This window comes from Diplotaxodon limnothrissa, linkage group LG11 (genome assembly GCF_057381915.1).
Source record: "Diplotaxodon limnothrissa isolate DT_005_m linkage group LG11, D_limnothrissa_male_GT1.1, whole genome shotgun sequence".
Lineage (NCBI taxonomy): Eukaryota > Metazoa > Chordata > Actinopteri > Cichliformes > Cichlidae > Diplotaxodon > Diplotaxodon limnothrissa.
The window spans coordinates 11,262,726-11,375,497 of record NC_140606.1 but is presented as its reverse complement, the minus strand read 5'-3'; the positions used below and the strand labels follow the sequence as shown (position 1 = coordinate 11,375,497).

Below are 112,772 nucleotides of genomic sequence, written 5' to 3'. Positions count from 1 at the left end.
ATGGGTCCAATTTCCAAATCCCTACTAGGATAAAGTTCATCGATCTGGACAAATCATCCGGTTGTGGGTAAAGTCTGCTCTGGTTTGTTAGCAGTCACACCATAAACACCAGACATATGGAGTGAGGGTTGAATAACCTCGCTTTCACTCCAGGAATGCCGGTGTATTCCTGACTGTCAGACATCATTGGTGCTTGCTGTTACATAACTCTGTGACTGTGTCAAGGCTGGAGGTTGACTTTGGCTTCAAATGTCTGTGCTGTCATGGGCCTCAGACTCACCGTGCTGGAAAATGATCTTAGCTATGTGTTTGTAACAAATACTACAACTCATCAGAGACTTGTTGGGCAGTCTGAAATAATCCAAGGCAATATCTATACTGAATATTTTATGCTAGTTTATGAACTGACAGTATTTTTCTGAGAAACTATTTGCTCAGTGCAACACTTATTGTTGCAGAAGCATTGCTACGACAAGGCCTACTAACAGGGGCCGACTGCTGTGACTACTTCAGTCAAGCAAAACTTTATTTATACAGCAATTCACTTAATTCCTTTCACCAACCTTTCCCGTGGCATCAGAGAGGCTAAGAGACAGTACTCCAGGAAAATATCGCATCACTTCAAAGACAGCAGAGACTCACGGAGCCTGTGGCGGGGCATTCAGACCATCACAGATTACAAGCCCCCACCACAGACCTGTGATAGCACTATCCCCCTGCTGAACGAGCTGAACACTTTCTTTGCTCGCTTTGAAGTCCAAAACAGCACCACTGCACAGAAGACCCCACCCCCTCCTGGTGACCAGGTGATGACTCTGTCCCCGGACAGCGTGAGGAGATCCCTCAGCAGGATCAATGCACGTAAAGCTCCGGGTCCTGACAACATTCCTGGTCGTGTACTGAGAGACTGTGCAGTGGAACTCACTGATGTCTTCACAGACATCTTCAACATATCACTCATCCAGGCTGTCGTCCCCACATGTTTTAAAGCCACCACAATCATTCCGGTTCCAAAAAAGTCATCTCCCTCCTGCTTTAATGACTACCGTCCTGTTGCACTTACTCCCATCCTGATGAAGTGCTTCGAACGACTAGTCATGCAACACATCAAGACTGTCCTGCCCCCCTCCCTGGATCCCTTCCAGTTTGCGTATCGGCCCAACCGCTCAACCGATGATGCCATCTCCACTGCACTCCACTCAGCACTCACACACCTGGACAAAAAAGACTCATATGTTCGAATGCTGTTCATAGATTTCAGTTCAGCATTCAACACTATAATCCCCCAACAGCTCACTCAAAAACTGGTCCAGCTGGGGCTCAACACCTCACTGTGCAACTGGCTGTTGGATTTCCTCACCGGAAGACCTCAAACAGTACGGGTCAGCAGTAACACATCCAGCACCATCATTTTAAACACGGGGGCCCCGCAGGGATGTGTGCTGAGCCCCCTCCTCTTCACTCTGCTGACCCATGACTGCACTCCATCATACAGCTCCAACCTCTTCATCAAGTTTGCGGACGACACAACGGTGGTGGGTCTCATTAGCAACAGGGATGAGACCGACTACAGAAGTGAGGTGAGACGCCTGGCCACGTGGTGTGCTGACAACAATCTCTCTCTGAATGTGGAGAAGACGAAGGAGATTGTTGTGGACTTCAGGAGAATGCACACCCAACATGCTCCTCTGACCATTGACGGAGCGTCTGTGGAGAGAGTGAGCAGCACCAAGTTCTTGGGTGTGCACATCACAGAGGATCTCTCCTGGACGTACAACACCACAGCACTGGCCAAGAAATCACAGCAGCGTCTCTTCTTTCTCCGCAAACTAAGAAGAGCAGGAGCACCAGCCCCCATCTTGCACACTTTCTACAGAGGCACCATCGAGAGCATCCTGTCGAGCTGCATCACTGTGTGGTTTGGAGCCTGCAATGCGTCCTGTCACAGAACCCTCCAACGCATAGTGAGAGCTGCAGAGAGGATCATTGGTGTCTCTCTCCCCTCCCTCCAGGACATTTACAGCACCCGTCTCACTAAAAAAGCCCTTTGCATAGCGGCTGATCCCACGCACCCAATGCAAAGCTTCTTCAAGCTACTGCCGTCGGGGAGGAGACTGCGGAGTCTCCAGGCCAGGACCAGCAGGCTGAAGGACAGCTTCATCCATCAGGCTGTCAGGAAGCTTAACTCCCTCCCGATTCTGCCCCCTCTCCCCTCTCTCCTCCACGGTCTCACTGAACTCTGTCACACACACTCACACACACACACACACTCTCTGACTCACTCACTGGCCTGCACCAGTTACCAGTCACTTTGTGGAGCATTGGACTGCCATTACCTCATAAGACTTTGTGTTACACTATCTCATACCGTACATTACCAAATCTCCATTTGCACTATTTGCCTATTTGCACTACTCTGCCTGGTTTGCACTCAATGTCATTTACCCTTATATTGTATATTGTATAGCTTTCTTGTTATATGTAAAATTGTATTATATTATTAAATTTTTTTTACTTTAAAATATTTTACTTGCATTTTTAATCACTCTTATATTTAAATGTTCATTTTCTATTTTATCTAGGGATTGAGAGTAACGAAGTTTCTATTCTCTGTATGTCCTGTACATATGGCAGAATTGACAATAAAGTTGACTTTGACTTTGACTTTGACTACACCCTCTCTTCACCCCACCAGCCTAACCCCCCTACCTGGATATTAAAAATCTCAACAATCTCAGCAGCCCTCTGGTCGTCGGGCAGACTGTTCCATAAACACTGAGCATAATAACTAAAAGTAAGGAGTTTTACATATATTCTGCTATCAATGGGCTAGTGCACTAAGTAATAATAATAATGCATTGGATTTATATAGCGCTTTTCAAGGCACCCAAAGCGCTTTACAATACCACTATTCATTCACTCTCACACTGGTGGAGGCAGCTACAGTTGTAGCCACAGCTGCCCTGGGGTAGACTGACAGAAGCGAGGCTGCCATATCACGCCATCGGCCCCTCTGGCCAACACCAGTAGGCAAGTAGGGTAAAGTGTCTTGCCCAGGGACACAACGACCAGGACAGAGAGCCCGGGGATCGAACCGGCGACCTTCCGGTTACAGATGCGAGCCACGGTCGCCCACAAGTGCATTTATCATATAAACCACGTGCAAATAATAACTACTTATATGAACTGTTTTGCCTGAACTCTATGGCTAATGTATTCTTTACAAAAGGGGAGGTATATCTAACCTTTTTACTGATTTATAAAGAAATGGTCGCATGACTATATGGCTACCTTAAATAGCCTAATATCGCCTTTATACATAGTCTTAAGATGTGTCACTACGCCAGTTATAAGGGATTACATGATGTCTTCTTATGAGAGTCTGTAACTTTGTTCATGTAACCTGGTAACGGTTGCCAGGTCAGGTAACACGGAGGCACTTTGCTCATAACGAGACCTTCGGTTAATTACGATAAAACACTGATAAAAGAGACTTTGGCTCTTGTTGGGCTGAGAGATTCCCCGAGCGGCAGACGTGAAGACCAGATCTCTGCGGCTGGACCTGCGCATCCACTTGTTGAGTAAACAGCAGTTCACGGGGCTCGCTCTATTTAAAGCGACAACAACATGACACACGGACTAGTCAGACGAGAGTCAGTGGAAACGGAGATGCACAGGTCCGAGGACAAGGGGAAGAACTTCGTTCACACCAAGAAGAGGGGCTACGATGTGACGCGAAACCCCCACCTGAACAAGGTGAGCGCTCGTGCCCCGCGCGCGAGGTTTCAGTTTTCCTGAATGAACAAGGTTAACAAGTTAGCTGATGCCTCCGGGGGCTACGGGAAATATTAGCACCCTAAATACAGCGGGAAAGTTCATTCTCAAAAATCGATATGAACGGGGCGAGGAAACACGGCAACTTATTATTATTATTATTATTATTATTATTATTATTATTATTATTATTATTATTATTATTTTATTGTGGCAGTGATTTGGTACAAACCCACAACGACTTTTTGGTATTGAGTAATCAAGCTGCTAATATAAAGTTTCACACCTAGCTTAATTGTTTTCTACAATTCGTGTGTCGTTGTTATTTTACTACAAAAGCTCCAGTGTATTTGATATATTTATTTAGTCATATAACAATCTTCGTGATGTGACAGGACCCATGTCGGAGCCATAGGCGAGTAAGTGAATGTAACAGCGGCTAGGCGCTTTAGGTATCAGCTTTAGACGCGGTTATATTTAGATTTAAAGAGACCAAAGGCTTCGCTTACACGGAGAGCCTGGCCTTTTGTTATACTGCCCTGTCACATATCGCTTTACCCGGACAGCCATGGCGGGATATTGCATATATAAGAGTGACTCAGCTCATCCCATTTACTGTAACACTAAAACGTGATTCAGCACATAGTCACAGAAGCTGACACCATGTAACGAGACATCAAGTTGAAAGCTTGTTTTTTTCTTCTTTGTTTTAAAGTAAAATGAGGAACAGAAAGCTATTGGAAGTTGCTTACTCTTGAAATAATTTGTGCTGAGTTGCTTCTTTTCAGGTCATGAGAAAAAGGGATGACTTTACATTTTAAAGTTTGAAAAACATACCTAACTCAAGCCTTATGACCACCCTTTTGCTGTATCATCAGTAGGATGTACTTGTGTCCATTCCTCCCATAAACACAGTAAACAATGAGGGTCTGGCAGCTTTTGAGCCTTTCCAGTGTTTTCTCCTGGTGTTTGTGGTGAGATGGGGCCCCAGAGGTCAGGCTGTGATGACAGGATCTCTGTCCATGGTGCTGACTGACCTTCAGAATGACTGGCTAAATTCAGGTTCGCTCTTATGTCAAGTGTGCCCCACAACCACTTGACCTTTTTCAGGCTAATTTTAGAACGCTCTTGCTGTCTGTTTTTTCTCTCTGACCTGTTTTTTCTGGCCTCTCAGTAGACGAATATGTCTGACTCTTGGAAACTATCTGAAAATATTCAAAACAGTAGGCCTATCTGAGGTTGACATCTGGGCTGTTTGGATTTATTTGACCAGAATTACAGATACAATATACATAATACACACTGTAAATACGAACACTGCCTGTTTTCTAAATACAAGCTGCTCCGGGCTGATAAACGTTGCAGTTGGTTTACTGCAGATGAAGGAGATGCCAGCCTGGCAACTGATAAGTGAGATAGTGGAGGTCAAACAGGCCAGTGTGTGTGTGTGTGTGTGTGTGTGTGTGTGTGTGTGTGTGTGTGTGTGTGTGGTTGTGTGAAGTGAGGGGTGGAGAAATGGTGGCTGCACAGAGGCCTGTTTGTTAGGCAGGTTAATCACTCCACTCCTGATAGCACCTCGCGCTGCATGTCAACCCTGTGTATGTGTGTTTAAGTGTGTATAGAGTGGCTGGGCAAAATGAAATGTGTATACACAAATGCAATATGACTAATAAGAATAAATTATGGCACCTTTTGTAATGTGGGTGTGTCCAGCGAGACTCATAAAGGCCATCCTTTGTTGTGTGGTGGTTGTGAGCTTTGAAATAAAGACACAGATTGATCATGTTAGTCTTCCTTTATAAAAGTCCTGTTTGTATATATGTAACCCTGACTGATCTCTGCATGAATGTCAAACAGTGTTTGATAAAATAAACCAGACTGCTGCAGAGTAAACAGGCAACCTTTGTGTCATTTTATGCAGTGTCATGCTTAGTATGAAATCTGTTCAACTGCAATAAATATACTGACATCCTCCTTGTGACAGCAAGTTATATGGTTTATGGGAAATGCTGTGTTGCACAGCTTAATTATAGATCACTTTACCTGCTAAAGGAATAGAAAGTGACAGTCTAAGGTAAAGAACAGGGATGCCAAACTCATTTACGTTGTGGGCTACATTGTCCAGCCCACATAGATCTTAAGTGTCCTGAACCAGTGAAACTCCCCTTTCTGTCAGTGTAAATAAACTTCACTGAAATAAATGTGTAAAATTATAGGTCATTGCAAAGGATGTCCTGTAATTATAAAATGGGTAATATTTGTGAATTGACAGAATATGTGCTTTAAAAAACAAAACTGTAAAGTCATTGGGGGAAAAAATCATGCATTTCCACAGTAAATTAGCTGATTTCAAAACAAAAACACCATGAAGGGTGAGGGTGGAAACGGTGTCACTAATCTCGGAGTGATGTCACTAGGCTACTTTCATCTCATATTAATGAAATAGTGACTTGATGTATATTGAGATATATATTACTATCGACTGATGTGAAAAAAATTGTCATGAATAGATTTTTCCCTTATTGCCCAGTCTTGTGTTTAGTTTTGATACATAAAGCTGCTCAAGCAGGAAGTGGACACCAAATTTAACAATGCTTGAAAGTCGAACAAAAGTTTAACAATGACACAAAATTAAAAGTAATGGTTCCACCAATGAGTCAACCCCTAGTCTCCACTTTACCTCCTCAAGTGGACTTTGCGAGCAGTTTAAAATGTAATATAAGTCATAATCTTTACATCTATACAAGAAAATACATGACACTAATGAAGCTGTTATGAAGTATGAATTGTAGGGGAAAAACATATTTTTGGAGAAAGTCACCAAGCGACCAGACCCACCCGCCTCCTCTCACCAGTTTCCTGTTTGATACTGTCACTACAAATACAAGCCTAAAAGCCAAAAATACAACTTCAGGAGAAATTAAAGTTATAGCTTTCTACACAAAAAGAAGACGGGGACTGCCAGGATAGCTCCCGAGTGGCAACTTTGGTGCTGTCACTGTTGGCCAGCATGCTGTCTGTGTGCTTTACCAAATAGGCATCAAATATTAACATCAGTCCTGGCAGCAATCGACGTGACCAGGGTGAGTCTTGGTTCAGAAATGCTGATTAAATCAGTGGCTCACAAAGCAAACTCTGTTAATACCACAGACATATTGAGGAGATCTTGTGCTGCATTCAAATTGTCAACCAATTCATTCAAAAACATTTCCACAAAATAAAAAAAAGTGTCAGCCATATTTCCGCAGGTTTTCTAACAACTTTAGCCAACTCTTCCTTATATCCCAGATATTATTGTACAGAAAGAATAAAACCTTAGTGTGTGAAGTGTCCCTGTGTTTTAAATATACTCCTTCTTACAATACTACTTCTATGTACTACTAATATATTACTTACAACCATTACGTGTCCATTGCCAAGTTCTGCACTGTTTCTCAGGGCGTCATTATTACCAACAACATCTTGAACATCCAGTTTCATTTTCTCTTACAAAAAATTGAATTTTATTGGTTGAATTTCTCAGAGAACTAATTTGAAATTGTGTGTGTGAGTGTGTGTGTTTTAACCCTTTCTTTATAGTAAGAGGACTGTCATAGAGACCATTGTGGATGCCTGACCCTGTGTTTAGAGCTGACCCAGTAAACTGTTTGACTCAGTTTACACATGTGGGTCTTAAATGGTCGCAGTGTAGGGGAAGGATCGTAAAGAAGGCTGTCTGTCACTTAGCTTGTGGCACTAGTTTGTCTCTTTAAATAAAGGATATGCAAAGACCTTAAACATAGAAATCCAGGCTAAAGTAACACAGAAACACACTTATCTCCATTTTAAAATAATTTCTCTCTCACACTCTTTGCCTACTGCCCTTGTCTTCTTCTTTCTGCACTCTTTCTTTGCAGTGGTGTCAAGGAGGAATGTAACAAGCAGCCCAGTCCTTTGTTCTTTATTTTACTAGATGGCTTTTCATCTCATTTTAAAGTTAGCCATCCCGAGTGAGCTCACAGTTTGTGGCGTTATATTGTTTTGGAAGAAAGAATTAATAAGATTCATTATGTGAACACAAAACTTTCAGAAGCAAGCACTGGCAGAGCCTGCTGTGAATGTACTCAGCACAAACATTTTCTCAGAGAGAACTGTTTGGACAAATGTAAACGTTTCAGTTTTAAAATGTTCTTTGCTTGGTGGTTTGGGGAGAAGATAGGACACAAATGCTCCCATACATCATGGTTATAATCTTGGTTAATCTTAATTGGTGGTTGTATGAGGTCAAAGTAACCTTCCCATCAGCTGTCTAACGTTAACCCAAGCACACAAACGCTCAGGTTAGAGTAATATCAGAAAAGAAAATGATGCAGACAGCTAAACTTTTCTCAGTGCTGTACATGACCCGGGGGTCGAGGAAATTGGAGGAAAATCTAGGAAATGACTGTTAAAGCGTGTTAGTGGCCATACACAGGCGTGCTTCTGTGGTTAAGGCAGTGGCACCTTGTTGCCCTCCTCCTGATTTGAGCAAGCCCTGGGGATGAGGTGTGTTTACCTCCCTCAGCTGGCCTGCTTCACCCCAAACAGGAGGCAGTCACTGCACAACCTGTTAATTGATGCTGAGGGGACGTAGCGCTGAAAGCAGCCTGTCCTCACATCGACAGGCTTCGATTTCCTTTTAATCTCCCCATACATGCACGTAAGCCTGCGCAGCTGATGTATGGACATACAAACACACACACGCACACACACGCACAAACACGCACAAACACGGCTTCAACTTACTTCATGGTTAATGTTCTCTCTCCAGAGGTGGAACCGGATATTATAGGTGTGTTTTGTGTGTGCGCACCACGCAATAATGAGATGAAGTGGGGTGCGAGAGGTAGAAAGGGTCCTCTGTGGCAGTGAAGAGAGCCCTGGCCTCGCTCCACAGAAGTTCTCTGTCTCTCTGCTTGAACACACTTAAATGAGGCATCTGTGTGAATCTCAGGCACTCAGTGCGTCTCTCTATGACGCTGGTTCCGTCTGCTGCTGCCTCAAAAAAAAAAAAAAAAAAAACCCAACCCAAAAAAACACAACAACAACAACTACATCCCTAAAAATGCTCTTAGCGCCTAATCAGGGATGCTGTTCCTAACAGATCCTCATTCACGGGATCTGAACGGTCTTTACCTTGTCTGCATAAAAAAACCATCAACCTTAGCAATAGCAGACTCACAAAGACTTGCATTCAAATACAGTTAGCTTCTGAGAGAGAAATTGTGCGCTAAACTTGACGTAAACCTACACTTATCCCCTCGATTAAACAATAATGTTTTGTTTGTTAAGTTCATTAAGATCACTAACATTCTGCATCATTTGAGCCCATGAATACTGAGCAAAATGGAAAGTCCATGTGGATGCCTCATTTGTAACCACAGCCTCCACATATAATGTTGCAAGATGGCCGCTCAGATGGCTGCTGTTTGCTGCTCGCTCAGATTTGGCGAGCAGCAAACAGCAGTCTATCTGATTGGGCATTGAAGATGTCCTGGTATGCCAAAATGGAAACCTTTCTGATAACCCTCAAGCAACTGGAAGTCATTAAGCTCTCATGTTAGATTTTCTCCCATTTGGCTGTAACTTTGTTTCAGCAAAGGATTTTGTTTTTTCCTTCGCCGGGTTTGCATTTTCCTCAAACTGAGACATAAATAAATTTAGCAACTAACGAACAAATGGCAACAAATAAAAACTGCCTTTAATTCGGAAGTGGGAATATTGCTGCTGTTGTCTGGTTCTAAATCCTCTCCTTTGGGCATTTGTCTTGTGCTTTGGTGTTTGTTCCATTTGAAACATAATGAGCTCCAGCTGCTCTGCATCTATATCAAAACCTGATGAGGTTTTCATAAGCCTGCATGCTCTCTAACTGAGTTGTGTCACAGTTCCTTAAAAGAAAACACAGTAATGACATGGCACTGATTTTAGCCAGTGGAGTCTGGAACTTTGATGGCTGCTGATTCACCGTGCCAGTGAGACACGAGGACAGAGTTTGTTTTCTGCACCGTCACGACTTGGAAAAGTTTCATGCTGACAGTTTGCTGTTTTGGGGAAGCATTAGTGTAATGCTTTGTTTGTGCTGCTAGCCAAGGTTCCCATGGACCTTGGGAATTTTTGTGCATTTATCATTACCATAGCTTTCTAGCACCCACCTATTGTAGAATCAACATTTCACATCCTAGGGGAAATCCTTGAGTGTTTGTGATGATAGTGCATTAGGTTTAAATTAGAGCATTTCATGAGGATCTCTTGATGGAAGCAGGAATGAACAAGGAGTACTTACTGTGTTGCCAAATTCTGACAAATGTTAAGTTTTTGCAACATGAGGAGTTCAGAAGTATGGGAATTGCACTGTTTTGCTTCTGTGGATGAGCAGATTGACGGCACCCAGAGTCAAAGACATAAATAAAAGACAAATAAAGACAGCAATGTTTTCCTAGGATGAAGATGAAGAACTCTTAACATCATTTGATTTCTACTCTAGTACGTTTGTATGGTTTGAGGATAGACGGACACAGGATAAATAACTATGTTCTTATTGGTATTATTATGATAATAATACCACCAAAACAAAAATCCCATAAGCCACAGCTGTAATTTTAGCACTAATTAGCAAATGTTAGCATGCTTAAAAGTTAAACCAAGCAAGATGGTAAATAAGCTGATATTAGTGTTTAGCTCAAGCTAAAGTGTTTTAGATGGCAGAATAAGCTACTAGCTGGGCTGTCTCAGGCTTGTTTCTGCATTTTGTAAGACCCAGATAAACTAAGCTTCCTCTAACCATACACAGTATATCAAAGATGGACATAGCTACTGGTTTACAAAGTCCTGGTTTACAAAGTCCTCTTCTGTATCCAGATTAGCATCATAGCTATCATAACTGTCTTTGCTTCTATATTTTTTTCATTTTAATCCTGATCGTATTGTGTGTGAGAAAGTTTGTTGCGTCAATTTGTGTGTGTGTGTGTGTGTGTGTGTGTGTTTGTGTGTGTGTGTGTGTGTGTGTGTGTATGGGAGGGGGGTGTTACAAGCTGTTTAGTGCCTGTCTGTGGTTAAACTAGGGATGATGTTGTCAGTCAGATTACAAGCCTAAGCACTGAAAATAATACAAGAGTTTCAGTGCTAAACTCCATAGTGAGCAGCTACACTTGTTAATGCGCTTCGCTATGCAGATGTGCGTGTGACATGCATGTGTGTGAGTTGTCCCAGGTGTGGCCAGGTGTTTAAGGTCACATCACGGGTGAACAGACATTCCTCTGATAGACTGGAGTGGATCGGGCAGCGAGAGAGAAAGTGGACCCTCGTTTCCCCTCCAGTGATCACCCCGCTAACCTGAGCTTTACACACTCACACGCACACATGTGTGCACACGCAGGGGCGAACACACATGTCTATGCTGTGCTGTTAACCTGCTGCACCATGAGTGCTTTAATCAGTGTTTTCTCCAGGGCTGGCTCAAATAAACTTCGTGTAACGTGATCAGACTGTCAATTCAACTGTCTGCACGCACACACATACACTTCTCGTGTGTGTTTAACAGCAATTCCTTCCAACTAGCGGTCCCTCCTCAGCTCACTTTTTTATGGGGGGGGAGGGTGTTTGTGTTACTCATTCACATGAGTGCAACGGAGAAGCCATTAGCTTGTCCCAGACAGAAAGAGGGAGACTGTCTGAGCCTCATCACCCTCCTATGAAGCTCATCCCTCCTCTTTCAGCCTGTCGTTTTCCCCTCGCCTCCTCAATGCTGCTTTTGTCTGTTATATTAGCACGCTGGAGGTCTTGTCATGACTTAACAAAGATGCATCAGAATTTAAGAGTAGTGTTTGGTTTCAGTGTTCTGCAGCTTGTGAGTGTATGACCATTATGTGCAAATGTTTTTTTCCAGAGACAGAAGAGATGGCTATCATTATGACTGATGGCATGCAGACTGACAGGCTCTGTGATGTTGCAGCTTCATGAAAAAGGAGGTGCTTAGTTTTAATGCCCTTCAATCAATAGGGTAAAGGCCTGGTCACGCCTGCAGATAGAGTGGTGAAATTGAGCAGCAAAGTCAGTTGATTCCAAAGGAATTGCTGACTTCGCTCAGCAATCAGTGGGTTTCCTCACAAGGGCAAATCCCTTCATACACAGAACAAACTTGATGACACATAAAGTTTACAAAAACTTTGAGTAATTGTGAAATTTATGTGAATTTACTAAAATTTATTCCACCCTTGATTAAAAAAAACTATGACATTTTTTTAAATGGAAAGACATGTGTTACCTCTGACATCTGACCATGATATATAGCATTATTGATGACCCAATTTTTTTTTAACTGTATCAGTGTTTTTATAGTAAAGAGAGAGGTTAATTACTTTTAGATTTTTTTTAATTTACTAGAGCAGTAGATTCACAGGTGTTTTTTCCCAAAAACAAAAAATGCAAATTCAGGCAGACACTACAAAGGAAACTCAGATCAATAAATAGACCTTAAAATAAATAAAGAGGACACAAATATATGTGACACAGTGACTCACCCAGAGTATACCGTTCTTGTATTTATGACTGCTTTAATTGACTGTTCACAATCTGCTTTTAAAATATATTTGTTCTTCCTTCTGGGTATTGACGGACGAATTAGACAGTTATTTTAGGACAGACTCTGAAATTGGATTGGCCGTCTGTGGGAGATTTCCTGTTCCATTAAGACAGGTCAGCCATCGGACTCTTCAGTAAGACATGTGTCTTATTTGTGTTTTCCTGTCTGCATTAATCAGCTCGAGGGTATTACTTGCTTTTTATGGCAGAAAATAAACAGTACAAATGAAGTTTCATAACAGGAGAGTAGCAACACTTGCAGAGTTGCACATTGCTGTCAAGGCTCATGCTGTCACCCAAACGTGTCCGATGAATGCTGCAGTACTAGCTGAAAGTGAACATTTGGACCACAGAGCTGATTTTCTTAAGGGCCTTGGGCATTTTTCCAGGAACTCTCTGGCTCCTAAGGGACCTGGGCTCTGCAGCATGAAAAGGGCTGTCTCAAGGGAACTGGATGTGTTTAAGGAACTCTGCATGTCTGCTGCCTCCACCCACTTTAAGGCTGCCCTCCTTAGGTCAATAGCGGCTCCGCTTTCAAGACTGTTTGACCAACATGTCTCTGCATTCGCAAGTTGGCACCTCCTGATTTAAGGAACTCTGCTTTTGCATATTTGCTTGAGATGGAGGATTTAAGACGACCTTGTTGATCAGTCTCAGAACTCAGGGTTGCTCGGCGGAGTACATGACCCATCAAAGTAAGGAGTGACTCAGAGCTCAGAATTTGTCTGCAGATTTGGGCAAGAGAAATATGTTACTTTACTCCATTTTTAAAAGCTGTGCAATACAGTCCGGTGAAGCCAGTGGAATTAAAAATTAAATTAAAATCGCATATTGCATATGAGAGCATAAGGGTGGGAATGGATGTTTGTATCTGTGTGTGCCTGTTTGTCTGTGTCTATATGTCAGGTCGGGTATCAGACGCCACCTCTTTGGGGACATCCCAGGTCCTCCAAGGTATGGAGGCCTATCTCCCCCACCACTTCCCCTACCAGTGACAGATGCCCTCAGACATCGGTGCGTTGGTGGTTCTTTGTGTCCGGGGATACACCGGTACACACCGGCTCACTCCTTGGTGGCTGCTTATCGGGGCCTGCAGCCTGGGGCTCACTCGGGCCACTTCGGGGGTGGGGTGCCCTCGGCCTCTCTGCCTGGGGCTCGGTCACTCTGGCACAGCTGGTTGCCGGCGGAGCTCACGGGCACTGCAACCCCTCCTGGCTTCTGCTCCGCGGCTGCTGAGTGAGCCCTCATCTGGGACTCTCGTCAGCTCCTTCTGGGATAGTGGCACAGCTGCCCCTCTGTTGGTCTTCCGTGGTCTCTTGTGTTCTGGGGGCCTCTGGATGTCTGGAGTCTTGATCTCCTCCATACCTGCTTCATGCCCTGGTGGACGGGGCAGTGGCTCCCCCACACCCTCTAGCAGATCATTACATGAAGGAACCTTTTAAATACAAGCGTGCTCATGCTCACAGGTGTACACACGGGTGCTCACACACACAAACTACACCCTTTTTGGCTCCTACCTCAAAGCACACTGTGCACTGTCGATCTTACGTGCTGCACAATAATGTTTAATATTTAGTATTTATTATTATTTATTATTATATTCCCATATATCATCGTGATGTTGTTTATTCTATTGCTCTCGTTTTCTTCTGCTAGTTTTCTTTTTTCATTCTCAACAGGTGAAATTAAAAAAGTATCTACTATTAGAAAGAAAAAAAAGAAAAAAGAATTACATTAAAATCGAAATATCCAAGGAACCACAAGTAAGCCAGCAGTCGCTGACATAGTACTATGGGGATTTTAAGTTTTCTGAAAGAGTCTGAAAACCTGCATTCTCTTTAGTAGCCAGCGGTGGGTGACTCCCCTGGTTGCAGAAATATTTCCAGTTGTATAGTTTTTTTTTTCCTTCTTACTAGTAGTTTTATTTGAGCACATAAAACCCATACCCAGTGCAAAGTTGCCATTACCCTGCCATTGTCCTTTAGATTAAGGTTTTGATATTAAGTAATGCAACAATTGTTATATGTTTTATATTTTAAAAAAATAAAAATAAAAATCATGGCAGGCATCATGGTTCTATGGGTTTCATTGTGATTTTTACCAAGCACATAACAAACAATCCAATTCCAGCTTATGTCAACAATTTAAGAACATTTTCACATAATAAACTTCTGGTTGTGTAGTGAGGACTCCACCTGTGTCCATTAATTCCTCATTTTCTTTTCTCAGTCTGCTTTTTCCTCATTGCTTTTCTTTGACAGTATTATTAACAACATGTGGCTAAAATGTTGATATAGAAATCACTAGTTAGCTTTCTGATGGATGCATTTGGGCCACTGAACAAAGTTCGATTGCTAATGAGCAGATCTGATTAGGTGCACATGCATGCCTGACATGGCACATTTGCTGCAAGGTATTTTTTAGGAAAAGCTTAGTCAGGCTGTAAGATCCTGAGAGGAGACAGCTGGGCGCTGATGTGTACGTTTTGTCTTCCTCCTGAGAGGAAAGGATGGATTTAAAGGGCTTTATTCAGAGGGTAATCCTCTTGAACTCTGCTATGGCTTCCAGTTTAGCAGGAAACAGATGGGGGTATCTGGCCTTTGCTTAGAAACTCAAATGGTAAAGAAAGCTGGTAATGCTCTCTCTACCTTCACACTGAATACAGACATTCAAAAGTGAGAACTTAGATGGGCATAAAAATGACACTGCAGTCTTTAATTTTGGACATTCGCATCTACAACATCAGGTGTTAAAGGTAGTATTTGTTCAAGTCACTGCTCAGTTTTATAAGGCATTGTACAGTCTTTATTTCCACACACTTGCTGCTATGCTCTACAAGTTATGAACTGTCCTTTGGTGTGTTTTAAATTATGTCCATCACCTACACCTTGCTGCAGATTGTCCTGTTGCTTTGATGGAACATGGACAAATAGTGGATGTAAATTTTAGACACGAGCTATAAATTCTAAGCATAGCTGACAGCTGAAAGTAGAGAATTATGAGATACTTTACTTTTTAAACCCAGTCCCACATTTATCTAAAAAGATGTGTATTTTATGTATGTTTAAAAAAGACATTATTGTGTCATACAGGTAGGTTCAAGGGTATTTGGACAGTGAAATTTCTTATTTTTTTGTAATTTTGGGTCTGTACACCAGCACAGCATATTTAAGATTAAGCAGCGATAGAAGTGCAAACTTTCATCTTTAATGCAAATGGTTTACAAACATTTTTTGCATTAACTGTTTAGGAATTACAGCTATCTTTATGTATAGTTCCACATTTTCAGAGGCTCAAAAGTAATTGAACAAACTAACATTATTTTATGAATAATTGTTGTTTTTTAATAATTAGATAGAAACCCTTTTCATTTGTTCTGGACTTCTGCCTGAGGTCTAGCTCGCATCACCAAATCTTCCCTTGAGAAGCTCTGCAAGCCTTCCCTGCAGTCACCTTCAGTTGCTGCTTGTTTGTTAGTCTCACTGCCTTCAGTTTTATCTTCAGCTGAAAGTCCTGCTCTGTGAGGTGCTGGTTACTAGTAACTGGGTGCTGTCCAAACAGTTTGGCAGCTTTTGGCTGAACCTGAGCAGATTGTACAGGTCTGTACACTTCAGAAAACTTCACATCATCAATAAACTAGTGGCCCAGTTCCTCTGGAAGCCATACGTGGCCATGCCATAACACTGCCTCCCCCATGTTTGAAAGATGGTGTGGTATGCTTTAGATCATGAGCTGTTCCTCTCATTCTCCATACTTTTCTCTTCTCTGCTACAAAGTCATCATGGTTTCATCTATTTTTTTTTTCAGAGTTGTGCAGGTTTTATTAGAAGTTTGTTGGGCTTTCCTGTTTCCAGTTGTGGCACAGGGGTCATATAGTTTGTTATTAAGGTGTCTCTTGATTGTGGGCAATTATACTCTTGCTTCCTTGAAAGTGTTCTTGATTTGGTTAGATGTTGTGACGTTGTTTTTCTGAACCATATGAATAACTTTGTCATCATGCACTTTAATTGTCTTCTCTGGTTGTTCAGACCCTTTGGTGCTGCTGAGCAGATCAGTGCATTCCTTGTTTTTAACAATGTAGCAGACTGCTGATTTGAAGGGGTTTTTTTTAGGACCAACATCAACTATATTATGTATGTGATTTTTTTTCAACCTGTAAGTTGTAGAAGCTGCCTGTTGTGATTGGGTCCATTCTGTATATTTTGTGGATATACATGGCTCATTGGTCTAGGGGTACAAGTGGTCCCGGGTTCAAATCCCAGACAAGCCTAGCTGAAACTGAGGTAAAATTCTACCTCTCTACCCTGAACAGCTGTAGAAACAAAGATCCTGATAATGGTGTTGTTGGTGAATTAAACTGGGAAAGACAGAACAAAAGGACTGCTGTTCTTGTAAAACCTTAACTTGGTCTAAATTGAAATTTTTATGTAAAATGTCATAAATTTAAACACCACAGAAACCAGAAACAATGAGCTAACTGAGTAAAGTGAGTCTAAATAAAATTTCTGAAATGTAGGAAATGTTACTTCATTTAAAAATAAAAAGGATGTCAACAATTAATTTTTGTGTAGTTTGTGTATTATGTACAGATATAATGTAAAGTGCGCTCAATTTTTGTAAAATTTAAAAAAAAAAACGTACAAAACCAAAGAAAGTACCTTACATAAGCCTTATTATGTCCTGCTAAATTAAGCACCTGCAAAGGGATTATAAATATTGTGGTACAGGTCTTATTGGTCTAGGGGTGTGATGAGCACCCCGTGGAACAGTCAGGACTGAAGTGAATCCTGTGTAGAGTCTGTGGAAATCTCTTCCCTCGGCTGTCGAGTATTTTCACAGACACCCAAACAGGAAAAAAATACAATGAGCAGCAGAAACATAAATGTCTTTTCTCTTCACTTTCATGTGGTCAACTTTATGGCACTTGGAGCAAACAATTGTGTTAACATGAAGTGCTCACATAGGATTGATCATGACTATTTGTAATGAAAATTCTACTAAAAGAGGAAACCCCTAACATAGTGTTCACCATACTCAAGATCCTTCTGGAGAGTTTCAGTATTTCCCTCGCTATGCCAAGTTGACACATTTTACCTTTCACTTTTCTTACATGGACTCAAATTCATGCACATGCACTCGTTCATACATGCACACACATTCAAGCTTAAATTTCTGCAAGATTTTCCATCCATCAGTGTTACACCTGCAAGTGCAAGGCAGAAGCCATAAATACACTTCCCATTTACACTCTGTGTACTTTTTTATAACCATTTAAGAAACCCTTCACTTTTACTTTTCAGAGGGAGGAAACACTTTAGTGGTCCTCGGGGTGGCCTTTATAAAATGCAGGAAAAGACTGTTACACCTGCTATGTGCTTAACAGAAACCCACTCCTATTTATTGAAGTCCACGGTCGGTCCAGTTAGCCTATAATTATCTGCCATGTGTGGAGTTCTGAAATGAACGAGTGAGCTTTAACTCCACACAGACATCTCTGACCTTTGCCATCACATTCCTGCCTCAGACTTGTTAACTGTCTCCCTGTCCTTTGTTTATTGAGACTAACAGTTTAGCTTGACTGAAGCAAATGTCTAACCACACAGGCTTTTGATGCACTGTGTACATTCTCCAAAATGTACAGGCATTTTAGTAGCTGTTTTCCCCCCCCCTAAACCCAGTGAACATGTGCTAACCTTGTGTCAGTCAAAGTGTTTATGCTTCCCTTCATTTCAGTGGATTCTTTGATTGATTTTTTTTCTTTTGTTTTTCCGAAGCCACACAGGTAATTACAGCTCCTCAGTCAGTCCACTGTCTGAAACAACTTATTTTGGAGCTTTTTAAAACGTACTTTTGGGGCAACGCCAGTCTTCTAATCCAGATTATTTTAAGAGGCATGTTTTAGAGACACATTTAACACATGATGCAGGTTACTGATATGTGCTGCTGCTTATATCAGTGATGAAACAAACATGGACTTATTGGAATTGAGTTAAATAGCAGCACAGACTTCCAGCAATCATCCGGCACGCTTTGTTTTTAGAACAGGCCACTTTCAGCCCTTTTCAGTTTTTGCTCGTGTGTGTTCTAGAAGGACTTTTTGTATATTCACCCACAGCTGAGAATAGTCCTCAGCAAATAAGCATTTTTGTCCAGTTTGAGCAATGTGTAGTTAAAAATTCAGCCGGTTTCACAGATGCTTGTTAAAAATTGTTTCTTAAAAAGCAAACTGTAAAGTGCAGACAGTCCTTTTTGAGGACATCTACCAAGGTTTAGTGAGGATCAGGGTGTGGCGTGGTTTTCAGACACAGCTTAGGTCACATTTCTCTAAGAGCAGGCCTTTGTTTCAGGATGCAAGGATTTCTAATATTGCTGGTGTTTCCACTTGATTGCTGATGCTTATAGAATTTATATGGAAAAGGATGACTTCCCTGGCCATTTTGAACAATGGGTGCAGTGATGCAAGTAGCCTTGCTTCCTCAGAATCAGGAAAGGTATTCTTGTGAAGTATGTTTCCAGTATCCAGCAGGTTTAGGTTTACACTGAGACCTACATCACTTTCCCTTTCTGAAACCCTAGACCATTTATATGCCAACTCCATATGGAGTTTAAATGATGTTCATGCTCTAAAACAGACACACATGCATACACAGACTGCTTGCTTTTTCTAAGACACGCATAGATAAGAAAGAGGAGTCAGATGGGAGGTAAGAGAGAAAGTATGAGTGAGGAGGAGGAATGTTTCTAATATTTTTAAAGGAGCCTAGAGTTACAGGGAAAAGGTCATCAGTAGAGTATAAGGGGTCATTATTTGTGTTGGCCAAGAACCAGTCAGTGCACACCTCAATCCAAATTTATTGTGAGCAAAAACACACATGCATGCACACGGTGGCATGAATGAATGCATTCATTTAGCCCTTCACTCCTTCTTTCTCTTTTCCTTCTCTTTCATCCCTCATCAATCACACACTTACGCTCTTACAGTGGTGTAAAATATACACAAGAACACCATCACACACCTCTACAGTGCCCCACAGGTTGTTGGCTGTGCACTGCTAGATGCTGAAGACTGCACTATGAAAGGGTATTAACACTTGTTTTTGTTCTCTTTTTCCACCTGCTTCCTTTCCAGCTCTAATACTTAAGATCAAAGCTACAGACTACTGTTGAAGTTATAGTGATTAATGCCACAAAGCTTGGGAAAAAAGCTAAATCAGAGAAAGAATGCAGGGCTCACACATTATGTATACGTGTTAGTGAGCCTGCCTAATTTCTTTTAGCTTATTGTCTTCAGTGTAAGTACCATAGGGACAACAGCCAAAGCAAGCTAACAGATTAACATTTAGCAAGATGTCTGCTGAAAATGACTGAAAGAAAGTTACATAAAACTATAGTTTACAAAATGCAAAATACAAAATACATCTTGTCACATTCCTGGGTCTGTTGACCCAGCGTTTTAAGCTTTAGTTTATTTTAATGTTGATGTTTAAGTTCATTACGTTAGCTAAGTTCATTTGTTTTTTAGATTCCTCTTGTGTTTTCTTCCCCTGTATTTAAGTTTCCTTCACCCTTTATGTGCTTCATGCTGCTTGTCTTATGTTATCACGTTCGTGTTATGTCTGCTTTCCATTCTGTTTCCTGTTTTATTGTGAAAGTCCTTGTCCTATGTACAGTGTGTCTAGTTTTGCTTCCCCCGTCTCGTTAGGTCTGATTTGTCCCAGCTGTGGTCCCACCTGTTCCCATCCCCTCATTATCTCTCTGTGTACTTAAGTGCTCTGTCCTCCTTTGTTCAGTGTCAGGTCGTCTGTTGGGCTCCATGCTCCATGCTCCTTTTTAGTTTCGCCAGTTTAGATTACTGTTTATTCTCATCTTTGTTTGCCCCATGTATTATTTTGTGTTTCTCTATCAGCCATATTAAACGACTTGCTTTTTGTTAATTCAAGTTATTTACGCTTATCTTGGTGTCTGCATTTTGGGCCCTTTTTCGTCATCCATACAGTCTGCCTCCCACAGACTGTGACAGAATGACCTGACCATGTTGGACCCAGCGAACATTTATTTCAGTGACTTTTTTTGAATTTAAGATTCGTGTTCCGCAACTTCGCGGACTTTGGATTATTTCCTGTGCAGGGAAGCAGGAGGAGGAGAAGGAGGCTATTCAGGCTCAGCTGACCCAGATAGCCACGGCTAACCCAAGATTTTTGGATTTTCTTTTTGCCTGAGGATATAAAGAACTCTGAAACCCTAGACCATTTATGAGCCAACTCCATATGGAGTTTAAATGATGATCATGCTCTAAAACAGACACACATACATACACAGACTACTTGCTTTTTCTAAGATATGCATAGATAAGAAAGAGGAGTCAGATGGGAGGTAAGAGAGAAATTATGAGTGAGGAGGAGGAATGTTTGTAATATTTTTAAAGGGACTGGAGTTTGGATTTTTATATCAAAATTTGCCCCATGACAGCCTAAGGATGCTTTTGCCACTAACAAGCAGAAGTTTGATGAGTTCAGTTCTGCTTACAGCTCAGCTTATTATAAAATTTCTTTCTCTTTTCCTACGTGGCAGCACCAGAGAGAGGCTGAGCTGAGTGTGTCGGTGGTGGTGGTGGTTAGCTTTGCTGTTATATAACAATCCTGGTCGGCTGACTGATCACAGACTTAAATAGCTGCGACTACTGGCCCATTACATCCAGTGAGCCAGTCACCCCACCAGCCAAACGCTGGCTGCCCCAGCACTCTGCCTTTGACCTCATAAAACAGCAGCCATGCCCCCTACGTTCTTTCTTTCTTTTCCCGCTCTTTTCCTTGTTTTTGTCACTTTTCCTTGTTTTTCTAATCTTTGGATTCTATCTGCTAATCCCAGCTATGATAACAATGGGATAAATCTGTCATTCCACTGGGATATCTACTGTCTTACCCCCACCAGCTGTTTTCACAGCGTCTAGACATACATGCCGCTATTGATTAAACAAGAGGATGGCACGATGATGACAATGACAATGACAATGACAATGACGACGTCATGCGGCGTGGTTCTTCTCTTGTGGCGAGATTAAACTGACTCACTGCTCATGTTTTTGGGCCTCAAAACCAGGTCTTAGGACAGTTTTGAGTGTGGTGTGTGTGTTTGTGAAGTACGTACAAAACCCTGTGCACATTGTCTGCACAAGCTGTACGTGCTTATGATGATTTTACTTAAATTTGCATTAAAAATCACTATTTCTTTATAGTGTGTGTGTGTATGTGTGTGTTTCTAAACACTGCAACTGTGATGGATAGGGTTGCCAACCGTCCCTTAAAAAACGGAATCGTCCCGTATTTAGAAACAAAAGTACACGTCCCGTATTGAGCTAATAAGGGATGCACTTTGTCCCGTAATACAGTGAGAATCAAAAGTAGTCTATAAATGTTTATGGAATTAACGCTTTGTTTGAAAACATAATTCCCAGCCTCTCTCCTGCTTTGTGACCAATGAGCTGACAGCACACTTATGACAATTCGAGTATGACAATTCAGATTACCGCTCATCTCATTGGTCGAGGAAAGGTCGCTTACGGAGAAAATACCGGAAGACAACAGATGACCACAACAAGAAGCATGGCCAACAGGGAAACAAACGCCGACACGGCGGTGCAAGTCTCGGACGACAGTACACCTAAAGCTGGGCAGACACTGTGCGATTTTTTTCAGTCACGTTATTCAGCTCCTGCTCAAACTGCACGATTGACTCGCAGGGGTTAGAAGTTGGTAGGTCACGATGCAGGGTTTCACACTATACGACCCGATGCTCTGATGCGACCTGAGTGCTCACACTGTGCCTCCATAAAATGAAGGTTATAACAGAAAATCTGTCGCTCGCTCTCTCTGTCTTTCACTCACACAGACACACCACCACCACCAACTTTGCTAAATTGCTAATGAAAAACATTGATCAGGCAGCTGTGATTGAGCAGCAGTGTAGATCCAACTATTTTCACGGTTGTTGTGGTCGTGATCATTTTGTGAGGCCACATCGAAAAGGCTCGGATGAGCTTTCCAAAGTTCTACAAGTTGTGCCTCCATCGCTGGTGTCCAGATCACACGCTGCACAGCCGTGCTGCTCCGTCTTTTTCACAGACGTTTACGTGTTTGCGCGTGAGCAGTGTGAGCGGCTGTGTCACCACAGCCGCTTCTCGTTACCCCACGTATACTAAACGATGCACGATGAAGGCCAAAATCGGGCCGATCACCAAATCGGTTACACGACTCAAAAATCGTCTCAAAATGGGCCAAAAATCGCACAGTGTAAGCCCAGCATTAGAGCAGCAATGTTTGTTCGCTCAGAGAAAGAAAAAAAGGCTGCAAAAGTACAGGGAGGAATGGGAAAAGGAAAACACCTGGCTGGAAAAGTGCACGATAACACATATAAAGCGCACTGCACTGTGTGCCGGCGCACTTTTTCCATAGGCATGCTTCTATTGGTGGGCACATGAAGAACATGAGGGGCATGAAAGCTCGGGGAACCCTTTACCAATTTTTTGTCCGCCAGGCCAAGGCAGAAGCAGATATGGCATGTAAACACTGGTTTGTTTTTTTTAAACCCTCTGGTTAAGGATATGGGCATGTGCAGTGAATATCAGCGCTATGTGGCCAGAAGTGTGATAATATCATTTATTTTGTGTAATAAACAACTGCAAGGATGGATGATTACAACAAATAGATGACTAATACATAAAAGTAATACATATTTTAATAATGATGATGAGTTATGATGCGTAATCATGGGAACAAGTGGGTTTACAAACAGGAGCAGCTGATTAGCATTAGAAAAGCTGAAATAATACCTCAACTGAAGCCAACTGTACTAAATGCATATGTGCACTGTTACAAGAATATTTTTCGTTCTATTGTTTTCTATTAATTTATATAATTTTAAGTTAAGCAGGACAGTTCTTTTAAAGAAAGATTTACTTATATTCTCAAAAGTTAAGCATGACAGGCTTCTGTTTAAGAAAGAGACCTGTTTTACTGTGTTAATGTTGTCATTTTGAGCTAAAAATAAATGGCTAAATGATCATTTGTTTCCCATATGGTCATATCACAAAGAATATGCATCTGCTTAAATCAAATTCAAGTCAAATGGTTAAAAAATAATTTCACACACAAAAAAAAGAGCTACAAAATTCACCACACTGGGAAGGGTGAACTGGGTTGCCCGGCCCTGGCCACGAGGTGTCCCTTATTTATTTTTCAGGGAGTTGGCAACCCTAGTGATGGAGGAAAAGGAGGCGTATGACTCAGTCTTTCCCTCAGCTGTTAGCCAGAGTCTCCCCCGGTGTGGGTCACAGTCAGCCAACCGAATGAACTCATCAGGACGCTTCCCGTGATAGCAAGTTTCTAATTCAGTTTCAGCTGACTCTTGATATTTACCAGTCTCCTGCATGTGTTTTGGAGTCTGAATGGGATTACTCGGCACGTCTGGGGCACATATTGTATTCAGGTTCAGGAATTGAGATGTCTACGTGGGTATTTCTTAAGCTTCAAGGCAACTTTTTTTTTTTTATGCAAGGAAAAGAAACATTGTTTTTGGCTTAGCAGACACATTGACATAGTTAACTAAGGTCCTACTTGCTACTGTAGGCTTCACATCTAACTGTATGAGTCTAAGCTGCATTGTGGGGCGCACACGTGGCAGTAATAGAGGGGTAGAGTAGATGGCGCTGGTGGTGGTGTTTATGGGAACAACCTCAGCAGTCCTCTGTTCCCTGTTTGGTCAGCTGCAGCGAGATCGCTGGTCTGAGGAGCTCTGACATCACCAGCCGAAGTGAATCCAGATCCACTGGTCTATGGTGTAATAGCAGTGTGGGTGAACTTAACCGCTGTAGATGACTTTCTCACAGTGCCGTTTAATGTTACGCAAATGTTACCCCCCTCTGCAGTTTTATTTCAGGTCTATTCAAAGTCAACTTTTGTATTGCCAGCCATTTAAAAAGGGTGTCTTCTTTTTGCCAGGATAAAGTTTTTCTGCTTTTTGCTTTCCAAGTTGTGAAATATATCCTACCACTCTCGCCCACTCACTCACTAAAATGCTAGCAGGGTTCAGGGAAGCAAACCATCCAGCCCAGAACTCTCTAAAAGAAGGAGTTCTGTAAGGGAAACCAGACAAGTTATTGAATGCTTTTCTTGCATTAAAATAATAATTTAGAGAATTTTGAAATTAGTCGATTTGATATTATTATGAGTAAATGCAAATGCGTTTTTTAAATAATGATGTTGTTTATTACAGGACAAAAGCTATCCAAACCTACCTGAACCCTTTTTAAGTAATTGTAAGTAAGTAATTGTCCCCCTTGTGAAGTATTTAATTATTTCATTTTTTTTAGTAAGCTAAATTCAAATAGGATCAGTTAGGTTTGGATAGCTTTTTCCCTTGATAAATAAAATCATAATTTAAAAACTGCATTTTGTGATCTTAACCATCTAAGTGTAACAAATAAGAAAACTTGAAAGGGCCAAATACTTTTTAACAGCACCGTAGTCTCTGAGACAGTCTTTTAAAAGGATTTGAAACTCTACTTTTCAATGACTTGTGGCAAATGAAATGTTATTGACATGTTTAAAAATAGCTCCAGTATTTATTTTATTAAAGGGTCAAATAGTGCCAAAACATCAAACCTTTGAGGATCCTGAATACATGCAATTAAAAGATTACTTGATTCCCAGCCCAACCCTCAGATTAGAGACTTACTGTACTTATGACTTGCAAATCAAGCTTACTCTGCCTTAGTTTTCTTTTAAAGACATGCATTAACACCCCATAAACCTCTTTGCCTTTATAGCTTTACAGTGTATATGATGTGGTTTACCTGTTATTATGTACAAACCCTTTTCTGCTCTATTTTTTTTCACTCTACATTTGCAGCTCTCATAAATACTGCTGAATCATTGCAACAGCAAGAAAAACATTTTTTTTAAAAGGCAGAAAAAAGGATGCAACAGATGGATGAGAGGAAGTGGGGTTAAGATGTCTATCACTATACACCACCTTCATCCAGCAGTTTATGCTGTGCTATGTGCTAAACATGTTGTACATGAAGGCCATGTTGTGTATTGCCTTGGCTCTCCCACACTCCCTCTCCCACACAGCCCTGAATAGAGAAGTGCTTTGTGACCACACACATCTCTGCCAGGTCTTATCTCAGTGCCAAACATTTGAGCCCTTTCCCTGTCGAAGGCCTGTGGGCTTTTGTCCCCCTGTCTGATCTGTGATTGTGGTTGAGAGAGGCTCAATGGGGAAAGGCCTCCGTTTCGTGCTAGGCTCTGGTCACTTTCAATAGGGGCTGTCTCTGCAAGAGAAACATTGAAGCTCAGGGAGCACAATAAGAAATGGAGAAAAATGAAACTCAGTCTGTGTGGCTGGCTATTATTTAAAAATAAAACGTGCGTCTATGATATTAAATGGTGTCGGTACTTGCTACAGCAGATCATCAGCCTCCGTCTCAGCCTGTCCCTAGCATCCTCTTCTGACACACCAATCCTCTGCATGTCATCTTTCACTACATCCGTGAATCTTCTCTGTGGCCTTCCTCTTTTTCTCCAGCCTGACAGCTTCATATTTGAAAAAAATGCCAGTAAAAACAATAACACCACAGGCATGGTTGTGAGATTGTGTTCCGCTACACTGAAATATGGGAAAGAGCTGGTGGCACTAACCTGTTACTCAAGCAGTCACATTACTAAAAATGCAGCTTTAACCTGTAATGCAAGTTAAATAAGAGAGTTAAAAAGTCTCCCACATGTACAGATGTCAGAAGGGAGAATTGTTTTTCCTTGTTTGTTTGTTTTTCTGATGTCGTTTTTCGGGTTGCTTCCTCGGTGGGCTTGGTTTTTCAGCTCACATTACAGCTAATACAGAGCTCAATTCCTACATGATTATCTGATTTGGTGGATGTGATGGAAGGCTTTGATTTGTTATGTTCTGTTCACTTCAGCAGCCAGAACTCAGTTTCCCCAAAATGAACTACAACATTACATTTACATTATTAATTATATCACATTGTTTCTTTGCGTAACATAACTGGATCTGATGTTTGTTTATACCTCGGAATATAAGTTAGTTCAAATCAAGTTATCCTTGATGACTCTGTTAAGCTTTAAAATGCTTCGCCTGTCCCAGCAGATACAGCCCTTTTATCAGCCCCATGAGGAAACAGTTGTTTCATATCACACTGCATTGAATGCATGACAGTCATATACTTGTTTCACTCATGTTTGTAATTTGTCATCGTGTGCAGGAAATTCCATCATACAGCATTCACTGCATGCTTTTCACAGTGAAATATCAGTGTGAGAAAGTGTTTCTGGACCGTGTTATTGTTGGGATAAGAAGCCCTCTCCTCTCGTGACATTAAAGAATTTCTACATGAAGGAATAGTTGAAGGCTGTATTGAAGGGAGTGGCTTTACTGTCAACCTTAAAAGCTCAATGTTAGACTGAACTCTGTGTGGTAGTGGCCTGAAGGAAATTAAAAGGCTGAGACAGCAGAATGTTTAGGTTTCTAAATCTTCATGCTGAAAAGTTGCACCAAGCCCACCCTTTGAACTCCATAGGAAGAACAGAAAGGCATTTTATCAGCTTCAAAGGACTTGTACTTTCATCTCTGTTGTTTAGCCTTCTGGTATCTAATTAGATGTTTCCTCTATCCACTGAGTGTTTAGGGGTGGGCATGGCACCAGTCCAAGGTTAAGAGCTGGCACTGCCCAGTGGGTAGATTACAGGTTAAGGTTGCTACTGCGGCTTCTGGAACATGAGGCTGCGGGCATCACATGTGTTGGCACAGGGTGTGGGCACTTCAGATGTGGTTAGGGCCATGTGGAAGCTTTCTAGGGTTTATCCCGCCCAGCCCAGTTTAGGGCTCCCGAACAGCAGCAGTGAAACTCAGAAACCTGTGTTTAGACAAACAAACATAGAGATGGTTTGTGTGTATACACAAGTGTCTACGTTTGTCACTGTACTTTCATTTTAAAGAATATAAACCAAGAAAATATAGTGAAGACAAATGCTGATATTTGTTCTATTAAGAATATGTGGATCTTTTGTTAGCATGCTGCGTCATTTAGTTTGAGACTTTCTTACATAATTAACTGAGCTATATATGTGAGTGACGGTTGAAATTCTTCTGCAAACTTTCGGTTGGACTAAAGGAGAGCAATGGTCCACATTTTTCTCCATGTGCAGCTATCTTAACTTTTCCGCTGTTAGATGAAAGCTCAGGCCACCATTCCTTAAATGTATTTACCCTGGCTCGTGTTGAGAGAACGGTCTTCTTTATACATTATTAGGTCGATCGACAAGCATGTTGAGGGAAAGACAAACAAGACGCCAGGACTGAAGAGATTGGCAGTTCTTGTTGTCATGCTGACAACACGGGTGGTGCAGAGTCAATATTCAAGTCATAAGTCAAAAAGATGTCAAATCTGGTGTTAGTGGTTCCCATGCTTTGCCCTGCCAAACTCTCTGAACCATGTACTGCTAATCCTTCTTACCATAAAGCCATCTTATGCACCCCACCCCCGCACTCTTCTTTTGTTGTCCCAAGTGGCTAGGTCTGACCCGGCCGCTAGGTTTTATCTTTAATCATGAAATGATTCTGGAGCACAGTGTTTCCCCTCTCTGGACTGCTGAGCTGCTCGATCCTTTGTCAGGGATGTTAATTGGTCATTTAAGGCCAGACTTAGTGGATGGTATCTGTTTCACATGTGAAACTGGTTGCCTCTGAACCATGTCGGTAATTATTCTTAATGAAGCGTGGCAATGGGCAAGAGCTGTGATATATTGTACAGTGTAAATTCAATATTTGCTTTTTTCTGGTGTATTTTTCTTTTTCTGTTCTTTTCTCTTTAGACCCTGAGACCTAAAGCGAACAGATTAAGACATTATGCGAAAATTATATTTGATGACCTACTTTTTTATATTTAATTTTATTATCCACCTTAGTAAAGTACGCCGTGCACATCTGACTGCAAAGTTTCCTTCCACACTATTATATCTCTGTCTTTTGTTTCCCTGTCTGCGAACTAGACGAGATGTGGCGGTCTCAACTGCTGTTTCAGCCTGAACCATGCTGAAGTAGTCTTCCAGTAGGTGGACAACTGGTTCATGTGCTGCTTTGCAAAGCTCACCAAGGCAGCAGAGCAGAGTAAGGCAAACATTTATCCTATCCCTCCCTGAGCCTGGTTCTGCTACAGGTTTCTTCCTTTTAAAAGGGAGTTTTCCTTCCCACTGTTGCCAAGTGCGGGCTCATAGGTGGCTGTTCCATTATTGGGGCTTTTCTCTGTATTATTTTTGGCTCTGTGATATAAATAAAACTCAAATGAATTGAACTGGATTAAGTATGCCCATTATAAGCTTGCTGGCTGCCATCAACAGCTGCAGTTCAGTGGAGATACATGCACCAGATTCAACACAAGACTATAAGCACAACTGCTCTGTTACTTTCTAACATTGGAAGTTGTGGAGATACAGAAATTCTTTTATTGCTGCCATATAATCTGCATCATACCCCACTGCTTTATAAGTGTCCACAACATGTATTTTGGTCAAAAGACATATGTTGATGTTTTCTCCAGGCTGTTAATAAACTCAATGTTTGATTGCACTTTTCTGGGGCCTCCGTGGTTTGTGACACTGCTCTACATTGATCGATTTCGCGACAAAGTGCATGCAGGAATGGAGTGCATCCTTTATTAATGTCCACAGTGGTTAGCATTCCTCGTACTAAAGGAACAATCAGCTTACTTTAGCATGTAAAAAAAGTTCTTTAGAAGTACCAAAAATAGGTGTCGCTGGGTTTAAGTGCACTAATATGTTGGCTCTTTAAAGTACAGTCTCATGACTGATGTGTATCTGTTGTAAACTGAGGTAAAAATAGAACATGCGTATTGTAAATAGCCTGAAATGAACAACAGCAGAAATGTCCTCAGTCAGGACAAGTTTTGGGCGTGTTTGATTTGAGTCATTAAGCAGCCAAAAACATCACTCAGTTAGCATGCAAATGCTGTTTTAAAACCCTTCCTGCACATACAATCTGACAGTGTGAAAGTGAAATCTAATGAGTCTGAGAGCTGTGAAAGCACTGTGAAAGTAGGACGTAAGCGCACAATTGGGCAGGCTAATTATAGAGCTAGACGTGTGCAAATCTGCTCAGTTAATCTGTGCAAGAAAACCATTTCTCCCAAAGGAAGTGTAAGCCAGCGCAAATAAAGCGTGTTTCGGCTAATTAAAGGCTCCCGTTTGTCTGTTTATGTGGGTGTGTGTTGAGTGTTTTTTAACTTTAGTGTTCAAATGTGAGTTGTGTCTAAAGCAGCCAGTCCCCAGAGGACACCAGTGTGTGCTGCAGCCAGTGAATCTCAGCTAATGGAGGAACATTGTGAGGAATCTGATTTTATAGGCTCATATTAAGCTCATTTTGCCGTGTGTATTTTAAGACTCTCGCATAGTCTGCTGCTGCAGACATGTCCAGCTGCTGCTCCAAACTCACATAGAGTCTGATGAGAACAGCTGGCTCTCTGAAAAATAGAAAATCTCTTTTGATAATTGGGGAAGGTTGTAATTCAGAACTGCTTCTGTCCTTTTGAGGTCCGTTAAGTACAGGCTACACAGAGCCTCGGCTAACGACGGACGGATTGGGGTGCATAATTCAGTATCTCAAATGACTGATGCCTTGTTTTTCCCTGAGTCAAGTTTAGATTTAGTACTGTCACTAAAAAAAAGAAAACAGATTTATGAGACTTCATGTTTACATGCTGTTAACTTGTGTAGTTACATACAGTAATTCCTGCTTGCTGGTAGGTAATTAAGAAAACACAAAATCCTTTTCTTTCAGATCTCCCGCCAAAAAGGGCAAAGGCGTGTCTTTGCTTGTTTCTTTCACCTCATTACCCAGAATCATTTAGATTAAATCTAAAACCAACAGTTTGGAAACCATCTGCTTTTTTATTCAAATAATGCAAAGCTAATTTGAAGCGTGTCTGTGGTCAGCACTGATGGTTCACGTGACGTCAAAATTGCAGAATTTTATTATTCTGTGTCTCATGCTTTGCTGCTTTTCTTTAGCAGCGGGTCCTGTGATCAAGTGCCTTTTTTTAACAACTTCAGAACCATTTTAACATAACCAGAAACATAAATGTGCCAGAGGTTTGGCAGGGTTGCATGTAAATAGTTGGTGGCCCGGGGATGGAAACCAGCACAGGGACGTTTACAGCCGGGCTTCGCTTCTGTCTTACTAGTCAGCAACAGTAGCTGGCGTGCTGAAGCTGAGGTTTCTGAGGTCGCTGCACTTTTATGGATTGAAAATGCTCGACGTATCATGCCTCACTTGCAGAGAATAGTCAAAGCTGTTCCAGTCTTAAACGTGGGCTTGATGCTTGTTATGGGTTTTTTGGGGACAGCCATCCTTTCAGAGGAGCTGAAGTATCCAAAGTACCCCACCTCTTTCTACTGTCACTTTAAGATGCATTACTTCTCCTGAGTGTGATCAGTCTCTTCTTTGTATGCTCCACTCATGCATGTTTTTCCAGTATTCCAGTTCAGGTCAGGGGGTGAACAAGATAAAAGCCAACGCAGAGGTCAAAGTTGAAACAGGTCATTAGCCTGAGCCCCGTTATGTACGTGGCTTTGTCAGTAAATGTTGACATCACACCAGAATGTGAGTTAGCAGCGGCATATCTGAGAGTGAGGAGCCCGTCTGAGAGCAAGCAGTCAGCCGGAGCTGAGGACAAGTTTAACCCACCTTAACACAAATAAGTGGTGAATGTGTTCCATAAAATATTCATTTATTCACATTTCACAGCAGTATTGCAACACACACCATGATGTGACAAAGTGACAGAGGAGCTGAGTCAGACATGAAGCTCACACATAGGGATGCACTCAGACTGATGCATGAGTGTGTGTCTAAATGGTTCTTATGATTCATTTAGAAAATTCCAAAAATGCCTACCTGCCATTAACGGAGAGTCAAATACTAAGAGCTCAGTAAAACAGACTTTTGCATTCCTGTATGCTTACTATACCAGATAGTTGGGACTCAGTCAGTGGTTTCGCCCAGTCTGAAGGTCATGTGTGTGTGTTATTATGATGGCAGACAGTGGATTTTGATTGTGTGTTTATTTTGTGCCTGTGTGTTTGTAGGGCATGGCTTTCTCCCTGGAGGAGCGTCTCCAGGTGGGGATCCACGGCCTGCTGCCTCCCTGCTTCGCCAGTCAGGACATGCAGCTGCTGCGAGTGCTCAAGAACTATGACATGAAGAGAGATGATCTGGACAGGTGAGACTGGCACAGTCTAACACAGATGGGAAATCTCTTCACAGTCAAGCTGCAATGACTTACCCACCTTACCTTCTATCAGCTTCGAATCAGCAGCCCATGAAGGGTTGAATTTCAACTAATCCTCCTAGTGCACGCAGAGAGTTCCACATCTGGAAGCCTTCAAGACACGGAAGGGATTAGTGATCCACCCCTCTAAAGTCCACATCCATCTCCTAACCCCATAGATGTTACCTAACAAACCTGCACGCTATTCTCCCCATCTCTCCTGCCAGATCTTCTTGTTGTCATACCCTCCATGTGGTCCAAATGAAAAGTGCAGACAGTTTTACATGCTTCATTAGACTCAATGCTGTTACCATTGTGCAATGAAAGTGCCATTTGCAAACATTTCAGTTCGAGCTCTTTGATCAGTCAAAGTCATCGTCTGGTTTACTGTTTTGAATTATCTGCAGTGCACTGAATAATATGTGTTTGTGAAGCTTCCACTTGCTCTAGTTAGCTGTCACTATAATGCTTGTGAGACAGGATTCAGGGTCAGCAGGAATTACTGTAGATAGCTTCTTAACAGCCTCCTCATTTCTCACCATAGCAACAGTGCAGCGTCAGCATATAAAATCAGTTATTACAAGCCTGACATTGCCATTCCCATGCCCTATCGGTGTCATTTACAATCTCTCCGGGACTTGAGCATCTTCCAAACTATGAGTTTTGCTCTCATAGATCACAGACTGCTTTTGCCTGTCGTTGCTCGAGCATGCTGTGTTTACATACAGTCTGTCCTGTGACTCTGAATCCTTCTTTGGTGTTTAACGCTAGACGTTGTCATTCATTTTTTTATTGAGCATAACTCAAAATGTCATCTTCCCATACTATTTTAATCCCACGTGTGGAATTTGTCTTGGTTTTGAATTTTTTGAAAAAAGAGAAACGGCACTGTGAGCACATGCGTTTGCCATTTGAGATGATGGAGCGACTCGAATGCTTGCTGTGACTGCACCGTCAACACAGGAAATGGATGTTCAAAGCCTTCGCCAAGCACAATACTGCAGGACATAAAATGGTACAGCTGAAGGGGAACTTCACATCCAGTGATGTTGTTAAAAGGCATTAATAGATTTAAAATGAGCCAAGGCTGAGCAGAGCTTGTTGATCACTCATGCTAAGACAGATAAAGGAAGAGATAGATGAGGTCCTAAGTCAGCTGCCCCACTAGGTTGACTTTAAAGGAAACAATGCATCCAATAAGTCAGCAGGGATACTGCTTTATAAAGCAGTGTGTACTGTAAATATTGCTGTTTCCTGGGTGTGGGAGTGTGCTCCCTTTTAAGGTTAAAAATGGATAAAGAATTTTTTCTTAACATTTGCCAGCATCAGATCAAACCATATCACCCCACAGGAAATTATTAGGATTTTCTATGGAGACGTAACTAGTTGTGTGGTTCTGTTTGATGACTGACAGTCACAATTGAAGTCATTAAAATGTTGAAGAAAAATGTAAAATGTCTATTATTGTGCTCAACTGAAGCTACGTGTCGACGCAGTTTCCACCTTTTTTCTCAGTCGTGCCCTTCTTTGTGTTTCGGGATCTCTGTTGATTTTACTCATGAAGACCAGTTTACTTTCAAATCTTTTACTTTTCTCTCAGCCCACCAAAGAAAGAAAGGATTATATTGTGAAAAGTAACAAATGTGATCATCCCATCTCACTTTTGCCTCTCTTTAAATTCCACACACAATGAAACATACAGTGGGGCAAAAAAGTATTTAGTCAGCCACCAATTGTGCAAGTTCCCCCACCTAAAATGATGACAGAGGTCAGTAATTTGCACCAGAGGTACACTTCAACTGTGAGAGACAGAATGTGAAAAAAAAATCCATGAATTCACATGGTAGGATTTGTAAAGAATTTATTCGTAAATCAGGGTGGAAAATAAGTATTTGGTCACCTCAAACAAGGAAAATCTCTGGCTCTCACAGACCTGTAACGTCTTCTGTAAGAAGCTTTTCTGTCCCCCACTCGTTACCTGTATGAATGGCACCTGTTTGAACCCATCATCTGTATAAAAGACACCTGTCCACAGCCTCAAACAGTCAGACTCCAAACTCCGCCATGGCCAAGACCAAAGAGCTTTCGAAGGACACCAGGAAAAGTATTGTAGACCTGCACCAGACTGGGAAGAGTGAATCTACAATAGGCAAGCAGCTTGGTGTGAAAAAATCAACTGTGGGAGCAATCATCAGAAAATGGAAGACATACAAGACCACTGATAATCTCCCACAATCTGGGGCTCCACGCAAGATCTCATCCCGTGGGGTCAAAATGATCATGAGAACGGTGAGCAAAGATCCCAGAACCACACGGGGGGACCTGGTGAATGACCTGCAGAGAGCTGGGACCAAAGTAACAAAGGTCACCATCAGTAACACACTACAACGGCAGGGAATCAAATCCCGCAGTGCCAGACGTGTTCCGCTGCTGAAGCCAGTGCATGTCCAGGCCCGTCTGAAGTTTGCCAGAGAGCACATGGATGATACAGCAGAGGATTGGGAGAATGTCATGTGGTCAGATGAAACCAAAGTAGAACTTTTTGGTATAAACTCAACTCATCGTGTTTGGAGGACGAAGAATACTGAGTTGCATCCCAAGAACACCATACCTACTGTGAAGCATGGGGGTGGAAACATCATGCTATGGGGCTGTTTTTCTGCCAAGGGGACAGGACGACTGATCCGTGTTAAGGACAGAATGAATGGGGCCATGTATCGTGAGATTTTGAGCCAAAACCTCCTTCCATCAGTGAGAACTTTGAAAATGAAACGAGGCTGGGTCTTCCAACGTGACAATGATCCAAAACACACCGCCCGGGCAACAAAGGAGTGGCTCCGTAAGAAGCATTTGAAAGTCCTGGAGTGGCCTAGCCAGTCTCCAGACCTCAACCCCATAGAAAATCTGTGGCGGGAGTTGAAAGTCCGTGTTGCTCGGCGACAGCCCCAAAACATGACTGCTCTCCAGAAGATCTGCATGGAGGAATGGGCCAAAATACCAGCTACTGTGTGTGCAAACCTGGTAAAGACCTATAGTAAACGTTTGACCTCTGTTATTGCCAACAAAGGTTATGTTACAAAGTATTGAGTTGTATTTTTGTTATTGACCAAATACTTATTTTCCACCCTGATTTACGAATAAATTCTTTACAAATCCTACCATGTGAATTCATGGATTTTTTTTTCACATTCTGTCTCTCACAGTTGAAGTGTACCTCTGGTGCAAATTACTGACCTCTGTCATCATTTTAGGTGGGGGAACTTGCACAATCGGTGGCTGACTAAATACTTTTTTGCCCCACTGTACATGGAAATACAGTGTATAAGGCAAAAGCAGAACTTGAGAGTCAATATTTTGCATGAACTTTATTCAACACCTGAACTCTCTGAGGCAGCTTTCTTGTCATTTCTTTAAGTAGTCTTGAGGAATAGTTCACCGGGCTTCTTGAAGGACATTTAAAACTCTTCATTAGCTGCTTTTTGTTCTGTTCTCTGTCAAGATCCAACACTGCTTTAATAATGTCGAGCTCCGGGCTCTGGGGAGGCCCATCCATGACTGACAGTGCTCCATTGTGTGTTTTTCTACCCAGGTATGCTCTTACTGCAGGGCCAGTGGGTTTGTGTTGATGAAAACTGGAGCCAATTAGACACTTTCTAGAAAGCTTTCTAGAAAAGAATAATAATAATAATAATGATAATAACTTTATTGACTCCAGAGGGAAATTTATATATCTGACACAGCTTATCTGCTATTTGCATGAAACTGAAAAACCTGATGAGTGTGAATGATTTTCTGTAACTCTAAAAACTAATTTACATAGCTTTAATCTCAGCCATTGCTTAAATTTTCTTTTAAAAGGAAATCTTTTAATTTCCTTTTTTACAAGTCCATAATTTACTCTCTACTTTTCCCCCTGGCACTGATGTGGGTTCTGTACTGTTCCATAGCAGCTTTTGAAGGTAAAAATAAATATTCACATGTTATCAGCAAATGACATTACTAACGGCTATTTATATGAGTATAAAAACATTTCAGTGTCTTTTAAGTGTGGACCATAGACTGTGTCAGCACACCTGCCAATTAATGAATTGCAGTTGGTAACCTCTGGGTACCAACCGGTCACCCATCATGCAACACCCTCAGGCTGTGGGTGACTTGCTTTAAATTGCAAGGCGATAAAGCAAGTCACCTGGTGGGAAGCAACCTGTCTTCAGTTAGTCAAGGTCAAATTGGACTGACTGCAATCATTCTCAAAGAGATTGGTGAAAGGTTGCCAATGTTTCAACCAGTCTGCTAAGCAGGAAATCATTTTGCAGAAACTGTCACTATTTATGGAGGAATTTCTGTTGCAAATCTGTGAGCTTTTACGTGAAAGTCTGTTGGAATCAGCTCTTCTGGAATTGCAGCTTTTGGCACTTCCAAGTTCTCTTCATTTTCAGCCCTAGAGATTGCCATTAGTATAAACTAGAACAAACCATTCACAACTGTTTTGTCACCATTTCCTTTTCCCTTTAAAAAGACAGACTCTCTTTCTAGTGTTTCAGCAACAGAGACAAGCTTTCATCATGCCACTCTGGCCAGACAAAGAGCCCCAGAGTAACATTTTCCACTCTCTTTTTTTAGTACTGTGAGTTTTGAAGTTTTGAATCTGTCATTTCGCCTGAAACAAATCCATTGAGCAAAAACCCCCAGAAAACCTCAAGGGCAGCTTTTTTTCCTGTAGTTTTTGGTTCTCCTCAGCAGATCATGTTTGCTCAGGTGTCATGGACACGGTTTCATCACTTTGGTTCTTACTGTAGGAAACAGATACATACGGTTTTTGAGTCTTCGGTAAATAACACATTGAAGGCTACATTAATTAAACTTTTTTTAATTATATGATACTGCAAAAGCAAGCCGTTCTATGGTTATATTTGGGTTAATCAATATGAAAACACATCTCTTCAAGAGCAGCTGTCAGCACCGTGCATTGTGCAGGTGCTGTGGCCTAACCTATAGCAGAGAGGCCATGCATGCTTTTTATCGTCTCAACAAGAGGCACCCTTGTGCTCTTGACTTCATGGAAACTTCTGTGATCAGGAGTAGAGCCCTTTCAGGCATGCTCTGCTTAATTTGGTTCAAATGCAAACCTTCAGTTCCCAGTAAATCTATAATCACAGTCAAAAGCTTGTGTAGGTTATCTGAGAACTATTTTTTATTCTCTTTATTTGTTTCAGTCATTTGGAACACAAGTAAAAAATTTCTTCACAAATCAGGTTTTAGGGGGAATACTTCTCTTCTTTTCCTTCTTTCTCGTTTTTTTTCAGTAGCTTCAGTTCCTTTAATCTCCCTGGTTTGTGCACTGTTGCAGCCAGGTGAACACAGTGTTCTCTCATCCCTCAGTCTCCTTGATAGTCTCTCGCAAACATCCAGGATTTAACATCTGACTTCAATAAGCTTAGGTTAGCAGCTACCATTTGTCAAGATGCTTAAGATTAACATGCTCTGTTTTCTTCTCTGTCACTCCCAGATATGTGTTCCTAATGGGGCTCCAGGACCACAACGAGAAGCTCTTCTATCGGGTGCTCTTGTCAGACATCGAAAGGTTTATGCCCATCATTTACACCCCCACTGTGGGTCTGGCCTGCCAACAGTATAGCCTCATATTCCAAAGGCCTAGGTGAGTCACTCTCACAGTGTTTTTCTTCCTCTTATATTGTGAAATGGTACATTCCTAAACCAATAAACCCACTTAACATTACATTTATTATCAGCTTATTTCAGGCAATGTTGTTATCCCTCAGTTGGTCTTTTAACACTCAGTTATTAAGTGTTTTATGGTACTGGTTGTTGTGCTCAGTATCAGCCAGTATTTCTTTCTGTCTTTTTCTTACTGCTGGCTGTGTGGCATCTATATTTCACTGCTTCAGGCTGCCCTTTTACACACTGAAAAGAAGTGCTTGGTCACAGGTGTCAGCTAGTAACATACCATAGACTGATGGTATAAGGATAAAGGCAAAATGCAATCTAAATGTACATGGCAGATAGATTATGGTGTTCAAAAAGGATGAGAGATTCACTGGAGAGACAATATGCTAAAAAAGTTGACAGGCAGCAACAATAATATTGTTGAATAGCACAATCTGGGATTTAATCAATTGTGTAGATCATTATTTCACCCAAGGCTAAAAGCCATATAAATGTTCAAGCATGTGTGCCAACAAATGACTGGTTGTACTGTAACAAAACCAGAAGCTCAAAGACTCTTAACCTATGTGTATGCTATGTTGGAACTGGACTCTTTGATGCTATAAAATCTGAAACAAACTTGGAGGTTGCGGTAGGCCTTAAAGTTGTAGTTTGGTTGGACTGCTCAGCTTGAGGCAAAACCGCAGTAAGCTGTTGAAATCAGTCCAGCATTTACCTTGACTGGATCTCTGCTCCTTGCAGACAGACATTCACAGGTTTCCCTTTCTTCTCTACTGTAAACGCACACACGCACATGCACACACATTTCTCTGATTGTATCTGTTTTCTTTCACCTAGGTTCATCTGGTCCAAGTCTCTCACTATCTGACAAATAAATTCCCTGAGCAGCTACTACTAGATATTGAGCTGATACTGCTTTCACTCTCGTTCTGTTTTTCTTGGATCCTTCTCCTTGCATTTAACCTTTTTCAGGTGGTTACAAGTGCTCTGTTTGCTTCCCACTGAAAAAGGCCACCATTTTACTGTCCTCCACAGGCCCTTAACCTCACTTAACTGGAATTATAATTATTGACTCTGTTCAGCCTCAAGCAACCAAGCAATTTTAACTACTAAAATGACAGGAGTGGGGTCATTTATGACAGTTTATATTTTCAAGTGGAATGCTTCTCAATGGCTTTATTTGTGTTTATCAAAGCTCTAGCCATTCTTACAACACATGTTGTAACTGTTCTGTTTTCCATGATTTCAGTCATTTTTAAGGCAAAACAAATTCACTTAATTGACTCCTTTCCATCGGTTGAACTATTTTCATCGTTGCTAATTTAGGTATTAAGTAGCTACCTCTCTGCAGCTGCAAATCTTGTGCTCTTTATCTGTTAGCCATGGTCACTGCAAAACATTACAAGGCAACAGTTAGAAGTAGAAAATTACAATAAAATCCAAATCTGTAATGTACAAAACATATGTATAATTCTTGAGTCATAAAAAACCCCATCACACCAATGGTCCAATCACAAGACTTATGAAAACGTCTGGAATTAGACTAACAAATGCATGGTTGGAAACAGCTTGGCAATTTTAAAATATCACAGTGGCACATGTAAATATGGACCTCGGGTCATAAATGATATCAACTGGTCACTTTAAGGTGAAAGAATTAATAGTATTTATGTAATCCTAAATATAGACATATAAACCTACTCTTTGTTAGTAAACTACTGTCAGGAGCTGTAAAAAAATATAAACCTTCATAATATACATGAATCTTCATCAATGATGACCTTAATCTTAGGAACCTACATTTAGAAAAAAATGTTATCCCAAGTCTAGGCCATCATGGGTGAAAATACAATCATTCTAAGTGACACACAAAAACCATTTGCATATTTCCAAAAGAGACTTTCTTGTCTCCAAAACATAGGGTTAGGGTTTGATATCACTGATAACTAACTAACAGGGTTAACTAAAGGTGACTACTAAAATAGTTTAACAAAGAAGCTGGAGTTAGACAGTTAACCTGATAGAATGGTAAAACTTACGCTGCTCTTACATTACTTCCTTCCATACTTACACATGCTTTGTCCGATGGAGAGATGTGTCCTCAATGTCAACTACAGCCACACGTGCTCCAGAAGTACTTGGTTTGAGTACTCATAATAGTCATTTGCTGAACATGAAATGCTGTACATTGCTCACTTTCAAAGGTCGCCATTTTGGCTGTGCAGTTGGAAGTAAAAGGAGGATATGTTGTCTACACCAATGATTGTGCCAATATAAGCTACCTAGCTAACAGTGCCTGATTGCACTTGAAACCACATATTACATTTATCCTAGAATTGTTATGTGTGTTAAATTGTCACCTTTATTGTAGAACTGTCTAGTTTTATGTGTGGTCAGAAGCACAACATGTACAGCTGATAATCACGCTGCAGTAGCTACCACAACAGTTATAGTCATGTGTTACAAGTGTTACAATCATGTCTTGGAAGCAGCTACTTTCTGCTACTCCAAAGTTACAAAGGGTAACTCCACAAACTTCCTTCAGGAGATTACCACAGATACCCTCACTGACATAACCCCATTCACTCAATCTAAGACAACACTAACCTTTTAAAAAGTCTTATTCTACATAGCTACATATGTAGTGTACTAACAGAACTGACCTAAACTGAAACACAGTAATAACCTTAGAAATCAAAGAATGATGTCAGAAGGGGAGTGTATATTTTAAAGATACCAAGTAGCAATGGGGATCTACCAGTATTCCCTGCTATCAGGAATCTGGTCTGCAGCAGCGGGAGAATTTTGCTTTGAGTCCTGGTTTCATACAAACTCTTCGGATTCTTTGGATGAGCTGTGAAACCGCAGTTTTCCAAATTGTGTCCAAACAGTTTTATTTTAAACACTTACCTCTGGTACATTTAAGGTGCTTGGAAACCAAAATTCTCCCAGGCACATAACATTATCCAACATCTTGCTGTTTCCCCATCCTTGCAAAACTATTTGGAAAATATTCCTAGCATGCTTGCCTTCTTCTCACACTGAGCTGCCTGGAGGAGTCATTTTATACACTCCCTCTGTCTCAGAGCAGAGTGAGCCAGAACGTGCTGCCAGAGCCTCCGGGGTTGGGAGCTTGGCCTCTTTGAGTGTGCATCAGTGGGTCGGTTAGCAGAATATACCGGGGACGAATCCGACTGCCTTTAAGAGGCTCTAAGAGATTTGGATTTTCAGCCAGGTTGCTGCTCTGTACTGACATAGCCTGAGAAAAGAACAATGATATCTAGATTGCTGCATTTTAAATCCCATGCTGACTGAAAGACTTGAAGTACTGAAGGACTTCTATAAAACTAATGTCTGTAGTTTTATAGAAGTCCTTCAGCAGAGGTTAAATAAGTGAACAGCATTTGCTATCCCAGTGAGCTTCTTTTTTTTTATTTTAACAGCTGCAGGTGGTTATATTGCATGATGATCTCATATAATCTGTGGTTCATATAAGTACCCTGAAAAAAGCTGCTGCTGAGGAGAAGTGATGCCTTTTGGAGAAACTTGGGTGATACATGTCCCTTTGCAGATCAAATAAAATTTAAATATGAACACTGATGAATTACTATGTCAACAAGAGGGGAAAAAGGTTTGCCAGAACTTATAATAATGATTGCTGTAAGCAACTAATCCTGGAGTCACACTTGTAAAAATAGTGGTCGAAGACCATGGCATGACCAAAATTACTCCAACTGTGCACAATGAGCTACAATATTGTTGCCTTTGAAGACAGGAGACCAGATCTGGGACAGTTTATGGTTAGTTGCTGTCTTGCTGTCTTGTGAATGGCAAACATAAATCATTTGCGAGGGTGATTTTTCCAGTCTACAAGCTGCAAAAGCATACTATCCATCCACTGGACAGACTTATGGTAACATGGGCTGTGCTTGTTTTAAAGATCCTTTGAATAAACTCTTCTTTCACCTGTTTTCCTCCAGCCCCTCTCCTGTTTTGTCTTTTCTCTGTAACGTTATGGAGCAAAAAGTGGACATCTTAGTTTAATGAACACGTCCTTTGTGTCATATTGAAAAACCACAAGCAAATATGAGTAATAGCATTTTCCATGGACTTGACTGTAAGGAACTACACCACCTTTACAATTTGCTATGTGTTACTGCTGAGGACGCGTGGCCGTCATTTTGGTGTTTGGTTTTTTTTTTCTATGATCCTGAAGGATAAGGTCAGGTTTCAGATTTGTTCTGGGTACATCTGGTGTAAAAATCCATGCTTCTGTTTTTGCTTTTTACTCAAAGGAAATTTGAGAAATCTTCATAATGGATTACTGATGTCACCATGCATCCATGTGTGTGAGTGCATATGTACACGAATGTCTTCTATACTGACCACCCTGGCAGCAGATTAGGTTCTAATCACTGGCATTCAGGTATAAAGACTTTCTGTGTGGAAGCAGGAACCCCTCTTTGTCTCATCTGATTAGCAGCTAATCTACCTCTTGGACTAAACACTCTGACACCAGGACTTGTAGCAGAGGCTCAAAGTTGAACACTATTAACTGTCAAACCAAGGCTTTTTTCACTGATCTTAAGATAGGAGAGAGACAGTCGGACAAAGGAATACATTCACATCATGAGAAGATTTGTGCTTCTGCTTACTTTTGTTGGTTTGTAAGCTTGTGAGCAGATAGTGTTTAGCAGATAATGTTAGCCTGTCTTCATCACACAAAGTTTGTTTCTGTTCTCACCATAAATATAGGTTGTGTACTTTTGTTTGACAGTTGAAAGAGCCCACTTGTGATAAATGAAAATGTTTTTCAGCAGAAACATGATTCCAAGTGTAGTTTGAAAATAATTACCTCTAGCTGAGCCATTTCCAGTGCTCCTGTGACCTCTTTGGTGTGTCTAAAAAAAATCCTCATAGGCCCTTTTACCACTACCAACCGTGCCTTTTCAAGGGGCCCTTGTCATAAACGATACGAACCAATCCATTATCCTGATGGAGATGGAGTGGATTCCACTTTGAGGAGATCTGTATAGTTTTATCTGTCAGAAGCTGGAGGCTTTCTTAAAACTAAGAGGCATTCTTGAAGGCAAGGTGAAGAACCTTTTTTTCTTCTTAGCACCAGTGTGCACCATGTGATATTATATATAGAAACTATTTTTCCTATACATTTAGCCCTTAGGCCCTTTCACTGAGCTCTTTCAAAGATGGATTGTGTTATTATTTTCAATGAACAATGTAAAAATGAGTTTATTGTAATGAAATTATTCTTTTTTTTCACATTTCTTTTTCCTCTGACACTCTCATTTTGACTTAAGTTGGAAGGTAACTGCACTTTTCATCAGTCCTTGATAGCCCAAACTCACTCACACTGAATTTCAACTTAAAAAAGATCTGTCTAGAAGATTTACAAATCGTAAAAGGTTTCTGTAGGTAAACCTATCGATCACTAACAGTTGTCCACAGTTGGTTGTGTCACCAAATCTCTGAGTTTCTCATGTGCTTTTGCATTGTGCTCTCGATCAAGATTGTTTTTGCCATGACTGGACAGAATGAGGTTAGCAGGGACAGAAGTGGTTTAAAGTATTAAAATGTAAACCTGAAAGCTGAGGTTTGTGTCTTAATTATGCTTTGTGTTTTAAATCTAATTGTGTGTATACATTTTCTTTATAATAAAAACTGTACTGTAGCATCACTTCAACAGACCCAAGCTAAGTCTTGAGTGGCTGTTCTTTGATTAAGTCAGAAGTCGAGCTACAGGAGGTTATAATGAAAGGCATCAGCTGAAGACTTAAAGCCGCCCCTAAAGGGACACGTGCTAAATGATGAAGTGTTCCAACATCGCAGATTATGGGCTTTTGAGCTGTGACTTCACATTATTCAGGCCCACACACAGTGTTACACTGCAAGCGTGTGCATTTAGATTGATAAGCATGCAGGACAAATTAAAAAAAAGAACTACATTCTTCTTCTGAATTGTTAATCCACACAGGACTACTGAACCGTGATGAACCACAAGTAAAAGAAATTTCACTTACCCCACATATGTGAGTCTAAGGGAATTTCTTTCAAGATTTTGAGTGATTGCAAGACTTTTAATGATGAGTTTATTTACTGCATTTTTTTCTTTTTGGTAGACCATGAGAGAACTCAGAATATGCTTTGTTTGATCGGGAGAAGTAATGAAGAAGTGGGGAGCAGAGAAATGGTTTGGAATTACACTGACCTCATGAAGAAAGTGGCAAACATTTGGAAATAATTCCACTCTGGACTTTGAGGACTTTGTATAACAATATAGAGCTTATGTCCAAGGAAATGTTCAAGCCAGTGAAAGCAAAGAAATTTTCGGACACAGCAGACCTAACTCCTTTTTTCCTGCACTATCCCTTTTTATGATTTCATATACAGTTTAAATACACTTTAGTGTTACAATTTACTGTGTAAACATGGAAAGTAATCAGACTAAATATATCTTTTGAATAACTGTGTGTACTGGACTAAGACTACCTGGCTGAATCGTCTTTGACCTGCATTATCAGGGACCATTGCTAATTTAAACTGCCATAACGTTCCACGACTGAGAGCAGTGTAGCCTGCCTGAAAACCCAGGTGGTTGGATTTGGCCTTTTCTTTTCTTTTTTTCTTTTTTTAGAAAGTATGCTTGCTGTCCTGTGTCTTTAAGAAATGACCATGAAATCATTGTGATATTAAGTTGGGGTTTGGTTTGGCTAATGGCTGTCAGCCTAAAAGCCTGCCTGGCCAGTTCTGTCCAAGTCTCACCTCAAGTTTGGCTATAGTCTCACACTCTCTGTTGGTTTACATCCAGTCACGGTCTGAACTCACTGCTTTTCAGATTCTGACTTTGTTTAAAAAAAATCTGCTTAAAATGCCCAAATTTCAAACCTCAGAAACTGCTTTGAGCAACATTACACAAACCCAAAGAACAACACACTACTGCCAGTGTATCGTGATATGTCTGAAAATCATCAGCAGTTTTTTGTTCTACACGTTGCTATGTATATAGATGGCATCAGAATAAACTGACATATGGTCAGTTTTTCAGTTCAGTCTCTCAATGCATAACCACCTTCAGTAAAATTATGTGGACATTGACGGCTGCTGGTGTTTACAGTGCTAATATTAGACACAAACTAGTATGAGTAACTGCATTTTGAATAGTGTTGAAACCTGTGCCATATTCAACACAGACAGAGACAGGATGGATCAGGAGATAACAGTAGGTGATGATTTTTCTTTAGCTCTACTATATGATGTGACATTCTCTATGCAGTGTATATGTTTATATGTTCCTAAACAGTTAATGCAATACGTTTGTTAAACCTCTTGAATTAAGGCTGAAAGTCTGCACTTCAATCACATTTTGATGGCTTGGTTTAAAATGAACAGTGTCTTTTCCCAAAAACACAGGAACCACAGTACAGGTGTCTTGCAGGCAATCGTTTTGATTTGAAATAGCAGGTAAATGCAAGTGTTACTGATGATTAGATTAGATGAAACTTTATTAATCCCTCGGGTGGGTTCCTCCATGAAATTCAGTTTCCAGTAGCAAAGCACCGAAAGAAGTCTTTTGATGATGTCCATCAAAAGACAGCCAGTTCCTAGCTCATCAGTAGTGAAGTGTACACACAGCTCCAAAGGAGCTGAATAAAAAAAATCAATTTCAGTCCGACCTTACTGGAACTGCCAAATGACATATTAGTAAAAGTCCCTATTCTTCTAAACACAAAAATTACAGACCATAGTTGTGTTTGGCATTTATCCCCCCCACATCATCTCCACAGTTCAGATTTTGGCGCAGAGTAGTAATATTTCACCAGCCCACACTGGAAAACACGACTTGCTGACCATCCCCATGAAACTTATCTGATACTCTTTGTAAATCACACTCGGCCTGGTTTGCAGTTTTAAAGCATACCCAGTGGTGCCTTAGCAGCATGCAGCAGAAAATGTATTGAGCATATGTCACACAAACTGAAAGGTCAGATCTTCTCTCACAGCTTTAATGGGAATTTCACAGAGCCTTGGGATGAGAGAAAAAAAATGCAATAATAAATCTGATGACAGTGAGTCAAAGAAGTTGCGCAAATGGCTAAATGCAGCCCAGCTAGAACAAAGTTGATGCAGCTGTCATCTCTTTAAGAAAACGTGATGGAACTATAAAAGTGAAAAGCAGCAGAAGGTGACGAGTTATATACGACGCCTTATGGGATAGCCCGATTTTTCACTGTTGCCCACATCCTCCACTTCTTACTTAGCACTCTGTTTTAACAATGTTATGTTTTCTCTAAGCCTGCTGTCGCAGAGCTCCTATAAACAGACAGACGGCAAACTGAAACAAAACTATATAATTTCTTTATTATACCTGTCAAGACTCAAATGTGTGTGTATTGCTTGGATGCCCAAATAGATGTTGGAGGGGTCCAAAGCTAGTATACGAGGGTTGCCCAGACCTCAGCAGAGTTGATTTACACAGCTGGCTTGCACAAGCCTCACTGTTGTGTAATGTATAATAACAGGTGTGTTATCTAATGCAGTACCTTATCAAGAGCCAACCCATGACAGATTAGATTTGTGGAAATGAGTGGGGTATCTTTATCTATTTCATTACTATTTTCTATATTATTTTCTGAAAATGAAAATGGTCCAAGGAATCTCCACAGCCACACTTCAGAGTGAAAAATGCAGTCAGCTTTAAAATAAGCTTGAATTAAAAATTATACTTAAGATTTTTAATGTTAAGGGTTAAAATACATAGAGAATACACTGTAAACAGACTGGTGTTGTATCTTAGAGGTGGTACATAGAAATCTTTAGCGTCACACATGGGAAAGTGTCTGAGAAGTTTGCTGAATCCACCTTTGTTTCCCCCTGGATTAAATGGAAATTCCAAAGCAAAATTTCCCAGACTCTGAATCCAAGCTCGCCTGCATTTTGTCACCTATAATCTCTGGTGTTCTCTTTCCCATTCTGTTCTGGTATTAAAAAAACAAAAAAAAACAACCCAAAAAAACATGTGACCAAATGGCATGATGCAAACACTGGGACACACCAAACAACATCAGAAGGATAGTGTCACTATATAACTTCAGTCTTGGTCTAATGGAGCTGGATTGAGTCTGCTTGACAGTTTGTGGACAGTACACCACAACTGCCTGTTTGATTTGCTATGATGCGAGTTTTTCCAGGTGTGGCAGAATTTCAGCTACATATACAGTTATTTTTCTGTGTTACCAAGAATTACTCTGTGTACGTCCTGCAACTAAGGATAATGTTTGTCATTTCCTGTCATGGTCTTAAATGACCCATTTTTCTTGAGCAATATATTCTGTTCACAATTGGAAAAAAACATGTGGGTTATGTGGGCAACTCTATGATGTGTTTACACCCCCTCATATGTCAATAAGCTGTATCCTTTCAAAGATGAGAACAGTTAAACTCAAAGTTTGCCTGCTTGTATTTTGCTTGTCATTGCTAAAGGTCACTGAATTTCATTCATATTCAGTGGTTTGTGGTTGCTACAACTCAGCTAGAATCTTCCTCTGTTGTTGCCCCTTAGTTATTCGGTGTGTACAGAATGGTATGAAATCTTAATTTAGAGCCGTGCAGCTTACGTCTGAAACTGGGTCAGCTTCATTCTGACATGGGACACCCTCCTTACTGATAAGAACTAAGTCAACAGATCAGTCATTAATCACTGCTTTCATATTTGCACTTAGAGAAGACCATTTGTCTTGAAATATGAGATGCTACGATATCTGACACCAATATATTTAAACAGCTCTGCTTCTTATTAGCCAGTTTAGCAGTCTCCTCTGCTTACTGTAGCTAATGGTGAGAAAGCACTAAAGGCTAATTTCTCTCTGTTTTGACAGCTCCATCAGCTCTCAGCTCAACTTTGGCATTGAGCGCTTGTAGACCTGTCAGATATTTGGCCTGAAGTTAGAAATGGAAAATTTGAAGATATCCATCTGCACTTATGGGCCATATTAGTTGTGGAATCAGTCAAAGTGTGTTATTTGAGAGGATTAGGGAATGCTTTTTGGCTTTAGGTATTTCACTTTCAACTGAGACAGTCAGAACTCAGTTTATTTCAATAAAAAATACATTAATCTGTCCAAACTTTTGTCGCACAGTGGGAAACCTCTCTGTGAGTGTGCAGGAACGTGAACCGCTCTCCATGAACTGTCCCTGTTAGTTCCTGTGGTGCTTGTCCTGGAGAACATAGTATAATGTTAATATAAACACAGCCTTAAATGCAGCTCTTGGGAAATCAAACCATGTCATTTCAAACACTTGTGTTTGCAGAGGGCCTGAACTCACATCTTCCGGTACTTCCAGGCAGTGGGAATTGGAGATGATTCAGTCCATCTGACTGTGGATACAATAATGGATTCTACTAACACTCACGTCTATTAAATGTGTTAAGAATGGTCAAGTGTTAAGAATACATTGATTAAAGAGCATGCTTTGTGCAGCACATACAGAGTTTGGAGGTCTTTAGTGATTACAACAGCTTCATTTCTTTTTTTCAAAGCAAAGTCAAAATTCTCTAAATGATTAGCTTGAGAGTTGATGTCCTGGATATTGTCATCTCAGGCAAAACACAGCTGTAGTTATGAGCACAGAAGCCCCACCCTACCTGCTGTTCAAATATTCTGTTTGGGAAGGTCAACCAATCAGAAGAAAGTTGGCTTAAATGGAGCGGAAACCAGAGCGCTGCACCTCAGTCCAGTAAATAAATAATGATTATTCATTGTTCAGTGTGATTGCTGTAAGAATTATGGTAAGCACTCAAAGGCCCTGTGCAGTGAGCCAGAAACATACAACAAGATTACTTGACATGAGAGGCAAAGGCATGCTTATTTTTGAGCGCCTAATGAGTCGACGTGCTTCTGCAAACCTGCTGCACAGTTTGTTGCATCTGCTGTTATAATTTATTTGTAGATAAAATAAATACAATAAACCTTGGTTTATCTTGCTCAAGCCTATTTGATCCCAGCCAATGTGTTGTAACACCAAGATGTATACTGTAAATACACATGACATGATTTACTTAGAGTGTATTTTTGCAGAGCTCATTGGAAGTCAATTGCCTGAAACCATCCTGCTGTTTCGTACCGTTCATATTTCCTCTGGAGTGTGGCATAGAACACAGAAATGTTGCATAAAGTGTTTGTTATATTGATTGAATTTGTGTATGACATGGGCTATGACAGTGATATACATTCTTGTTAATACTTCAAGTGAGGTGTGTTGGGTTTCAGTGTCTACTTACAGGACACCAAATGCACTTTGACCTTGTGGTTATTACGACTAATCTTAGTAAGTAGTATTGCAGACACCTCACCTCTTCAGCATGCCGTGTGACCTCGGCAGTAACAAGGTTTGACCCCAGGTGACTCCCTTTCTTCCGTTTTAATTATCGGACACTTGAACTCTCCCCTGAACGTTCACTTTGATTTAGGGCTGAGCTCAGTTTCCTTCTTAGAGCATATTAACAGGGCACACATTCTTCTTTTGGGTAGACTTGCTCAAATGCTTCTTTAACACAAGTATAATCCATTCTACAATTCTGTCTGTAGATATGTTAAGTGAAATCAATTATAATCAAAATGTTAGTGACTTGGTTTAATATTTTACCTGTAGTTAAATCACACTGAGCTGAATGCTTCTTTTTATGTGAAATTACACAGAACAAAGATTTTATTATTTTTTAATTAGTTTCATTTAATGTAACCTAAAAGCTTAAGTGCTGCATCAATGTATTCCTTATGTTTTATAGTGAAACAACCCAAAACATCTGATTTTAACATGGGACATTTTAACCACATAATTATTGGTATAACCATGACAAGCAAAAGTATTGCAACTGTGTGCAATGTACTTGCAAACACAATGCTTTGAAATATTTGCTTCAAAGATGGGGATCAAGTCTACAGTCACTGGTAGCCAGTTGCTGTCTTCAAAACAAATTTAGTGCGTGAAGAATAGCACAGTTAGACAGTCTGCTATCAGTTTTCTTTGGAGTGGGATTAAGTTGGCAGTTACATGTAATCTGTTTTTAAAAAATAGGGCAATTAACTGTGATAAATTATCCAAAATGTAAATCTGTGGATGTCTGCATGCACAGAAATTCACATTAACTCCTTACACTCAAAATCCAGCCAGAACCTCATAGATTTGAAAAACTAAACCAGGCTGACTTAGACTGATTGCAACATGTTGGCAATCTGTTTTTCGAAATTAGAGTGCAGTTATTTCCAAAAGTTTGACTATCTATCTGAGAGTGACGGCAGTCAGCCCAATTCAGACCGTGACTGGAGACCCGTGGGTGTCCAGAGATTGAAGGTGTTAGATGCTCAACCTCACGGTGGTCACTTAGTTGCTGCAACTGCTTGCAATTAGTCGCAGAATGTGAAAAGAATTCAGTGTCTGACAGTCACTGAGTAACTGCAGTTGTTCAACGAGCCATGCTTAATAACCTCAACAAGCAGAATTTTCCATCCTATTTTTGTTCTAGTTTCCTAAACCAAACCAAGATTTTTTTATTTTTGCCTTAGTCTAACCAAGGTACAAGCAGATACTGAAAATAATAGGCTCATTAAGTCTAAAAAGAAGTTCACATTTACTTGGGTTCAAATGGCACAAACCCATATCTCAGTAGTGAAAGTCAGGATGAACAGCTTTAGTATGCTTATATTGCCTCATGCGTCAGGTGAGCTGCTGCAGAACCACACAATCTCTTATTAACGTTCTCTAAAACCAGACAACCAGGTTTATGAACTATTTGAAGTTTCCAGTTAATTATCAAATGACAGTATGAATTTCACAGCACTGGACTGTCTTTTGGCTGACTTAAAAGCACCAGAGACCATGACTATGGAGAGAAAAACGCACCTTTCATTTAGCATTGACCTGTAATAGTTTGTAAAATATACAGTAATGGCTTTACCTTCTCACTTCATGTCACATATTACATGAATTATCTTTGCAGCTCTAAGCCATGAAGAATTGGATACTCTGAAAGTACTTTCCCATCTGGTTAATAGTGAACACAATGGCATCTAGTCTGCCACCACCCCAGACATCCCTAAAATGCAATCCACATTTTTTCTGTGAAAGCCTGAGCATACAATAGGTCATAAATCATTGTCGTTCTATAGAGTGCTCAGTGATTTTAGAGCACTTCTGTCTAAACATCAGTCTGATTTTTCATGAAGCTATTCTTTATTTGAATTTTATATAGTTTAGGCTTCTTGCATACTTCACGTAACACAGTGTTGCTAAGACAGAGAATTTGCAAATAAACACAGTACACTTTGACCAGTTTCTACACTTTTTGGCCATGGCAAAACCAGTTGAATTTGAGTTTGCATCCCACATAAAACGTCATTGGCATGAATCAAATGTCAGGATGTGTGTGAAAAGTAGCAAATGAATGGAAAAGCTGGTTGCACAGGACTGAAACTCATCTAATAACCAGCTGGGTTCATCAGGTCTGTGCCTCTGATTCTTTTAGCAGGGCCTTTGTGCTGGAACAGGATTTTCCTGCTGTTTCTTGCCCTTTTAGTTATGTAAGCTTGGCAGACAAAGAAACTGGACAGTCCTTCACCCGGACAGTTAGAGCAGACGACTGGCTATGAAAGCCCAGATTCTCACACTGGCTGCTTGCTATTTTTGTCACCTGCAGGTTGGCCTTTGTCAGAGATTCCATGTCTTCTTATGTTTTGCCTCAGCACGATATCTGGAGTGATGAAAGGCTGATCAAATTGGCTGAGCTGTGTTCATTTTGGACTTGAGTTTCCTAGCGCTAACCCCCACATGCACAGCTCCCAAGTCGCGAAATCTTCATGACAGATTAGTTATACGAAGCCCCGGCTAACATCAGTGGGCTGCAGTGGAATGAAGCGGGGGCAGCCCCAGTGTCTGAGGCCAAACACTGGAGCTGGTTCTCACTTGTGGGCGAATCAGGCAGCGTGCTGAACACTCTTCATGTGATGGAATCCTGTCAAAGTGTGAGCGTGCCACGGAAAGTGGGAAGCATTAGAAGAGTGCATTGTCTTTGGAGAGTCACAGTGCCTCGAGAGATGGGTTTGAAGAGAAAGGGAAAAAAGAAGGAACTGGAAAGAGAATCCTTCCCATCACATTTCATTTTCGACTCATGAGAGAGGTGCTGAGCAAAAGTTCTGTGCACAGTTCACTTACTACTATGGTAAATTCCTCGAAGAAACACGACAAAACATTTTTTTCTGCTCTAACAACAACCGAGTGGCTGTACTAAGACAGGGAAATAGGAATTGTATTTGTTGAGCTGATTCGAATTTATTCATTATAATTCTAAACTATTCACCCACTGTGTGGATTCCATGTCCTGTTGTTTTTGTGTTTGCAAATTTCTCTTACCCATTCCCAGAGCGCTTTTGCTTTTTTTCCCTGCTTCATTGATGGTCATCATTTCCATTGCAATTAGTTATTTTAAAAGTGGACAGCATTGGCGTCAGCAGCAGCAGGAACATGGTTATTGATTGGGTCTGCCAGACCTGGTCTTCTCACAGTTTTCCTCTTTTGCGCTATTGGATTAGTCAGTTGCTTGGCTGCTCGAGGTGCTGCAGCATAAGGGTGTTATTTTAATACCGACAGCTTCACTCCTTTTGGCCTCACTTACTAAATTGCTCTGGAAATGACCAGTCGACCAAAACAAACAGCATGACCTCAGTTTTTAAGCATTAGAGATGATTTTTTTTTCTGTTTTGCTTTTACAGTATATGGATGCGGTAGTTAACTTACAGCTAAGGACAAAAATACATTTTGTCATAAAATAAAAAAACAATCTCTGCTGTGCAATGCTATTCTCCACAAAAATCTTCTTCTCTTTTCTTAGAAAGCCATTAACTTATTAAATACCTCTCAGCAAAGGAAGCGAGTAAGTCGAAACCGGCAGTTTTGCTCCTTAAGTATTGTGCTGTCTGTCCTTCTCTACAGCTTGTGGTGGTACCACATCCAGTAACAGAAATGCCTCTGTCCGCCTATGAGTGTGCCGTAGAAGATGCTGAACTCACTTACAGAGAAGGACGACTGTCTTTCTGGTCTAATTACAATAGGAGACTGATGTTCAATCCAAATTGAAACATGCAGAAAAATTCAAAACACTGTTATCTTCATGTCACAATCAGGACTGACTGTTTGGTTGACCCTGTGGCGAATGAGAAGCTGGAGGCTCAATTCCCTTTATGTCTCTGTGTTTTCCTCCTTTAATGTTGGTAAACCAAGGTGCAATGGAGGTTTGGTGGTGATTCACTGTGGCATTAAGTGCACACGCCCATGTCAGAAGAGCTACAACTAAAGCAAGTTAAGCAGCTGGAGAGGAGGAAAATGTGTGTGTGGATTTCTGAATGTAATTTGGTTTGTTCAATAACTGCACAGTTCCTCGCTGGATTTTCAAGATGATGGATATGACCCCAGGATATCTGGAGTTGGATCACCATGAAATTTGGAGTCAAAAATTTAAATACCTGCAAAATTGTCATCAGCTGATTTCCTGTTTGGTACTGCCTTAAAATGTTGAAAATGGATGGTAGTCTTTTAGTATTTCAGCATTTAGTCTTGTTTTCATAGTCTCTTGTTTTATTTCTTAACATTACCTTATGTGGAACGGACCATTATATAAATGTAGTGTACTTGGCTTCCACGATACCTTCAAAATATTAACAAATCTGGTCAGTTTTTAAAGGACCAATTTTAATTAGTTGATAGTCCATTAATTTCTTTTCCTATGTCAGTGTATTTGTAGAATATCTTCATTGCTCTGCATCAGTGTAAATCCAGTTTAATTTAAGCTCTGAACTGATTGCGCTGAAATAATAACTCCTTTCATACTGTTATTTTAACAGTTTTTCAAAAAAGCAGTGTTTTTGGTATCCAGTTGCATTACATTTAAATTTGTGGTTCATCTTTGTGTTTTTAACTCTTCATCTCTTGAACCCTTTGGCCAACTGATTAATCTATTCTGATGAAAAAATGGGAAATGGTTTGTTTTTGTTCCTGTGATCGTTTGTTGACCTTCCCAACTTTAATAAAATGATACCTTAAATATCTCAGCCATTGGTCTTTCAGAAATAAATACTCTGTCTTTGAATCTGTTTTGAAAAGCCAACGATATCAAGAGAATTCAAGCACTGAATAAATATTTTCCAGTGAAAAGTGTTTTTGGAGCGCCTTAGCTTTTGTATATTATAGGTTTCCCAATGTGCTAACTGCAGTTTAATGAATGACATGTTCATTCTCAATATGTACCCCAGCTATATAGACCGGGACAGAATTTTCAGGCCCCCTTTTATATTTTCCGAGTGCTTTTAAACAGAACAAGAAACTTTTATGACATCTTCTCAGTTATTTCCATTATTTTACTTTTCATACAAAAACACATTTATTTAACAATATTCAAAAACTACCAGTCATTAGTTCCCTGATGCTAATTGTTAATTGTGTATACTTTTTAATGGCTAGTTTTCAGCATTCTTCTTTTGTGAATCTCTCAAGAGAACAAAGGGGATCCAGAATTGACGGCCTTCTGGCATGGACATTGATCTTTAGATTTTCAGTGGGATCCAAGTTAGGGCTTTGTGCACGTCAGTCAACAAAGTTCTCACTGGCTCTCTGGAGGTAGTTCTGCATGAGAGAGATGTTTCCGCTTGTGTATTGTTAGAAGACAGCGAAGTGATGACCCAGACACAGCTTTGATGCTGACTGCTTGAGGCTTTCTTTCAAAATCTTCACACATCCTTTGTTCTTCACGGTTCCTTCCACCTTGATGAGATTCACAGTTCCAGATGTACTAAAGCGTTCCCACAGCATAATACTCCCACCTCTGTGTTTCACTGTGGCACACAGTTCTTTGGGTTGTATGCCCATTCCTCTGGCAAGAGAGCTCATATTTGTTTTCTCTTCAGTCCAAAAGATGCACTTCCAGTATGCATATTCTTTCTCCAGGTTTTCCTCATCGTATGTCATTCATGCTCGAAGGTATTTCTTCTGCAGAATTGAAGATTGTCTTTGTCTGTAACCTCGCAGTCATTCCTGTGCAGGGTTCTAGTGAGTGTCTTCTTTAAAAATACAGTCCTAACTTGGCTAAGTTATTCATTCATGTCTTGGCAGTTGTTCTGGGGTCTTTAGACACATATTTTACTAGTTTTCCGGCTTTCCAGAATCTTTGAAATCTCGGGCTTCCCACCTCTGCCAGTTTTGTTATGTACTGTGTGGGTCGCTTTATGATACTCCAATTCTTGACACTTGGAAATGCTGTAGGAACCTTGTATCCATCTCCTGTTTTTTGAGCATCAACGATTCTTTTTCTCAAATCTAAACAGATTCTTTTGTTTTTGGCATGATGTCTTATTTACTGACAGTTCCAACACTTGCTAAAGTTTTTTTTTTTTTTTTTTTTACTGTGTAAAGAGAAGCTGCTTTGAGCACAGCAGTGGTTTGTGGTACAGTATGGCTCAGTAAAAAGGTTAGTTTGTCAAGGGACAAATAGTACTGATCCTGGTATTTTTTGTTTATTTCTGAAATAATTCTGTTATTGGGTGCAAAGAAAAATAATGTATGCTTTCTAAAGAAAAGTAATATGCTGAGAAATGTTTGAAATTCGTGGGAAAGATGTTAGAAAAAAACTTTAACAAACATTTAAAATTTTATGCTAATAATTTTGTCCTCATCTGTGTATGGAGGATGCAAGTCATTGGTAATTAAGTGCATATGCAGCACCACTACAGTATGTGAAGGTAAAATGGAATTATGTCATTTAATGAGCTAAATGTGTTTTCCTTCTGTACCTCCCAGTGTGAATCTGTTGGTATGCAGTTACTGCTATACAACTTAGATACCTATTCTCATTACATAACCCTTAAGCTTTTGCATGTCAGTGATCTCAAGCAGCTCAGTACTAAATTGCATGACTAGCCTTCTAGTCATGCGATTTACAGTCTTTTGTATATAAAAATAAGCATCTAAAAACTAAAATAAAATTGGTATAGGCTCTAGCAACCCCAAGTTGGATAAGCAGTCTAGAAATTTATGGAATGCCATTTTGACCTGGTGCCATTTGTTTTTATCACAACTTTGGTTAAATACCAAATACAATTTTTGGTGAGCCCAGAATTTTCCATGATGCATATGCATATTACATTATGCACCTACTAGACAGTGTACACAGTTAAGGAAGGATCAGCTAGACTAAAATTCTAAAATATTGTGTATTATTATTTTTTTATCTTGTGGCCTAGAGACAGCAAAATAAATGCTAAAAAAGGTGGGGTCAGAAGTGAAACATAAGATTCGGTTTACATAGAGTTCTTTTAAAACTGTGCCCAATTTGTAAAACCTAACTCTAATCTCTAATTATTCTTTAATACCTTTTAAATAAACTTCTAATTGTTAAATGAATCAGTAGCCTTTATGCTGTGTGTTGTGTGTGTTTGAAGGCTCTGCCAAGAAAATCTCGTTAATTTAGTTTTGAAGTGAAAAACCTGAAGTCATACAGTCACCACTGGATCCTCTCGACTGAATGGACATTTACCTCCTGACTCTGGGCAAAGTCACACTAATAACATGCAGGCGCCATTCAGCTTCAGTTAGACTCTTCAAAGGAGTTTTTAAAATCAAGAACTAAATCCTGTCATATTGTTTTTCCTCAGTCGCCAGAGACAAACCATAAAAAAGTTTTTCATGCTAGATTTGTTGCTTAATTAGTTGTCAAATTCTCATATTGCGCGGCTGTGACCTTTAACATTGTTTTCACACTCTTTCTCAGTGATTTGTGTCCATTGTGTCAGTTGAACCTTGCTAACTGAGGGCGTCCAGCACAGTGAAGATTAAGGTTACACAGCGGGAGAGAAGAATGGTGGCTGGTTTGGTGTGGACACGGGTCAAAGATTGGAGGTTGCTTTTCTCGTGGGGTTCTGGTGTGTTTTGGGGTCATGGTGAAGAAAGCAGCTTTCCCTCCCGACGGCGTCCAGCAGCCACAATCCCTGGGGTGTGTTTTGTATGGGGCTGCAGGTCAGCCGTTGGGTTGTTTCGGCCCATCAGGTTGTTTTCTTTACCTTCTGTGTTCACTCCACACTCTTACACTGGAGGAGCCAGACGTGGCTGCTCAATGCTTTGTGGCTGTCCTCTCATCTAGAAAATTTGGCGTCTGGTACTCATTGTGGTTATTATATGAGCAGCAGCCAGACACATGCACACACACAAACAGGCACATTAAAAAGCAAACTTTAAAAAAATGGAATATTGAAATCATTTAGTAGAAGCCAAAGCATCAATCCGAGGATGAAAATGTGCCTCTTAACCAGAGATATTTACTCCAGTGGTTGGGAATGGGCCTAAAGATTGTTCAACTACTGTGAAAATATTTTTAAAATGTTGTTTACTTACTGCTTCAGGTGTTACACCTAAACAACAGGAATTTATATTGTTGGAAAAACTACCCATTAAATAAGAATTGAAGTTATAGTTGCCAAGTTATTGTTAATCTTTTGGTGAAAACAATTGCTAAAGTTGCTTAGCTAAAAGTTAGCTAAAAGTTGGAGGAACCGTTAGGTAAAAAGTTAGAGGAAACATTTAATTGTTAAGCTTTAAATTGATAAGATAGATGGCCAGAATGGTTAACTTAAAGTAGGGAACAAACATACATTAGGGATGATCTTAGCTGTAGCTAGTCACCTACTGAACGGAAGGTTGGTGGTTTGATCCCTGGCTCCTCTAGTCTGCATGTCAAGTATCCTTGGGCAAGATACTAACCCCAAGTTGCTTTCCGATGCATTCATCGGAGTATGAATGTCTGAATTAGGATCACTCAGTTTAGAGGAAGTGCTTGTAAAATTGGGTGTGATTGGGTGAATATGGCATGTTGTATAGAGTGCTTTGAGTACTCCAAAAGAGTAGAAAAGCGCTATATAAGAATCAGTCCATTTAGCATTAATAGTGAAATAGCTAGATAAAATGAATAAAAGAGTAAAAAAGGGTACGCTGGTTATTCCTCAGCTGGAAATTATAGTAGAAAGACTAAATGTAGATAAGAATAAACATTAAAACTCCAGACTACATAAAACTTTCTATGAAAGGTTGATATAAATATGTATGAGCTATTCAAATAGGAAACGAATATAACAAAAAATGTGGTATAAATACAGAATAAATAACTGCTGAAAGGTTTAGTTGCAAGACATTTTGAATTCATCTGACAGAGCAGCAGATTTACTTCTTACAAAGAAAGTTTGAAATCATTGTTGTAGGAAAAACAATATCAGTGTTGGCCACAAATCTTTATGGCCAAGAAATTATGCGGTTCACCTTATTTTTTCTTGTTAGCTAAGCAACGATCAAACTATCAGAGGGTGGAATTTTCCTTTACCCTCAACCCAAATCGGAACCTATAACTAGCAGCAATGACTTCATTCTGCAACAATGTTCTCACACAAATATGCAAGACACACTCTTTTCCCTTTTGTTTGTGTGTTGATGTCCACTGCACACACAGTTTACAGTACTGTTCCCTGATCTGTGGGTGAAAGGCTTCATATCGTACACAACTCCCTTACAGCTACCATATATTGACAGTGACTCATCCAGCTTGGTTTGTTCATGTAAAATCAGTGTTCCAGATGTATTATCCTAGATAGACAGTGATGATGGATTTAAAACACTATGACTTGTGACATTATGAGATACATTTATTTACTATTCTATGAGCTGTAATCCTGATTAAGCTCAAAGGAGTGGCTCAGGTCATGAGGTCTACAGCTCCCCGGAAAGTACAAAGTGTCAGAAAATTAGTATTGGAGGAAGAGAAATAATGAAAAACATGAACCTGAAATGTTTTTGGTAATATTCAGGTTGACAGAGGTTAGGAATTACTGCCGGCCAGCCTGTCTGCTTTGATTTATTGTATGAAATTGTTTTCCAACAGTCATATTTTGAGGTCAACCTTTCAGCTCCATCACCTCTCTTTTCCCAAAAATTCATCATAATGCTGTTGCTGGCAGTGGCTCATGTCCTTCTGGCCTCACATAAACACACACAGCAGGCCACTCCTTCTCCTCGCTCTTGTCCTGATCCCTACAGCCCCTTACAGCTGCAGACATTTTGCAGACTCTCTTAATGCGCTGCTTTTGAACCGGCTCTTAAGCATTTTTGTGCATAGATGTGCAGATGCGTGCAGATGTGCGTCAGAAGAGTTAAAACTTTTTGAATGCCAGATGTCTGTGGCCATGTGACCTTTATTTGACCTCCAGGCCTCTTTTTATTAGAGGAACCACTGCACTTTTTAAAGGCTTTGCAACAGGCAGTGTCTTAGGTCATTCATGCTGTTTGTTTTATTTAGAGCCTGACTGATTTATTATTTGTGTATCTGTTGTCCAATAAACTTTCTTTTTCCTGGACATAATGCAGAAACTCATCCATCAATCCAGGCCGCCTGTCACTGAAGCAGTTAAACAACTTCTAAGTGACAGGGTGCCTGGGGTGTATGACAGTTGTCCTGCTTTTTTTTAATGCTCTGGATGTTGTGGGGCTGTCCTGGCTGATGTTTCTTTCCAATATGACATGGAGGTCATGGCTGATAGGCTATGCTGTAACTTCAGGGGGATCTCACTCCTCACCCTCTCTGGGAAGCTCCCAGATACTGGAGAGGAGAATCTGTCCAATTAGGTGAACTAAGATTCAAGAGGAAGAATGTGTTTTTTGTTCTGGTTGTAGAACTCTATATCAGCTCTTTGTCCTCTTCATGATTATTAAGGGTGCATGGGAGTTTGATGATGTCATTCTTTTGGCTTCATCAGGTGGTGACTTCTAGCTTACACTGGGGCAGTCTGTAGCTGAGAAACGTGAAATGGTAAGAATGAGAACTACCAACTCCAGGTCTGAGGTTTTCAGCTGGTATAGGGTGGAGTGCTCACAGAGTTGGGTGTGACTGAGTTTTAATACATTGGGATCTTGCTCAAAAAACATTTAAGAAAAATATGTATGACATTTTTGACATTTTACTTTCTTGCAAACGTATGGTCTCTTAATGTCAGCTTTTGCCATGCTACACAACAAAACACTACTGTCTACACTTGAAGTATCTGCTTCACGGAGTAGTTGCACTGCTGTATAGTAAATCCAATAGTCATGTTTAAAGGTGAGCCCTGTGTGTAGTGGCTATAAAATAAAACAAAGCAAAAAGCCTGAAAACAACAAGTTCAAAAAAGCGTTTTGTGTATGAGCCCGGCCTCCTCGATAACAGATTAAGAAGGACACGTGGAGAGCCAGGAGAGCCGCGGGACTACTGATGCTGTTTACCACTCAGCCTTAACACCTGGCTTTCCTTTGCCTGTGTCTCCCACGGCGTGGGTTTTATTAACAACTTTGATGCCTTCTGGGAGAGGAGGCATCTTTTTGGGGCAGACGGGCTCCACCTCAACGCCTGGGGACGCCGTTTGCTGTCCGCCAATTTGGCATTTGGCGTACAGCACTCCCGCACATCGCCACTGTCTGCCACTGACTGATGTTCCCCTGGTCCCAGCTCCTATATTTGTTCCACTTTTAACAGTAATACACAAAACTCTGGACTAGGACCTTTCTCTCCCACAGTCAACACAATACCCGTCATAATCACAAACAGAGAGCAACAGAATTATCATAAATCCAGTAACTCCAAAAACATTAATAACCTCCGGCCTCTTCAAAAATATCAACATCCATCCAACTCTATTGTCAATAATCCACCAGTCTCAATCAGTATGGCACTTTTAAATGTACGCTCTCTGTCGAACAAGTCTTTTATTATTAATGATTTAATTTTAGATAATAAACTTGACTGTTTATTTTTAACTGAAACATGGCTGGGTTCGGATGCACCAGTTGTTCTCACTGAGGCCTCCCCACCAAATTTTAGTTTCTCTTTTTCTATTAGAAGTGGTAAGAGAGGTGGTGGGACTGCATCTTTAGCCAACAACACACTCACCACCAAACAAATTCTATTTGATCATTTTACCACTTTTGAATTCCATGCTATTGTTTTCAGCAGCCCTCCAGTTTTATCTGTCACAATTTATAGACCACCTAAAGACAGCGCTGCTTTTATCAAGGAATTCTCAGAATTTTTAACAAACATACATTCAAAATATAATATGATAATTTTAACCGGTGATTTTAACCTGCACATAGATAATCCTTCTGACCCTGCAGCAAAAGAATTCTTAAACATTCTTCACTGTTTGGATTTTATCCAGCACGTCACGCAGCCGACTCACAACAGAGGACACACTCTGGACCTGGTCATCACCCATGGGCTGTCCACCAGCGTGTCCTCTGTTGTTGACTTGGCTGTCTCTGACCACTACTGTGTGTTTTTTAACATCACCGGTTTTATTCAGCGGAAGACCTCAGTGCGAACTGTGAGGAGGCGCTATCTAACCTCTGAAGTGACTGCAAATTTTACCAGGGTTTTAGTCAAATGCCCCCCTGTGATTTTACCTGCACCCTGCGATTTGATTTTTAGTTATTTCAACAGCAAACTGAAGAAAAGCCTTGACTCCGTTGCTCCACTCACCACCAAAAAGATTAACGTAAAACATGCATCACCCTGGAGAAACGAAGAAGTCAAAAAACTCAAAAGAAATTGCAGGGCAGCAGAAAGGAGATGGAGGAAAAATAAAAATACTATCAACCATCAAATATTTTCCGAGCAACTTAAAATGTACAATAATACACTAAGGAAGTCAAGAAATTCATACTTCGCCAAAATAATCAGTATTAACAAAAATAATCCCAAGGTCCTCTTTTCCACCATAGATCATTTATTTAACCCTGATTTTAAAAGCTCCAAAAGAACCCCCACAGACTCGCTCTGTGAGCAGTTTGCAGACCACTTCAGGGGAAAGATCAGCGCCATCAGATCTGATATTTTATCTAATCGCGATATGATTGTAAACACATCTGAGGCCTCGATTGTACCTGAGGAGACACTGGACAGCTTTGCCCTGGTTAATGCTGAGAACCTTCAGAAGGTTTTCTCCACAGTGAGACCCACCACATGTCCTTTAGATCCAATCCCTTCTTCACTCTTTAAAACACTTTATGGATTTTTTGAGGCTGAGCTTTTATACATGATGAATTGCTCTCTTCAGTTGGGTGTCTTCCCTGCTGCCTTTAAAACGGCGGTGGTGAGGCCCCTTCTGAAGAAGAGCAATTTGGATTGTAATGATTTTAATAACTACAGACCTGTATCCAACTTACCATTTTTAAGTAAAGTCTTAGAAAAACTTGTTTTTACTCAGATTACTGATTTTCTCAATGATAGACAGATCCTGGAGATATTCCAGTCTGGATTTAGGGTGAACCACAGCACAGAGACGGCTCTCCTAAAGGTTTTAAATGATCTTAGATGTAACTGGGACTCCCAAAAGCTCTCAGTCCTGGTGCTACTGGATCTAAGCGCAGCCTTTGATACAGTAGACCACGCTATTCTTTTAAACAGACTGAAACACATGGTGGGCCTCTCTGGTGCTGTACACAACTGGTTCACTTCATATCTCTCTGACAGAACTTTTATGGTGAGTATGGATACATGCTCCTCTAAGATCCATAAAATGACATGTGGTGTGCCTCAAGGGTCGGTTCTAGGCCCTGTACTTTTTAATTTGTATATGTTGCCTCTTGGCAGTGTCATCAGGAGGCATGGAGTGAACTTCCACAGTTACGCTGATGACACGCAGCTGTACATCTCCGTGTCTCCTGATGACACCAGACCAATGGATGCCCTTTTTAACTGTATCTTGGATATAAGATCTTGGATGGCAGAAAACTTTTTACAGCTTAACCAGGACAAGACTGAAGTTTTAATTGTCGGTCCTGAGGCTCAGAGAGAGAAACTCTTGTCTAAATTAGAGGCATTTTCACTATGTCCTTCGCTACAAGTGAAAAACCTGGGTGTTATTTTTGACTCTGAGCTTGGTTTTATCCCACATGTTAAACATGTAACCAAAATTGGATTTTATCATCTAAAAAATATAGCCAGAGTCCGCCCTATTCTCTCTCGGGCCAACACGGAGATGCTGATGCATGCTTTTATTACCAGTCGCATTGATTACTGTAATGCCCTGCTCTCTGGTCTTCCTAAGAAGAATATTTCAACTTTACAACTCTTGCAAAACTCGGCAGCTCGTGTGCTGACGAAGACCAGAGGGCGGGCCCACATTACACCGGTTTTAGAATCGCTGCACTGGCTCCCCGTGTGTTTCAGGATCGATTTTAAAGTTCTTTTATTGGTTTTTAAATGTCTTAATGGTCTTGGGCCTTCTTATCTCTCAGATCTGCTTTTACCATACGAACCCTCGCGGACCCTGAGGTCCTCTGGTACTGGCCTTTTGATTGTCCCTAAAGTCAGGACACATACTCACGGAGAGGCAGCTTTTCAGTGGTATGGTCCTCGTCTGTGGAACAGCCTGCCGGAGGAGCTCAGGGCCGCAGAGAACGTACATGTTTTTAAGAACAGGCTCAAGACCCACCTTTTTAATTTAGCTTTTACTTAGCGTTTATTTATTTTTTTATGCTTATTTATTCTATCCTGTTATTCTATTATTAATTTAGGATTTACCTAATATTTTTTGATTTTATTCTTATTCATTTTTTAATCTTCTTACTCTATTTATATTTATATTTATATTGTATCCTGTTCTTATTTATTTTATCATTTTACCCTGTATATATCCTATTGCGTCATATCTCCAGTGTTTCCTCGAGTGTGGGGAGTGAGTTGGAGGGTGGGGTGGGCTGCTTTTAACTATGTAAAGCACTTTGTGCTACATTTTTTCTGTATGAAAAGTGCTTTATTAATAAAGATTGATTGATTGATTGATAAGCATCTCTTCCATTTAAATGTGGTCATCGCATGATCAGCTACCCTGCTCAAACCAAACACACACATCTTAATTCAGAAGTGGCTAAAGTTTATCCTAAAAGCTGATGGTTTGGTTTAAAAGATTTGCTATTGAGCATGTGGTTTTAAAGCTGTTTAAATTGAATCCATTTTGCTCATTTCCAGGACTCTGCTAGAGTACCTTTGATTCACAATTCAAAATATTGCATATTTATCTTATACTCTGCCACTTTGCCACTAACCCAACCTTCCTCTTATTGGCTGTCCCTGAGTCTGAGCTTTGTCCTCACAGATAGTACCAGAGTATTACACTAACTGATTCACAATTAGTATTACGCTCATTATTTGAAGATGGATCTATCTGTTTATCTACCTGTCTGCCTATAAATAAAACATATATAGATACATAGATAGAGTTTTAAAGTTTATTTTAAAATAAGGAAAACAACTATATCGAGTGCACTTAATTAAAGCATCTGTTTCAAGGCTGTTCACATGTGGGATATCCACTGAATTTTTAATATAATCTTTTCTGCTGTGTTTTTTTCCTGCCATATCACAGCCTTTTTTTTATTTGACACTTTTATGTCTTTCTCTTCATCTCACTCTGTTTTTTCTTAGATTTAACAGCGTCTCATACTGTTTGCATTTTCCTCCTGGTTTCCACCATAAGCACTGATCTGGGATGCTTTTTTTCATTTTATGAGCAGATCCTTATAAATAGTGATGTTTTTACTGTTGTTGGCATACGAGGGAGGTTTTGCCCTTACATACTATAACCAGATGGGTCAGTAAAATAGGAAAGGTACTATAGTGGGACCCCACACACTGAGGAGATCTCTTTATCCTTGTCCTGGAGCAAAGGACATTGATGTAAGTGAGAAAAAAACAAAGACGGAGGTTTGGTAAGGGAGGTAGGGTTGGGTGGGTTAGGTGGACTAAGATCAGTGAATATTTGGGGTCCAAAGCAAAGTCCCTGAAGAAGCCCTGGGCTTAACATTACTCCAATACTCAACATAGTTTTGTTCAGAAGAAAGGAAGCAGAAATGAAATAGCGGTTCACTTCAAACAGTTACTGAGGTAAAGATTTCAGGCTCGTTCTTTAAGCACAAAGTGTTGATGTGTTGCCATTCTTTTGCCAAGACTTTCTTAGTGACATTTTGCTTTGATAGAGCAGAAAGGTCAAAGTTAAAGACTGAGAAAGAGGATTTTCTGGTTAACTGTCTAATATCTAAAAATGTAAAATGTCTGCTTTTCTCTGTTCTAGGGGGCTGTTTATCACTATTCACGACCGTGGTCACATTGCTTCAATACTACAGAACTGGCCAGAAAAGGACATAAGGGTAAATAACTCAAACATAAGGTCAGCAGTGATAGAGTCATAAAAACACTGATGCAAAAATTATGTAATTATTTTTGGTGATCTTTGGCTCAGGTCTATTTTTCTGATGTCTTGTGGACACCTGCTGTCATGTGTTCCAGATAGAGAAAAAGTCTGGTACGATTGTTATTATATTCTTTTGTTCGCACACAACGAGACCGGGGAAAGCAAAACTGAAAACACTAAGACTATCAAAGTAAAACAGGAAACACAAGAGATGCGCAGAGACACAGACTGACACTGAAACAATCTGAAGCACAGACATGAAAACATCCTTCTACTAGACGTGACACAAGGAACACAGGGGAAGCACAGAGACAGAAACCAAGAGACCAGAAACTATAAATAACAATGAAATCAGAGACTATTAATGATAATTCAGAACATAAAATGCTGGGTCACAGACCCAGGGCCATGTCAGTTTGAAATGCATGGAGATTTACAGCATAGCAAAAAACCACTACTTTCAAATGTGTAGTGCTTGTGTGCTGTGTTAACACTAAGGGGTGTGAAAACAGAAAGAGAGTAGTGCTGTAGTGTTGTGGTGATTGATGTAGAACAAGCTAATGGGTGGTGTGTTTAACTTTACTCAACTTGAAAGCCGGCGAAGTGATTACCAGCTGGACGGAAGAATACTGGTGACTGAAATAAGGCAAGATGTGAAATATTTACGAGGTATGGAAATGTGCATGACCATGTGTCAGCTACATTGTGTTTTATATGGAGATTTCATGATGAATGAAAGATGGGACTTGACATTATTACATGACAGGGTTGTGAAGCTGGGAAGTATTGGCTTTGGTCCTTTTATGCAATTAAATAAATACTGACTGTTTGCTAATGCAAAGAAAATAAAATACTGAACCGTTTACTAAAGTATACTGAAGGTGTTTCTTTTAAAAATAAGACCATATACAAACCATAAGATGGTGATATTTAATGGTGAGATGCATGATTATCCATTTAATACAGTATGACTACACTAAATATTTCAAGATGATTAGAGGGGCTCTCTCTAAATCCAGTAGTCTCTGGGGCTTGGAAGACTTTGGCATTGATTCCCTTGACCCGTCTTACTGGCCAATTTCCCAAAAACCTCAACTATTTCTTTAATCTTGTGTATAGCACAACTATGTGCAAGTCATAATCTAGCCATATTTAGAATGACGACACCAGAAGGCATTCTTGGCATGTCAAATATACCTGCAGCCTCAGCCACCTGTTCGCAGCTGTCAACAGCAGGGCATTTACCTCGGCACTGACATGCCGCCTCTCGTTGTCAGGGTGGTCTTATGATAAGCTCGCCTAATATGCCCTACTTTAACAGAGGGCACGCTGGAGCCAAGGTAGCCATCCACTGACAGGACTTGGCTGCTTTTCTGTCACATATTAACAAGTGATAGAAAAAACAAGCTGCTAATGGTATTTAGTAAGGGTGCTGTGGATTTTAAATTCAGAAAGCTAGCGGCACTTTTTAAACATTCAGATTATGGGAGAAAAAGGCTGTTAAATCCTTGGGCCAGAGTTTTCTGCGTCATAGCAATGCTGGAAAAAAGAACTGAAGAAAAAAAGAAAAACAGAAAAACGCTCCAAATTAGGAACATTTTGCATTAAACTGTTCTGCTGCTGATATTAAACATTACACAACTGTTTTATATATAGATATATATACTGTGGAAACAACCCACTGAGAAACTTATCTCTTAATAAGTAAAGTGACTTGTGAGTGGAAAGCCAGGTGGTGTAGGAGTGCCTGGCTCACTCTGAGGAAAAAAACATGTTTTCTGGTAGTGGGGTGGACTTGTATTGATGAAGAAATTTGGAGTTGAAACAAAATAAGGTGAAGCAAAGTCATTTATTTAATCAGATTTAATGTGGCTAGCAAGAATCTGATATCCCCAATACGGGAAAAAAAGGTTTGAGTGATTTCTTCTAACCAGAATGTAGCTGAACCACGCACAGATTTTTAATAAAAATAATAAGATAATAAGATCTCTGGTGTGACCTCTGTATGCTGTTTTTATGGCTGACAGTTTAATCTATTAACAGGCTGTGTGCGTGACGGATGGAGAGAGGATCCTCGGGCTGGGGGACCTCGGCTGCAATGGCATGGGAATCCCAGTTGGCAAGCTGGCCCTTTACACAGCCTGTGGAGGTATGCCACCACAGCAGTGCCTACCTGTCATGCTGGACGTTGGAACAGACAATGAGGTAAGAGCTGAGCTCTGAATATGACTGAGTCCCTACAGCAGCATCTTTTCTATCTTTTCTGGTACTTTTATAATACTCTACTGAATTGAAAAGAACTTAAACAAACAGACAGACATGTTGATTTGTGAGCTTTAGAGGTACTGCGAGGTGCATTTTGTAACCTTTGAGAGAGATATTTAGTATTAAACCCTAAGCAGTGCAAAATATGGCACACTTGGCTGTCTACATGGTTATGATGAAGAATGACTTCTGTATCACGGGCTCATTAAGTTGTTGTCTCTTGAAGTATCTTGTATCTCTTTAGAAGTATTTGACCTCTTGAAGTTGTTTTCGTTTGTGGCCATGGTGAAAAACGTCTTTTAAACTTCTCTCCCGTGTCATTTATCCATAAAGCCCAAGATTGTTCACGTTGGTCCAACAGTGTGGGGCTTTTACAGATTAAATTAAGGTATGTTTTTTTCAGGCACTAATTCAATAAAATAGCCTTGGGCTAGAGCGGTTAATCCCCCCATTGGTGGGCAAGACTAGAAGTCAGCCGAGAAAGGAAAACAAATCTCACACTTTACAACCAGGAAATACCCTTTACCTAACCAAGGCTAGCAGCTCCATTGATGGGTGCCAGTTGGGAAAGCACCTTTCCTCTTTGCCAGTTTGTGGGAGTAGCAGCCAACAGAGCTGTAGTCATCCATCTATGGACCCTGTTCTGCATGTCAGCAGCTCTGAAAGACGATGCAAACCGGGCATGGAGCACGTGTTTGTGTAGCCTTAAACAGACTAAGAATAGTCTTCGTGTGCTTCTATATATACACAACTTTTGGCCTTGGCTAAGGGCGTGGCACACTCAGATGCTTGTGTGCCCAGCACAGCTGAGATCCATCCGTCAGTAGATATCCTTCATTTTTCCAAGACCATCTTTGGATGACTCAGTCCTGGGCTTTAGTTTCATTCCAAGCAGATGTCTCAAGTGGATTAAGGATGAGACGTTTCAAAGAGTAGTGGAGTGCGCAAATAAAGTGTAGGAAGAAATATTAAGCAGCAGGAAGAAATTCAAAGAGCAGTAAGACTGGACAGAGGCCAAGAAAACCTTTGAGAACATGCAGGTGATGTCTTCTTTGATGAACTGTAGACAACATTTTCTCAGTGCAGTCGTCATCAGAGAATTTAGGCTCACAGCAAAAATCCCCTGTATAAGAACAACAAAAACACTGCTCTCTTCCTAGAAACCTCATAAAAAAAATATTACATTAGTCTTTTTCCTGCCATTTTAACTGGAATAAGTCATTCTTCCAAGTCCTGCACCTCAGTTCTTTATCTTTATAAGCCTGCTCTACCTTTTGACCTTTTCCCATACTGTCATCGCTACAGACTCTAGTTTTCCACATTGAATCTTCTGCTCTGTTTAAGTGATGTTGTTTTAGGGTGATAATACTGTCTGCGGATCTTTGGGTACATGACAGCAGTTTTAGACATTTATGGGCATCACAGCACAGCTTTAACAGGTCTTTATAGAATGTCTTGATCCATACTTGCTCTTATCCCAGAGTGTCTTTTTACCTCATTCCAAAACAGTGACACAGTTTTTTGACTGCTTAAGTATGTGCCATCTTATAAAGTTCTTGTAGTACAGTGCTAATCTCAGTTCAGTTGGATGTTGATCATTTCAGAGATGCTTTGTTAGCTTGTACAAAGAGGAGAACTCAACATATCTCATATTTATATGTTCAGACTATTTTTATGTTTAAGATTGAAGGCCTTATGAAACAGATGGATTTTTTTTGAGTGTTGCTGCTCCATGTTGAGTCACATACACTGATAAATGTATTGCTTTTTCAAGTGACTTCACCACCACTGAATATTAGATTTATATTAATCTTCTTAAATCTTGAAAAGGAGCTCAAGAGTCTTTCTTTGTCAGCACATTCCTTTAATGTTGTGTTAGATATAAGATTTACTATACATGTCTGACACTCACAAACATACAGATATATATTTCTGCTGCTCATTCAACCTATGCATAGCTGTACAAGAGCTTTTGCTGTGGTCTGCCTGGCCATGGGTGACTTCCATTTTTCTGTTATTCTAAAGAGATGACAGAATAAATGAGACGTAATAGGATAAATAGACTGCTATGTGAGTGTGTACATGTGTGGTTCTTCAGGACCAGTTTGATATGGAAGGGAGGCTTGCCTGCTGCCACTGGTAACTCGCTTCACTCTGCAGGAATGATGGGAGCAGATGGAGGTGGAAGGCTATGTGGTAGTGGTAGCACTAGCTAATTATTAAAATGGCTGTTATTATGGGATTATGTGTGTCCTTGAGTGGATGTAGGGGTAGAGAGAGGCAGGCATCCATCCAAACAGTCAAGAATGCAGGCCCCCACAAGCTAGACATACCTCTGTTTTTTCTTTAAACCAAAAGTTCACATTTTGTGACACTGACTTATTTTCTTTCATGCCAAGAGTTAGATGAAAAGATTGCTGCCACTGTAAGGCCAGCAGCTTTACTGTTTAGCATAGCTTAGCAAAACCAAAGCACGTCTCTGTCCAGAGGTAACACAGTCAACTCACACCACTCCAACACCTTACATGGTAATCCGTACCAGCGTGTAAATTTGGTGTTTTAATCTGTTTCCACCTTTTCTGCTTGAGCTAAGCTAACCAGCCTCTGACTATAGCTCCATATTTGTCTTGATAACAAACATCAGAGTGGCTTAGACTACTGTGGGGCGTAGTTCTTCTTCCCTTATCTCCTTTCACTTATTTAATCATTAGTTATTATTAATCTCTGGCTCTCTTCCACAGTACGTCTTTTGTCCTGTCTCAGTCCCCTCACCCCCAAACTGGTCATGGCAGACGGCTGAGCCTGGTTCGGTTGGAGGTTTCTCCTTCCCACTGTCTCCAAGTGCATGAGGATAGGGGGCTGTCTGATATTTGGACTTTCTTGTTAATACTGTATTCCACAATACAAAGCATCTTGAAGCAACTGTTGTTGTGATTTGAATGCTTTATAAATAAAACTGAATTTAACTAACATTATATTGATAGTTTCACCTTATGAGAGGTGCTGAATCTAGCTATTTTGGTGGGCAGCTAAAAACCCTAGGTGGGTGAAAAAATTGTGAGTGAAAAAAAGACCAGAGGTTAGAGCAGCCAACTAGTATGGTGGAGGTTTCCTGTAGCATCCCTGAGATGAGTGCTTTTTGTATATAATCCACGACACAAATAAGGATTGTAAAACAACCTACAAATATTAAGAACCCTATTATTAAGAACTGGAAGCCAAGACTTTTTCGAGTGTTTTTTTGCAATGTTTTTTCCACAAACTCTCAAGTTTTCAAACTGTCCCAACATCTCCCTCTGTATATCTGTATGTCTCTGAGCTTCTGTACAGCAAAATCATTGAAGCAACACGATTGTAAACTCATGTCTTCACCACGGCGCAGCGTACCAGTTTACAAAAATCGAGAGGTGCACGATTGGCCGAAGCACAAAGATTGTGGCGCGCAACACAGAATGTGATGCCAAATTCGGCACACGACACGGCGAGCACAATGGCTCCATTATTTATGTGTTGCAGCTGTATGTTGCTTTCTTTGGACTGAAGGACAGCAGTCACTGCAGGAATTAGAATGCACTTTTATTCTTTATATGTTAGATTTAGTTGGCCTGGTGGTGTGCTGGTTAGCACTGACATCTCACAGCAGTGCTGGTTGTAATCAAAACTGGAGTCTTTCTGTGTGAGGTTTGCATTTTGTCTATGTACTCCAGCTTCTTCTCACAGTCCCAAGACTTCCCCCAGTTAAGTGGTGATTCTAAAATGGCTGTAGGTGTGAGCGACTGTTATGATAGCTTGGCGACCAGTTGAGTGTGTACCCTGCCCTTACCCTAGAACAGATGGGATAGGCTCCAGCACCCTCTGTGACCCTGAACTTAAAAAGTGTTTAAGATAATGGATGGATTGCGAGGAAGTGTTGAGCCCGCTCCTCCTAATAACTAGAACTGGACTAGTTTATGAGCATGCTTTGTAGCTATCTTGCTATTATTTTTTAAGCAGCACATGTGTGAGCTGTGTAAACTATAGTGAGACCCGGCAATAAAATATCTGTATCTGGACAGTTCTTATTGCTTTCTCGCACAGAGAAGATGCGAACAAAGCAGCTTGAGCTTGCAGGGAGAGGGTTTCAGAAACAGATACACAGCATGAAGGAAAGTAAACAGTTTCTCCAGTAGTCTCATTTTTTTTTCTCTGCTTCACCCTGTTATCTCCCCTGATTGTGTCTGTCTGTCTGTTTCTGGGTCTGACTCATGCTGAAATGAGAGTGTGATGTCATCCTGAACAATATGCTGTTTGTGCGAGTCCTGGGTGGGCTATCAGACTTCAGCGCTTGGGTGTCTTCTGGCTCAGACAGGTAGAAGATGTGCAGTGTTAATGTTCAGTTTTGTTTCACCTCTTATTCAAAGTTTAATGTTGTATGTGACACGTATATAAACTCAACTAGGCACAACAAGTCATTTGAATATAGATCTATATTATTATCTTGAAGTTGAAGTCTTTAGTGTGGAAACGAGTGAAATAGGAGCTCCTGTGTCTCACAAGCACAGACTGTAAAGCCATACACGAGGACTAATCCCCTCTGAGAGAAGAGGGCCTGCACAGCACAAAGGACAGCTTAGCCAATCAGCAGCAGATAATCTGGGACAGAAAGACAACTCATGTCAACAGTTCAGCACAGTGTCAACGGGGTCAGAACACTTGAAAATCACTCACGACTTCTTCTCTTTCACCTTAAAAAGCAGGGGTTTGATTTTTTTGCAGTTACTAAATGAACTGAGTGACACAAAAAACTTTTGCTGCTCCCTCGGATATCAGGGATATCAGAACTCTTGTGGGACCACATGAAAATGTTTTGCTTGTTTTGGTTACAGTTGAACTTGGCCACTACTGCCAGGAAATGACTTGTCAACTTCAAATAAATATTGTCTTAAATAAGCTTTTTGAGCTGTTCTTGGACATGGTGACTATTGACCCTGCCATGGAAAGGTGGCTTCTCCCTTCTCCAAGCCGCGTTGATCGTAGTGCCACCCTTTAATTATCCATTTCCATAAGTAAAGGTCGTCTGTCCCAGCGAGGCATGACTGCACTGTGGAGCAGTTCCCCCAAATTTGGACATCACAAATGAAGTCAGTGTTTATAGAGTGCAGCACGTGTAGATTTAGCTAGAAATTGTTTTTTGTATTATTAGACACTGCATGTGACAGGTGCACCATGCTGGAGGATGAAAGACCTGAATTTGTGCTTCAGGTTGTGTTCTGAAAACACTTGTTATCACAGGATATTATTATTACAAATGTCTTAAATTTTAGTTCTCTTCACCCATCATTATCTATCATCTGAAGCAGGTTGTAGATCAAGCCAGAATGGTGGTGGGTGTAACTCAGGCTTAAGTAAGCAAAACTAGATAGCTATCGTTTGCTGGACGACGAGATACAAAAAACAAACCATTAATGATAAAACGGTTTCTCACTGTCGCCATCTTGGTATTGAAATAGACTTCACAAATGGGGGAAACAAGACCATGAAAACAAGGACATTGCAAGCTGAAAAGTCGTTACCCAATAAGCAATTTTTTTTTATATCTTATTTTGTATCGAAACACATTTTGTCATGTTTGTTCTTAAAAAGTACTACTTTACACATTTACTTGATCATTTACAAAATGAACTTCATGACCTGAAAACTTGCAACTGAGCTCATGAATTCTCCTGAAGAGTGTTTACAGAGGTTTTCCTGCCAATTAATTTTTGTGTGTGCACACACGAAAATCAGCTTTGTCACGGACATGAGAGCAATTGTAATTTGTTTCCTCCATCCCTGACCATGTCAGATTTCAGGTGAAATATGCCCTGATGCATCAAAGCAGACTTTGTGGGCACTCTGTCACTCTAGTGAGGAATTTTGGTTCACCTAACAAACAACAGTGTCCCCCTCGCTCCCCGTCTCTTAAACACACACTTGCTTTTATCACTTCACTCAAAGGTCAAAGGTCAATCCTTCATTTCCTCAGCCTGAAGGGTCCCTTTGACTGTTTAGTTGCTGTACATTTAGAAAACAGTTTTTTTTTTATAGCTCACGCAGTCACACGTTTACATTCTTAGTTTCATTTGTCTCTACCATCAGTTGTTATCTTTCATTGTAAATGATGGAAAAGTGGAAATTTTTAATTGGATTCACTTTACAATCTTTAGTTAGAAAAAACCCCAAAACTACTGCATAGTTTGACAAAGAATAGGGTAAAAAAAATAGGCAATATCTCTGCTTCTGCAGTATCAGTTTAGGAGTGCTATTTTGCATAGCTTCAGTCTTCCTAGGATTTTTACGTTCCTCTCTCATGTGTTGCCCTTTCCTCTCCTTCCTGTGATTTTACAGGCTCTGCTGAAAGACCCTCTCTACATTGGACTGAGACATAAGAGAGTGCGAGGCCAGGCCTACGATGACCTGCTGGATGAATTTATGAAGGCTGTATCAGACAGGTATGGTCATATTTACCTTCAATTTATTATTTGCCCACTTCCTCTTTGGGGCCTGCTATCGCCATTTCAGCGCGCTGCGCTCTTAAAGGGAAAACGTTAAGCAGTTTAGCATGGTCGGTGCATGCTTTACCATGCAGCCAAATTTCATGGGGTTCAGGGGTCTGGAATTTGAGTCACATTGATTCACCTTCTTTGAACTTTTCTGAAGTTTAGGTTGCTAAGAAATATTCATCAAAACTCTTGCTTACTGGCTGAGTGGTAGCATTGGCTTATTGAGAAGTGATCAGAGAGTCAGTGAAGCTTTTTATTTTATTGGCATGTTTCTTTCAGACAGATGACTGAAACCAGCTGACTAGCTATTGAGTAGGCAGCAACTATTCTGGACCTGTCCACAAACATTTGTTTCTTATTAATAAATCAAGATCGAGCTCTTTTCTTTCAAGGATAAAGGGAAAGCTTTGTTGTTTGTCATAAACTGGTTTATACTAAATGGTTGGAGAATGTGACAAAGAATGTGAAAGACGCTCACACAACTGGTGGAGACCTCTGGTTTGTGGAGGAATGTGCCTTTTCTGTGTGTTTACCCCAGTAATCCAGTGCAGGGAAAGTATCTGGTCGTGTTATTCCCAATCAAAGAGAATTTGTAATTGAGATCTGTGATGTCATGTTGACATGCAAAACCTTATTAGTGGTTAGCTTTGGCTTCTTTCACTTGGAGCCACAGTAAGGCACTGAACTATTTAGTGTCTTATATGGTCACTTACTTGATTTGTATTATCAGAGCTAAAGTTTATTGCTTTTCTGACCTAAAATTATTGTGGACGTGCTATTGCTTCTTGTTGGGACTGGTACCTCCTGTGTTTACTGGAGTCTCAGACATGTCTGTGTACCATGGAGCCATTACAACCACACACACACACACACACGGCTGGTAGAGCCTCATCCTAACCCAGGGAGGCTGGAGTCCAGAGGGAGAAGTCTGGGTCTGGGCCTCCTCCAGCTGGCAACAGCAAGCCACGACTCTAATAACCGGGTAGCTTCCCAACTACAGGGAACAGCAATGCTTTTTCCCCAAAGGAGCCAGATTGGCGGAAAATGAATAATTATGGGCTCAGAGATTCAATGAATGATTACAGCTCTGCAGTCTTTTAAGTAATATTCATGTTTAGTTTTCTAAGAAACTAAACGTGAACTAAAATACTCCAGATTGACTCATCATCAATAAGAAGAAGTCTTTTTAATCCGCTGTTTCAGAAATACTTCTTAGTTCGAAGGCAAATGGTTGGTGATGCAACCCGCTGTTTGATTTCAGGCCAGACTCCCAACTCCACAAAAGAATCAGGTTCAGTGGTGCTTTTGTCTGCTAGCAGAAATGAAAGTAATTATCTCATAATCTCATTGCTGCTGCACACACCCACAGCACAGGGTAAGCCACAGCTCTGCCGAGGTTCGGAAACTTTGAACTTCACATTTCTGCGCAGCATTTTGATAATTTACTTCAAACTTAGAAATCCACTTTCATTTCATTGCAACCGTCATTGCAGCGCTACAGGTTTTTTCCTTAAAAAGCTGGAAAATGATTTAAACTTTTTTAGACTCAAGTAAAAAAAGAATACCATTTTAAAAATGGCCATAAAAAGACCAAAACATAGGCTACCAGATTTAAATTTCTCTGCTTTCTACTTAAAGGTCAGCTCCTTTTGAACTACTGTGATTATTCAGGTACTGCTGTTACTTTTAGATGGCTACCTGCATACTCTGGTGTACCCTGGATTTCTTCCACTGTGTCAAAACAGTGCATCTCAATTTAAATATTAGTCCCACAGAGCCAAGTTTGGGGCAGACATCTTTTCTGTTGGATTTGTTAAGAATTATCTCAACTTTTTAGGTTGTTCTGTCTGTGGGTCATAGCCGCGTCCCATCACCAGTGGTGACCACCAGCACAAGGCCACGTGGGGTTGACACAAAAGAGTATCTTTGCCCTTTGTGCAAGTTTGTGGTCTATTGTGAAATCACAGTTGTCCACAGTGGTCTGAATGAGAAAGTTATCCAAACCCAGAGAGGTCACAATAAAGTGTTCATTACTTTAAAAGATAGATTTGGGCAAAAAAAATAATAAATAAATAAAAATCAGATGAAGCCAGTGAGATAAACAAGTAAATGGAAATTGTTTGATTTAGATGCCATCTGTGCCATTTTAGTATTAGACACAGGAATTCAAAAAGGAAAGGCCTAAAGTAAGCTGTATTCAAGAATTCAGTCCTGTACTGGACCAACACACTGAGATGATAATGAATTATATTAAATAATGTATAATTAATATAACAGATAGCCGACTGAAATACTCAATTCAATTCAATTTTATTTATATAGCGCCAAATCACAACAAAAGTCGCCTCAAGGTGCTTCATAGATACAGAGAAAAACCCAACAATCATATGACCCCCTATGAGCAAGCACTTTGGCGACAGTGGGAAGGAAAAACTCCCTTTTAACAGGAAGAAACCTCCGGCAGAACCAGGCTCGGGGAGGGGTGGGGCCATCTGCTGTGATTGGTTGGGGTGAGAGAAGGAAGACAGGATAAAAGACATGCTGTGGAAGAGAGACAGAGGTTAATAACAGATATGATTCAATGCAATGCACACACATCCACATCTGCTTTGTGTTGTCACTGACGCTGTTCTTGCTGCCGCTGTCCTTACCTGATGTTTTTCACATATGCTTAGAGTGAGAGGAGATCCCAGAACAGAGCCATACAGCCAAGCATAAATTATTGCAAATGGGGAAAACAATTTTCCTTTGATTGTTTCAGTTAGGGTGACAATAATCAGATAAAAGTCAGTTTATGGAAAGTAAAAACAGACTAATAACCAGAAGGCATGGATCGTAGGAGGGGGAGAAAGACAATGGATAGGCCAAAAGTATTTGAGCTCGATTTGGAGACCTGCAAGGTGTGCCCAAAAAAGTTTTAGGGCCCTACCTGGAGACTCCTGTATGAAGAAACCATGCAGAGAGCTGAAAGAGGAGAAATCAAAAACACCCTAGGTGAATAAATTTCATTAAAAGACCCTTGGAGGCCAAAGTACTCTCTGACATACTATATAGTGTTGTTCATTTCATAGGAAGGGCTGTGCTATATTTTACAGAAATAGACTTAAGGGTATTTCATGGATAATTCTGACTAGCATGCAAAAACTATAGAAGTGCAATCAAATGTATTAAAATTTTTGAAATGAGAGACTAAGGAACAGCCAGACAGACTGATGGATGTATATATGGATAAAAGGACCAACAGAGGAAAAGAGAAAGAATGCAGAATGTGCCTTTTTTTTAATGACGGCTCAGGGATTTGAGGAAATAATGTGTGCTGAGAGATGCTTGCTCTCTGGAGAGTGAGAAGGGGCTGGGAATTTATTAAGGCCTCAGCCACAAACCCCTGTAGGGACGGAGGGAGCAGACAGCCGTGTGTGTGTACACAAACACACATGTATGTACACTGGTTCGACAGCTGTGTTTGGACAGAGCACCGTTGTCCGTGACCTTCTTTGCTGAGGTCCACCTTGGTTCTTGCAGCCATCATGAATGCACCAAAAGAAGTTCAAATCTTCTCCTCTGATTTCAGTCTCCCCCTCCTCGACCAGTGCGAGCATAAATGACTTCCACCTACTTCCTCTTAGTGGAGAGTCAAGTTTCATTAAGTCTCAGATGAAGCCAGATCACATTTCCTGTGGGAGCTGGGTCACTCGTTAACTCCTCAGAAATACAGACATAACACCAAACGTCTGAGTGATTCGCCACATGGGAATGCGTCTGTCGGCTCTTGTCTCTCTTTTTTTATATACTGTCAAACATTAATATTATTGTCGTAAGCACTTACTCTCAATATATTAGACTGCTTTCGCAGTAAGTGCCAAGAGACTATAAAATCTGAAAACAATGAGCCTGAGAGTCTTTCCTTTTCTTTTTCTGACAACATTTTGTCACAAATCACAGGGAAAAGAAGGTTTTAAGTAAAAATAGGACCTATTTTTTTCTAATCCACTAGCTCAGATTCCTGTCCCATGAAAGGAAAGCTTGGGCTGTAGGCTTTACTGCCTGTGTGGTTGTTTCCTGTTTTTATACATTTAAATTGACTAAAACACCTGCTTTCACATGATCATTTATATTGTTGAATTGGAGGATGAATGATTGGCTTACACTAAAAGCTAGCACTAATATAGCAGAATCTTCAAATAAGCTTTGAAAACCAGTTTTCTCAGTCAGCATCAGAAACCTCTAAGAGCATAATCAAGGAATAAAAGAGACAACCAGTGGTGTAGGATAAGGATGGTATATAAAATTTGAGGGCTGATGACTGTCCTTTGCTTAGTCTTACAGTTGAAAATGATGTATTGGTTTAAATAAAACAGTAACTTTCATATGAAACTCTATACCAGACTAAACAATGACTATGTGCCACAAGTTGCTGTTAGCTACTGTTCTGGTTCATGGTGTTAAAGTCCATCTTTTGTATACAGTCTTTGGTTTCAGCCATAGGAGAATTGACACTTTTCACTGTCTTGTTTTACATTCTTAAACAGCTGTTTGATTTTTCCTACCCTCTGTCCCATTTTGAGGGCTTTCCCACGAGGCCCTTTCTGGTACTCAGAAACTCTGTGAACAGACACCGCTGTTGACAATGCAAGGCTCCAAGACCAAACGTGACCTTTCACCCCTATCCAGAGAAAAAAAAAGTCACTGTTTTATATAATGTAGATGAGCATCAAGTCGCAAAACCTCCCAGCAAGTCCTGTTCTTCATTTTGAATTGTAAGGTTCTTACGCACTACATTTCAGCATTTCAAAGCTGAACTTTAAAGCAATAGTAAATGCAAGAAACATATAAATTATTTTACAGTATATTAGTAGGATTCATAATTATACTTCATACAAATAACTGTAAAACTAAATGACACTGAGATATTATCAACGTTACATTGACCCTTTTTTCTGTGTTGTTACCCAGGCACAGCCCTTTAAGTGTTTAAAAAAGTACACATTAATTAAAACAACATGTGAGTTGCCCTCAAATACCAGCTTTTTCACTCCTTGTTCTCAGCATTTACTACTCTCCTGTTTCTTTTTACGGCTCTTTGTTCCAGTGCTGATGCCCACTGACTGTTTCATTGATGGTGTTACTTAAGTTTAAAGTGGACTTGAATGACTGATTAATTTAATTGCTGCCAACCCGTAACAACCGATGGCACAGGATCCACAGTGGAACCTTCTGTTTAAACGTCTGCATTTTGTTTTTGTACAATTACGGCTCATTCTGCGTTAGCACAGCCTGTGCACCTCTCCCCAGTTGTGCTCAGAGATTAATGCATTTTTCACAGCACAGTCAGGAGTATGGCGAATGTTTTTTCATCTTTTGGGTGGGCCTGGGCTTGGTTAGGTTTCTGCCCTTGATACTTTAAAGCAGACATAAAAGCAAATCCTGCTTCTTTGTCCAGTTTTTTTCCTCACTTTTTCAATTCAGTTGGAAAAGCAGTACATTGTCAGGTTTCAGCAGGTCATCAAGAAAAAAAAAACAGATTTTCACAAACGGCCTCCAATGTGAGCTGTGTTTTAAGCAAGGCACACAAATATATGCTGTCAGAAACACTTCCCCTATCTTTATTGGAGCAGGAAGATGCTCGTTTCTTTCTGCCACAACCACAGAGAGTCAGTCTGTAGTTTATGGTCAGTGAATGCACATAAATATGCGTGTGTTTCCAGCTTAGTCATTCTGAAATATCTCTCAAAAGACCTGTCTTGAATTCAGATCTTGAATCCAGATCTGTCAGCGCTTTGACGGTTTTGCTGAGAATAGTTGCATTGAGTGAGCACTATTATCCCCTCACAGAGGACTACGCTCCCTCTGCTCTACGTGAACTGGTGTGACCTCTCCGGCAGAGAGTTACACCAAACCGTACCAGAGGGCGCTGTGCTGGCGATTGGGCAAGGCCACATCTATCCTCGCCCGTCGCCTGTCTCCTTTTTCCTGAAGCCCAAACACAATGAAAAGTTTATAGCTGCCTTCTTGGCCTCATTATCCCTCCTCTTTGCACAGGCTCTCAGTGCTTTAATGCTGCTCACTGCTTTATAGAAAACACATTTCTCTCTTCAGCACTGCTGTAGTCTTGGCAGTAAGTCAGCTACACTGTCAGTCTCTACACAAGACATTGGTGGCTGCAGCGAGGATTAACACTGACCAAGGAATGGCACTCTCTCACAAGGACATCAGGTTTTATTACAGCTGAACTCAGGTTGCTTCTCATGCGTTCTTTTACAGCCTCGCCTCCGCTCAGCTCCATCCTCCGCCGTCCTCCAAATCTAAGCAGTTTAGCAGCCACTGGAACAAGTGGGAAACAGCTTTAGTGAGACGTCTGCGTAACAGCGCAGACAATCTCACACCTTTGTGGTCCGAGATGGGAGTTTTATGAAATGACTGAAAAGGGAGAGAAAAAAGAAAGTGAGGAACTTGGATTTTAAAATGTCTGGCCTCTCTCTCTGCTCAGTTCACTGACAGGGCTGCAGGTGTTAGAAGAGACTCGCTCTGTTTGCTTGGCCTGTCCCCAATTTCCTCCATCACTCAGTTGCTGAAACATGAGCTCTGCTTTTCATACGGGTTTCGGACAAGCTCACCCTTTCCTAATGTTCCTATGGTCTTGAAACTGACTTAGAGCACAAGCAATTCTCTGCTGTTCTTGAATACTCTTAGAGAGTCGCATAACTTAAAGCACTTTGATGCAGTAATCTCACACATCTTTTGTTAATGTGAGAGTTTCAAAGTCTGCTGCAGGGTCTTACTTGTAACGTTACTTAGTGCAAGGCTTTTCTTCAAAGAGAAAAAGCTGCATGTTTGGAGCTAGTGGACATTCATGGATAGCAGCTACTAGCTTCATGTGCTACTGCTTCACAATCATTACTATAGATTCCAGCTGTCTTCATTAAAACACCATTACAAAATAAAATAGAATGGCAAAGCTCTCAGCTCTCTACCTGCGACTGTATACATCTGTATCTGTTTTAGTCTTCTTCCTCACAGAAGAACGGGGCAAAGCGAATGTCTGGGAGCAAATAAAAACACAGCTATTTACAGTGTGTGCTTAGGTAAGAGTGCCATCTCATTTAAAAATTCAGGAATCTGTGTTTAGGCAGGTGTGTGGTTTCTTGTTTTTTCACTTTTATGACATCGATTCATGCGATGTAACTCAAAGTTGGTGGGCTTGTTGCATTTGAGCCCAAGGAGTCTGAAGTTTTTTGGATGAGAGATGTGCTTTTTTTTTGCTTTTTTAAGAGAGTATAATTTGGTGTAAATTATTTAAAGACTGTATTTTACATAAAATGCTTAAAAAAGAAAGGATTAAGAGCCATTGTGACAGCTGTTTCTTACAAAATTAGAGAAGTTCGTGATTCTTGACTACAGAGCTATATCCTTGAAATTTCAGCATAGATGGACTTTTTAGCACTAGCTGGACCATCTAGAGCTGTCAATAAAGTTCAGCTTTTAATGCAGCATCATTCACCCAGTTTACTAAGTGATAAACACAGAGGAAACTCAGAATAAGAAATTGAACGTAATACTTCTTCTTCTTTTGGCTGCTCCCTTTAGGGGTCACCAAAGCGGCTTGTCCGCTAGTCAACAGAACCGGTGGTGTTCATTGTTAACCAGTGTATGGAAATCTTATTCTTCATGATCTGTATGTCTGCTTTAGTAAAGATTTTAGGGTAGATGCTAGAGCTGGGCGATAGAACGATAACGATATGTATCGCGATATAACTTTTACTCGATAGAGAAATTACGCTATCGCGATAGACCTCGCCGCTCTTGTCCTCAAAAAAAAAAAAAAAAAAAAAAGGTCAGCCAATCCAAATTAAGTAGCGCAGAGCCGAACCAATCACAGCCGCAGCGTCACGTAGCACAAGTGCCAAGCCGCACGTGTGTTTGTTTGGGAAGCAGCCAGCAGGTAATGGAGGAAATGAGTGTGCCGACTAGAAAAATCAACCGAGCATGACCGAAGAGAAAACAGATGATGGTTCCAGTGCCGGAGAGATTGTCAAACGGAAGAGCCATAGAAGTTCCGTAGTGTGAAGGTATTTCGGCTATTTCAAGTCTGACAAAAAATAGAGTAGCGTGCACTGTAAATTGTGCCGAAAACAAGTCTGGAAATACAATAAACTGGTGCATGCGTCACACTGTGCGCCACGTTATTGTTTCGGTGAAATGAATTTCTACAATACTGTTAATTCTACTCTCTGCAGTGTTTAAATGCTTACACACACACACAGTTACTGTCCCTCCACACATACGACTCGGTTCTGCTTCTATGCCCCAGCTTTGTTTACTTTTTCCCACCGAGGCTTCTAGACTTCTGATTGGCCAACATTTCGGCACGGTTAGGAATCTAGCGCCACCTGCTGCTTTGGCATGTTCATAGCAGCGTTTTCCTTCATTTCTGCCTTTACGTGTGAACGGGATTATTTTTTAAAACGAAAACAGAAAATCTCCGTTTTCAAAAATACCCGTGTACGTGTGGACGTAGCCTCAGTCTCTGACTGGAAGCGCTAATTCGTCATTCGGCTTTTGTCAGACTAAAGTAACTGTTAAAACTGTTTGAAAAGCTCAGCTATACAACAAGGAGAGATTGAGATTTTCCTTTTAGTTCTCAGTTTATTTGATATTGACAAAAGTTAGTCAGTTTTGTCTGTTCTTCTGTAAAACAAACTAAGATTTATTTTTAGAATTAATATTTTGTTTCTAAGTGGAATTGACAATTTAGTCTGTTTCGTTTGTTCTATTTTGAAACTTAAACGCTTTAGCGGCTGCCTTGTGTGTAGTTTGCAATATTTGCCTTTATTTATCTGAAAAAGTCTCATGTTCCTTAAGTACATCTACCCTGTTGAACTTATTATGGGAAATAAATATTTAAATAAAAACAAGCTGCTGATTATTTCACATTTTACTTGTGAGCAACGGCACATTTAAATCTTACAAATAGTTATTTGGCTCATATCGTGATAGATATCGTTATCGCCTGAAATGAAAAAAACATATCGTGATATGAAAAAATCTCATATCGCCCAGCTCTAGTAGATGCCCATCCTGATGCAAACCTCCACATTGTTACAGGCCTGGGCTCAATACTGCTGTAGGAGTACACTGGCTTGTAGCCCCTCATGGTTGGGTTAGGAACTGATGCTTAATGGAAACCAAGAATTTAAATACTAATTAAACTGGTACAAAAACCCTAGAAAACTAAAGAGGATCAGAACTCAAATAACATAGCAATAATGAAATATAAGCAGAAATAAAAAATTAACATAAAAATAATCCAAAGTGTCAAAGACGGGTAACACTTTAAAAAAAGAAAACAAGCTCGAGTATGCTGATAACAAACACCAGGCCAAGCTTTCCTTCTCCTACATCTGCAAACCTTTTTCTGCTCTCCAAAAATCAGGAAATCCCTGAAAGACATGGAAACTTTCATTTGGCTGCTTTATCTTGTTTACAGATGTGAAATGCTGGGCTGATGTTTGGTTGGTTGTTTAAAGTTTTTTGTAGGAGCTCATAAGCTCCGGCTCCTGTGTTGATTGCATGTGATAGGCGGTCCGAGCCCAACACTGCTCGGTGTTCTTTTGCTCCGATCTCACCTTTTTTGTGACTTTTATTGGATGTTTGACCTCTCTCACTGAAGCTCATTGTGACCAGCTGTTGTACATTTTACAAAGCAGTGCTCTTCTGTAAGCTGAGACCTTCAATCAGTTGTTAACTTTTTGCACCAAAAAGCCAGCAGTGCTGTTGCCGAGCACCTCCCTCTGGAGTGAAAAAAATGCTCTTTGTACACGTGTGGGCTGAATTTGAGATGTTAAGATAGCGACTCTCCTTCCCCTGCTCCTTTTCATCCTCCGTTTTGGCTCAGCCTGATGTAATGCGGCTCTTGTGTTCACAGGTATGGAATGGACTGCCTGATTCAGTTTGAAGATTTTGCCAATGTGAACGCTTTCCGCCTATTGAGCAAGTACCGCAACAAGTACTGCACATTCAACGATGACATCCAAGGTAACACACGCACACAAGGATGGATAAACCAGTTGTCAGTACAGCTGATAAAAAGCTGAGGAAAAACACCAGATGTCAAAACCAAACTGCCCTTCAGCTCTTGTATTTTTTAACTTTCCAAAAGTTTTCCCTGTGACTTTTTCATTAGCATCCTTAATAACCAGCCCTAAGAAGACTAAAAAACACTTAAGTTAATGACAGCTTTCCTGCTATGTAAAAAGTGGGCAGCTTTTTTTTTTAGCTGTAGGTACATTTCTACTGCTGAAGGGAATGTTACTGCAGAGTCACAGTCTCTACTTTTACATCACTGAGGGCAGCTAATTGCACATGAAAAACAGTCAGACTTTATAAGGATAGTAAACTCCTACTTTAACTTCAGGTTTTATACTGAATACAGTAAAAAAAAAAAATTAAGTCAATAGGAATAAAAACAAGCAGTAACAATAATCAGTCAGCACTGAAGTTTGCTCCTGGAATATCTGCTCACATTCTGCTCTACTTACAGCCTCTTTGGATTCTGTAAGGTGTTGTTAAAAAAATTCAGTTACATTTCAATTCAATTGTATCTTTTTTCTATAGTGCAGAATCACAACAGCAGTTGCCTCAAGGTGTAGAAACCCAGTATACAATACAATACACAATAATACAGAGAACCCCAACAATCAGATGGCCCTTTATGAGCAAGCACTTGTGACAGTGGGAAGGAAAAACTCCTTTTTAACATGAAGAAACCACCAGCAGAACCAGGCTCAAGGAGGGGCTGCCATCTGCTGCTACCAGTTGGGGATGAGGAGAGAGGGACATAACAAAAGACACGCTGTCAAACCGACCCAGAGATTAATAATAACTAATAATTAAATGCAGAGTGATGTATAAATACAATAGAGTGAAAAGAGGTTAGTAAAGTAGAACTAAGCGTCAGCCTAGGCCTATAGAAATGTGACTACGCTTTGGTTCAGGGTCGCCTGATCCAGCGCTAACTAGAAGCTTAGGCTTAAAAGCAAAGTTTTAAGCCTAAGCTGAAAAGTAGAGAGGGTGTCTGTGTCTCAAATCCAAACTGGGATCTGGTTCCACAGAAGAGGGGCCTGAAAGCTGAAGCCTCTGCCTCCCATTCTACTTTCAAATACCCAAGAACCACAAGTAAGCCCGCAGTCTGGGAGAGGAGTGCTTTATGGGGTGATATGTTACTATGAGGTCTTTAAGATAAGCTGAGTCCTGATAAGAATGAGTCAGAAAATCTCAAAAATAGTTATTAGATTCTATTTAAAAATGTCTCTCAAAGCAGAGTTCTCCTGGCCTCTGAGCAGCAGACTCAGGTTAGCAGTCTACCCTCATACATGCCTCTGCTGACTTATGTTGAGAGTCTTGTCACTTGCTTGGCTTTGCAGTCAAAATGATGCAGTGTCCCCAGAAAGTTAAATGCACACCTCACCTCTCAATATCTGGGCTCTATACCACTTTGGTGTCCTGCAATAGCTCATACTTTAGTTATCATTCAGCTAAGATTGGATGACACATGACGTGATCATGTGACAGGCTCGCATACAAAGTCTCTTATCCCATGTGTCCCGCTTGGTTATGGAATCATGTTTCTATCACACAGAATGTAAAACTGGTAAAAAAAAAAAATCCTGTGAAGCTGCATTATCTCCAAGCACTAAAGTTCCTCTGTCTTAATCTGCAGGTACTGCTGCAGTAGCAGTAGCAGGACTACTGGCCGCCCTTCGCATCACCAAAAGCAAAATGAGTGACCATACCGTCGTGTTCCAAGGAGCAGGAGAGGTGAGTGCAAAATTCATTCTGAAGAAGAGACTTGTTAATGCTGACAGAACATACCTAATTCTGCTGTAAAAAGAGAGCACCAGCACTCTGACTAGTGAACAGTACAGTGATTTCATTACCATTAATCAAACTGTTCTCAATCCTCTTCACCACAGTTAGCAGCACTTTCTAACACAAAGAAGACATTACGGTTTAATATTCTTTTGTGAGGTTGATGCGATTTTATGGCAGGATTAGTCATGTGAAACTAAATCTGCCAATCAGCTCCCACCATCCTACTGTTATCCTTTCTGTCTGCTCACAGGCAGCGATGGGGATTGCTGAACTGATCACCATGGCCATGGTGAAGGAGGGGCTCTCCAAAGAGGAGTGCATGAGAAAGATCTGGATGGTTGATTCTAAAGGTCTCATTGTCAAGGTACCTTACTTAACCTGCAAACATCTGTTATAAACATGCATATTTAACTCAGACCCATTCTTTTTTCTGTTCTCTGACGTTTCTACTAATAACTGAATACCTTTAATTTTCATTCTTAGGGTCGGGACCACCTGACTCATGAGAAAGAGAGTTTCGCACATGAGCACCCACAGATGAAGAAACTGGAGGATGTGGTGCGGGAACTGAAACCTACAGCTATCATAGGTAAAACATTGTATGATGTTATCTGTCACCAATGCATTTGTAGACTACAGTGAGAATGTGAGGTCATTTTGAATATGCTGAAAATGAAGACTAAAACAACTAAAAGTTGCCAAATGGAATAAACAGCACATTACTGTCCCAGGTGTGGCAGCTGTTGCTGGAGCCTTCTCTGAGCAGATCATCAGGGACATGGCCTCGTTCAATGAACGCCCCATCATCTTTGCCCTCAGCAACCCGACCAGCAAAGCTGAATGTACTGCTGAACAGTGCTATACATTCACAGAGGTGCTGAAGACTGTGCATCCCAATGCGTGTCCAATTTGAAGGATCATCCCTAATGAAAACAGGCATTGTAAATACTTTATAAATACTTTTCTGTGATGCAGGGGCGTGGCATTTTTGCCAGTGGTAGTCCATTTGATCCTGTGACACTGCCTGATGGGAGGACCTTCTACCCAGGTCAGGGAAACAATGCCTACATCTTCCCTGGTGTGGGCTTGGGCGTCACTGCCTGCTCATTGCCGCACATTACTGAGGAAATATTCCTCATTGCAGCAGAGGTGAAACATTCACTCACACAGTCTATAGTCTATATGCATCCTTTTCAATTTGTTGTGCTCTCTGTTAGTACCTGCTCTTTCTTTGCTTTGAAACAGGCTCTTGCTCAGCTGGTGACTGAGGAGCACCTAGCAGAGGGAAGACTGTATCCTCCTCTCAGCACCATCAGGGATGTCTCTTTCAAACTGGCAGTCAAGGTGAGCTCAGCAGATGCACACAGTGCAGGAGATACATCTTGTCATATCTGGGTGCAGTTATATGAAACAATGAAAACCTATGTGTTACAGATCATGGAGTTTGCCTATAAGCACAACATGGCCACACTTCGCCCTGAACCGTCCGACAAAGGAGCCTATATACGCTCGCTGTCCTACAGCTGTGACTATGATGACTTTGTTGTTGACTCGTACCGCTGGCCTGAGGACAGCATGAGTGTGCAGTCATGCAAACTTTAATGCACTGGATATAGAGACCAGGCAAACCCTGGGAAGGCATGGTGACTACTGATGTGCACTGTCATCATCAAGATGTGATGTTGGGATATGAGAGAAGCTCTGTTTAGAATTTTCTTATTGATATGCGTTACTGTGAAATAAGTGACGACAACACATAAATATTGAAAAGCGCTGGAATTTTTAAAAAAAGTACTGGAAGACAAAGCAGTCATGAAGTGTTGTACCAAAGGCATCTTTTCACAATAATCTGAGGAAAGTCTGTAACATGATGTTGCATTATGACTGTACCAGTGGAAATCAAAAAATTCTTTCTCAAATAAACATTGTTTGATTAATATTTTCCATGTTCAGTGATCACATTTGTACTGACAAAAGGGCAAAGATGGACAGAGACTTTGAATAAAACCTTCACTGAGTTTTGTAGAGAATCGCTGTGTAAAAGGTCCTGCCACTGAACGATATGGTGCTCTGCCTCCCTCTAGGGGCCACCTTATGTCATTGCAGTGGAACAGGGAGCTTAAACATATCTTGGCTTTTGAATCACCTTTCTCTATGTATGTTTTTAGTAATGTAATTTGAGCTGAAAACCCGTTTGGCGCATATTTGTTAATAGCAAATTCAAACAAAGAAATGCATTCACAAACTGTGTCACGCAGAAAAAAAGAGGCACACATGTATCAAAGAGAGCCAAATTCAATCCAAATATTTTATTGTCCAGCTGTGATTTGCTGTCCTTCTGGTGCCTTTTGAATTAAATTGAGGAGGATTTTACATGAATTAATTAATCAATCACTCGCCAGACAGTCAGTACCAGAGGCCATGGTGAGCCCACTGCCAATCCCAGTCTGAAATCAATAAAGAAACAACCAGACCAGTCAGCATCCAGTGTTCAGCGTCTCGCCCGGGGCAAAAAAACTGAGAGACAATCTTTATTAAAAAACAAAAATTTCCCCTTACACTTTCACTGTTCCAGCCTCCATTTAAAATCCCCAAATCTGCCCTGGGCAACCACTGCTCTGACCTGAGGATCAATATGTCTCAATGTCAACACCATCCAGTTATTAGTTGTGGCTGTGCGAGCCCCAGGAGCTATAAAACTAACACATAATTGACTTTTGTAAGGCTGTGTTTGGTTTGTAGGCAGATAAAAGGATTAACATCTTCTTATTGCCAGACAGTCTAACAGAGTTGTAGCACTCAAAAAGAATTCAGAGCTGAAAACAGAGAATTCCACAACATCAAAGAATAACAAAAAGTTTATCTTCCAAGGGGGAAAAAAAACATTTTTGAAACCTTATTTTAGAACAAATGAAGTCGGTGATTCAAAATAACCGACCAAATGTTTTTTCTGAGGTTAAAAAGTGAAGAGTTGCTACTAGAAGGTGTTTGATAAAGACTGTAAAAAGACATGGGAAGGATTTCAAGTTCCTCTTTCAAAATTAATTAAACCGGTCATTTCTTTAATTAAATTACTTTTTTGTTGTTTAGATTTTCCCCAAAAACGTGTCTCTCCATGCCCTAAAAAGGCTTAGATTTACCCCTTTGTATGTGCAGGTCTGTCAATATGCAAATTAGTCCACAGGACAGTCTCAGCCAACCCCTCTACTACTTCCCAGGACCTCTTTATCAAACAGCCACTAATGTGTCATTAAAGGCAAGTAAATCCTGTTCCTGATGCAGTTCAAAGGTGTAAATGTTCATCAGTGGTGCTGCTGACTGCTTATTTTACTCAAGATGTGTCTTCACAAACATAAAAGCACAATATGGAAATTTTAACATGGTTAAAATTTTTAAGGATATAATTCAACCTTAGAATCGCACAAGCAGAACACACCAGTAATTCCATGAGTTATGTGCAAAATGCCGAATGTTAACAGCACTTCCTATTATTGAGGAAGAAACCCTTTATCCTCATTGTCAGGTTCAAATGTATTCATCTAGCAAGACGGTCTATTGTTTCAGTTTTTGATCTCATTGCATCATTTCTTTATTGATTAGAACCCAGTAACAACATTTAGATAACATTTCCTCCTTTTTAAAAAATGTAATATTTCTATTAGCTATCCTTTAGCATCTCAATTCAAACAATATACAACTTATTTATACTTATACTGTTTATTCATTACTTTTACGTATCTTTAAGCATTTTTAACAAATACTTTTACCTACTATTACACTTTTGAACTGTTTTAGCTTTAGCTCTATATTTTTAGCATGTGTTACCATGAGCTAACAAAACTGATGCTTTCGCTGTCCGTTACTTTTAGCTGTTATAGCTCTTTTTTATTACTGGTAGCTAGCTGAACTGTTTATTTATATTTCAGCAGCTTTCACTGTATTTCTGTTACTTTTAGCCATTTCAGAATTTCTAAGATAAGCTTGGGTACTGTAAACGATTTGAGCTATTTTACTTCATGCAGCTACAACCATTCTTTAACCTTCTAGGACCTGGTGTCCACATATGAGGACATCACATTTTGGGTTATTTAGACCAAAATACTCAATTTTGCTATACAAGGGCCTGATATCCACTTACGGGGACATTATACTGCTACTGTCCTATTGAAATTTTAAACGAATATCCTCATATGTGGCTCTCATTTTTCTTAGAAACAAAAATCATGTTAAAAAAATCAGGTAATTCTTTGTTTTTACATTCATCATGTCCCAATCAGTCCAAATATCAAAGAGAAATTAAAAATGCATGCCATGAAAGAGTTTGGGTCTTAGGAGGTTAAGGTAAACCTGAGACTTTTAGCTAACAGATTTAACAGTTCTTCATTACTTTGAGGTAACTAGTTGATTTCCACATTGAGAAATAGACACAGAGATTTTATAGCTGGTGAAATATAATTATTTATTTATTTAGTTTGAACTTTATTCTGTTTGTGCTCCTTTACTTCCTTTCCATGTTTGCTTCACCCTGCAGCCCTCTCTAGCACCTTGCTGGTCACATGGTAACAGGCAGCTGTAACCCGACATCCTTTTGACCTTGTTTACAGTCTCATGTTAAATGGCACCTTGCTAAGACCTTTTGATCAGTGCCAATCAGTAAAGACCCCCAGGGGAAAGTCGCCCGCGTGAGTCTGTCTACCCATCCTCCCACTCGCCTGTCTGACATTTTATCAAAACAACCTCCCCCATCTGCACATCCACCAGGCCGCACAACTGGTCAGAATAACTTTCATTCCTCACAGGACATGCAATTTCTCCTATTTGTCTGAGTTTGTCTCCACAGTTCAGTCAGCCTTGGACTTTAATGACAATATAAAGAAATTTTTTTGTGAGTTTTTAGATGCCTGTGCATCAGCAGAGATCGCCTGATGCTGTGAAACAGTCCCCAGGGCTTAAACACCAGCCTTTACTATTCTGTGTTTATACACTTTTTTAAAAAAATGCTCTTGCTCAGGTGATGTTGTGCCAGCAGAGGGCGCTTTTATTCACTGTTCAAGCAGAGCTCGATAAAAGGCCTTAAATGTCACCACAGTGCATCTTTTATATTTCCAACCAAGCAGCACCTTCTCTACTGTCATTTCCCCTTACATCTACTGCAACTTGTGTAGCTAATGCATGAAGATAATGACTACTATACGTACAGTAATAACCCCCAAAAACGAAGTCCTCCATGATTTTCACCACCTACGTCTAAAAAAAGAATGAAGAGATTCCTTCATTGCACCAGCTCGAGGGCAGTGGTGGAGATGGTGTTATCCAGTTTAATAATCATCGACAGTATGTGGAAAACAACTGGTTAATATTGCCTAAATAGAATACATCACTTAATATCTTATTGATTCTGAACAATATTTTATTATATTAAAGTATGTTTTGAGTACTTTACCATAGAATGGAAAGATTTTTCTAAATAAATATATATCAAATAACAGAAGCTATTTTTCGCGTGTCATCACCTCTCTATCAACTGTAATTTTTAAGGTTTAGATGATTTTTTTTTTTTTTTAAATGTTAAATCGAATTATTTGGTAGGTAAGACACTGCATGACCTCACAGCTCAAAGTGGATACTGAAGAAAACAAATTCTCTAGGCATCTTTTTCTATTGCCAAAATTTGATTTGTCTGTAAGTACATTGTATAAAACCCCAAGTCATTCACAAACTTATAAGCCTTGGCAAGAAAATAAAGTATTTAGAAGGAGGTTTTGTAAAACCTGTTTGTGTAACCTGTTTGTGTATCAGCTAGCAACATCTGCTATGTGAATTCTAAAGTAGCTCTGTTGTCATCTGGACAGCAGTTTACACTTCAAGGATTCTGTTTGCACCACTATGCCACTTTTTGTTCTTCCTCAATAAAGGTGGCTGCATTAAAAATTGAAATGTATTGATTGTGAAGTACCACCGCTAAATAAGAACAGGACGCAACCAACATGCAGCTTTTCTGTCCTTTTGAATTAACCTTGCTCAGCGTGTGAAAGGATCACCGCACAAAAGCTCGCAACAAAATGAAAATAAAATTCTTCATTTGCTATAACTTTGTGTTTATCTTCACAACAACGTTAAACTTCTTCAACAAATATCAACGTTTCCTACCTGTGACTGTGTCACAAAAGGATTGTAGCGACAGAAATCTGCATCTTGATGTGTGGACAGTAGACACCAGATTGGCACACTCGGCCTTAGTTTAGTAGCTAAAACTTAATTAACCTCCTGCAATCACGACAAAAACAACCCCTTTTGTGATGCAAGTCAACACAAGTTGCTACCAAAACCGACTTATTTTCTCAGCAAATTCGGTGCCCTACCTAGCTGGTAGTAGACTGAATGAGGACCGTTATCAAGGAACCTCTGCTCAGCAGCTCCCTACCGTTCAGCCATCCTTGTGAGTGATTCTGTGACTAATTCGGAGGGACGTCTCTGTTTCGCAGACAGTTCGTGAGGCCTGCACGTCGCACAGGTTTTAGCCTGAGAGGCAGTGGTGGGCGCAGGTTTCCGACAGCCTGTTGTTTCTCGGGCGGGTACCACGCGCAGATACCAAGCAGGAGCGCCAACGCCTTGACAACCTTTCCATAATTAGATGAGGCCTTGCGCTCAGCGTGGGCATTCTCGCACTGAAATCTAACATGACATGTGTGATCACGACCCAAAGTCGTGTTTAATTAATTTTTGTTGCAACACAGGGTGCGCAGACATCATTCCCTGCAGCTCTCGCCACCAAACAAAACAGTGTTCTACTAAAATAGGCCACATTGTAGCATTTGTGAACAATTACGTGAACGTTTACCGAGTTCAACCTGCTCTTTAGACAAAAATCAACAAGTGATAGGTCCAAATGTGCGGTTTATCATTGATCATTGTTCAGTGTTTTACAAATTCAAGAGGAGGAAAATGTTTTAACCTACTTCTGTAAAGTCTCTCTACAGCGCCTTTAGCTCTTAAGCATGTCTTTGCCGCCTTTTGAATGTCGGCACATGCTAGCCAGGCTTGTGCTTATTATTTTGCTGCAAGCTCCAGATGGATCAACACATGCTGAAAATATTACAAGCAAGACATTTGCATGTGACCTAAATCACTCACTAAATCACTTCTGCTCCACCATGCAAAACGAGTCAGTCCAAAGACACCCTTATAAAGGTCCTGGATTAGAACATTGCATTAACTGAGATTTTCAGTACTGAGAAAAATAAAAATTAGTGAGGCAATTGGCAGTTTTTCCTTCCTGTCAGCTTAGACATGGTCATACTATACTACAGAGGTGTGGACTCGAGTCACATGACTTGGACTCGAGTCAGACTCGAGTCATTAATTTTATGACTTTAGACTTGACTTGAAAAAATGTTCTAAGACTTGTGACTTGACTTGGACTTTTACACCAATGACCTGGGACTTGAATTGGACTTGAACCGGTTTACTTGAAAAGACTTGATATTTCACCCCAAATATAAAATTTAACATACATATTATATAGAGATTGAAAGTGTGACGTCATTCAGGGGTAAAACCGCAAAGGATTCTGGGAACTCGTGGCAAGAGGTACTAGCGCACGCAGGCTTTCAATTGAAATCAGTCACACAGCGATAAAAAGAAACACAAAAATGGCAAGAAGCTGTTGTATTATTAACTGCAATAGCCGGTCGCATGACAGCCACGGGAAGCCGACGGGTAAAGAGATCGGTTGTTATTGGATTACGTCGTTGAAGAGAAATTGTTCGAGCCATGTTTCCGAAGTGACAAACAGGCGACTGGATTGCAGCCATTCAAAGACCAAATATAACGTCCCAGAACACTCCAGCTCACAGGTTAGTCTGCTCCAAGCATTTACACGAAGGTCAGTGTTTTTTAGTAGTTAACACGTCATTTTCATAACATAATTGGTGATATAGGTTACAAGCAAGTCTGGCGCTCAACAGAAATTGTCGCGCTATGCTCCTTTGTTTATTGTGTATAAATAGTGAATTGTCCTGACACAATTTTGCGTTTCGCTTCTGTTATTACCATGGTACATTGACAAAAACATATACTTTTATTCACAGGATAAAACAGTTTTTTTTGTATCACTAATTGCCAATAACGTGGCGGTAAATTGGTGCAATAACAAGATGGCAATAACGTGGCGGTAAAGGATGAATCCAAACAGGCGAGGAACTTTGTGACAGCACTGTGTGAGATGAAAGGAGAGCGATCGCTTTACTTTGGCAAGATTTAGATTATGTCTATGTTTAGATTTCATTTGCCTTGCTTATCCTGACAAGAGGCCAAAATCCCAACCCAACTGAAAGGTCCAGTTTACTAACTCAAAGTATCTACCATACCTGCCAGTCAGTCAGTGGGCAGACAGTAAGCAGAAAAGCCCGTAACTTTAATAAACTTTAATAAGGTTTAAATTTGTAGGCCATAGAGACAACAAAATAATTTAGTTTTTGATATTACATAGACCTACATGTTCTTACATGTAGATACAATAAGGCACACCAGTAACGTTTTAACACACACATTAACATACAGTGGGGCAAAAAAGTATTTAGTCAGCCACCGATTGTGCAAGTTCCCCCACTTAAAATGATGACAGAGGTCAGTAATTTGCACCAGAGGTACACTTCAACTGTGAGAGACAGAATGTGAAAAAAAAATCCATGAATTCACATGGTAAGATTTGTAAAGAATTTATTCGTAAATCAAGGTGGAAAATAAGTATTTGGTCACCTCAAACAAGGAAAATCTCTGGCTCTCACAGACCTGTAACGTCTTCTGTAAGACGCTTTTCTGTCCCCCACTCGTTACCTGTATGGATGGCACCTGTTTGAACTCATCATCTGTATAAAAGACACCTGTCCACAGCCTCAAACAGTCAGACTCCAAACTCCGCCATGGCCAAGACCAAAGAGCTTTCGAAGGACACCAGGAAAAGTATTGTAGACCTGCACCAGACTGGGAAGAGTGAATCTACAATAGGCAAGCAGCTTGGTGTGAAAAAATCAACTGTGGGAGCAATCATCAGAAAATGGAAGACATACAAGACCACTGATAATCTCCCTCGATCTGGGGCTCCACGCAAGATCTCATCCCGTGGGGTCAAAATGATCATGAGAACGGTGAGCAAAGATCCCAGAACCACACGGGGGGACCTGGTGAATGACCTGCAGAGAGCTGGGACCAAAGTAACAAAGGTCACCATCAGTAACACACTACAACGGCAGGGAATCAAATCCCGCAGTGCCAGACGTGTTCCGCTGCTGAAGCCAGTGCATGTCCAGGCCCGTCTGAAGTTTGCCAGAGAGCACATGGATGATACAGCAGAGGATTGGGAGAATGTCATGTGGTCAGATGAAACCAAAGTAGAACTTTTTGGTATAAACTCAACTTGTCGTGTTTGGAGGAAGAAGAATACTGAGTTGCATCCCAAGAACACCATACCTACTGTGAAGCATGGGGGTGGAAACATCATGCTATGGGGCTGTTTTTCTGCCAAGGGGACAGGACGACTGATCCGTGTTAAGGACAGAATGAATGGGGCCATGTATCGTGAGATTTTGAGCCAAAACCTCCTTCCATCAGTGAGAACTTTGAAGATGAAACGAGGCTGGGTCTTCCAACATGACAATGATCCAAAACACACCGCCCGGGCAACAAAGGAGTGGCTCCGTAAGAAGCATTTGAAAGTCCTGGAGTGGCCTAGCCAGTCTCCAGACCTCAACCCCATCCGGTTGTTCAGTGATGACGCGACGAATCCTACTTCCGGGTCTAAAGTAGTCTGCGTTTAATATGGCTTTTGTGTTGTTAACATGTTTAATGTTACGTATTTTCTTCTATTTGATCTCAAAAAGCTCCTAAAACAGTCAGTGATCACTGTTGACCTCCCTCGGCTTTTATTACCGCTAATCATTTATTTAAGCTCAGTTTTTAAAACCTTAGGATGTAACTACAGCCCAGCCCATGCAGCAGTATATGAATGACTAACCTCGTATTGTGGATGGATTATCTCAGTTGTTCTCCTGGCTGAAGTTTGGTCCTTTTACAGCATCCTGCCATGCGATTACATTTGTTCCTGACCACCGACAACACTCACGTTAACTTTTATCGAGTGGAAAAAAAGTTAGCTTGTTTATATTATGCTAACATAGCTGTGTCGCTAGCGGTCAAGCAGCACATCATTATATACCAGCTAGCCCAACTTCAGTAACCCTACAAACGTCACTGCTGTTTAGTTTTCTGTCTTCATTTATGTTGGAAGTGATAGCAGAGCTGTACGTTTTAATTTGTTTCCAAAACCCCGCAGTCAGGACATGCTATATTGTATTTAGATAGAAGCTAGCGAGCTAACTCCCTGCTAACTTCTAACTCCGTTAAATGTCATAAATTCCGTTTTCATGGATGCCTGGATGTTAAACTCAATTGTTACACCTGGTAGAGCAGAACGCTGATCATTTTATTAAAGATGAAAGACTTTAGACAGTTTTTCAACTCTCAGTAATGCCATAGTGATCGTTTGATATATGGACCTGCAGCGGAGTTTAGACCCAGACATGGCTAGTGACGTCAGACTGAACAACCGGATAGAAAATCTGTGGCGGGAGTTGAAAGTCCGTGTTGCTCGGCGACAGCCCCAAAACATCACTGCTCTCCAGAAGATCTGCATGGAGGAATGGGCCAAAATACCAGCTACTGTGTGTGCAAACCTGGTAAAGACCTATAGTAAACGTTTGACCTCTGTTATTGCCAACAAAGGTTATGTTACAAAGTATTGAGTTGTATTTTTGTTATTGACCAAATACTTATTTTCCACCCTGATTTACGAATAAATTCTTTACAAATCTTACCATGTGGATTCATGGATTTTTTTTTCACATTCTGTCTCTCACAGTTGAAGTGTACCTCTGGTGCAAATTACTGACCTCTGTCATCATTTTAAGTGGGGGAACTTGCACAATCGGTGGCTGACTAAATACTTTTTTGCCCCACTGTATGTTAATGTGTGTGTTAAAACGTTACTGGTGTGCCTTATTGTATCTACATGTAAGAACATGTAGGTCTATGTAATATCAAAAACTAAATTATTTTGTTGTCTCTATGGCCTACAAATTTAAACCTTATTAAAGTTTATTAAAGTTACGGGCTTTTCTGCTTACTGTCTGCCCACTGACTGACTGGCAGGTATGGTAGATACTTTGAGTTAGTAAACTGGACCTTTCAGTTGGGTTGGGATTTTGGCCTCTTGTCAGGATAAGCAAGGCAAATGAAATCTAAACATAGACATAATCTAAATCTTGCCAAAGTAAAGCGATCGCTCTCCTTTCATCTCACACAGTGCTGTCACAAAGTTCCTCGCCTGTTTGGATTCATCCTTTACCGCCACGTTATTGCCATCTTGTGGCCACAGTCAGCTATTGTCCCTGAAAGCTCTGCTCGTTCCGTGTTCATAGGAAAATGTAGCTGTCTCTGTGTTACAGCCGAGTCCATATACCATCGCATTGACTTGAGTTGGTTGGCTGGGAAATCTGTTTTCTGGTGGTTTGGGCATTGTGGATAAATCTCTGTTCTTTCACAGATGGTTTGGGGCGCATGAGATCAGTTATGATTGGCACTTTTATTTGAAAACACAGCTAGCATTAGCAAGTAAAGGAAAGTCAGTGATTTAGCATCACAAGAAGATGAAGTATAAAAAAGCTGTTAATAACTCCTTTAGTACATTAGCAAGAAACGCTCTGACAATGATGGAGAGAGGACAGCGTCTCTGAACAAGATGATAATAAAACAGGCAACGTAAAGCAGCAATATTAATACATTTAACACTGATAAGGATCATTTTCCAGCTAAATAATTATTTTCATATTTGATATTTTATGCATAATTTTCCAGTAATGCAGTTTTATACCTAATGAGGTGTTTTCATGGGGTTTTATTGCTTCTTTTCTTAAAGGAATGGTTTGAAACATTCCTCCACCACCTAGCACTGTCAGCTAATAGTAAATAATTTTTGGTGATATAGTAGATATTTATTCAACTATAGAAGTAATAATATTTTACAATTCTTCAGCCAGGAAGGTGTGCAGAGAGGTGACGATGTCCATGTAGAGCACAGGCAAGCAGCACGAATGGTATTTTTTAATCCAATTCCGTTTGTCTGGTTGAATAGTGGAGGAAAATGTTTGTGTGTGTGTGTGTGTAAGGGGGCGTTGTTTATTATCGTTTTGTACTAAGAACCTGTCCAAGAAGACTAAGTTCCAGTATTGGTGATTGAATGATTGAAATACTAGTATTATACGTGTAAATTACTCCTGGTTATTAGCAGGTATCTTTGGAAGTGCGTTGCTAACCTAGCTTACTAGCATTAGCTGAAAAATTAGCTTCAAGTGTCAAAGTCATGTCATTTCTGGCTCCAAAAATAACAACATGATGATAAACATAAAGGAAAAGTTCAAAATGACAATTCACAAAGCACTGGGTGATGACACAGTGGCCACATCCATCATTTATATACAGTCTACGGTATGGAACCGCTCCAAAATAAATCAAAGTGATCAACAAAGAAAGCTGAGCCCACCATCACACTTGATGCACTCATGACCAGTAGGGCTGAACGATATATCGCATTTGCGATAATATCGCGACATGATCAAGTGCAATTTTCTAACCGCAAAGGCTGCGATTATACTCTGGACATTCACAAAATAAACTTTTAACATATTTTCAGGCGAGAAAGTAGTTGTGTAAACATCAAATATCTGCTCGGTTTATCAAGATATCCCATATTTGCAAAAGTGCTTCGACGTTTTCAGAGGCGTCTGCTACCCACCAGCTCGACAGCTAGCCGGGAGCTCGAGGGTTACTGATGCGGCCGAGAACGGCACAACTCCCGGCACATCATTTTCAGATCACCGCGGAGTTTCGCTGCTCGGGTTAAACGTAATATATAAGTCACTTAGACAACCTAAAAATGTTATTGTTGGGCTTTTTTCAGTGTTTTGTTTGTTCGTGAGTAAATCAGTTTGGCTGAGATTAAAGTTATTAGATTAGATAAAATAAAACTTTATTAATCCCCCGGGTGGGTTCCTCCTTGGTTTTCACACAGCTGACTAAACGTCAAACAGAAAACTTATTAAACAGAAGTATGAGACAGTCGAGAATTTACACCAGTGTCTGGTTATATTTTAGATAGCAAGAAGCAGACAGCCGAGTTTATTAAACTCCACCCAGACAGCGGTGACGCTAATCAGAACTAGACCGTCCAATTTCACGCCTTTAAATTTTAAAGGCGTGTTTGTGTGTGTGTTTATACAATTGCTATTATGTTTGCACTTTATGTGTAATGTTACTGACTGCAGAGATCAGTAAGATGTGTGTATTTTTTATTTATTAGTTTTATTTATTTAATATTATTTTTTAATTGAATGACTGTCTAGTAGTTCACAGATGTCGAAAAACTGAGTGTGGTAAAGCCACTGATTTTGTTTATGTATATTTCTGCAATCTGCACATTGTACTGACTTTCATTTTAATGTTTACACCAGGGTTCCTTGTCAGGGCCCTGTTTCAGGAAGCCGGTTTAGTGGAAAAACTGAGTAAGTATACCCTGAGTTAACGAAAACTCTGGGTTTTCGGTTTCACAAAGCGAGTTCAGCTGCAGCCTGAGTGAGTCACTATGACGACACACTCCGTGAAGCTAACCTGCCCCCTAGCAGGTTTACTACAACTAACCCTGACTGTCTCCGCCCCTTTGTCGGAAACCTGACAGTGGGAAGTGTCGGACATGGCGTGCCACTTCCTTGAAAAGCCAGTAGATCGTGAAGCCCAAATTCTCCGCAGAGCTCTCCGCCGGGAGAGAGTGATCAGAGCGCGTTTGGACATTTTATCATTTCCTGATGATTTTCTGTGCGAACGTTACCGTTTCTCAGCACAATCTATAATTTATTTGGATAACATCCTCAGGCCATATATTACGCATGTGACACATCGCGGACATGCTCTCAGTTCATTGCATATTATTTGTATTGCACTTCGGTTTCTTGCAAACGGGAGCTTTCTGTATAATATTGGTGACGCTGAGCACGTTTCCAAGGCTACCGTCTGTCGGGCAGTCAGGAATGTTACAGTTGCACTGAAACGTCTCCTGTACTCGTCTGTGGTGTTCCCCGGTCATAGACCCACAAGATTCATCAAAGAGGGATTCCACAAAATTGCAGGTATCAGGATGACCAAAACTTAATTTATGATGTGGTGATACTTGGACTACTACTTAAATTGCACATTTATTTTCAGGGTTCCCAGGCGTGATTGGCTGTACAGATGGCACTCACATTCCAATCATTGCTCCTTCAGTAAATGAAGGAGACTATGTGAACAGGAAGTCTTTCCACATCATTAATGTACAGGTACATAGTTCCCTGTAGCATGTCAAACTAACAAATTATTTCATTATAGTAATGGATGCTAATTTGTGTTCTCTGCACTGTGAAGATCATATGTGATGCTGCCAACATTATCACAAATGTGGAAGCCAAGTGGCCAGGCTCTGTCCATGACTCACAAATATTCCGTGAATGTACACTGAGCACAAAATTTGGACATGGTGAGTTGAGAATACTTTAAAATATATAAAGACCAATTGCTTCAGGGACATTTGAACTGAAGTGTATCCTTCTGTCTTAGGAGAGTTCACTGGCTATTTGCTTGGTAATAGGGGGTATCCATGTTTACCCTATTTGCTTACCCCTTACCCTGACCCTGAACCGGGCCCACAGCAGCGATATAATCTGGCTAATTGCAGGACAAGAGCCAGAATTGAAATGACTATCGGAATGCTTAAGGCCCGGTTCCAGTGCCTGCAAAGACTCAGGGTCACCCCAGAAAGGGCATGTGACATTATTGTGGCATGTGTGATTCTTCACAACATTGCCACAATTAGAGAACACTGTCCTTCTGAACCAAACATCAGCAGTGATCCAAACCATGAACATCCTGGCCCTCCCACGGACATACAAGATGGAAGCGCAGTCAGAGACACCATATGTCACAATCATTTCCTTTGACCCATCACCTCAACATGTTGAAAGAAGAATAAACAGATTTTTTGTTCAACTGGCTTTATTGGTCGCCTGTATTTCCTGTACACAAAGTATTAAAAGATGTAAACCTCATAAAGTGTCTCTGTTGCTTCCTCCTCTGTAACAGCTGTCAATGTTTCTTCATTATTTTCCTGTAGTAAAGAAATAAACAACATTGCTGTTCTACTGTAAACTCATATAATCTGTGGAGTATTACTCACAACTGCATGTTGGTCTGGCTCAACAGGAGGCTGCACCAGATGCAGTACACCACCACCATCAACTGATAGAATATGAGGTTTATACAGGTCACTTATAACTTACAAGGGACCAAATGGCAATTAACAAACATACCAAGCACCTTACACTTCATTGTCATTATGCTCTCAAAGACAACCAAGGCTGAGGGAAGGCAAAATCAGTCGGAAAATAACTTCACTACAAAATAATTCATTATGGTAAAGAGTTTATCAAATGAATGAGTAGCACTGCAAAGGTGACTGTGAAGAAAGGATGTATGCACATCATGTATTATTTTGAATTTACCCCCTATGTAGGCACTTGTGTCTTGCGGGGTTATTGACTCAGAGGATGTCCCCGCAGAGATGCCTTCAGCCACAGGGCGCCCACTGTTTTGGCTGAGGGCCAACTGCTCAGCCTCTGTGAGTGGTGGTGGTGGAGGACCCCCACCTGTTTTTCGGGCCTCCGCTTTTTTTCTGTTGGCTATAACGGGCCACATTTGAGCATACAGAGTAAGCAAATATGTACTTGTAATGTGCTCAGATAATTTCAATAAGTGCTTACAGAAGGAAAATTAATGTAGCCTCTAACTGCAATTGATTTACATGGGACAAACAGACCAAGCACTATGGCTCATAATACAATTACACCTCACCTGTTTGGACTATATTTTTATATTTCATTTTTACTTGCTGCCAGGCACGTTTGGGGCCTGTTGGGTTGCACCTGCGCTCACATCACATCACAAAATAAAATGTATAAAATAACAAATAAAATAACATATGATAAAATAACGTGTTAAATGGGTGGAAATCCCTAGATCAATGTTTATATTAACACTCACGCATTGACTCTGTCGGCTATTTTTTGCCATGCATGCTCCCTTTCTTTTGCAGCTGTGGCTGTGTTACTTTTTTCCGCGGAATTTGCATGTTATCGGCATATGCTGCCATCAGAATTTCGGCCTCAAGCGCTGTGAAATACATTGACCGCGCCTTCTTTCCCTCCGTCTCCATGGTGACTCGCTTAATCTGTGCTCCGCTTATCAGGGCTTTATGTATCCTCATCCGCGCGCTTCACTTGGGGTTAAAGCAACTCCGCGTTGACTGAACTAATTGTTATCAGCCTTTCTGAAACGGAATATTCCGAGTTGGACAGTTCGGGGTTACTCAACCGTGAGTGTCGTTTTTCACTCTGAGTTTTCCAAACCGGCTTCCTGAAACAGGGCCCAGCACTTTATGCTCAGATGTTTGTAAGCTAAAAATAAACTATTGTGTATGTTCAAATATACTGTTGTGATTGAAGAAGTTAAATAAAAATGTCAGTCATCAATTCATGCATCACCTCATGTTATCATAACAGAGGTCTGTCTTCCAGGAAAGAACAGTTTAAAATTAATGTAATATAGTATTGGCCATACTATATGATGTATTGCTTGTCTTTGTTTAATAATACAGAAGACAAAGACCTTAAAAAATAATCGCATATCGCATCGCAATCGCAATATTGGGGCAAAAAATCGCAATTAGATTATTTTCCATAATCGTTCAGCCCTAATGACCAGTAAGAGAGCATTGATACTAAGCCTGAATAAACACGATGGCACAATACTGGCTGATTCCCATTTACCATGCATGCGTTTTAAGATAATAACATGCATGTATTTGCAACAATAGCCTGCGCTATTGTCTTCTCCATCTTCATTAATTCTGTAATTGTTTGCTGCCAGTGATTTACTGCCAAGTTTTGTGAACATCAAAGCGTTTTTTCTATTTTCTAAAACCAGACATAACCCATTAAATTAACATGCATATTGCATCTTGAGCTCAATAAGTTGCCTAATTAATTGTGAAGCAACAACAGCTTCTGGTTATTCTGACTATAGAACCCAGTTTGTCCCTCGTAGCTTGTGTGGTCGTGGTGTGTGTGTCTCCATCTTGCCGCACATATGTTCAGTGCGTATTTGTGTGTGCTGCTGAGAGTAAATGAGGACAGCGAGGTGTATGTGATGGTAATGCAGCTTCCAGTGCCCATTAATAACCAGGTTCCCTTTGATGTGGCCGCCGTGAGCGAGGTGGCCTCTCTTTTTGCATCAGTTGCGGCATGTAAATCCACTTGCTGTGTTACCTCCTTAACTGCTCGAGGATCTAAGTTTGTCCACCTGGTGGGTAATTTAAAGAACCTACCTACAAAGGCTGTATTATTTTTTTAAGTCAATATGTCACAATGGGCACGGTGGTTAGCACTGTTGCCGCACAGCAAGAAGGTCCTGAGTTCAATTCCACCATCAGGCCAGGGTCTTTCTGTGTGGAGTTTGCATGTTCTCCCCGTGTTTGCGTGGGTTCTCTTCGGGTACTCCGGCTTCCTCCCACCGTCCAAAGACATGCACTTAGTGGGGATAGGTTAATTGGTTAATCCAAATTGCCCATAGGTGTGAATGTGCGAGTGAATGTGAGTGCGAATGGTTGTCTGTCTCTGTGTGTTGGCCCTGTGACAGACTGGCGACCTGTCCAGGGTGTACCCCGCCTCTCGCCCTATGACAGCTGGGATAGGCTCCAGCGCCCCCCGCGACCCTGAAAAGGATAAGCGGATGCGAATGCGAATATGTCACAATGTTGAATAGCAAACCACTGTTACACGACTCTGAGAGTGTAGTATGAAGGTTTAAAGAAGATTCAGGCCATTTGTTTCACGTGAAACTTCTAATGGCTGCATTTGAATTGTGTCCAGTAATTTAGCATAATATTTTAACACCAAAATCAGATCATCATATTTAATCTCAGTTCAAGCATCAGAAACATAAGCTTGTATGTGTTATTGTTATTATTATATCAACTTGACAAGCTGACAATCAGTATGTGAGGTATTTCATTATAAAGTTGCTGCAATATAAATTTCTCAAAACATGCAGCTTGAATAACCATTTTTACACCCCAAAGGTGGCTGAAATTAATCATCCACTGTGCTGGTCATTGAATGTCTCACAGGCTTGTGAACAACACCTGATCGGGCTCTTGACCTTCCGCTGAATGCTTTCAGGCACAAATCTCAATCCAAATACTCTGACAAAGTTGCCCTGGTCAGAATATTTCATGACAGAAAATAACTGTGAGCAGAATAGCTCAATCAATGAAATCTGTGGACAACACCGACTGAGTGCTTGTGTCCCTGTCTTGGTGTAATCATACTGCGTGCGTGTGTGGGTGTATGTCCATATTCTGCTGGCTGCATATGGGTGGATAGCTCATTATCTATTGTGGGCAGGCACAATGGCTTGGAGGCCAGGCCACGCTGGCCCAATAGCCCTGAACACAATACCTGTAAACAGCATTGAAAACACGGCCTAGCATGACCATGTTGTCTCACAATGACAACGCTGATGAATAGGGAGGTGGGCTTTTAAAACGAAAGGCTTTATGTGTTGAAGGTGGGAGCATGTTCCATAAATGAATGGCTGCAGCAGTGAAACTGATGACTGATTTTCAAACTGTAGTTTGTATCACACTGCACTGACAACTAACATAAACAACCACTGTATGACTTTAACAGATGTGCTAACAAAACGTAATGCAGAATCAGGTGCCATTCACCGTGGATGCTATGAATCAGCTCACTAGCATTAAGCTCCCGCTGAGTTGACTGAGCAATGTGGCCCTAATATGAGCGTCCTGGTACTAAAATCAGAACTAGAACAGTTCTGTGGGGTCTTTTGAATGACAAGTGTTGAACTGTCCATCATACAGGTCATTGAGTGTATGTCTCTACACTTTGATCTTTAAGGATGTTAAAAACAACAAGAGAAATCAAGTCAGTCTGTATGAAGATCTTTGCATTACATGCGCTTCATTGCATGTGGGCTAAGTAACATTAATCCAGTCAAATAAAAGACTAGTCAACATACAAGTTTTGCCTGCTATTTCAGCCGTTGCACGCCCACCGCATATTCACGAGCTCCCCGTCAACCCGCTGGCTTCCATTACGCTCAGTCGGATGTAATGGACCTAATTCTTTTGACGTTCTCTTTAAGTGAGTTTTGCAATCAGCCTCACCTCGCTTTCCCTTTCTGTCTTTGTACTCTCTTAATGTATCTCTTTGTCTCTGTAACCAAGTGGCTCCTCTGTTCTGATTTGTCCTCGTTTCTACAGTGCACTTTCATTCAAGGCAACTGGCTGGTTACTGTAGTATCTGACATCTCGTGGATGCTGCTGCTCAGCTGTTGAGCTTCACGGTCACACTGTCTTGAATGTCCGTGAAATGGACTGTGGATGTTCAAAGAAAACTAATGAAGCAGTGGTGAAAATAAACAGGTTCACAGTCGCAGTGATCCAGCTCTGTTCAGTATGACCTGAAACTAGTCATCGAGCCTATAATCTCATCAGGAAAGTGTTTACTTGAGGGCATGGATTGAGTGAGCCAAGGGCTGTTTTCACATGGACTTGTACATAACTGGAAGTCTTTTTGCAACTACAGGAGTTGCCCCCTGCTGGTGACGAAAGGTTTAAGGTACTTTCATAATAGCCTTTCTTTACAGACCTGGAAGCAGCATACATCAGCCTTCTACTGTCTACGGATTTAAGGGCGCCATTAAGAAAAACAACAAAAAACCCCAAAACAGGTGTAATAGTGGGATAATGGCATCATCTGACATTTTCTGTGGCTTTTGAGGAACTTTTAGAAGTATTTGGAAAAAATAAGGCTTGGAGATTGTGTTCATTAAGAATAAATTGGCAAGATTTGATCAAAAAGACCTTAAGAGTGTCGTCCTCCGGAATACAACTTTATCCTTCATTTGTGACTTTACCTCTGACTTCGAGTGCCATGTAACTAAGAGTAAATTAGTGCAAAAACATTTAGAAACATTTACATGAAGTAATGGTGTTCTGTATGACTTTATCAGTCTCTCACATCATTGTGGAGGAATTTTGACCCACTCTTCTTGACAACATTGCTCTGCTGTGATTGGGATTATTACCATGTCATGACTCAGTTTTAGCTCAGCTTTAGCTGTCATACTCACATTTAACTCCAGAACACTTTAGTGTACAGAGGAGCTCACGATCAACCCAATGACTGCAAGGTGCCCAGGTCTTGTGGCCCACCCCAAACCTTTAAACCTAACATATTGCTTTGGATTGTGGCCGGACGTCTTCACTTTTGTCTCACCCGTCCCAAGGACATTATTCAAGGAGTCTTGTTTGTTCAGATGCAACTTTGCAAATCTAAATCATGCTGAACTGTTCTTTAGAGAGATGAGGCTTTCTCCTTGTTTCTTTGAGGAAACAAGATCCGTCTGATCTTGGAGTGAGGTTACTGGAGTGAGTTTCCAACTCCTGGAAGGCTGGCAACCGTTTTATATGTTTTCCATTTGTGAATAATCTTTCTCACTGCACTAATGGAGTTCAAACTGTTTAGAAATTGTCTTAAAAAGTCAAAGATTGATGGGCAGCAACTATTGCTTATCTAAACTCATTGCTCATATCTTTCTTCCTTAACAAACTGCCAAATCCTCTGCTTATGTTAGGGGTGGTTATGTTGCAGCACCTGGCGGCTATTTACCCTCTTAATTCCTATTCCAATGGAAGCATTACTAAGCTTTTTATTTACTGCATTTTGGCTCAATTTTTGCTAAATAAATAATAACACAGTGCATATATATCAATTTTTGTAGGTTATCTGCGGTTGTATTGTCACATGACTGTATCTTAAAAAAGGACACAGACTTTACAACCAACTCACCTCATAGGGCTAATGGTATTTATTTTAGTGGCTAACTGTTTCGTAATGTAGTGAGTTTAGCTAGATTACCTTATCGACATGCTCACTTTAGATTACCTCTGTGACCCACAGGAAGCATTCCCTCATCTTGGTCTGTTGACCAGCCCTACTTCAGCCACAGACATGCCTCTTGCTGCTCATGGGGATGCCTTCCAGATGTTCTTTAGTCCACATCTTCGTCAACTGAAAACCAGGGGAGATCACCATGGGACCATCATGTGTCTCACCATGCTAGACTTTCTGGGTCAGTCTAGCTGTCTTCCTCTCTCTGCCTCTGCTCTTTCAGTCCCCTGAGGCCATCAAAGGCTGGTGAGCAAAGCCACATGACCTGGGGCTATGGGTAAACTCAGGCAGGTCTTGGGCCCAGAGTTGCCGCCTCAGATTTGCAGCTACTTGGTCTGAAGTGCCTCTGTGACGGGCCTGGATGTGATTGGATCCGAGTAGCACTAATCCACGGTGCTGGTTGGGGCGGGTTAGGACTCTGGTGTCCCATTAACTTTGGCCTGGAGAATCATAAGGTTACAATTTCAAGAGTGTGGACTAGCCTTGGGTAATGTGAGCTGAAGGACCACAGCGCAGAGATCCTTTTAAGACTACCAGGGAGCAGAAGAGCTATTAGAGTATCAGAATGACAGACAGAAAGAGGCGAGAGGGTTGGGACGTGGAAGCAGAAGCGGAAGCACAGCAGAAAAACATTCACAGCAACTTCTGCACTGGTCATTCATGGCACAGGGTGGGTTTGAGCTTTCACTAGGGTTCAGTTAAGTTTTTATGTATTTAATCATAATTGCACCAAAACAGCACCGAAAATATTTGTCTGAGTTTTAGAGGTTTTGCACAGACATCTTTTGTAAAGACGAAGGAGCTCACACAAACTGTGGAAGGAGTCTTGAAGTCTTTTTCTTTCGTTATAGTGACAACATCACTGAACAGAAGTAACCTGTTACGAGAAAATCCCCTTCATTGAAAATGTAAGTCAAAGCGTCATTTAAAAAAATTATTCAATGCAGAAAATTACTATTAGAGAATATAGGTACACTTAAATATTACATTTTCTCCTTTTTTTTCCTTTTACAGTGACATCCCACCCATAGAAAAAATTGCCTTTCACCTTTGTAGCCATGTATAGTCATGTGGATTCATCTAATATGTCCGAGTTTTAAAGTAGCTGTCAAAAAAACGAGCTCACCAAATCAATGAATGAGCATGAACTTGATCATTAATCAGGTCAGAGCTGGATATCCTTAAAGTGACACAAATATAACAGGGTATGGTGGGAAAGTATGGAAGCATGTGCTTTCTTTTTTTCATTTTTTTAGATTTGATTCTTTTAACCACATCTCCTGCTAACAACAGGAGCTTTGCAGGTGCATAGCTTACTATCGGAAGATTATTATTATTATTATTATTAATTCGGGTCTTTTCTCGGTCCAAAGTGCTTACCTTCAAGACAAACCTATACCCTGTGGGCTTCACTGCTCAAATTAAAGCTAGTCTAGTCAGGCTCAGATATGTCCTGAGGAAATGTCCCTGTTAGAGTCTGTTTTTTTTTTTTCTGTTTGAGGGTTCCAGCTAATCTGATATTAATTGGGTCCCTTCCCATCCCACTTTATTGAACATGACACTCGAAACAGGCCTCATCTTTAAATCCAACACTATGAAGGTAGATGAAGGAACGAGAAGTGAAAAAAATGTAATAATTAAAATGAAATTATTCACCAGTTAATTTGGTAATTATGGTAAATTAGCCGGCACGTGTACAAGTGTGAAAAGTATGGCAGGCCAAATGAGCGTGACACTGTGACCTGTTTCAGCCTGCAGGCGGCAAATAGATATTTAGGAGCCACGGTTTCTTAGCACGTAATACACACGACAACTGTGTCTGTGCATGTGTGTGTTTATCTCCAACACTATTATCTAATCACAAATGTGTTTAATACAAGCCATGGTTCTCTATCTGGTCTTTCTTACTAATTACTCAAAATCTTTCAAACAAACAATTCTAAAGAGACAAATCTGTTAACAACTGTGTGCAGCTTCTAATTTGTTCATCTATAAGCTACCTAAACATGCACTAGCATGCACCTAAATCAACAGTGTTGGTGAGGGAGATGTATCATGGGTAATGTAGGACCCACTGTTTGACAAGGAAGACGTTGTATGACGTTGTGTGACATACTGGTTTGTGGTTCTGCAACTTGGAGTAAATTAGTGCAAAAACATTTAGAAACATTAACATGAAGTAATGGTGTTCTGTATGACTTTATCAGTCTCTCACATCATTGTGGAGGAATTTTGACCCACTCTTCTTGACAACATTGCTCCCATCACAGCAGATTTGCTGCTGTGATGGGAGCAATGTGTTCTGTGTTCTGCAACATTTTGCTGAATCATATTGATCTCAAGTTCTGTCAGAGGTTGCTAGTAATCTCTGTCCTTTGGCCTTGGTGCCTCTGTGCAGAGGACACGGAGAGACACCAGTCCTCCTTTAAAGAGGACTAAAGTCTTCATTTGGAAGTGGCCAAGTTGAAGCTTTATCAGTTAGTCAGCTGTGATCTGTGTGGTTTTTTAGGGGCTTTGTTTTCACTTGCTCCTTTAATGTGTTTTCACTCCTTTGCCATCACTTTCACTCGGTGGTTTGGACAAAGCACTAAAAATTAAAAATCCTAACCCTTAGTAATATTAACCCTTAGTGAGTGTATTCAAATCTAATGCCAATAAGTTCTTAATACAAAATCCACAGCCTTTAAGTGTCTTAAAGTCTTTGTTATTGATTTTCGCAGTAAAACTACCTGCCGTGAGAGAGCGTAGTGGCACTCGTGCTGTTCTCTCTTCCAGACTTAACAGCTTTCGTATGGCTCAGAGGTTATTGAAGGGATGACTATTACATGCCTCACTTCCCTGCTGTAATAAGCAATGTGAAACAGTCACAGACAAGCCGACCATCCAAATGAAAATCTGTACGAAAAGAAAATCCAGCATATTAATTCCTGCTGGTGATTTTGGTCTTTTGTTCATCTGAGGTTTCTGTTTATTCTTCACATGTCAAAAGAACAAGCAGACGGGTGTAGTTACCGCATTTGAAGTGAATAAAGTGAGTATTTTCTTCCAGTCTGTGAGAAGACCTGAGAAACAAGAAATCAACCATAACTGTATGTCTTGTTAGGGCACAGCCAGCATTATCCCTGCTGTGGAGATCTGAGGCAGCAAGAACACCGAGTGTGACACCAGCAATGCTGAGAAGAAGATGAATCCTGCTTTCTGGGCTGTAGCCTTTTGTTCGTCTACCAGTTTCCTCCTTCCTTTACATTCAAAGGCTTTGAGATGCAGTATATCAATTAAAGCGCTTCTTCGGTCCCCTGAGGGGATGTCAGGAGTTCAGGTCTGAATGTTTGGCAAGAAGGGTGATTTGGCATGGCAGAAAGGCTATTAGCTGGGCTAAATGGCCAGAAAGATTCCCCGTAGCTGCAACCCCCCCTCAAATCCTCACAGGAACCACATATACGTCTACACACAATTACAGCCCACCTCAGATGTCTCTCACCTTTGTGACACCTACAAACTACCTTTTCCAGAAGTACTGCAAGATTAATTGTGAAAATCTCTGTGTACGGTCAAAAGTGTCTGAATTTGCCCTTGTTGAGTTTCCAGTTTTCTCCACTGGAAAATTTTGTTGTAGCACAAACCTTGAAGCGGTGGTGGGCTTTATTTGCAGTTAGATAAAAGAAGACTTGTATCCCAAGACCGCAGTGTGACCTCCTTCATAGCTCATGAATTGATTTTATTCAGAAGTGGAGAATTAGCAAGTCAGTATATTCCGATTGTTGGAAAGGTTCTTTGAGAAAGCAGAAAAATAATCAAAACAGCCCATTTATCCTCCAGTCTCTCAGTTCTTAAGCAATTTGTACATGTCACTATACAATTTTATACTATAATGTGCTTCAGTGCCACAAGGTCATTTGCATTACATAAAGCTAACCATGTTTGCACTTCAGTAAGAATAACATCAGGTGTTTCTGTGCTAGAGGTATGAGTTATAGCAGGGATGCAGTGCCGGTTTGCCACCTTAGCCATCACCAGTTTGTCTGTCTGTATCTGGAAGTTCCACAGGATCTTAGCTCAGTCATTCTCAACCATGCTAGGGGGCATCTCCCATTTTAACCTCAGGACTTTCAGGCACAGATGTTTCTGTATACTATGCCCTGCCTGTTAGCATTTTGCACCGTGCTGTTATGTGCTGGATTGTCTCAAGAACATCTCTACACAGCCTGCACCGGGGCATTAGTCTGGTGCGATAGGCCCCAACCTCTATGGATCTTGTACTTAGAGCTTGTTCCTGTGCTGCCATGATTAGTGCCTCTATGTCACAGAGGTGTCTTCAGTACAGCTTTGTCCAGCCACTGGTAGGATTTCTGGATGTCAGCCACTTCCAGATAGAAGATAGAGAAGTAGCTGACATATGGTATAATAAACTTTGGATAGAGGGAACTCAGGAATAAAATAATAAATAAACTAATCCGCATATAGCAGTATTTTAAAGGTGTACGCACTTTAGCTAATGTTGCTGCTCTATAGTTATGCTAAAGAGCCGTGTGAAACACTCAAGGTACTCAAGGTTAATGATTCCACTTACTGTTCTTACTGTAAATGTAATCCTGAAAAACACTTACTAGGTTGACTCTCAGTGGAACAACAGACTGGTAAAATAACAGTGAAGTGTATTACATAGGTAGGGCCACTATTAGTTAGCACACGTTTAGCTTAGTTTGCTAGCACTATTGACCCCCAATCTAGAAGATGTTTTCCCTGCACATTTTTAAAAATATAGCTCTTATTATTATGAAGAAGATATTTTTAAACTCTGAGCGATTTCTAGCTTAGCATCAAGAGTACAATATCAATAAAATGGCTGTTTCATGAAAGTGGGTTTCATAGAGATTCATTCTACTACAATTTATTGAGTAGTTTATATAAATAGTAAAACTGTGAACTCAGACGCGGGGGTTCATATTTGGTTTCTCTAACCATTCAGTTGTGTTATCTGTTGTTTTTCACTTTGGCTTTTCCCACCAAATTACTTGGTTAGATTTAGATATGGAAGGATTGTAGTTAAAACTAAAACACAACACTGCCTTGCTGTCAAATAAAGGCTTAAAATGACTAAATGTACAAAAATTGCATTATTACAAAAAAGTAACATTTGGTAATCATTAAAGTACATGAAACACAAAATGCATGTGAGACCATAAGGAGAACACAATTATTTCAAAAAAGCTGTAATTTATGATATATGTAGACATAACAGACATACATAACACAATATTATAATTTTGAAAATAATTACTTTTATTAAGCAAAGTATTTCTATTGTGTAAATACTACCAAATGCTACTAAAATGTAACTAGTTATGAGTTAATTAGCAGTGGTTTTTCCTAAGTGTTGGAAATATAAATCACATGTAATATGTAATTTAAAACCTCGGCAAAAATATACTAAATATGAAAAAATAAAAATATATACTATATATTTTATATATAAAATATATGTTTGATGAAGCCTGACAGAAAGCAGAAGCTGCATCACCTCTCACAGAAAAATGCCAAAGTCATCGGCTCTGGATCACCACTAAATTCTGCAAGAATTATGGATTAATTCAATTAATTTGGACTTTGTGCCAATAGTGTGAACAGCCTGATGTGATTTATCATCAGAGCATCACTGTCATCCAGTCAGCTCCTCTAAGGAGCCAATTAGAATGATTAGACACAGGTTGCCAAGCAGGTTAAAGTTAGTCTCAATTGCAACACATTGTTTGACATTCCTGCCAGGGGAGAAAAAAACTCGGGAACCAATTATAATAACAAGAATATTACCTCAGGACGACAGTGGACATAAAGAAGTAGTCTTTCTGTGACTCTGTTCTGCTTGATTTATTTGGCCAAGATATTCAAAAACAGTAGTTATAGCCTTAAGCAGTCTTATTAATTCATAATCCAAAAGAAAAAAAAAGACTGGGAGAATACAAGAGGCACGGCAATAGGAAGACGTTTCCTTGAACATGCACTTGAATCCAGTCCGCTGCGCTTTTGCGTAGCACAGTATGCCTGTCTGAGCTCACAAGCCAATCCTCCCTCCAGGTTTGAAAACTGCACTGGCCTTTTACAGTCCCCAGGGCAACGCATTCATATTGCGGGCGAGCCGCATATTAGACACATATGGTGCCGAAACAGATTTAAGAAATAAGCTGTCATCAAATAATCAAAT

The 112,772-nt window shown here is 40.5% G+C and overlaps 1 protein-coding gene across 1 annotated transcript; it reads left to right on the top strand.

Moving 5' to 3' along the window:
* Window positions 1-3,577: 3,577 nt before the first annotated feature.
* Window positions 3,578-87,283, top strand: me1 (malic enzyme 1, NADP(+)-dependent, cytosolic). Its single transcript, XM_085366188.1, has 14 exons — window positions 3,578-3,756; window positions 31,548-31,681; window positions 37,239-37,388; window positions 64,621-64,696; window positions 66,784-66,945; window positions 73,372-73,475; window positions 83,449-83,558; window positions 85,243-85,340; window positions 85,645-85,758; window positions 85,878-85,983; window positions 86,126-86,268; window positions 86,370-86,543; window positions 86,640-86,738; window positions 86,829-87,283. Exons 1-14 carry the CDS (start codon window positions 3,628-3,630, stop codon window positions 86,994-86,996), a joined length of 1,767 nt encoding a protein of 588 aa, XP_085222314.1. The 5' UTR covers window positions 3,578-3,627; the 3' UTR covers window positions 86,997-87,283.
* The last annotated feature ends 25,489 nt before the right edge of the window (window positions 87,284-112,772 follow it).

Bases quoted from the DNA above. Each gene is read 5' to 3' on its own strand.
- me1 (XM_085366188.1), top strand. From the start codon at position 3,628: ATGACACACGGACTAGTCAGACGAGAGTCAGTGGAAACGGAGATGCAC. The intron at 31,682-37,238 runs GTGAGACTGGCA...TGTCACTCCCAG, and splicing joins AAGAGAGATGATCTGGACAG to ATATGTGTTCCTAATGGGGC. The intron at 86,544-86,639 runs GTGAAACATTCA...GCTTTGAAACAG, and splicing joins TATTCCTCATTGCAGCAGAG to GCTCTTGCTCAGCTGGTGAC.